The following is a 132,970-nucleotide window of genomic DNA, read 5'->3' as shown; positions in this document are numbered from 1 at the left end:
TCCAGCAGCACACCCTCTCACTCTCAGCTCCTTGCGCCTCTTGCTCCCAGCTCCTCACACTCGCAACACAAACTGAAGTGAGCTCCTTTTTAAAACCCAGGTGCCCTGATTAGCCTGCCTTAATTGATTCTAGCAGCTTCTTCTTAATTGTCTCCAGGTGTCTTAATTAGCCTGCCTGCCTTAACTGGTTCTAGCAGGTTCCTGATTACTCTAGTGCAGCCCCTGCTCTGGTCACTCAGGGAACAGAAAACTACTCATCCAGTGACCAGTATATTTGTCCTCTACCAGACTCCTGTACCCCACTGATCTGGGTCTGTCACATATCCCTCCCCCCTGCTCAACGCCAAGGGGTTGGGCAGCTTGGGATGCCAGACAGTGCACACGTGACAAGCCATCGGCGTTGCCATGACGGCTCCCTGCTCTGTGTTGCACACAGAACTGGAAAGGTTGGAGGGATAAGAACCATCTGGTCACCCTTGTGTTCTTCTCCTTGTTCCGCTGCAGCCATTGAAGAGGGGCATGGTCGGTCACGAGGACAAATCTGCGCCCAAGCAGGTAGTAGCGCAATGTTTCCATGGCCTATTTTAAAGCGAGGCATTCTCTCTCCACCACTGCATATTTTTGTTCCTTGGAAGGAGTTTCTGACTGAGGTATAGAATTGGGTGTTCCTCCTCCCCGACTATCTGTGATAGAACGGCCCCCAACCCTACTTCCAATGCATCCATCTGCAGGATAAACTCCTTGGTGAAATCAGGGGCGATCAGTACGGGGTTACTGCAGAGGGCAGTCCGTAGGTCTGTGAATGCTTCCTCTGCTGCGTCAGACCATCTCACCAGATCAGGTCCACGGGCTTTCACTAGGTCTGTCAGGGGGCTTGCCCTTGTGGCAAAGTGGGGGATAAATCGTCGGTAATACCCCACCACACCTAGGAACGCCCGGACTTGTTTCTTGCGACTTGGTCGGGGCCAATTTTGGATGGCCTCTAACTTGTTCACTTGGGGTTTTACCAGACCTTTTCCCACAATGTAGCCAAGATATTTGGCCTCTGTAAACCCTACAGCGCACTTGGCAGGGTTTGCTGTAAGGCCAGCTTGCCTGAAGGTATCGAGGACTGCCTCCACCTTCTCCAGGTGGGTTTCCCAGTCTGGGGTATGAATGACCACATCGTCCAAGTAGGCAGCAGCATAACTGTTATGCGGGCATAATAGCTTGTCCATGAGGCGCTGGAAGGTAGCTGGGGCCCCATGTAGTCCAAAAGGGAGGACAGTATATTGAAAAAGACCCTCTGGTGTAGAGAACGCAGTCTTTTCCTTTGCATCTTCTGCAAGGGGAATCTGCCAGTACCCCTTTGTCAAGTCTAGGGTAGTCAAGTACCGGGCATTACCCAGACGGTCCACTAGCTCATCTATGCGAGGTATGGGGTACGCGTCGAACTGGGATACTTCGTTTAGTCGCCGGAAGTCGTTGCAAAATCTTGTGGTGCCATCAGGTTTGGGCACCAGCACGATTGGGCTGGACCACTGACTGTGGGATTCTTCGATGATCCCCAACTCCAGCATTTTTTTTACTTCTGCTTTTATTTCCTCCCTTTTTGCCGCTGGCACCCGATAGGGCCTCATTGTTACTCTGGCCCCAGGGTTCGTGACGATGTGGTGATATGTCTCGGTTGTTCGACCTGGTTTTGTTGAGAACACATCTTGGTTCCGGAAGATCATCTCAGACACCTCATTCTTCTGGTCTGGTCTTAAATCGGGAGACACTCTCACCTGTTTGGAAGGCTTGTTTTCCTGGGTTAGGTCTTTTTGGACCGTTGTAAATGCCTCTTGTGCATGCCAGGGTTTCAGAAGGTTAACGTGATAAATCTGTTCTTGTTTTCTGCATCCTGGCTGCCGCACCTTGTAGGTTACTTCCCCCACGGGTTCAACCACCTCATAGGGCCCCTGCCATTGGGCCAGAAGCTTGCTTTCTGCCGTGGGTACCAACACCATAACCCGATCCCCTGGTTGGAACTGTTGCACTTTTGTCTGGCGATTGTAATGGGTTCGCTGGGCCTCCTGGGCCTTCTCCAAATGTTCCCGTACAATAGGGGTAACCCGGGCTATCCAGTCTCACATCTGCATTACATGCTCTATTATATTTCTCCCCTCATTGGGTTCCTCTTCCCAGATCTCTTTGGCGATATCTAGTATGCCACGGGGGTGACGCCCGTATAATAACTTGAAGGGGGAAAACCCAGTTGAGGCCTGAGGTACCTCCCGGATAGCGAACATAAGGTAGGGTAGTAGGGTGTCCCAATCCTTCCCGTCCCGACTTACCACCTTCCTTATCATAGCCTTGAGGGTTCGGTTAAACCTTTCTACCAACCCATCAGTCTGCGGATGGTAGACCGAAGTTCTCAGGGTATGTATATGGAGCAGCGTACAGAGGTCCTTCATTAGCTTCGACATAAATGGGGTTCCTTGGTCGGTTAATATCTCCTTCGGTAGCCCCATTCGGGCAAAGATCCCCACCAGCTCTTTGGCTATAGTTTCAGAGGCCGTGTTCCGCAGGGGGACGGCTTCTGGGTAGCGAGTAGCATAGTCCAAAACAACAAGTATATATTGGTGGCCCCGAGCCGTCTTCTCCAGGGGTCCCACTAGGTCCATGGCTATTCACTCGAAGGGGACCTCTATGATGGGAAGGGGTACTAAAGCTGCCCTCAAGTGGGGACGGGGACTGTGCAGCTGACACTCCGGGCAGGAGGCACAGTACCTCCGCACTTCTTCATGTACTCCGGGCCAGAAGAACCATCGTAGGACTCGTGCCAGGGTCTTCTCTACCCCCAAATGCCCCACCAAAAGAGGACTATGAGCAAGACTTAATACAGCGTTCTGGTGTTTTTGAGGTACTAGGATCTGCTGTACCTTCTGCCCCTGTACTGGTGCAACCCGGTATAAGAGATCCTTCTTCATTATGAAGTAGGGTCCTGGTCCCTGGGTTTTCCCTTCCACGGGGACCCCATCTATTTCAGTCACCTCCTTCCTAATGTTGTCGTACCTTGGGTCTTCTGCCTGGTCCCGTCCAAAATTTCCTCTCCCGGGGCTAATCTGCCCAAGATCTAGGGGCCCAGTTTCTGTTGCCTCTACTGGTTCAGAAGCATTAGGGTGGGGGTCAGACTCAGGTGCTTCTCCCTCCTGCGTGGCCTCCTTTTCAGCTGCGCGGGTCCGCCTACCTACAAGAGCGACCCTCTGGCTTTGGGTCAGTATTCGGGTTCCCAAGGCCTTAGCTGCCCTTCTTTCCCTTTTTGTCTTTCTACCCTGTGGGAGTGGAGAACAAATCTGGGGATATTTCAGAGAAGATTTGGGGTTGACAGTCTGCTGTGGATGCCTCACCAATTTTAGGGTCCCCATCTTTCTCCAATCCCCCTACTGGGAGTAAGTTTCCAAACCCTGGGAAGTCCTTCCCTATGAGCACCGGGTATGGGAGTTTAGGGACTACACCTGCTGCTACCTCAGTAGTGTTCCCTTGGATCTCGATTTTTACTGGGATGGTGGGGTAGTAACTAACTGTCCCATGGACACATGTTATCCCCGTACGTTTAGCCTGCAGCAGTTGACTACGCTTCACGAGCTTCCCTGAGATAAGCGTTATAGCACTCCCCGAATCAACCAGTGCCGTGGTCCCTACCCCATTTAGTTTCACTGGTCTGGTATACATATGTGGGGTTAGTGAGACCCCCACAAGGTGGATTAGGGAGCATGGATCTGTCCAGTTCCCCAGGTTACACTGCATAGGCTCCTCAGCATTGGGACACTGTGCAGCTATGTGTCCCCACTCCCCGCAGGCATAACATCTGTATGGAGCCCTAGGCGTTCCCCGGTCTCTTGGTTTGGGCAGTCTAACATCACGATCCTCTTCTCCCTCAGTGCTCCGACTCTTTGTGGCCTCTGATGGGCCTTCAGCCTCTCTCTTTTTCCACCTGGGCCCTCCTGGTGGCCCAGTCACCCGAACTTTCGGGCTTGGTGCTGCTAGTTTAACCTGGTGTGCCTCTTCCTTAACTGGTCGGGTCAGCTCCCTCGCTGTCCTTCGCCTCTCTACCAGGGCGACAACCTCGTCATAGGTGGAGGGTTCGTTCTGGCTTACCCAGGCACGAAGGTCTGGTGGTAGTCCCCTCATGTATCGGTCGATGACCAGAACCGCTAGTATCTCTTCCGGACTCCGGGACTCTGTTTGCAACCACTTTCGTGCGAGATGGATGAGGTCGTACAATTGGGACCGCGGGGTTTTGTCTTCCTGGTACCTCCAACCGTGATACTGCTGGGCCCACACTGCTGTCGTTACCCCAGATCTGGCCAGGATCTCTGCTTTCAGCTGGGGGTAGTCTGCCACAGCCTCTTCAGGCAGATCATGGTAGGCCTTCTGGGCCTCCCCACACAGGAATGGGGCAAGGATGCCAGACCACTGATCTCGAGGCCAGGCCTCCCGTAGGGCTGTCCTCTCAAAGGCCAGAAAGTATGCCTCTACATCATCCTCCCGTGTCATTTTCTGCAGCCAATGGCTGGCCCGTATGAGCCGTGTCCCATCATGGCTGCGATTCAGCTCTGTAAGGGATTTTACCTGGTTTACCAGTTCCCGCAACATAGCTCGGGCTTGAGCAGCCTGGTCCATCAGCAGACGATTAGTCTCTTGCTGCAGCCATACTGCTTCCTGTTGGGCGGCTGCCTGGACACGGGTAGCCTCCTGCTGGGCCGCCGTAGCTTGTATCAGTGCCCGCACTACGTCATCCATTGTGATGAAAAAAATAAACCCTCTCCCTTTTTTTGTTTTTTTGGTTTTTTTTTGCTTTTTTAAAATCACCCTCCTTCTTCCGCCGCGCTGTGCACCCCAAGATCCCACTCCTGACACCAGTGTGACAAAGTTCCTCCTCTATCTTGGTGGGTCCTGCGCTTATTGGTGGATTTTCTTGCCTCAGAGATTCACCATGTGGGTTGGGGAACAGCCCAGAGACCGTCCCCTCTGGAAGAACCCACAGTCCAGGTCAATTGGGAGGTTTGGGGGGAACCCGGGCCCGCCCTCTACTCCGGGTTCCAGCCCAGGGCCCTGTGGACTGCAGCTGTCTATAGTACCTCCTGTAACAGCTGCATGACAGCTACAACTCCCTGGGCTACTTCCCCATGGCCTCCTCCAAACACCTTCCTTATTCTCACCACAGGACCTTCCTCCTGGTGTCTGATAACGCTTGTGCTCCTCAGTCCTCCAGCAGCACACCCTCTCACTCTCAGCTCCTTGCGACTCTTGCTCCCAGCTCCTCACACTCACACCACAAACTGAAGTGAGCTCCTTTTAAAACCCAGGTGCCCTGATTAGCCTGCCTTAATTGATTCTAGCAGCTTCTTCTTAATTGTCTCCAGGTGTCCTAATTAGCCTGCCTGCCTTAACTGGTTCTAGCAGGTTCCTGATTACTCTAGTGCAGCCCCTGCTCTGGTCACTCAGGGAACAGAAAACTACTCATCCAGTGACCAGTATATTTGCCCTCTACCAGACTCCTGTACCCCACTGATCTGGGTCTGTCACACAATATATTTGAAAATGTAGAAAACATCCAAAAATATTTAAATAAATGGTATTCTATTATTCTTTAACAGTGCGATTAAATTTTTTAATCGCTTGACAGACCTACTAACAACCAGTAGCTACTTGGTGAACTAGATGAAATGTGTTTTGTGTCTCAGTCCAGTTCACTCTGGATGTATGGCCACTGCACCCCAAGTGGCAGTATGATGAATATGCTCGGCAAAAAAAGCCAAGCACTGATTCAACGTTGAGGCTAAACTACCCTCTCACCCCAGAGGTGATGCCTCCAGCCGAAGGAGATAGGAAGCTGGCTCTGCATGATATACCTGTTCTACAGAGGATTTAAATCTTAAGTAGTATCAGTTCAGCACCTTCAGTGCTGCTGAGCTGCCCGAATAGCAAATCAGTGTGCCCCTCAGCCAGAGGGGGCATCCTGAGATACCCAATGCCCCCACTGCCAGGATTGAGACCCCACAGTGATTCTGCCATGACCTCCTGGTCCCAACAGTCTCTTTCCCCATCTTTGACGCCTCCAGCAGCACTGCTTGTACACAGCTGAAATCCACCACATCCCAACCTGCCCCTCTCTCTCCTGCTAGCCTTGCTAGCAGATCATCATCCCAGATCTGTAGTGCCTGTGGTTTGGGCATGTTCCTTGGCCATGGGCACAGCATAAGGGGGGAGGAGATTGATAACTATCTTCCCCTCTCCCTCTGCAGTTGACGCGCTGCTGTGTGCAATCCCTCAATCCTGCCAAATGCAATATCAAATGGCCTGAAAAAATGGCACTGGGTGAATATTATCAAGACAAACATCCTGCCCCAGTTATTATACACCTACAGCCCCCAAGCTTGCTACACTAAATCAGTAGAACAGCCACCACTTCCTCTGAGAAAAGTGCCACTTGAAGCTATATTGACTTGCTTCTAAGGCCAGATTCAGACTTCCCAGAATGCTTGCTACTAAGGCAGGTCTTTCACTTGGTATCGGGGCAGGATACAAAGACCTCAGCCTGGGTATGTAAAGAATGGGAATTTAACAGACCTCATTCACTGCCATATATTCTGGGCTTATAAAACATGTCACTCCCAATCCTCGCCTCTGCCATCTATACCACCAAACAAGAGACAGACCTAACTGGGCTCCTACACTTTCTCACCATGTTATATGCAGTGGCAGTTCTAAGGGACAGCCCAGATTTCGTTGTAGGGGAAAACCTATGACAGGAATGGAGTGGATGAAAAGGGACATTTTCACACTCTCACAGCTGTGTACCAATGACATCCCTACGTGCGTCTCAAACCTTGGTATTCTGGCCTGCAAAAGCCACATTTTTGCCAATATCTACAACTATGCTATCTACCTGCTCAGCTCAATGAATGAGCAACATGCTGGCACATGAAATTCAGTATTGATAAAGGCCAGGTAATGCACACTGGAGGGGAAAAATGAATTACCCATACAGATTTGCAGGATTCCAAATAAGCTGTATCAGGAAAGGCATCTAAGTATCACTGGACAGCTCAGTGGAGACCGCTGCTCAGTGCACGTTAGGATTCATAAGGAATTGGATGGAGAGTGATGCAGAAAATATAATGCCTTTATCTCCATCAACAGTAAAGCTTCATCCAGATACTGTGTGCAGGAGTGGTCACCCCTTATCAAAGAGACAACTGCAGAACTAGATGGGGATTCAGAGAAGGATGACAAGAATGATCCAGGGTTTGGAGAACCCCTATATGCAGAAAGATTAAAATGACTGGGATTGTTCACTTTAGAGAGGAGACAAATAAGAGGGGTGGGATTAAAATGTACAAAACACCATGCTTCTGAGCAGCGCCCACAGCAAACCAGTGTGGGGAGCCCAGTGCTCGTAGCATACTGGGGTACAAAAGGTCTCCAACGCTCCTGAGCCACACTTCGGCCAGTATATGGTGGGAGATGTGTTGGTGCCCATGTAAAGATCCCTGAGTGGTTATAATGAATCTATAGATATTTACAGCCTCTCTTACTCTTCTCCAATTACTCATTACACTGATGGACTGGTTTTCATGGCATTTTCCTTTATTTTGTAGGGAACCCAAACAGTTGGGGTATAGAGGAGTTAGCAGGCCAGCTGGCCCTAGTGAATGAGTTAAGCAGAGTTCACAGGCACTCAGGTGAGCCCCCCCTGAGAGATGATGTTTTAGCCATCTTTATGGATGCGAGCAGCAGTTCTGAGACAAGGCACCAAAGACCAAACACTGAGGATGAAGAGATTATCCAGACAGTGCTGGATTTGGAAGAGGATTACAGCACAGCCATCTCTGCTCTGCACCAGCTGAACTAGGGAAACTGGCTCAAAGGTTTACATAGGCAAAGACTTAAGACTTAAGAAACAACAGTTCTCAAACATGGAGCCTTTCTGGGGGGGGGGAAATGGCAGATTCCATGTAATATAAAGGTTCAATTAAAATAATAGTAATTTACAAACTCGGTTTGTTTGCAAACTCTCCCTTCTTTATGCCGGTGTTTTGTACTATTCATGTTTTCTTCTGAGTGCTGCTTTTTTTTTTCTTGTGAGAAGGGAAGTTTCATTATTTGTGACTGACTTTCTCCAGCAATACAGTAACTCCTCACTTAAAGTCGTCCTGGTTAACGTTGTTTCTTTGTTACATTGCTGATCAATTAGGGAACATGCTCGTTTAAAGTTGTGCAATGCTCCCTTCTAACGTTGTTTGGCAGCCGCCTGATTTGTCCACTGCTTGCAGGAAGAGCAGCCCGTTGCAGCTACCTGGTGGGGGCTTGGAACCAGGGTGGACTGGCAGCCCCCCATCAGCTCCCCCCTCCCCTAAGTTCTCTGTGCTGCAGCCGCCCAGCAGGCTATCAACTGCTGGGCAGGTCAGCTGTTCCACCCCCCCATTGCCATGTCTTGCTCCTGCCCTCTGCCTTGGAGCTGCTCCCAGAGACTCCTGCTTGCTGTGCAGGGGGGGGAAAGGGGGGCTAATGTCAGGGTGTCCCACTCCCCCTGCTCCTGCACCCCGCTTACCCCTTCTCCATATAGAGCAGGGAAGGGACACGGATGGAGAGAGACAGAGAGAGTCTGGGGCAGCAGCTGCTGTCTCAACTTCCTGATCCACTTAAAAAGACAATGCACTTAAGAGTGGGTCAGCTTACTTAAAGGGGCAGTGTGCATTTCTCTCTCTCTCTCTCTCCCCCACACATAAGGTATGTGTCTGTCTCTGTCTGCTATGCTGTCTCCCCTCCCTCGTGTTCGTGCTGCCTTGTGTGAGAGGCTACATTAACAACAATGTGTTAACCCTTGAGGTCTCAGCCGAGTGCTAGTTCATCATTTAGCAGCAAGGCATTCCCTGGGAAATATCCCTCCCTCTTCCACCCTCTAACTTCACCACCTCAACCAAGCTTCACAATCATCATAGCTGTGAACAGTATTAAATTGTTTGTTTAAAACGTATACTGTGTGTATATCTATATAATATAGTTTTTTGGCTGGTGAAAAAAATTTCCCTGGAACCTCCCCTCCCCCCATTTACATTAATTCTTATGGGGAAATTGGATTCGCTTAACATCGTTTCAATTAAAGTCACATTTTTCAGGAACATAACTACAAAGTTAAGTGAGGAGTTACTGTATTGCATCTGCAGATTCAACTCTTGTGGGCTACAGAACCATTGTGAACAAAAGAAAATGTTAAGGGGCTGGCACACTAGACACGTAGACATTATTGTGGAGCCAAAGATATGCAAGTTCTTTTATACTTCACTGACCCACTGTTCCTCTCAAATACAATGTACCACACCAGTCCTAGACAAAAGCTACATTAAACTGGAGTCAGTTGTGAATATACATAGTTTGTGCTAAGACACAAAATGAGTTACACCTAGCAAGGGACATAAAAGACAGTAAGAAGTGGTTCTAGAAATATGTTAGACCTACACGTTCTTTCCCCTTTATCTTCTATTAACTAATGAGAAAGGAGAGCAAATAACGGATGACACAGAGAAGGATGAAATATTTAATGCCTTTTTGGCTTCAGTCTGCACTGTGACCAGATGCTTAACACAATTAATATTAATAAGGGGCAAGGAACTCATACCAGAATAGGGAAATAACAGGTTAAAGAATATTTATATGTATTCAAGTTAGTAGGGCCTGATGAAATTCATCCTAGGGGCCTTAAGGAACTAGCTAAAGCAAACTCTGAACTGTTGGTGATTATCTTCGAGAACTTATGGAGGCCAGCTGAGGTCCCAGAGGAGAGGGGAAGGGCAAACATAGTACCTATCTTTAAAAGGGGGAAATTATATCCCCTTAAGCCTAAACTCCGATACCTGGAAAGATATTGGCCAAACTATTAAACAATCAAACTGTAAGCACCTAGAGAATAATAGCATTATAAGTAATAGCCAACATGAATTTGTCAAGAAGAAATCATGCCAAACCAATCTGATTTCCTTCTTTGATAGGGAAACCAGTCTCATGAATGGGGGTGTGATGGGTTCCCCCCCAGCGTGTCACCTGGAACTGAAGTACCACTGAGCCCCCCGACCCACCAGCTTGGGCTCCCTTTTACACTGTACTGCTGTGACAAGCTGCAAAGTCCTCGAGCCTCCAGCCTGCACTTTCACCAGCATACATACAGGTAGGGACACACCTAGCTGCAGTTACATGCTGGCTCTCTGACCAGCCCCTGTATGGGAAGACTACAGCTAGGGCAACTACCAGCTCCTCAGGCACGCACCCCCTCTGGAGTATAAACCCAAAATTATATCATCTTGCACTTCACAGGGAACTGTACAGCGTAAGCTCATAAAATTCAGCCCTCCCTCAATGTGGAGAGGAATATGCAGCAGCCTTTTGCCCCTGAGTTATGATTCCTACACACTGGTTTAGTTAAAGCAAAACCAAGTTTATTAACTACAAAAGATAGATTTTAAGTGATTATAAGTGATAGCAAACAGATCAAAGCAGATTACATAGCAAACAAACAAAAACTCAAACTAAACTTAATATACTAAACAGATAGGGTGAAAAGCTGCTATTCGTATCATCTCTTTGGATATAAGTAGGCTGCAGATTCTTAAGGGGCAAGCTGTACTTGCTTACAGCTTGGAATTCCCCAGGTGTTCCATTCACAGGCTAAAAATCCCTTTAGCCTGGGACCATCACTTCCCCTAGTTCAGTCTTTATGCCTAGGTGTGTTGTTGTAGGGAGAGTGAGGTACCATTATGATGTCATTTCCCCCTTTTATATCTTCTTCCCACTTGCTGGAAAGCTCATTTGCTGTGACCTGGGTCAAACAGTTCCCAGTGTGTAGTGCTATCTCTGAGAGGTTTCTATTGTATACAGTTCATGGGGTAATTCTTGTGCTTGTGTGTATTTCCTCAATAAGCCATTAACATTGTTTGGCCTTTTTACTGTTGTACCTCAAAGGCTGCTTATGGGTGTTTTCAACCTCAGGCCATGTTTCAGTAACACATACATAGCCAAACTTCATAACTTCACATACAACGATAGCACATACAATCGAATGAGATATTAATGTCTAGCAGATCAAGACTTTTAGAATGATACCTCATAAGGCATACTTTGTACAAAACATATCCTAATTATATGACGGTGAATATTGCGGTGCCAGGGTGTCACAGGGGGAAACAGTAGACATGAAATATTTTGACTTTAGTAAGGCTTTCGACACAGTCTGATAGGACATTCTCATTAGCAAACTAGGGAAATATGGTCTAGATCAGGGGTTGGCAACCGACGGCACGCGTGCCAAAGACGGCACGCGAGCCGATTCTGAGTGGCACGCTGCCTGCCCGGTGAGAGGAGGAGGAGGAGGAGGGGCGGAGGGGCCGGAAAGCACCACGCTGGGGGAAGAAGGGGGAGGAGGGAAGCTTAGCTGCCGCAGGACCAAGCTTCTGCCTCCTGCCCCTGCAGGGGAGAGTGGTGGGGGGGGTCCCGGCCCCCCGCCCCACTCAGCCCCCCCGCCCATCGCTCTCCCCTGCGGGGGCAGGAGGCAGAAGCTTGGTCCTGCGGCAGCCAAGCTCCCCCCCCCCGTTTCTTCCCACAACGTGGTGCATTCCGGCCCCTCCTCCTCCTCCCCCCTCTCCCTGCCGGCGACGGCCCTTGCGAGGGGGAGCCGAGCCGAGCGGCAGCGTGCTCCCTGCTCCGTAGAGCAGGCAGAGAGAGGTAGGGATGGGCCTTGGGGAAGGGGGTGGAACAGGGCATATCCCTCCCAGCCCCCTGCCATGAGCCGCTCAGGACAGGGGGCTGGGAGCACCCCCACGAGCTGAGCACCCCAGCCTTCTGCCCTGCACCCCCCACACCCTCCCAGCCCTCTGCCCTGACCTCCCCCCAACACCCAGCCTTCTGCCCTGCACCCCCACCCTCCCAGCCCTCTGCCCTGCACCTCCCCCCAACACCCAGCCTTGTGCCCTGCACCTCCACACACCCCCAGCCCTCTGCCCTGCACCCCCCCACACCCAGCCTTCTGCCCTGCACCTCCACACATACCTCAGCCCTCTGCCCTGCACCCCCCCCACACCCAGCCTTCTGCCCTGCACCTCCACACACCCCCAGCCCTCTGCCCTGACCTCGAGTCGCCCCCAACACCCAGCCTTCTGCCCTGCACCTCCACACACACCCCAGCCCTCTGCCCTGACCTCGAGTCGCCCCGCTCAGCCCGCTGCAGGCCTAGGTGAACAGAACCCCAGGCTGGAAGCGGGCTGAGCAGGCTGGCGGTGTAAGATCAGCATTTTAATTTAATTTTAAAGGAAACTTCTTAAACATTTTGAAAACCTTGTTTACTTTACATACAGCAATAGTTTAGTTATATAATATAGACTTATAGAGAGAGACTTTCTAAAAAACGTTAACATGTATTACCGGCACGCGAAACCTTAAATTAAAGTGAATAAATGAAGACTCGGCACACCACTTCTGAAAGGTTGCCTACCCCTGGTCTAGATGAAATTACTATAAGGTGGCTGTATTCAGGGCCAGCCCTAGACCAAATGGCATGTCAAGCGAAGGGCATCTTCAGTGCCTCCCCGCATTTGTTAAAAGGCTGGTTGACAATATTCTAGGAGGTTCAAGGAAAATGTAGTTCTCAGAAAGCCTGGAAGGTTCCATGAGATTCTACAAAGGTCCAGAACATTCTAGGAAGTTAGTAAAAAATGAATCCACATAAAGAATACCTGAAACAGTTTACTTCAAACATTCTATTTTCCCTTTTGTTGCTAACAACAAAAACGGCACCCTCCAAGCCCAGCACCCCAGGCAGTCGCCTGGGTCACCAGCCCCTAAATCCATTCCTGGGTGTATGCAGTGTAGGTGTAGCCATGTTGGTCCCGGGCTATTAGAGAGACAAGGTGGGTGAAGTAATATCTTTTATTGGACCAACAACAGAGCTAAAGAAGAGCACTGTGTGGCTCAAAAACTTCTCTCTCTCTCTCTCTCTCTCTCTTACCAACAGAAGTTAGTCCAGTAAAAGATATTCTTCTTCGAGTGCTTGCTCATATCAATTCCAATTAGGTGTGCGTGCGCCGCGTGCATGATCGTCGGAAGATTTTTACCCTAGCAACTCTCGGTGGGTCGGCTGAGGTGCCCCCTTGAGTGGCGCCCTTATGGCGCCGGATATATGCCCCTGCCAACCCAGCGCCCCCTCAGTTCCTTCTTACCGCCCTTGACCGTCGTTGGAACTGTGGAGCGCGGCATAGCTGATCTCCACATCCCTAGCTTTTCTCGTTGTTAGATAGTTCTTTAGAGTAGTTTAATAGTTTTAATAGTTGTAGTGTAGTGATTAGTAAGTTGTGTAGTTAGTGTAGGTAAGTTGAGGAAACGGGGTTATCCCCGTCTTTCCTCCCCGGTGCAAGGGCTCATGCCCAAGTCTCCGAGTTTCAAGCCTTGCTCGGCTTGCCTCAAGCCGATGCCTATAGGAGAGCCCCATGACTCCTGCTTGAAGTGCCTGGGGGAAAGCCATCAGACAGATAAGTGCCGCATTTGTAAGTCTTTCAAACCCCGAACAAAAAAGGAGCGGGACTTTCGTTTGAAGCAGCTCCTTATGGAAGCGGCACTTAGCCCTGTGCCCCCGGCACCACGCGCAGATCAGGCACCGTCAGTCCGAAGCGCGCCTCCGGCACCGGAACGACCTGGCACCAGCAAAGACTCCCGGCACCGGGCTTCTCCAGCACCGTCGAAGACGTAGCACCGGTCGCTCTCTCCTCAGGCTAGAAAGCAGCGTAAAGTACCTGCTGTCCTCCACAGCCACAAGCTCTGCCTGTGCCTCCTTTGGAGCTTCGAACAGTACCAGACTGACCCTCGGTGACGCCTACTCTGGCACCATTGATTCCGGCGCCGCAAGCGACGTTGAGTCCGGTGCATATAAGCTCCCTGGTGCACAACGTGGTTGAGCTTGGTCTGCCATCTACTCCAGAGACCTTTTCCACCGCTCGCGATCTAATCGCGATGACTGAGGCTGGATCGTCTCAGCCCCCGGCACCGCCAGTGCGGTCTGTTCCCTCTATAGGGAAGCCCACCTTTCTGCGACCTCCGTCGCATACTGAGACAGCTCGGCACCGATCCGGCTCCCGATCCAGGTCGTGGTCCCGACGAAGGTCCCGGTCTCGATGCCGCTCGCAGTCCCGGCACCGATCCTCATCTCGGCGCCGGTCGTACTCGCGGCACCATTCTATCTCAAGAAGATCTCCTTCCCGGTATGATCGGTACCGATCCAGCTCTCAGCACTGGTCTTGGCACCGGTCTCCTCGCAGCCGAACTCGGCACCGCCGGAGCCGCAGGTCCTCGTCTAGGTCGAGATCACCCTCCCGACACCACTACGACCGTCGGTCCCGATCCCGGTACCGCTCAAGTGCCTGGCACCGGTCTCCGGCCCTCACGCACAGACCGTCAGACCGTCTGGGTACGGTGCAGCATGTGAGTTCGGCACCGCCCTGGCCTTCATGCCTGAATTCGACGTCTTCCCAAGCGGGCAGTGGGTATCACATCCTGGGTCAAGAAACGGATGGTGCTAGTCAGCATGATGAAGAACAGGACCAGGGGCCACCTCAGTGGTCCTTCTGGACCCCCTGGACATACCACCAAGCCCAGGGGGCTCCCTCGGGTGCTTCTCGATCTGCCCATTCGGAGCACCAAGTACCGGAAGCCACTGTGAGCCGCCCCCCTCAGGTGGCCTCAGATGCGGCGACCATACTGCCTGAACAAGCCCAGGACCCTAGTGGGGTAGAACCAGGGCAACCGGACCCTCCTCAGTCTGAACTTCCCCAGGATCCGTTAGTCCCAGGGCTGTCCTCATCTTCGCCTGATGAGGCAGTAGCTGGCACATCCACCTCCGGACCACCCCCTATAGACCTTCGTGCACACCAAGACTTGTTAAGGAGGGTGGCACAAAATATGAACCTTCAGGTAGAGGAGGTGGTGGAAGTTGAGGATCCTGTGGTGGACATCTTATCTGCTGATGCCCCCACACGGGTAGCCTTGCCTTTCATTCGAACCATCCAGGATAATGCCAATACCATCTGGCAATCCCCAGTGTCTATCCCTCCCATGGCTAGAGGGGTGGAGAGGAAGTACATGGTCCCTTCAAAAGACTATGAATATTTATATGTGCACCCACAACCGTGCTCCCTCGTTGTGCAGTTTGTCAACGAGAGGGAGAGACATGGCCAGCAAGCGGCCGCCCCTAAGTCCAAGGACGCTAGGCGCCTGGATTTGTTCGGGTGCAAAATCTACTCCACTGGGGGTCTACAGCTCAGGGTGGCTAACCAACAGGCCCTCCTGAGCCGTTACAATTATAATACCTGGAACTCGATGGGAAAATTCAAAGAGCTGGTTCCCCAGGAGTCCAGGGAAGAATTTGGGGCCTTGCTCAAAGAAGGCAAGAAGGTGGCGAGAACTTTGCTACAGGCGTCTTTGGACGCTGCGGACTCAGCGGCCAGAACTCTAGCTTCGGGAGTGGCTATGCACCGCATTTCCTGGCTGCAAGTATCCGGTGTGCCTCCGGAGTTGCAGCAGACTATACAAGACCTGCCCTTTGATGGGCAGGGTCTATTTTTGGACAAAACTGACCCCAGGCTACAAAGTCTGAAGGACAACCAGGCCATCATGCGCTCATTGGGCATGCACACCCCGGTGACACAGCATAGGTCCTTCCGGCCACAACCTCAGCGCACCTACCCTAACCCTTGCCCACGACAGGACTTCACTAGACGCCGTGGCCGGGTTGGTAGAAGGAGACAATCTGGTCCTCAACCTGGCCAGAATCAGGGCCCGCCAAGACCACCGGTGGGACCCAGACAAAACTTTTGAAGGTGCGCCCGAGGGCGGAGCACCAGTCTCCATACAACATCCTTCCCTACTTTTCTACAACCGCCTCTCCTTTTTCCTCCCTGCGTGGTCCCATATAACATCAGATCGCTGGGTCCTACGCACGGTGGAAACAGGATACCATCTTCAGTTTGTTTCGCGCCCCCCCCTTCCCACCCTCCCTCCCCGTCCCCTTCTCATGAGCAACTCCTCTTACAGGAGGTGAGGGCGCTCCTATCTGTTGGAGCGGTAGAGTAGGTCCCAAAGGACTTGAGAGGCAGGGGTTTTTACTCCCGTTACTTCCTAATCCCCAAGGCAAAGGGGGGACTTCGGCCCATCCTGGACCTGCGCGGACTCAATAAATCCATGGTAAAGTTGAAATTCCGCATGGTCTCCTTGGGGACCATTATCCCTTCCCTGGATCCCGGAGACTGGTACGCCGCCCTCGACATGAAGGACGCGTATTTTCACATTGCAATTTACCCTCCACACAGGCGCTTCTTGCGCTTTATGGTAAACCACAAACATTACCAATTTGCCGTCCTCCCCTTTGGGCTGTGCACGGCGCCGAGAGTGTTTACCAAATGTATGTCCGTCGTTGCTGCCTACCTCCGTCGACATTGGATACAAGTGTTTCCATACCTCGACGACTGGCTCATCAGGGGCCGGTCCAAGCTACAGGTGAGGTCTCATCTTCAATTCGTCAAGAGATTGTTCAGGCAATTGGGCCTTCTGCTCAATACCGAAAAGTCCACTTTGGAGCCAACCCAAAGAATAGACTTTATTGGAGCAACCCTGGACTCCAATCTCGCCAGGGCGTGCCTACCACAGGCCCGCTTCCAGTCCATGGCGACCATTATTCACGGCCTCCAAAGATTCCCGACCTCGACAGCACGCACGTGCCTCGGTCTTCTGGGTCACATGGCCTCATGCACCTTCATGACCAGACACGCCAGGCTTCGCCTCCGTCCACTTCAGACCTGGCTCTCATCTGTATACCGCTCAGGCCGAGACAGTCTGGACAGGGTATAACTGTGCCGACGGGAGTCCTAGCCTCTCTAGCTTGGTGGCTAAACCCCAGCCTTGTTTGCGGGGGAATGCCATTCCATGCCCGACAGCCCTCTCTGGCCCTCACTACGGACGCGTCTTCTCTGGGCTGGGGCGCTAACCTCGCGGACCTTCGCACACAAGGGCTTTGGTCCACACAAGAACTAGCCCTACACATCAATGTACGGGAACTGAGAGCAGTACGCCTGGCGTGTCAGGCATTCCGCAAGCACCTACAGGGCCGTTGTGTCACGATCTTCACAGACAACACAACGGCCATGTTTTATATCAACAAACAAGGCGGAGCTCAGACGTCCCTCCTCTGTCAGCAGGCCATACACCTCTGGGAGTTCTGCATAGCCCATGCAATCGACCTGGTGGCATCGTTTCTCCCAGGAGTCCAGAACACCTTGGCAGATCGCCTAAGCAGGTCCTTCCTAGCTCACGAGTGGTCAATACGTCCGGACGTTATCCATTCTGTTTTCCGGAAGTGGGGATTTCCCCACATAGACCTTTTCACCTCTCGCGAGAATTGGAAATGCCAGGTGTTCTGCTCTCTCCAGGGACGCTCCCTGGGTTCCCTGTCGGACGCCTTCCTGATGCAGTGGAAAGACCACTTGCTCTATGCCTTCCCTCCATTTCCGTTGGTCCACAAGGTCCTTCTGAAGTTACGCAGAGACAAGGCCTGCTTAATCTTGATCGCTCCAGCGTGGCCCAGACAACACTGCTACACCACACTCCTCGATCTGTCGGTGACCAAGCCAATTCCTCTTCCATTGTGGCCAGACCTGATCACTCAGGATCACGGCAGGTTACGCCATCCGGACCTGCAGTGTCTTCATCTTACAGCGTGGATGCTGCATGGCTGACACAATCTGAGCTGCGTTGCTCCAGTTTGGTGCAGCAAGTTCTCTTAGGAAGCAGAAAGCCCTCCACTAGGTCCACATACCTGGCCAAGTGGAAACGCTTCTCCTGCTGGTGTGCCCTAAACAATGCTGTCCCCCTGCAGGTTCCAGTATCTACCATCCTAGATTACCTCTTGTCACTCAAACAACAAGGCCTAGCGATCTCGTCCATCAGGGTACACCTGGCAGCGATTTCGGCCTTTCACCCGGGCGAAAATGGCCGCTCCATTTTCTCCAATCCCATGGTCAGCAGGTTCCTCAAGGGTTTGGAACGTCTGTATCCACAAATCCGTCATCCGACCCCTACGTGGGACCTCAGTCTGGTCCTCTCTAGGCTCATGGGTACCCCCTTCGAGCCGATGGCCACCTGCTCGCTTCTGTACCTTACCTGGAAAACAGCTTTCCTCATCGCTATCACATCGGCGAGACGAGTATTGAACTTTGGGCCCTCACATCGGATCCACCATACACGGTGTTCCATAAGGACAAGGTACAGCTGCGACCACACCCCGCCTTCCTCCCTAAGGTGGTGTCTGCCTTCCATGTCAACCAAGACATCTTCCTCCCGGTCTTCTTTCCGAAACCGCACGCTTCGCGACGGGAGCAACAGCTACAATCCCTAGCCATTCGCAGGGCTCTTGCCTTTTACATCGAACGAACGAAGCCATTCAGAAAGACGTCCCAACTGTTCGTAGCGGCGGCAGTCCAGATGAAAGGCCTCACGGTCTCTTCGCAGCGAATCTTGTCTTGGATTACATCATACATCCGTGCATGTTACGACTTGGCTGGTGTCCCAGCTCCACGACTCACTGCCCATTCCACTCGGGCTCAAGCTTCGTCCTCTGCCTTTCTGGCTCATGTGCCCATACAGGAGATCTGTAGGGCAGCGACTTGGTCATCCGTGCACACTTTCGCTTCCCACTATGCCATAGTGCAGCAGTCCAGGGATGATGCGGCATTTGGTTCACCGGTCCTTCACTCCGCGACATCTCACTCCGACCCCACCGCTTAGGTAAGGCTTGGGAATCACCTAATTGGAATCGATATGAACAAACACTCGAAGAAGAAAAGACGGTTACTCACCTTTGTAACTGTTGTTCTTCGAGATGTGTTGCTCATATCCATTCCAAACCCGCCCTCCTTCCCCACTGTCGGAGTAGCCGGCAAGAAGGAACTGAGGGGGCGCTGGGTCGGCAGGGGCATATATCCAGCGCCATAAGGGCAAATATCATTCTGGCATGTATTAATTGCAGGTGGCAAGTCTCTCTCTCTCTAGTCAGGACTGGAGAGGCCTCAGCTGGAATACTGTGTCCAATTTTGCGCAACACACTTTAGGATCAATGTGGAGAGAGTCCAGATGAGCGCAACAAAAATGATAAATTGTTTAGAAAACATGACCAACAAGTAAAGGTTGAACAAACTGGGCATGTTTAGTCTAGGGAAAAGAGGACTGGGGGTGGAGGTGGGGGACTGATCACAGTCTTCAAATGCTTTAAGAGCTGCTACTAAGAGGATGGTGATCAATTGTTTGCTATGTCCACTGAGGGTAGGACAAGAAGTAATGGGCTTAATTTTCATCAAAGGAGATTCAGGTTATATATTAGGGAAAAACTTTCTAACTATAAGGATAATTAAGCAGTAGAACAGGTTAGCTGAGGGAAGTTGTGGGATTGAAGGTCTTTAAGAGCAAATTAAACAAACACCAGACACGGATCGTCTAGGTTTACTTAGTCCTGCCTCAATTCAAGGGGCTGGACTAGATGATCTCTTGAGGTCCCTTCCAGCCCTACATTTCTATGATTCTATCATTCACTCTGTAAAAAAGACAAGTGTTCAATAAATATTTCTGTTCTGCATTTGGGGAAAAAAAAGAGGATATATTCTCATGATATGGTGATGATAACACTCTTTCCACTCCACTCGTATCTCTGGAGGATATTAAAGAGCAGCCACTGATGTTAGACATTTTTAAATCAGCAGGTCCAGACAGCTTGCATCCAAGAAGTTTAAAAGAGCCGATTAAGTTCATGCTTAACATTAAGCACCAGTAGTCCATTGACGTCAATGTGACCATTCACATGATTGAAGTTAAGCATGTGCTTAAATGCTTTACTGAATATGGGCCAGAGGGTTTAGCATCTTGCATGTCTGAGCCTCAGATGTGCAGGAAATTCAGAGTTTAATCTTAGCTTAAAAGAAATCCTTTTTGTGCACATTTTGTACACATTTTTAAGACATTAATAGACATAACTTGAGTATTTCTGGATTCACAGTAACATTAATGCATAAGGAAGCCTGAAATGTTAACATCCTTTTTAACCATCTCAGGTTTTTAGATAGTGAATCGAAAAAGCACAATGAAGCAGTGCTTATTATGATGTCTTTCATCGTATACAAATAAGAAAAAGGGTATTCTCCTCCCCCTCATCCCCGACTTTCCTCGGAAGCTGCAGTGGGTCTAGTTTCTGTTGTTTAGGGTATGGGTATTGGGTGGTCTGTGATAGGTCAGACTAGATGACCTGGTGACCCTTCTGGCCTTACAGTCTGTGACTCTCTGTCACGAACAAAGGCAGCCAACAGGAGAGTTTCAGAGGATGTAGCTATGGACTCTGCACTTGGAGGTAGCTGGACTTGGTGAGTTGTGTGTTTGGCCCATCTGTGCGTTGTTTATTTGGTCTCTGTGTATGGACTCCAAGACTGTGCTGCAGCTGAGTAAGCAAAGAAGACAGTTCTGTTTGCTGGTTCCTTGATAAGGACCACAGGGCTCTGACCCTGGGAGTGCTGATCAGCCCAGCTGTCTGAAGTCTCTGAGTGGTTTATCACGCCCTGGTGTAGAAGGGTGGTGCTGACCTGAGCTAAGCAGGGAGACTTCGTATAAAAGTCACTTGCTATGCAAACTCAAGAGCTGTGAACAGAGGCAGCTCACAGGGGAGTTCAGGAGAGCATTCAGAGAGGGAGTTGTGGGAAACTCTCTTTCCAGGTTCAGCTTTAAGTGTGATTCAATGGTGACCAACAATGGAACAGTGGTGGTGACCTGCAAAGGCTATGCCCCATTTTTTCTTTCCCGCCAGAAGAGATTTCCTGTGTATGAAGTACAAGTTGTTGGCTGTGCTGGAGGAAAACAGATTTTTGGATTGGCAAGGCAAGTACAGATGCTAGAGAGAATCAGAGACTCCTGAGCTAGTCTGGGAACATGGTGTAATTCTGTGATAGACCCACTTAGTTTGCCGGAGTCTGGAAGCGTGCCTTAGTCTCTGAGCTGTGCTCGGGGAGGCAGCCTGCAGCAGGGGTGCTGCCCCTCCACTGTCCCAGGTCTTTCTGCCTCCCCCCACTCTCTCCTTTGTAGCAGGCCTTGGTTCCTTCATTGGACACAGTTGGGTGCCCGCCTCCATGACTGGCAGCTACGTGTGGGTGTGGCTGGGCTGCTTGCCCACAGACAGGAGAGAAACCCCCCTTCCCTTCCTGCCTAAGGTCAGTATGGGGGTTGTAGACCCCATTACAGTACCTTATATGGTCATTCATGCAACTTTAATTGTCGTATTGCCTGACTTTTAATATCTAACTGTGCAACCTTCAGATACAATAATATAGTATTTGTATGGATTTTTTTGAGATTTTTTTTTTCATTTTAAAAAATTATTCTTTTGCACTATATGGCTAGACAGCAGCAAAATAATATCTTCCTCACCAGTGAGTAGATGTTTAACTGTGCAGTGACTGAGGCTATGTGCAGGTATGCAGTGAACATGTGCACTAACAGCATGCATGCACAGCAGTGTATCTTCACTCAGTGTTGGAAAAAAGTGCCAACAAAAACAACAGCACAAAATTTCAGACCCAAGCCTAGAATCTACAGGCAAGATTCACAAAAAGGACATAGGCTCACTATTGCTGCATGTAACTTTTAGGTACCATGCTGCCCGGTGGAATCCTCAGCCCTGAGTTAGGTGCCCAGGCTCCCTATACAGTATATTAGGTGCCTAAGAATTGGATTCACAAAAGTCAGCAAGATGAGTGGGGAGCCACCTAAACTAGCCCACAGGAAATGCCAAGGAAGAGAAGGAGGTGGCGATCCCTTATGTCCAATAGCCCAGTGGTTAGGGCACTCACCTGGGAGGAGGGGACCTGGGTGTAAGTCCTTGCTCCAAATCAGACTGTCTGGTTGGGAGGAGGGGCATCCCTTCCTTGGTTGTCTTTTGTCCAGGTTGGGCATGCCCAGTGATGAGCTGCCAAAATATTAACAACAGGTTCCCTCCTCCGCATCCCACAAGGGGGTCGTGGCGCCCCCCCCGGGACTCCTGCCCCATCCACCCCCCTTCCCTGTCCCCTGACTGCCCCCTGCCACCCCATCCAACCCCCCCCCCATTCCTGATGGCCCCCCGGGACCCCTGCCCTCTGACCGCCCCAACCCCTATCCACCCCCCCACAACTCCCCGAACTCCCCTGCCCTCTTCCAACACCCCCTCCCTGCCCCCTTAACACGCTGCCTGGAGCTGCTCGGCCGGGGCCGGGGCCACGGGGCCCAAGCCGGGCTGGGGCGCTTGGCCGGGGCCGGAGCGCTCGGGCGGGTCCGGGTCCGGGTCCTGGCCGGAGCCGCTCGGCCGGGGCCAGCACTGGCGCCGTGGGGCCCGAGCTGGGCCAGGCCGGAGCCATGGGGCCCGAGCTGGGGGCACATGGCTGGGGCCGGGATCGGGCGCTCTGCCGGGGCCAGGCCGGAGGGAGCCGCTCGGCCGGGGCTGGGGCCGGGGCTGGGGCCGGGGCGGGGCTGGGCCTCGCCTCCCTGGATCCCTCCTCACGCCCCCCCGCTCCAGCTTACCTGCCTGCCTGCTGCTTCTTTCAGGCTTCCCGCGAACATCTGATTTGCGGGAAGCAGGGGAGGGGGAGGAGTAGGGGGGCGGAGCGTTCAGGGGAAGAGGGGGACGTGAGCTGGGGCAGGGGGCAGGGTGGACAGCTGCCCGAGCCTTTGTTAAATAAAGCCCTTTTAGAACTGGTTGTCCCAGAAGAACCGGTTCTAAAAGGGCTTCTAAATTTAACAACCGGTTCCTGCGAACCGGTGGGAACCGGCTCCAGCTCACCAATGGGCATGCCATGAATACGCCTACTGTAGCAGGTCCAGCAGACAAGACAGGTGGGGGAATGCCTAGTTTGTGAATCCTGCCAGGCCTTAACTACTGAGCTGCTCAGCAATGTCAGTACTTGGACAACTCTGGCATGTGGGCACCTAAAGTATTTACCTGTAGAAACTTATCTCAGGACTGTAGGCACCTACAGGCTTAATGGCATCTCAGCAGGCATTCTGAGGAGCTAAATCAGTGGCTCCCAAGCTTTCCCGACTACTGTACTCCTTTTAGGAGTTTGATTGGTCTTAAAAGCTTAAGAACTACTTGCTGACAAAATCAGACATAAAAATATAAGAGTGTCAGCACACTATTACTGAAACATTGCTGACATTCTCATTTTGTAATTACAAAATAAATCAAGTGGAATATAAATATTGTACTTCCATTTCAGTGTATACAGCAGTATAAACAAGTCATTGTCTGTATGAAATTTTAGTTTGTACTGACTTTGCTTGTGCTTTTTATGTAGCCTGTTGTAAAACTAGGGGGGAGGGATAGCTCAGTGGTTTGAGCATTGGCCTGCTAAACCCAGGGTTGTGAGTTCAATCCTTGAGGGGGCCACTTAGGGATCTGGGGCAAAAATCAGTACTTGGTCCTGCTAGTGAAGGCAGGGGGCTGGACTCGATGACCTTTCGAGGTCCCTTTCAGTTCTATGAGATAGGTATATCTCCATATATTTATTTATAAATATCTAGATGAGTTGATGCACCCCCTGGAAGACCTCTGTGTACCCCCAGGGCTGTGTGTATCCCTGGTTGAGAACCACTGAGCTAAATGATGCACTTCGGTACCTAAAGTGGCAGCTCATGCCCAAGGCTCCGGACTTTAAACCCTGCACGTCCTGCTCCAAGCCCATACGAACGGGTGACCCCCATGACTCTTGCCTAAAGTGTCTGGGGGAATCTCATCAGACCGCAAAGTGCAGGATCTGCAAAGGTTTTCATCCCCGGACTAAAACGGAGCGGGACTTTCGTTTGCGACAGCGCCTCATGGAGGCGGCTCTTAGCCCTCAACCTCCAGCACCACGCCAAGACCCGGCACTGAGCACTTCGGTGCGCAGCGCCCCGGCGGCAACAGTAGGAATTGCACTGCGGCCGGACTCTGATAGAGATCCGCAGCACCGGCGTTCCCCGGCACCGCAGCCGACATCATCGGTCCGGCACCGCTCCCACTCACCTGGTCAGAAGTGGCACCATAGACCAGAAAAGGCTGGCCCACCTCAGCCAACCTCCCTGGATCCGCCCTCAGCGCCGCGTCCCGTAGAGGAGCAACCAGGGGCACAAGTGCCGACTTCGGCACCGTTGACTCCGGCACCGAGAGTGGAGCCATTGAGTCTGGTGCGTCTGGACTCCCCGACGCGTAGTGTGGTTGAAGTCCAGTTGCCATCGACTCTGCATACATTTTTGGCTGCAAGGGATTTGATTGCTATGACAGCATCGGCATCCCCTCAGCAGACAAAGGCACCGGTGCCGCTTATGTGGTCCCATCCCAGGGCAAGCCGGCCCTTATCCACCCACTGTCACTGTCCGTTGAGCCACGGCACCGATCCTGCTCTCGGCACCGTTCCTGCTCCCGACACTGCTTGCAGTCCCGATGTCGCTCGCAGTCCTGGCACCGCTCTCCTTCGCGGCGCCGATCGTACTCGCGGCACCGATCAGATTCCCAGCACCGCTCTGTACACCGGTCACTGTCCAGGAGCAGATCTCGGTCCAGACGCCACTCCCAACAATGATCCCCATCGCGGACTAGGTCCAGAACTTGGCACCGGTCCAGACCCTGGCACTGATCTAGGTCCTGGCACTGCTCCCCATCGTGGCACCGCTTTCCATTTTCGCGGTACCGATCTCCATCGCATCGACGTGACTCGGTGCAGACCCGCTCGGCACCACCGTGGCCATTGCATTCCGCCTCTCGTTCAACGTAGTCGGACGCGGGGTCGCGTCTATCCAACCACCGCCACTTGGATCACAGCCATCTGAACTCAGGGGCTGCTCATTAGCAGGCGCAGGGACAAGGTCCGGTCCAAGGGTCTACTCAATAGCCCTTTTGGACACCCTGGGGTATCACCAGGCCCAGGGTGCTCCATCAGGGGCTTCTCATTCAGCCCCCTCCGAGCCACGGGTGCTAGAGGCCACCGTCAGCCGTCCTGCTCCTGGGAGCATGGAAACTGGGGCGTCCTCCATCCAGGCTCCAAACCTTCCTCCAACTCCGCTTCCGGGTCCGGACGCTGAGATCGCTGGCTCAGGACTCCGAGACACAGCTCACCAAGAGGGCCCAGATGATCCTCTTCCTCCTGTGGCCTCCTCCTCATCCTCAGCTGATGAAGTGGTGGCAGGCACTGCTATTTCGGGTCCCCCCCAGTAGACCTCCATGCCCACCAGGACCTCTTACGCAGGGTGGCGCGGAATATGAACCTCCAAGCGGAGGAGGTTATAGAGGTGGAGGACCCTGTGGTTGACATTTTGTCCACTGAGGCTCTATCTAGAGTGGCCCTACCGCTCATCCAGACCATTCAGACCACGGCCAGGACAATCTGGCAAACACCCGCATCCATTCCTCTGACTGCTAAAGGGGTGGAGCGGAAGTACTACATCTCCTCCAAGGGATATGACTATTTGTACACACATCCACAGCCCTGTTCACTGGTGGTGGCCTCGGTGAATGAGAAGGGGCGCCATGGTCAGCCAGCCCCGGCACCCAAATCAAAAGAGGCCAAACGCCTCGATTTATTTGGGCACAAAGTTTACTCCTCGGGCGGCCTTCAGCTCCGGATCGCAAACCAGCAGGCGCTCCTGAGCTGATACAACTATAACTCTTGGAACTCCATTTTAAAGTTCAAGGAGCTGGTTCCTTCGAGTCCAGAGAGGAGTTTGGGGCCCTGGTGGAAGAGGGCAAGACGGTGGCAAGGACTTCATTACAGGCCTCGTTGGACACTGCATACTCTGCTGCTCAGACCCTCTCTTCAGGCATTGCAATGAGACGTATATCTTGGCTGAAAGCTTCCGGCTTAGCACCAGAGCTTCAGCAAACATTACAGGATCTCCCCTTTGACGGAGAGGGCCTGTTTTCAGACAAAACTGACTTGAGGCTTCAGCGCCTCAAGGACTCAAGGGCCATAATGTGATCGCTGGGGATGCACACACCGGCTACCCAGCAGAAGCCATTTAAGCCTCAGCCCCAACGCTCCTATCCTCCTCCTCGGCCGAGGCAGGACTTCTATAGGAGTCTCCTCCAACCACCAACCCGGACATGGCCAGGGCCCTTCCAAGCCCTCAGCGGGCCCTAAGCAAAACTTTTGAAGAGACGCTTGAGAACAATGTACCGGACCTCAGTCAGGATCCTACCCCACCCTTCCTGAATCGTTTATCCTGTTTTCATAGTGCTTGGTCCCTTATAACCATGGACCGTTGGGTTCTTCGCATGGTGGAAAGGGGATACTCTCTCCAATTTTCTTTCTCCCCACCCTCTTTCCCCATCCCTCTTCAGGGACCCTTCTCACGAGCAACATTCAGGAGGTTCAAACGCTCCTATCCATGGGGACGATTGAGGAGGTTCCAAGGGAGCTAAGGGCCAAGGGGTTTTACTCCCGTTACTTCCTAATCCCCAAGGCAAAGGGCGGGCTTCGGCCTATCCTGGGCCTGCGCGGACTCAACAAATTCATGGTAAGTTGAAGTTCCGCATGGTCTCCTTGGGCAACATTATACCTTCCCTGGATCCTGGAGACTGGTACGCCACCCTCGACATGAAGGACGCATATTTCCACATAGCAATCCATCCGGCGCACAGACGCTTCCTCTGCTTTGTGGTCAACCGCGCACACTACCAGTTCACGGTCCTTCCGTTCGGTCTTTCCATGGCCCCCCGGGTGTTCACCAAATGTATGGCAGTCGTGGCAGCCTCCCTTCGTCGGAGATGCATACAGGTATACCCATATCTAGACGACTGGCTCATCCGAGGTTGCACCAAAGAACAGGTGCAGTCCCACATTCAAGTGGTCACACACATATTTTCTTGATTAGGTCTTCTCATCAATGTGGCAAAGTCAACTCTAGAACCAACCCAGAGAATAGAATTCATTGGGGCGGTCCTAGATTCCGTGCGTGCCCGAGCCCTCCTGCTGGACGTTCGTTTCCACGCTCTGTCGGGCCTCATCCGGAGTCTTCAAAGCTTCCCAACCTCGACGGCAAGAACGTGCCTGAGTCTCCTGGGTCATATGGCTTCCTGCACATACGTGACCAAACATGCCAGACTTTGGCTCTGACCACTTCAGGCCTGGCTGGCATCTGTCTACCGCCCAGGTTGAGACAGCCTGAACCTGGTGGTCACTGTCCCGGAAGGGGTCCTGGCCTCCCGCCAATGGTGGCTAGACCCAAGGGTGGTATGCGGAGTCCCCTTCCACACCCCTCAGCCCTCCTTGTCCCTTGTCACGGACGTGTCAGCCCTGGGATGGGGTGCCCACCTCGGCGACATCCAGACGCAAGGTCTCTTCCCCCGTCCGATCTCTCTTTCCATATCAACGTACGGGAGCTGATGGTGGTGCATCTTGTGCGCCAAGTCTTTCAGGAGCGGTTGCACGGTCGTTGTGTGGCGGTCCTCACAGACAACACCACGGCCATGTTCTACATCAACAAGGGGGGGGCTCGTTCCTCCCCCCTCTCTCAAGAGGCCATTCGACTGTGGGAGTTCTGCATAGCCCATTCCATTCACCTGGTGGCGTCGTTTCTCCCAGGGGTCCAGAACACATTGGCGGACCACCTCAGCAGGTCCTTCCAATCCCACGAGTGGTCGCTCCACCCCGATGTCGTCCACTCCGTCTTCCTAAAGTGGGGATTTCCCCAGGTCGATCTGTTTGCCTTGCGCAGCAACTGCAAGAGCGTTTTGCTCCCTCCAGGGCCGCTCCCCGGGCTCTCTCACAGACGCCTTCCTACTCCCGTGGACGAGCAGGTTGTTTTACGCCTTCCCGCCGTTTCCCCTTGTACACAAGGTCCTGATCAAGACGCGCAGGGACAAACATCTGATTCTGGTCACCTCGGCATGGCCCAGGCAGCATTGGTACACCATGCTGTTGAACATCTCGGTGGACGCCCCGATTCCGCTGCCTCTCTTTCCGGACCTGATCACACAGGATCGCGGCCGCCTCTGTCACCCCGACCTGTGGTCCCTCTACCTCACAGCGTGGATGCTGCATGGCTGAGCCACTCTGAACTCCTCTGTTCTCGTTTGGTGCAGCAGGTCCTGTTGGGCAGCAGGAAACCTTCCACTCGGGCTACATATATGGCTAAATGGAAGCAATTCTCATGCTGGTGCTCTCACCACGACACACTTCCCCTCCAAGCGTCCGTGCCTCTCATTCTGGACTATCTCCTGAACCTGAAGCAGCAGGGCCTGGCGATATCATCCATCAGAGTTCACCTGGCGGCCATCTCAGCTTTCCACCCAGGAGTGAATGGCCGATCTGTCTTCGCCAACCCCATGGTTGGTAGGTTCCTCAAAGGCCTGGACCATCTATACCCACAGGTATGACAGCCTGTACCCACGTGGGACCTCAACTTGGTCCTCTCCAGACTTATGGGACCCCCGTTTGAACCCTTGGCCACACGTTCCCTTTTGTACCTCTATTGGAAAACAGCTTTCCTCATTGCTATCACTTCGGCGAGGCATGTCTCTGAGCTCAAGGCTCTTACATTGGAACCACCTTACATGATCTTCCATAAGGATAAGGTGCAGCTATGACCTCACCCTGCCTTTCTTCCCAAGGTGGTGTCGACTTTTCATATCAACCAGGATATCTTCCTTCCAGTTTTCTTCCCAAAACCTCATGCCAATAGTCAGGACCAGCGGCTTCACTCCCTCGATGTTCGTAGAGCTCTTGCCTTCTACACTGAATGTACGAAGCCGTTCCGGAAAATGACGCAGCTCTTTGTCGCGGTAGCAGAACGGATGAAGGGTTTTCCGGTCTCCTCCCAGCGGCTCTCTTCTTGGATCATGTCATGTATTCGTGCTTGTTATGATCTGGCCGGGGTCCCGACCCCCCATCTCACCGCTCACTCTACAAGGGCTCAGGCCTCGTCAGCAGTCTTCCTGGCCCAGGTGCCAATCCAGGAGCTCTGCAGAGCTGCTACTTGGTCTTCAGTGCATACATTTGCCTCACACTATGCCATCGTTAGACAGGCATTTGGTAGGGCGATCCTACAATCCACGGTACTTCACTCCGACCCCACCGCCTAGGTAAGGCTTGGGAGTCACCTAATTGGAATCGATATGAGCAAGCACTCGAAGAAAAGACGGTTACATACCTTTGTAACTGTTGTTCTTCAAGATGTGTTGCTCATATCCATTCCAAACCCACCCTCCTTCCCCTGTGTTGGAGTAGCCGACAAGAAGGAACTGACGGGGGTGCTGGGTTGGCTGGGGTATATATCCAGTGCCATGAAGGCGCCACTTTAGGGGGCTTCACAGCTGACCCAACTGGGTGTTGCTAGGGTAAAAGTTCTCCGATTGCCATGCACGCGGTGCGCACACCTCATTGGAATGGATATGAGCAACACATCTCGAAGAACAACAGTTACAAAGGTGAGTAATGGTCTTTTTTCAAGGGCAGTGTGAATTTGGGGAATGTGGACTGTACTTCTTGTACTCTCTGTTACACATCATCTTAGGTCAAAACCAGTGGAATATATATTACAAAGCAAGTCAGGCCACGCACATATGCAAACTGCACTTTATACCTTGGTTTTTCAGAGGAACAATAATTCTGACAACAGTTGCTTGTGTGGTATTTGTTCAGTGTTATTTCAAGGTTTTTTTTCTTTGTATGGTTTTCTCAGAGGAAAACAAAACCTGATAAAACAGGAAAAGACTATAAACACAAGGAGGAAAAATCAAAACCTAAGGAAACTGAATCCTGAGGCTGATTCTGAAAGATGAATGATATAGTTTTTTCTACGCAAAAGAATTAATGGACACAAATCTGACATCAGGAATCATAATACTCAAAAACCAGTGGGAGAACACTTTAACCTGTCTGGCCATTCTTTGACAGACCTGCGGGTGGCTATCTTAAAACAGAAAAACTTCAAAAACAGACTCCAACGAGAGACTGCTGAGCTGGAATTGATATGCAAACTAGACACAATCAACTCAGGGCTAAATAGGGATTGGGAATGGCTGAGCCATTACAAACATTGAATCTATCTCCCCTTGTAAGTATTCTCACACTTGCTTTTTATCAAACTGTCTGTACTGGGCTATCTTGATTATCACTTCAAAAGTTTTTTTTTTTTTTTTTTTTTTTTTCCTCTTACTTAATTGGCCTCTCAGACTTGGTAAGACAACTCCCACCTGTTCATGCTCTCTGTATGTGTGTATATATATCTCCTCAATATATGTTTCACTCTATATGCATCCGAAGAAGTGGGTTGTAGCCCACGAAAGCTTATGCTCTAATAAAGTTGTTAGTCTCTAAGGTGCCACAAGTACTCCTGTTATAGTTTTTTGGTACTTCAGTTCTGCATTTCTTATTCTGATATGGTTATATTTTCTACTTTGTTTGACTGTTTTAACATCAAAGAGCAATTGGATTTCCAGCTGTCTGGATGACGTTTTAAAGAAGAAAATACAGGTGACTAGTGCATTACTTGATCTATTTGATGTTTGAAGTGTTGCTGTAGTGAAGTTTTTCATAGATTCATAGACTCTAGGACTGGAAGGGACCTCGAGAGGTCATCGAGTCCAGTCCCCTGCCCTCATGGCAGGACCAAATACTGTCTAGACCATCCCTGATAGACATTTATCTAACCTACTCTTAAATATCTCCAGAGATGGAGATTCCACAACCTCCCTAGGCAGTTTATTCCAATGTTTAACCACCCTGACAGTTAGGAACTTTTTCCTAATGTCCAACCTAAACCTCCCTTGCTGCAGTTTAAGCCCATTGCTTCTTGTTCTATCCTTAGAGGCTAAGATGAACAAGTTTTCTCCCACCTCCTTATGACACCCTTTTAGATACCTAAAAATTGCTATCATGTCCCCTCTCAGGCCAGGTCTACACTACCGCGGTAGTTCGACAGCTGGCAATCAAACTTCCGGGTTCGATTTATCGCGTCTGGTCTGGACGCGATAAATCGATCCCGGAAGCGCTCGCCGTCGACTGCGGTACTCCAGCTCGGCGAGAGGAGTACTGCGGAGTCGACGGGGAGCCTGCCTGCCGCGTGTGGACCGCGTCTGAACCGCGGTAAGTTCGAACTAAGGTATGTCGACTTCAGCTACGTTATTCACGTAGCTGAAGTTGCGTACCTTAGTTCGAATTTGGGGGTTAGTGTAGACCAGGCCTTAGTCTTCTCTTTTCCAAACTAAAGTTTTGAGGTCTTTATCTCCAAAACCCTATTTTTCATTTATTTATGATAGGACTAGATAGTTACTGTTTGTCAATAAGCCTCTTATTTTAGCTGCCATTACTGAAAGATGCATGTCTTCTAAAAAGATAAATAAAAATCTCTCCTAGTAACTGGAAACCTATACTGATCCCCTTTGGATCAAATATACCTTGAAGACGGATGGGAACAATAAGTCTTCTGAGTCTCACATTAGTGGAAGTTAGATAACTGCAGTTCTGAACATGGTCTCTTTTATTCTGAGCATCAAAAAGTACAGTGTATTTTAGTAAGTAACCAATTTTTTTTTAAAAACGCCTTTTGCATGAAAATGCAAAGCATATGTTCAAACTCAGCTCTGCTTTCAGAAGATAGACGTCTGTAACTCTTCCTTAAACATGCCTTCAAAGTGTAGATCTTTTGCCATGAGCTCTTCTTCCACATCCTCTAATGCCCACTGATGATCAGTCAATTCCAAAGCTTCCCATTCCGTCTACAAGGAGAGTAAATAGAAGGGGGGGAAGAAAGAGAGGCCTGAGTATTAAAACAGTTTTCTTGTCACTTCCTGTGCATATTCTCTTCAAGGATGGTGCAATGTCCTGTTTAAATAAACAGGACTATGCCCAATTTCACACTCCTCCCTCAAAACAAATACTTTCTGCATGAAATTACTCACAAGTAGTCTACTCTTATGTTCTTCTATATCTGAAAAGTTGGTTAATTAAAGCATTTCAGCGATGTAAGGCCTCTCATGCTTACAAAGAATTTGAAAAATGAGTTTTTTCTTCTTTCTGAAAAGGCCTCCAACTTTTTGGAGTGCTGTTCTTCCTCTAAAACACCTGAGACTACAAATGCCACATTGGCTGGATTTGTTTGTCTCCAGGAGGAGCAGTGCCTCTTGGCAATTGGGTAATTCACTTGGGAGACATTGCTAAGTTTAGCTGTATCTCTCAGAATTCTGCAGGCCTCATGTCAGAATTGATGACATCCACAGTGATTGGGGCTATCACCTCTGCAGGTCCCAGGAGGCTGTCCCACACGGTAAGACTGGAGTAGGCTGCTAAGGCTGAGTCTCCTGAAGACCCGCTAAGGTGAGCAGTACCAGGGCTGCAGGTGGAGCATCAGTCTAGCACAATTTCTGCCCAACTTCCACACAGGTCCCATTTTCACCTCACTGACATTGGGGCAGAAGTCCCTGTTACTTCCTGAGTCATTAGCAGTGTAATCAGTTACAGTGTAACCATACTAAGCAAACACATGAGAATTCTATTTTTAAAGACATTCTAATGCAGTTGTTTTGTTTGTGGCTGAGCTTATACACAAGTCTGTATTGTAATGAAACTTCTCTATTCTCAGAAAAATAAACTTAGGATGACTTAAATTATCACAGGGAAGAAACAAACATGCCAGAAGTCTTATTTGCCTTTTATAAAAACAGGCAGGTTCTAGATTCTAAAAAGTCATTGGGGGAGGGATAGCTCAGTGGTTTGAGCATTGGCCTGCTAAACCCAGGGTTGTGAGTTCAATCCTTGAGGGGGCCATTTGGGGATCTGGGGCAAAAATCTGTCTGGGGATTGGGCCGGCTTTGAGTAGGGGGTTGGACTAGATGACCTCCTGAGGTCCCTTCCAACCCTGATATTCTATGATTCTATGATAGGTCCATCAATGGCTGTTAGGCAGGGATGGTGTCCCTAGCCTCTGTTTGCTAGAAGCTGGGAATCAGCGACAGGAGATGGATCACTTGAAGATTACCTGTTCTGTTCATTCCCTCTGGGGCACCTAGCATTGGCCACTGTTGGAAGACAGGATACTGGGCTAGATGGACCTTTGGTCTGACCCAGTATGGCCGTTCTTATTGATGTAAGTAAGAAGTTGCCCAGCACTCGTTAAGAAGTGGCTGGAGTCCAGCATACTTCATGGACATGGTAGTTTGTCTTCTCTGAAGAAGACACTGATGGTCGCTGAGCAGTGCTCCCAAGAGTGCTCTCGCTTTCACCAATCTTAAGAGGAAAGGGTCTCTCTTGTATGAGAATGTGCTGATGAATGGTCAAAATTCTGATCAGGAGGATGGCATCACTGCTTCATTCTGCATCTTCAGAATCAATGAAGCCACTGAGTTTCTCTGCTGAATTAAGGTGAGAGCTCTTAGCAGCAAGAGGCACCTGGGTCTGAGGTTGGGCAAAGACAGTCTAGGATGAGATAGCCAGGCAGGATTTGGTGACTGCTATCAAAGCTGAGAAGGATCTCTTGATTTCCTTCCTGCCTGTGGCATACAGTCTCAAGGACTGTGACAGAGGATGCTCACCTCAGTAAGCAAGGGATTAAACTGACTTCCCCTCTTCCCTTGAACAGGTGTGGAAAGGAGGAGCTCCAGGTTTAGGGGAATAGGTGAACCCCAGGCTGGGGAAGCTTATGTTTGTTTTGCTAATGCTAACATGCCTTGATTTAAACAGGAAAAGATTTTTCCAGCTGAGAAAAATCCTTGCGGATGATTACTGTCCTTTTTCTGCTGAGTCACCCCACCAGTTACAAACTCCTTATGTTGTCACACCCCAATGGCCCCCTCCCTCAAGGGGTCCCCCTGGGGAAGGCAGATCAGCATTGTATATTGCTAACGCTGTTGCAAGCATCACAGGGCATTTTGGGGAGGGTCAAAGGTGAGAGTGTGGAATGGAAGATTCCTTTGCAGAGTACAAGAGGCCAAGAGGGGGAAGGAGGAAGACAGCAGAGAACGGGTTAACTCAACACTGTAGCTAGCTAGCGCAGTCCGACAATAAGACGTAGCTACACTGGCCCTAGTCCAAGATCACGGCGCTAGACAAGAAATCTGCAGCTGCGTTTATCTCCCACTCAGCCACAAACAGCCATAGAAAAAGTACACTAAACCAGGGCTGTAAAAATAAACACAGGCAAGACAACGAGGGGGGGAAGCAAAGCTGCGCGTCCCTGGAGCTGGTGTGTTTTGGGAAAGTTGAGGAGACCACAGAAAGCTGGTTTGGACTGGTACAAAAAGCACCAGAATCAGGTCGCGGAACAAAACACCCCCAAAGGAACCCTGGACTTAAAAACCCTCCTGAGAGCTGGAGCAATTCGGAGATCACAGCGGACCCCGGATGACTTGGGCCCAGGACAAGAACTTCCGTCCACCTCTTCTTCTTACACCCAGGCTTGGCCAGCCTTGGGTCATGCGTGTGTAAGTATGAAAGTGGCTTAGGGCTTGGGGCACTAATGCTTTCTTCCCTCCTCTGAGTGACGTGGGGAACACCCCAGCATTCTCCGCTGTTATTTTATTATTTTATTAATAAAGCTTTAAAACTTAGACACTTGGTGTGTTTCGTCATCTCCTCCCCAAACAATCCTGTGGCCTCAGCCTGATCAGCTGATGCCTCAGGCAGATTGGTAACAAAAATCTGTCAGTTTTGTTGAAGAATTGCGGGGGGGAGGGGGAGGCCTGCGGAGCGCACCAACTGTTCTGCCCTTGGTATTTCATGTTTGCTATGCCTGGCATTGTTGGTATTTCATGTTGAAGATTTGATGATTACAGGTGTGCCCCACCCTCAGTTGTAGCATGGCTGAGAACCGGAGAGGGGTTTAGCATTGTTCTCTCCACCCTGGTCAGTGGGAGAAGGGTGCAGGTGGGTCTACCCCGGGTCGTAAGAGTGCCAGGTAATGGGAGGAGGTCTTAGAGATCCTCGCTCCAAGCGAAAGGGAAAATCCTTGGTTCATACACCCTCAGCCGTTGTATGCCTGAGTATAAGAGGAGAACTTAGGGTTTCTTGCTCAGCCCAGGGGGGGCATTTGGTGTATGGGCCTGTTGGTGTCACTAGGCATCACCCTAGGTAACTCGGGGGGGGTGGTGGTGGTGGTGGAAGACCACGAGAGTCGATGAAGCCCCCCCGCACTAGGCCAAAGTGAACCAAAGCCCCTGCATGTTAAACTTTACTAACCTCACAGGCCAGCAGCTGGGAAGCGGTAGTGATAAGGGAAACCTACATGCTTCTAGCTGAAGGACAAGATTACTTGCAGAAGGGAACATAGTGAACAAGCTACGCAGCCAAGTCGTTTAATGTAACTACTGCAGGGGGAGGAAGGGGGGAGGTAGGGAAGGGAAAAAAATAATAAAAAGGGAAAACTGCTTGTCTCAGTGTGCTTGATTTGAGACATGCTGGTCTCCTAGTGCCTATTCAGAGCTCTTGAATAAACTTTGTCTGCTTCTCCTCCCTGGTGTGTTCATTGGCGCGAAGCACACCGGGCAACGAACCCCGCTGTTGCCCCCTCGGGCCCTCTGTGCCGGCAACAGGCCCTTGGTGATATTGGACCGAGTAATACGGAGGGAGGCTTAGCGTCTCTCCCTCCAGCCCAGGGAGATGAACATAGTAAGCCCCGGTGCTGGCGTGGGCAATGTAAAATCTCAAGTAATTAAAAAATCTTAAGAAGTGTACTAACGGATTGTAACAACATATTTAGGAAACAGAAGGGTACAACTGCAGACTCGGGAGTCCTGCAGTCATGGGCGATGGCATCAATGAGGGGTTCAGGGCTGGACGTACGGGCATTCGGGAGCGCGGACATGATAGTCCGGCTGCCCGGTCAGCTGGCATCACGGGAGGCTGGTGGACCTGATGCCTGAGCCACGGGAGAGGCAGCAAAGAGGGACGGGACCCTGCTGTCTCTTTCCAAGGGGGGTGAGGACATCTCCCGGTTGGAGAGGGCTCTCATCAAGGTGGGATATAATCCCTGGGGTTCCGTAGTGGAGCTTCCGAAAAGAGTGCAGACTTGGTAGGACTTGTTAGACCTGTATGCCAAGTATAAAAAGCAGAAGGGTAAAAACCTAGGGGCAGCTGTAGGATTAATCTGGACTGCAGCAGCCATGTGGTATCAAATGTTGTTGGGACAGAAAGAGGAGTTGGGGAGAAGGAAAAAGGTGTGTACCCAACAGTTGGTGGAAATTGAGCAACTGAAAGCGCAAATCACTAACCAGGCAGCAACCCAGGACTATGCCCAGGACAAGTTGCAAGCCTTGAGACAGGACTTCCAGGCGGAAAAGGCGGAACACACCCACCTGGAAGCACTGGCTAAGCAAGTACCGGTCCTTCAGGGACTCGCTAAAGATTTGACCATTCGTGCCCAGCATACACCGCAACGGCAGTGTGCTCGCCATGAAAAGGAAATTGAGCAGTTAAAATGTCAGTTGACCACGCGTTCGGTCCAGGTGGCCAGTCTCACAGGGGATGAATCGGGTGACCCTTGTGAGGGCTGGCTTTGATCTCTCCCTTTGTGAGGATCCTCAATTTTGGGCGGAACCTTGAAATTGGAAAACGGGTTAAAAGCCCTAAGGGCATAGTGGCAGGAGTAAAAAAAAAAATATAAAAAAAAAAAGTAAGTGCAAACATGGGAAATTTGATCCCTAAAACAGTACTTATAGTAAAATCTAAGTTAATTAAGATGTCATTTTTAAAAATAAGCAAGTAATTAAAAATAAAAGTAAAAAATTAACTCTGCAAAAGCTAAAAAAAATTAATCAATTAAGAATTTTTTAAAAAAAATTTATAATTTCTTCGCAGCTATTCTAAAAAAAAAAAAAAAAAAAAAGAGGGGGGGGGCTCTTTTCCCAAAAAAAAAAAAAAAAAAAGGCTGTAAACAATCCAGGCAAAAAAACTCTGTCCAATTAAAATCATTTGACTATGGACAACTTAGTCAAATTTATTTAAAAAACCTAAGGGGGTTCTATTGGAACTTAACTGCTCCAAATGTATTAAAAAAAAAAATCTATATACAGCTATGTAAAAACAAAGCAGTATATAAAAAAAGGGCATTTTCCCCAGGACATATATGGTATAAATTATAAAAAAAAAAAAAAAAAAGTGCAAACCTACCATGCTACTGAATTAAAATCCTATAAGGGCTCTAAAGGGATCCACAATAGGTTGTGTTTTCCTTTTCAAATCACTGTGTTTTAAAAGCAAAAAAGTTAAAAATTAAAAGTAATCAAAACTCTGGTAAAAGTTAATTATGTACCTTTTAAAACACAGTCTCTTGCTTAAATCCAAAAGCAAGCCAAAAAGCATCTGTGTCAATGCAAATTACCTACCTAATAAAGGCAAAAGCCTTTAAAACCTGGCCTGCCTACAAAACAAACACAGAAAAATACGGGGGTGATTCCTCTGTTTTGCTGGCAATCAGCAAGGGTATTTATATATATAAAAAAATATTTTAAGCAATAATCTGCCACCCCCAAAGGGGTAGAAACATGTTCTTTTTGTCTTTCAAAAAATCAGAAAAAGCTAATACCAGCTAAAAAGCAACCCAAAATACCATAAATCTACTGTCACAATAGAAATTGTGTTTTGTGTTCTATGTTTTGTCTTGTGTTGTTTGTTGTGTTGCTAACACTGTTGTGTACTAAATGCTGCAAAAAAACATCCTCCGGCAGCAAACAACATATTAAAAAAAATTGGTTTTAAAGCAAAAATTATACATACTATAAACCTAAAGGTAATTAAAAATAAATTAAGCTCTCTATCCCAGCTACAAAACAGCTTAACACAAAAACAAATTGGAAAAAGGGGGCCACTCCCTGGAATCAAAATGAATAGAACCCTATGCCATAATGGACCGCCTCAGCCCACTGGTAGACCATAGTAAAAACAATAAAAAATTAAAATCGGTACATGTTTCACAGATTAAATCTTTTGCATAATTCATAATGTCTTGAATTTTTTACAGAAAAGAACTCCTGGAATTCAAAACATAAAACGCTGCTCAACCGCTACTACCTCCAAACCCATAAAACCTCAGTATAAGGATATTTTGGGGAAGATATTTTGGGGAAGCCCACTGCCATCTCTCCCCTGGCCAAAAATAATTCCTCTACCACATCCTTTTAGTCATCCAATGACGTGGGGTAATCTTTGGAAATGATTAACTCTGGATGTCCAGTGGGTGGGTCCGTACTCCACTGTGAATTGCATCCCCCCGATAGTGTACCAGCTTCAGCTACCAGGCAAACTAAAATGGGCGCATGCTAATCAGCTCAAAATATATGTTTCTCCCTAGGTTTCTGGTCATGGCGTGGTGGGCCTTGGTTGTGGACCAACCACCTGCCTGGACCATCCAGTTTCCAGCTATCCATGGAATTATCTAAATAATTACAATTATAAAAAAAAAAAAGGCTCTCCAAGGTTCAAAGCCACCGATGGGGTTCGAGCCACAGTGTGGCGCAAGGCTGGAGGGGGGGGTGCCTGGAGGCAGTGCATAGTTCGAATAGACACAAAAGGGCCACAGCAAAATACCTGGTGGGTGGCCCCGGACCTCCCTGGTTCCTCATGTGGTGGCCTGGAGCGGAATGGGAGGCCCTTTGGCAAGCAATAGCAGCCCCTGATCCCTGGATGCAATATTGTTGTTGCGACCTCTTAAACCAGGCAAACAACATCCATAACAAAAGCCAGGAAGGGCGGGAGCAAAACTAATAATGTACAAAATTAATCCTCTATGCCTCAGTTTCCCCAATAGAAACATTTACAATGTTCTTTTTCTTCTTTTGCTTTGTAAACAGGACCAGGCAGTAATAGCGAGAGCCCAGGGACACATCTCTATGGAAATCCTCGGGTGTCCGATGCTTTTGTCCTCCTTTGTTAATTTGACCACTGTTCAGAATTGGCCATTGTAAAAAAAAAAGGTCAATTATCCATTGGCGGCGGCAGGGGGTGGGGGGGGAATTGTGACTTAGCATCCTGGGAAAGTGGCATCACGTATTATCTGGGATTGGGTGGTCCATCACGATGTGTGGGAGGTGGCTCCCCCCTCCCCAAGGACACGGCTAAGCGGTATGTGCTGACTACATCTACGGACTATCAGCACATATGGATTGCAGAGGGCAATATAAAGCACCCTCAAACAATGTATAAAAAAAAGGCAATGCCAGGCCGCTTTTATAAGGTGGGTCAACACACCTGCTGGGAAGGGGAGGCATCGGGATACGCCCCCACTAAAGCCCATATGTTTACCAATACCTCTACGTGTGTTTAAAGGACCACCTACCCCAGGGTGCCCTTTAATTTGCTGTTACGCTCTCAGGCATAAAATTGTTCGGTGTATAGGCCCACAGTTATGCAAAATAGTATTAACGTTTCTAATTATATTGTGTTTAATTTTTTATGGATCACGCCCAATGTTCTCCTTCCATTAATGCACACCCGGGAACAACCGTGTTCCAGACAGATGCCTCCTCCTTCACGGTGTTACAACACACATTTAACCTGGAGAAAGCTGCCTTTGCCACTGCCATTCGAGTGGGGCATCTATGCCAACAGGAGAATGTGTTATGCTATGTTACTAATGAAGCCAAAAGTCATTATTGGCTGGTGTATGCAATTGTTGCTCTCCTAACAATTTTGTGCATGCTGTATTGCTGTTTATGTAGGAGACCAACAGTAACCCTTGCCACCGTATCAGAGAGAGGATGGAAACCTAAGTGGTGACCCCTCCCAACAAAATGTTGATTCGGGGCCAAGGGGAGGACTGTCACACCGCAATGGCCCCCTCCCTCAAAGGGTCTCCCTGGGAAAGGCAAATCGGCATTGTATATTGCTAACGCTGTTGCAAGCATCGCAGGGCATTTTGGGGAGGGTCAAAGGTGTAAGTGTGGAATAAAAAATTCCTTTGCAGGGTACAAGAGGCCAAGAGGGGGGGAAAAAAAGCGAGCAAAGAACGGGTTAACTCAACACTCTAGCTAGCTAGCTCAGTCCAACAATAAGACGCTACGCTGGCCCCAGTCCAAGGTCACGGCGCTAGACAAGAAATCTGCAGCTGCGTTTATCTCCCACTCAGCCACAAAAAGCCATAAAAAAAAAAGGACACTAAACCAGGGCTGCAAAAATAAAAAACACAGGCAAAACCACAAGGGGGGGGGGGAGAGAGCAGAGCTGCTCATCCCTGAAGCTGGTATGTTTTGGAAAAATGAAGGAGACCACAGAAAGCCGGTTTTGACTGGTACAAAAAGCACCAAAAACAAAAGTCGCAGAACAAAACACCCCCAAAAAACCCTGGACTTAAAAACCCTCCTGAGAGCTGTGACCCCAGACAACCTGGGCCCAGAACAAGAACTCCCATCCACCCCTCCCCCTCTTCTTACGTTACACCCAGGCTTGGCCAGCCTTGGGTCATGCGTGTGTAAGTATGAAAGTGGGTTAGGGCTTGGGGCACTAACGCTTTCTTCCCTCCTCTAAGTGACGTGGGGAACACTCCAGCACTCTCCACTGTTATTTTATTATTTTATTATTTTATTAATAAAGCTTTAAAACTTAGACACTTGGTATGTTTCATCATCTCCTCCCCAAACAATCCTGCGGCCTCAGCCTAATCACCTGCCTCAGGCAGATTGGTCACAAAAATCTGTAACAATATCACCCATAGCTGGTCTGGGAATAAGCCTTGAGTTCCTTTTTCTGACTCCTAGATTAAGCTCAATTTGAGACAGGTTGTCTATGAAGTATGAGATTACCAGGCAGTGTGGAGCAGGGGTGTTCTGGGGATCGCTCATCAGTAAGCAGTGGCTAGACATTGGTTGTGGTTTGACTGGTCCCTCCACAGGTTGGGCCTGTGGCTGAATGGTGTCTTTCACCAAGGAGCTCAGGAAACTCACTGAATTAAAGCATTTTCAGGGGCAGACCATCAGCCTGACTCCCTTCACACGCAGCAGCGTGGTAATGCTCTGGCCATGGTTTGTGGGAAGTGGTGGGACCAGGCTAGTGGTGGTGGGGGGAGGAGGAGGCAGTTACTACACCCATTACATTTCCATTAACCAGAAAGGGAAGTCATAGGAGTGTCCCGGTGTGTGAGTGGGTACAGAGATTGCTTGGGAGAATCGTGGCAGTCATAGTTCTGTCAGGTGCAGGCAGACAAGATAGTTCTTGACATTGCAGGCCAATGCCCCAAGTACCAGTAATTGTGTCATCAAGCAGGCAGAGGTTGAGTAGCTTTTCCAGGGATCTCTCTGATTCCCTGGGTTCAGGCTTCCATTATTTATGCTTTCCTTCTCTGCCTCGGTCTTTCACAAGGCAAGTTGAAGCACGTATGACACATAAATACCTCACTAATTATCTGGAGGATGGTGTGGACTGCACCCTCACCAAGTTTGCAGATGACACTAAACTGAGAGGAGTGGTAGATACGCTGGAGGGTAGGGACGGGATACAGAGGGACCAAGACAAATTAGAGGATTGGGCCAAAAGAAATCTGATGAGGTTCAACAAAGAGTCCTGCACTTTGGACGGAAGAATCCTATTCACTGCTACAGACTAGGGACCGAGTGGCTAGGCAGCAGTTCTGCAGAAAAGGATCTAGGGGTTACAGTGGACGAGAAGTTGGATATGAGTCAACAGTGTGCCCTTGTTGCCAGGAAGGCTAATGGCATTTTGGGCTGTATGAGTAGGGGCATTGCCAGTAGAGCGAGGGACGTGATCATTCCCCTCTATTCGGCATTGGTGAGGCCTCATCTGGAGTACCGTGTCCAGTTTTGGGCCCCACACTACAAGAAGGATATGGAAAAATTGGAAAGAGTCCAGCGGAGGGCAACAAAAATGATTAGGGGGCTGGAGCACATGACTTATGAGGGAAGGCTGAGGGAACCGGGATTGTTTAGTCTGCAGAAGAGAAGAATGAGGGGGGGGATTTGATAACTGCTTTCAACTACCTGAAAGGGGGTTCCAAAGAGGATGGATCTAGACTGTTCTCAGTGGTACCAGATGACAGAACAAGGAGTAATAGTCTCAAGTTGCAATGGTGGAGGTTTAGGTTGGATATTAGGAAAAACTTTTTCACTAGGAGGGTGGTGAAGCACTGGAATGGGTTACCTAGGGAAGTGGTGTAAACTCCTTCCTTAGAGGTTTTTAAGGTCAGACTTGATGAAGCCCTGGCTGGGATGATTTAGTTGGGGATTGGTCCTGCTTTGAGCAGGGGGTTGGGACTAGATGACCTCCTGAGGTCCCTTCCAACCCTGATATTCTATGATTCTCTTAGGCTCAAGTTCTATTAATCTAATGCTCAGGCTTGAGAATTTTCTGTTCCTGTCAGTCATGCCCAATCTTTTCTTCTTGAGTGACGGATAAGCCTCACACTTGGAGCTTCCCTACCTTTAACAATCGGCATCACAGGACAGCTCTCTGGGTTTCCAGATGAAGCTGTCAGGTGCTGATGAAATCCTACAAGACTTTTACAGAGAGAGCTTGGAATGATCCATCTAGGAGTCCAGCTAACCTTGATCTTCCCTGAAAGTTCACCTGGCTGTTGTTTCAGTCTGTTATCTTTGCTCATCAGCAAGTAAGTTTTTCAATTCGGGCACTTTAACTCTCTAGTGCTGGCTTCACTAGCTTTGTTGGATTTAAATTTGAGCGTCACTAAACTCAGAACTTCTGAGTGCTCTTTATGGTTTCTGTCCTTGAGCTACCTTCCTGATTGTGCTCTCCTCTGCCAGGCAGATAAGGATACTCCAACCTTTGATAACTCATTCCCCTGACCACTTTGGTGGCTTTTCATAAAGATGAGGTTGTGCTTTCGCCTCAGCCAAAATTTTTGCCAAAAGGGGAGCAGATTTTCATCTGAGCTAGACCCCTCTGCTGATTTTCCCCCCCAAGCTCCATCACAGACCTGCTCCTTGAGTTGGGCTTGTGTTCAGCTTCACAATGACCCAACCACCTCTTTTGTGAAGTCATCCAGGTTATTTGCTGCACTTGGAGGAAGGTCCAAAGAGGAAAATAAATGAAGAGCTTATCCAAATGGATCCTCTCTTGTATTCAGACAGGCCTGTAAATATCTAGGTTTACTTCAGATGACCAGAAAGCCCATTCCACTAACACTATGGAAGCTTCTACTTTCTATGTTAGTCATATGCCAGCTCAGATTTGTGGAAAAAGTGTTTGGATATCATTATGCAGAACTACTCTCTCAATGCCAAGGCACAATGGGCCACTTTGAAAGTGCTGTTCTGTAGCTTGGAGTGCCAATGAAGAGGAGCATTTCCTCCTGAGGTGAATTCTTCTGCTCTGTTAATCTCCAAGAACAGGGAAAATGTGGAGGCTATTTCATGAGATAGCTAGGCTACTTATCTATAACAGGAGTTAGCAGAAAACACCTCTACCCCGATATAATGTGACCCGATATAACACGAATTCGGATATAACGCGGTAAAGCAGTGCTCCGGGGGGACGGGGCTGCGCACTCTTGCGGATCAAAGCAAGTTTGATATAACGCGGTTTCACCTATAATGCGGTAAGATTTTTTGGCTCCCGAGGACAGTGTTATATCGAGGTAGAGGTGTATTACCTTCATAGATCTCCATTCATCCTCTTTCCTCACTCCTTCAGAGGACCTGTGTTTTCCAGGCAGTGAGTAAGGGAAGAGGGGCTACATGCAGTACACAGGTTTGTAAGAGTACAGCACACAAAAGTGAAGTTGGAAATTTAAACAATACTGTACCTTAAAGGCTTTGTTAGTATCTGCGGGCATAGCCATTGCTGCTCCTGTCATCTGTTCCTGCATCACCCTAGATTGGTCTGCAGCTGCAACAGAGAGAAACAAGAGTGGATATTTACTTACTCCACATGGACAGAGAGCTCTTGAAAGCACTGTACCACCAGAGAAGAAGTTCTGGATCCGAACTGTAGACTAGAGAGTTGCAGGCACCTACCCACCATGATCATGCTATGCTGACTCTGCAGGATGAAAGTAATGTATGCTCATGAGGCAGAGTGGAAAGGAACATTTTTCATCTGCTAATTCCTTCCTGAGTCATGCTGAGCACCAGTGCAGGTGTGTGAGTAACTTTCCTCCATGTGCAAGTTTACATTTTGTCCCCTTGCTGACAGACCCTACCTTCTCCAACTTAATGGCTTCCACAGATACAAACACCCAACCTCAGACTCTCCACCAGTGCAGGAACTTTTTAGCATTCCCACTGACTATTTGACTAGGCAAAAGGCAAAGTGGCATAGCTACACAGATCTCCAAACTGAAAACATTCCATGGAAACTTATGCTAAAATGGCTAATGGCCAGAAACCATGAAGGAAAAACAAAACTCAGCTTGAACAGGTGAACTGCCCATAGTGAAAGGTTTCAGTAACCTTCTGCCCAGAGGATGCTCTTACTGAGCCTGCAATGTCCAGAGAAGCTGTGGGGAGAATGCTATTACCCCCTTTGGTGGTGGGTTCTGCCCAGCTTTCCCACTAAAGCATCACTTTTCTTGGTGTAAAAACCTGCAGTGACTTAAGTGGAGTGAACCTTGATAAATGCAAGGTAGGGAATCTCTGCTAGCCTGCACTTGTAGAAGTTTATAAACCAGATCCAGCTGCATGGCCCTGTTTGTGTCACTCAAATAATAAAAAGCCGGTTGTGCTTGGCCCAGTGGAATAGTAGTAGTTTCATTTTGGGAAGAACTCTGCTCTTACTACCTCCTTGGTAAGTGATGTGGGTTACCAGCTGTGGTTTGGTTTTTTTGGGTGACCATTGACCAGCAGCTTGAAGGCCATTTGTACTTCTCTTAATTCCAGGAGACTGTAATCAAACTTCCTTTAGAAGCTCAATTACATGAATGGAAACATTTTCTAGGCTACATGATACCAATCTGATGGGCTGGAGAGCCTGGCATTTTATGACTACATTCCTTTGAGCATTGTGCCCAAGATGCCAACTGTGCAGTTTGCACTAGTAGTGGAGGAAACAGCATGTCCAGCTCAGAGAAATGAATTTCTGACTTCTGGGCAAATAGCTAATGGATTCAGCGTGCAGTTGCAAATATGGCACCAGAACTGGCAGACTTAGAAGATCCTTGGCTGAAAACTCCTGGTCTTATACTAGAAGAACCCAGTGATCTCATTTTAGAATTCTGTCCATGGAGAATTAAGCAAGAGCTCTCCTTGTGCTGAAGGACTACCAGGTGAGAGTCTGCTGTTGAGTTGGGCTGGAACAGCTCGTCTCATCTATTATCAGACTCAGGTTCTGGAAAAAAGATTTGCATATGTTGATTAAAGTAGGGTCTACTGTACAGCCTGAGGAAGGCCAGCTCCACTCACCCAGATATGGCAGAACACCACTAGCTTTTCTCCCTTAGAGCTGCAGCATCCACCATCTTCTTTGTGAAGGGTTTGGGGGCAGTTACCAGCCAGAATGGCAGAGGTCTGTACTGGAAGAACAGTCCTCTGGTGACTCTTGGGACCTGCTGATGACAGAGCTCTGGGGATCTCAAGGATTGATCTCTTTTGTGAAAAGGATGACTGGAAAGGCAGTTTAATTCTGTTTATTTTAACAGGGGATCTTCAGAGAAGAAAAACTGAGTTTTGTGGGGGTCTCTCTCTAGCTATCTAATCCCTCCTAGGGATGTAACTTCTAATGCAATGGAGGAAAACTGAACACAGCAACAAATGATCCATCCTGTGGCCACTAAGCCATGCTGCGGCCACTAAGCCATGCTGCCTGAGTCAGCTTGTAATGATCATTCATAGTCCTTGGTGGGGACTTCACATCAGGGTTTCTCAACATGAGTCAATGATTTTTAAATAGGGAATGGGGAAGAGTCTTTTCTCAGAACCATCCTAAAGATGGACATGACAATCCCTAAAAGGGCAGAGCCATGGAGTCTCAGACTGATGACTACAGACGGCCAGGCTGAGCCAATTTACCCCCCTCTCCTTTGTCCCAGACTGAGGCCTGAAACAATGAACTCTTAGGACCTTGGCTGCATATTCTTCTGTAGTAGCACCCACCATCCTGACATTTGCAGCCACTATTGCAGTTAGTACAGCAGCCCCTGATGCTTTGATGTAAACTTCAGTTTATTTTCTGCTGTTCCTATTCTTCCAGTGGATCAGAGATTCTGACTTGGAGGCACAAGAGTGAACTGTAAAAGTTGTTGGGGAAAGCTCCAGGAGTTTTGGGGTTATTGCCTGGTGTTTTGGCATGAGTCTCAAACCCAATAGCTGCTTCCAGCTCTTTCTGTGAGGTGGCTGAGGCTTACTGAAGTGGGCAGGGGCTGCAACTCCTGTGTTTCTCTCCTCTATGAGCAGGGGCAGAGAGAACTTTTATATATGAGGAGCAAGATGTGAACTCCTAGTTTCCCAGCCAAGAAACTTTTGACAGCAACCAATTGTCCCTCTGCTCCGCATCTAGCTGCGAAGACTAGTTAAGTCTTTGCACTTTTCTTTAAAGCCAAAAATCCAAGCAGATTTAGAGTGATTTCTCCCCACCTGTTTGAGGCTAATGAAGGAAAAAGGAATGAACTACATCCACCCTAATTGAATTGGCCTCGTTAGCACTGACCCCCCACTTGGTAAGGCAACTCCCATTTTTTCATGTGCTGTATATTTATACCTGCTTACTGTATTTTCCACTCCATGCATCTGATGTAGTGGGTTATATCCCAAGAAAGCTTATGCCCAAATAAATTTTTTAGTCTATAAGGTGCCACAAGGACTCCTCGTTGTTTTTACTGATACAGACTAACACAGCTACTCCTCTGAAACCTGGAACTATGGAAGGTTATTAACAGTCAGTGAATGGGCAATGGAATAGACTTCCAAGGCTAGCCATAGTGTCATCCATGCAGCAAGGACAGTGGTAGGACTGAGTAACATAAGGGTCTAACAGGACAACTCATGACTTTCCTGGTCCTGCTGGGAGTCTAGTATTCACTCAGATGAACTCTCCAACACAAGCAGAAACCAGTTAATTAAATAGAAACAATAGGGTCTTACCATTATCTTGACCCAGGATGAGCGTGTAAATGCTTCTAAGTCCAAACACATTCAGGAAGTACCATGAAGCAGAACTCACCCTGACAAACCAAAAAGATTAGATTTCAGCTCAATGAGTGCCTGAATGAAGGATGCTTATTTTCTAATCTCACTTCAGGCATGCTTGTACAGGCAGAGGCACTCATTCATTCTAAGCTTTTCATAAAAAAGTTCCACCATCCCCAGCCTGTGATGTATTGATTAAAAAACAAAGCTCTTACCAGGATGCATCCAAAGTGAGCAGCTCAATTCCCTGCTGCAGCATTGGTTTAAAGCGCAGCGTCAGGGGAAATGGTACCTTTGCTGTAAGGAAGGTAAACAAGACCATCTCATAAACAATGGTAAGCAACTGCAGAGCTGTTCCACAACCAGCTGTTTAGCTAAAAAATGTTAATACATACAAAGAGGATGTATACAAAACTCACTTATTTTTTAACTCCCAGTAAAAGTCAAATTTTAAAGGTTTTTTGAAAATAAACCAAATCATCACCGCTATTAACACATCCACGATGGACAAGAATCATCTCACAAATGGCAGGAGTAAAACGAATCCCAAACTGAAGGAAAGTATATATGTTTGGAACCCACTGCAATAGTTACTTAGTGTGACTTGACTCCCGTACATGTGTGGAAGGAAACCTACTCTGCCAACTTCAAATCTAGGCAATAAAAAAAGTTCCAAGCAGTTTCTGGTGCTACGCCTGCTCTCAACTGCACCTACCAATGTCTATATTTCACAGTCACATTTTGTTATTTTAAAAAAGTGTTTCTCACTCCACTGTCATTGAGTGAACGAGCCATTGCATCAAATGGAGTGCAACTCTGCCACAAATACTAAGTATCTCCCATTCCCTGCTAGATGTTAGTGGAGGTCTGCTTAATCACAATTGTGCCAGTAGGCAGGGTGGATTTGATTTAAATCAGGAAGACTCGATTTAATCATGGATTTCTACATAAAAGTGCATTCTTGTTGGTTGTTATAACCTTAATACATATTCTTCACAACTCAGAGATAGATATAGGTTTCATTTTTAGAAGGTACACACTATACACTATAGTTTTACAGCTATATCAAAAAATGAATGATTGTTTGGTTATTTCATTTACCCAAGGTAATTGAAGCAGATATTTATGAAGTCACTGGGAGGTTGTAGTGGGGCAGCTCCCCCACTCCAGCGGAAAAAGGGTTAAAGTCAGCCCTGGGAGAAGGTTGTGGCTGAGAGCTGCTAAGCTGGGCTGATTGGGGAAGCGGCTGCAGCTGGGCCACGCCCCAATCAGGCCACAGCTGGCCTGTATAAAAAGGCTGTGAGCCACAGGCCCAAGAGAAGTCTTTCTTCAGGCTGGGAGATAGCAGGGCCTGGCTGTCTGCAGAAAGGGTACTGGGAGTGAAGCAGGGCTGAGGAAAGGCCAGAGGAGCAGGGGAGCTCCAGGCTGGCAACTCCCCAGGCTGCAGGGCCTGGTCCTAGGCCCACAGAGGTACTGGGTGGTAGAGGAAGGCAGCTGGTCCAAACCCCCCTTGCCTATGATGAGTGGCTTTTATACTGCAGTCTGCCCCAGTGAGCGGGGGCTAGATGGTGACTGGCAGTAGCCCACGACTGAGGCAAGGTGGAGGTAGAGGGTGGGGATTCCCCAGGGTGGGGAGACCCGTAGAGACTAGTAGGGGTATTGCCAGGGGGCAGCCCCGGGGTAAAAGGGCACCGGGGTCCGGGAGGGACACAGGGCCAGCTACAAGCGGGACACCGGTCCTACAGAGGGCGCTCTGAGGCTGGAAAAGAGCTAATTCCCTGAGACGCAGGAGGCGCCACAGAGGTGAGTCGTGCACCTTTACAGAGGTGAACTATCTCCAATTCAACAGGTTAATCATTAATATTTGGAGGATTTTCTTGCTATGCTGTATTAGGAGAACATCACAAGACAGACCTTTAAATTGTTTTATTTAACTAAAACAACAATGTTATGTATTCTGGATTTTTTTTCTTCAACAGCAAACATAATATTTTAACAGAACATTCAAGTTTTTTAAAAATCAGTTTTTGTTTTAGTTAAAAACCGTTTTAACAAACATAGTTAAATGAAATATTTAAAAAAAACCCTGAAAATTAAATCGACTACGTCAGCCAGGTCAACATGAGAAACTTAAACTATTGGCTTCTGCAGCTAACTCAGTCGTCTTCACCTTCATTTTCCTGTTTGTTCATAATCTGGAAAAGAAAAACAAGCTTTCCTGCTTTTTCAGGTCCCAAACGATTTCTCAATTTGGAATGAATTAGTCAAAAAGAAGAAAATATTCTTCCTACACCAGCAGAAGATGCTACTGCTGTTAAAAGTGAGATTATCACTTCAACAGTCTCTGAATCCAGGTGCTTGAGTGACTTCCACCAGTTCACTGGTGTGACTTTAAAACATCATCATCAAACATATATTTCTTGAATGGTTCACCCTTAGCTCTGAAGTTTATTATAGTTGGCATTATGGAGGGATGATTGCTGGATGTCCATGTCATAGCCAACTCCTCTTCTTCAGCAGTTAAGGTTTGACTCTGGTACCGAGTATTGAGAATATTTGCAAGAAAATGAGCTGGAGATAGTGCTTGTCCCATTCGTTTTTTTTTTTAATGCTTGTAATTTAACTCTGTCATTGCCTATTTCTCTTTTTAAGATCTCACTCAGTTCCTTCCAAATTTCAACAGCATCGGCAATAAAACAGCTATTTCCCTGCATTTTGTTCAAGGCTACAGGAATAGGCTTCAGGATACTCAGCATGTGGTCAACATTTCTCTTAAGACCAATGTTGAGAACTTTGGCTGTGACAGTGCCATTTATTTTTTTTCACGATTTTGTTCACAAACTGTCCTCGGATTAGGCCAGTTCTTGATATAGTACTCAAAACAGTCCACTACTGAGTTCCCTCGCATGTCTTGTGGGAGAGTTAGCTTGGTTCCTCCCACTTTTTTCAGAGCAGCTGATGCAAATTGGTTGTTACGGAAGGAATTTGGAATTTCAACATTAGCCTTTATTTCTGGAACAATGAAATCTTTGGCTAGGGTTAGGGTTAGGGTGCATCAAATAAGCACTGCAACCATACATTATTAGCTTGGGATTCTCTTCTAAATTTCTTCTCATCTTGGATACATTTGCAGCATTGTCTGTGACCAAGCTGCGTACTAGACATTTGAATTTTTTTTCACTGTTTGTTATAGCTTTTACTGCTACTTCTTGTAAGTATTCTGCTGTGTGTGCATTTCCTGATGTATCAATTGTTTCTGTAAGGAAGACATTCCGTTTTTCTGTTGTCACACAAGCACATACAACAGGATCATTCTGGACATTGCTCCACCCATCAAGACTCGGGTTAACAATTTTACCCTCTAGACCTTTTGCACACTGCTCAATTTCTCTTTCATACACTTTATCCAGCAATTTGCCTGCGACATCTGCTTTGTTGGGTGGACTGTATCCTGGTCTTAATACCTAAACCATGTTAATGGTTAATGAAGTGTGGGTTCTCAATTATATGGAAAGGAGAGTTCGTTGCATAAACAAACCGGGCAATTTTTTTCATCAATTACCTCTTTTTGTAATCTGCTGGTTCTTATCACAAACTTATCTATGTTTTTTTCTGGATGATGGAGATTTTTTTCCGTTTTGCTACAGGTGATGTATGTCACAGAGCCACAGTATATGATGTGACTGAAACACTATCATTGGCAGATAACTCTGAAACTATAGAAAATGATGATCTTGAAGGTGGATAGTCTTTCAGAATCCTGCATGTTGAGGATGGATTCTCCTAAACAAAATAAGTCAATGCAGTTATTTAATTATTACCATACTGCTCATTTAGTATTACTCATTGCATTCACTGACACTCAGTACTACTTTCTTCCTTTTACAATTTCACCTTGATCTTCCTATTTCAGCTATTTATTTATCACAACTGCATCTAAAATGATAGTAAAATCAGAGTAACAACTATATTTTTTGCTCAAACATGAGCGTTCAAGAATAGTCCAGAAGGAAGACAGGCAGTCCTTAGGAAAGAAGTATGAAATAAACTTTACCAACCTGAAGATCCTGCATGTTCAGACATGTTCCTTTCATCTTCTCATGATGTTTCGTTCGGGCAAGCAGGCCTTGCATTTCTTTGTTGAACTGTTTGCATTTTGCACGCATGCCTGTCTTACTCACAAGTAGAGGAACTTCATTAAAATATTCCCAACTGGGTCTCTTTTACAGCCTGCTGCCATTATAAGTTTCCCTTCTAGTGAGAATGGTATGGTAGATCTCCAATCAATGAAGGCTACACTCAGAAAGACCTTAAGACTTCTGGAATATGCTGCTTAAACAGTTTCACCTTTGATTCTGCTGCTTGTCCCTCCCTTCTCACATTTATCTCCAGACTTCTTCTCCTTGTCCAGATCTATTCGGCCCCCAACAATCTTCTATTCATTGAACTTTTTGAAACTTTGCACTTTTAGAGAGAGGTAAGGGATTGACTGTGTACACAAATTTGCAGAGGGACAATAGGTTTGAGGTCTTATTTCTCACCTCTATATTTTATTTATTTAAAAACATTTTTGCTGTTAACAAGCATATTATCTTTCGAGATGCAAATCCACAGTTTGAGAACTGCAAACTAAGCATCTCTGATAGTGCTTAGTCTAGAAGATACCGAGTCCCATTGGGTAGATAGAAAGATTACCATAAATAATCTATACAGAAGCCCCTGGAACCCATAAGATTGAGTCCCTAAATCCATGAACTATTTGAACTCATTTACAAAACTTTTCTTAAATATTACATGAATATATTGTTTCATACTACAGAATTAGAATTTATAATCCTATTCCATGATGAGATCTTTGAGCTATAATGTATCTTTAAATGCATTTTTGAGGAAAAAACCTATTTAACTTTTTTTTTTTTTTTTTTTAAATCCACCCTGCCAGTAGGACAGAGTGATGCAACATTATGAAACAAGCATTGTAAAAGTACCTCGGCACATTGCACAAACTCTTCTTTATGCCTCTCTCCAATTTGTAAATGAAGACATGCTTTCCAGCTCTGACTACTCTGCTTTATGCCATCTGTATTTGGGGATGGGACACTTGGCCCTGAGAAGAGGGCTCTGGAGGAATTTCTCAGCTGGAAGGAGATAACATAAGAATGGCCATACTGGGTCAGACCAAAGGTCCACCTAGCCCAATATCCTGTCTTCTGACAATGGCCAATGGCAGGTGCTTCCGAGGGAATGAACAGAACAGGTAATCATCAAGTGATCCATCTCCTGTTGCCCATTCCCAGCTTCTGGCAAAACAGAGGCTAAGGACACCATCCCTGCCCATTCTGGCTAATAACCATTGATGGACCATGAATTTATCTAGTTCTTTTTTGAATCCTTGGCCCTCACAACATCATCTGATTTCCACAGGTTGACTGAGTTGTGGGAAGAAAATTTCCTTTTGTTTTAAAACTGCTGCCTATTAATTTCATTTGGTGACCCCTAGTTCTTGTGTTATGAGAAGGAGTAAATAACACTTCCTTACTTTCTCCACACCAATCATGATTTCATAGAAGTCTATCATATTCCCCCCTTAGTCATCTCTTTTCCAAGCTGAAAAGTCCCAGTCTTCTTCTTCTCTCCTCATATGGAAGCTATTCCATGCCCCTAATAATTTTTGTTGCCCTTTCCTGTACCTTTTCCAAGTCCAATATATCTTTTTTGAGATGGGGCGACTGCATCTGCATGCAGTATTCAAGATGTGGGCGTACCACTGTCTTATCTGTCCTTCTCTTAATGATTCCCAACATTCTCTTAGCTTTTCTGACTGCTGCTGCACATTGAGTGGATATTTTCAGAGAACTATCCAGGATGACTTCAAGATTTCTTTCTTGAGTGTTAACAGCTAATTTAGCATTATTTTATATGTGTAGTTATTGTTATTGAGGGTAGGTGTGGAGATTCTGCATTCCCTTTCCATTTGGTCAAGAGAGGAGAAATTTGCTGTGCCTCTTTAGAGCCAGGATCACACTCATTTCACTCCACTAGCTCAGCCCATGCTTAGGCGGAGGTAGCAAGGCTCTGATGGGGGCCTAATGCCTGCAGGCAACCATTGCATATTGCTCCATTACACTTACTTGTTACAAATCCCGAGAACGTCATGTTGATCCAACCGCCAATGAGGATCATGGGTAGAACATTGGTTACATTCCCTTTCATCATATCTGTCAGCATAGTAGGATCTATCAGGTACAGATTGAACACAGAACATTAAGCACTGATTACACGCTGCCTTCCCAGATGTTTTCTCACAGCCTACCTTTCTGACAGTAGTTAAAAGAAAACAATGTAAGAGGTCACTTAGCTTGACTGAAAGTGGGTTGTATCAATGAGTGAAGGAGAGGTTAATCATGATGACAATACCCCCATCTAGGTCTTATATAGTGCTTTTCATAAGTAGATCTCAAAGCGCTTTACAAAGGAGGGCAATAGCAAATAGTGTTAATAAAGTGGTGTCACAACATCTATGCAATCCATTACATTGACCTGAAATGGGGGCACACAGCAAGACAGAGTCCAGGGTTCTGAATTCACAGTACTGACAAGAATGCTGTCTCCTGCAAGCTTCTTAGGACAGAACTCTACCTGCATCTCAGCAGAGCTCAGAGGTTTCCTCTGAAAAATTTCAGCTTGGCTAGGAAGTTAGAAAGGCAAACTGTTTCCCCGCTGGGTCCTGGAGCCAACTTCTAGTTGACCCTAACCCCAGTTGACTTCAGGAGGGCTGCATGAGTGGCAGAATTGAATTTAGCTTTTCCCTTCTGTTGCACCCACCTCCCCAAGCCTTGTGGACATTGGTGTTGAACTCTAGCCTGGGCTAAAGTCACAAACTGTCCCAAAAGGGGAAAGATGGCAAAAAGGCCACAACCGATAAGCATGTTATATAAAATTATTGTTGAAAGAAAGCAGAGACAAAGAGATGGTGAGAGCTGGGTTTGTCAGGACTAACGCCTTGTCTATACATGGAGTATAACAAAAGGTGTCAATGTAAACCAATTTAGTTGAACTGGTGCAAACCTGTAGGTGGACACGGATTTAAATTTAGCTTAAGTCAATTAGGAACAGGTTTTATGCTAAACTGAAATAAGAGTGGCCACACAGGGATGCAATTGAAGCAAGTTTGTCTGTAACCAAGGCCTAAAAGGACAGGTGATTAAGGACTGCCTGGCTTCTGTTATGGTAAGAGACCAGCACCATTTTAAGATAACAGAGGTGACAATACATGGATCAGTGAAAACTTGCTTTTACTGGCCATTTTTGATTGGACAAGGCTGCCCTCCCTTTGGACCACTGCTTTTCTGAAGAGCATTTGACAATATAGTTAGTGTAGGGTAGCAGGAAGCATATAACAGCTGTCACCACCAAATGTGGGGTTGACTGATTTGTCATCACATAACTGGACCTTTTTCTAATCCTGAAAGATGCTGTGACTGAACGAGATGAGGCAAGGAAACCAGGCAGCGTCACCATTTCCACTCCTGTGTCATGAGCAGGAAACATAGGGCTCCTGCTTACACCCACTCCCCCTGTCAATTTCCTCCCTCCCTCCCATTCCTCCTGCCTCTCTTTTCCTTTCTTATTAGAAATCTGACTTAAGCTTGGTTAACACTTAAAAGTTATGTCAGCAGAACTAAATCAGTCAGGGGTGTGAAAATCCACCCCCCGACTAACTATGCTGCCAAAACCCTAAGCTTAGATGCAGAGATGTTGATGGCAGAGTGCTTCTGTCGAGGTAGTTAACATTGTGCAGGAATGTAGTGTTCCTACACCAACAGAAACTCCTGCTGGTGTAGGCCACATCTACACTACACTAGGGCCTACACAAAAACTGCTATGCTGACAGAGGTTTCGTAGTGTAGACATACCCTCAGCCAGCTAGGATAGTTTTAACCTTGAAACACTTTGCTGTGACAAATCTGATAGGCCAATAATGATTTCCAAGTACCTCTGCTCTGTGTAGCTCAAAAGCTCTCACCAATAGAAGTTGGTCCAATAAAAGCTATTACCTCACCTACCTTTTCTCTCTAGTATCCTGGGACCAACATGGCTACAACAACACTGCACAAAACTAACAATACACATTTTCAGAGACATTCAGCAGGTCTGCCAGGGCAGACAAGACTTGACATTCCTGATTATTCTAAGGTTAAAAACATGCAGGGGGAAAAAAACCCAAATGCTTACATCTTATTCATTTAAAGCAACAAAAAAGAGCATAAGGCCAGTTTTTCAATTTTTTGCAGTTTACCTTTTGAAGATGGTAACCCCCAAAAGATTCTACCCAAGCTTCTTGGCCTCACTTCAGCAGGGGTGGAGGATATAAGTGAGGGGATCAGAGGTCAGCAAGTGACAAGGCAACAAAAAATACCAACACTTGTGAGCCCCATGCAATTGCTTGTAGACCCTAGCCAAACCAACATCTTATTACTATTCTTATTACTTTGTTTATATTTTAAGGGGGGGGGGGAAATAAAAACAAGAAATTACAAGAGAGCTAGAGCCTTGTCAAGAAAGCGACCTGCTTACTTAGAATGTCTTTTGCAATGATCTCTTAACATACCTGTCATTGGAGAAGGGGGCACTACCTTCCTTTTTGTTTTTTTAAAAAATCCATCCTCTGGGTTATTGAAGAAATACTTCCGTGTCAGGAAAGACTGTAAACAAAAGGAACAGCAAATTCTAACCGGGCTGGGAACCAGACAAGTGCAACCGAGTGTACAAACAGCAGAATTCCTATCCAGTGTTCAGGATGCATGCTTGTCATTTTTACCTTTTTCATATCTCCTCCTTCCTCTCCTGCCGAGATGCACTAAACCTGCCAGGTTTTATAGACTTTAAAGCTGGAAGGGACCATCCTAATCATCTGGAGTGACTTCCTGTACAGTGCAGGCCACAGAACCTCGTCCACACCCCTCCTGTAATAGACCCCTAGCCTCTGGCTGAATTACTGAAGTTCTCCAAATCCTGATTTAAGGACTTCAATTTACAGAGAATCCACCATTTACATTATTTTAAACCTGGAAGTGCCTGTGGCCCATGCTGCAGAGGAAGACGAAAACCTGCCAGGACCTCTGCCAAACCTTCCCAACCCCAGATATGGTGATCAGTTAGATCTTGAGCATTTCAGCAAGACCCAACAGCCAGACACCTGGGAAAGAATTCTCTGTAGTAACTCAGAGGCCTCCCCAACTAGTGTGCCATCACTGGCCAGTGGGGATATTTGCTACTAGCAGTCACTGTAGGAAGTTTCATCAGACCATCCCCTCCGTAAGCTTATCAAGTTCAGCCTTGAAGCCAGTTGGGGTTTTTCCCTGGATCCCAGTAATTTCAATAACTGATTTGTATTTGGGCAGAGCTTCTATCTCTGAAATTCTCTCTGAGGCATCCACATCTCAAACATTATTGACTGTTTCATGCACAGAACTCATTTGCTCCCAAGGAGACTTACACCTTTCTAAGACTTGCAGCTTTCTACATTTCTTTTTTTCTCTCCAAGATGGTTTCCCAACATTCTCTGAAGCTGAGAACAAACTATTTATATTTTGAAAGCAATTAAATCACTGCTGATGGTGAATGTTTGGTCCTTGTTGGGATCAATCCGACCATGTCCTGTGACCTCCTGCAGTGTTCCACATTACTGCTTTTCTTTTTAAACATGTATATAAAATGTTACAATGACCACATGAATCTTACTACAAGAACCTTAGCTACTTTAGGAACTGCCTGACATTTGAGCACACGTCTCAATTTTAACAATGAATTAATACTACTTTCTGCACTTAACATTTGAAAAAGATTTGGGGGTCGTGGTGGATAATCAGCTGAACATGAGATCCCAGTGCGACGCTTTGGCCAAAAAGGCTAATGCAATCCTTGGATGCATCAACAGCAAAATCTTGAGTAGGAGCAGAGAGATTATTTTACTTCTGTATTTGGCACTGGTGGAATCCTGTGTTCAGTGCTAGGATGTTGATAAATTGGAGAGGGTTCAGAAAAGAGCCATGAAAATGATTAAAGGATTAGAATACAGTGGTACACTCAAGGAGATCAATATATTTAGCCAACAAAGTGAAGATTAAGGAGCGACTTGATTACAGTCTATTAGTACTTAGGGAACAAATATTTGATACCAGGCTCTTCAATCAATTTTTTTCTCTAGGAGAGAAAAGATATAGAAGTGCCCAATGGCAGGAAGTTGAAGCAAGACAAATTGATGCTGGAAATAAGGGGGTAAAATTTTGATGGTGAAAGTAATTAACCACTGGAACAACTTACCAATGGTCATGGTGGATTCTCCATCACTGATCATTTTAAAATAATGATTGGATGTTTTTCTAGATGTGCTCTAGGAATTACTTTCAGGGGAGGGTTCTGTGACTTGTGTTATACAGAAGGCAAGACTACATGACCACATTGGTCCCTTCTGGCTTAGGAATTTATAAATCTATGTTAATTTATGTTATCATTTTCTCTATACAGCTTTCATAAAAAGACTAATGCAATTCAAATATGCAGCTTCACACATGCACATACCTGTTTTGGAATGTATTTTCCATTTTCTCTGAGGACTCTGCTTCGAATTAGGACTTGGCTTTAAAAAAAAGAAACCCATTATTGCAGGAATATCAAAGATCAATATTAGAAGAGTAGAAATGAGGGCTGCAAGTGAGCTGTATGCAAACAACACGGTGGACAGTAATTGAGCTGAGAGAGGCTGACTCAGCAACATCTACCATACAAATATAAAGACACCTTCCTATTAATGGAAATGCATTTCAAGAGTAGTAATTTTCACAATTTGGAGCATCTCACTCATAAATCAGGATGGGTGAGGAATAAGGTGGTCACCTCTTCTTCCTTCTCCATCCAGATTGGGAAAAGATTTCCTCAGAGGAGGACAAATTAAGTTCTATCAGATACTGTATATATACCCTTTGGAATGACATTTAGACTCCATGAAGCTGCTTCATGGATTTTTGGGCCTCCTTTAAGCAGAATTCTCTGACAGATAATAGCAGCTTCTTCTAGGCCTAAAGGCAATTTTTATAGGAAAACCAAAAATATGTCTAGCATTAAATAGACTTGATTCACCAAAATCTTTACTGTCCCAACTTAAATGAGATTTAATAGGAAATGCATTTTGCATTGTGTAATTTTTTACACATAAGAATAGATTCCTCAGTTAGCCTCAGTCTTCATTAAGAGGAAGCAGTGATACTGTAGGTAAATCAACTGCAAAATTAGTACCCAATGAAAAAAATAGTTGCAGCTCAAGATGAGATCCAACCATGACTAGGGACAGCCAGATTAAAAAAAAAAAAAAAAAAAAAAAGTAAATGAACATAATGAATGAATACTCCGCCTCATAAGGGAGAGTTCTCCAGCCTGTTTTAAGAACTCCTTCCAACAAAGGCGTCTTTCCACCCTTTTACAGCAGGATAATTGACCTTACATAGAAATTATTCACATGGATCAGGTCTTTGGTTCATCTAGTTCAATACCCTGTTTCCATTGTGGCCAGTGACAGAAACTTGGGAACCAAGGGAATTTTTTCCAGAATGTTAATGAAATCCTCAGATGATATATGATAAGCACCACAGAAAAGTCCATGAGGAAACTAATACATAATAGGATTTGAATAGTACAGTAAATATGGCCTAGGGCCACACAGTGAATAAGGAAAAGAAATACTGAATAGCTGTTCATTCAGTAAGCTCTATCCATCAAGTTCATTGACTGAGATAGGGGTCCAGTGGAAAAATGTGATCATGTAATTAGAAATGGTATCATATTACATACAGACAAGGAGTCCAAATTAAGCTTGCACATGCAACTTTAATTCTAGTATTTCCTTACTTTTGATTGCTTGACTTTGCAAACTTCATGTTCTTTTATCCTAGCTTTATTAGAAAGACCGTAGGAAAACTTTGGCATACTTGTTAACTTACCTGTCAGACACTTGTTCCCTAGTGAGCTTTTTGTCACTTTGGAGCAAGATGGACACGTAGTGACGAATCATCCCAACAAAGAATGTTATGAAAACAATTGGAAGAACTACCCATAACCGGATATTGGAGTCCAGCAGTAGCTCTGGTTCGCTCATCTTTAGAGTAGATTCTGGTAAACAAAATGGACCTGATTATGCGTTACACCCAGAAGGCATGTAGCACTTTCCACTCATGAAGGGTGCATCTTCATTCAGAAAAATGGTGTGTTCTGAACTTGTATTTACTAGCATGTGGTGACTAACAGCAGGTACCTCAAGATTTGGCTCATAATTGTTTTCAATTTTGTGAAACTGGCTCCTTTAAGGCACAGGACTTCATTCTGTTTGCACATTATAAATGTGATCAAGTCATGATGACTTGTACCTAAGCTACCATTAATTTTTAGTTTTGTGATCCATTCCCTCTTCATCTATTAGGACAGAGAACCCAACTCCCTCCCTGGCCCAACAACCACCTACTGCACTGTCTAATAAAGAATTCCCCTGTGTCGGCTGCAACACTTTTCTATGTACAGTGTTTAGAAATTCCAGTGATCGTTTAGTACTGGCAGCATCAGACCTCCAGTATATGCTACTCAAACTGAAGTCCCCCATGTTCACAGTTGTTTCCCCCCTATACATTATAGTAGTTCCAATTCCTCTTGTTTGTTATCCAGGCTTTTAACACTAGTGTATAGGCAATTCAATCATTTCTTCTCTTCACATCCATTGGTTTCTTGATTAATTTTGTTTCAACATCTCAAATTTGTGCTGAGTGCTCATATCTTCCCTCATTTTACACTCTCCTGCTATTAGTTTAACCCCCTGACCCGACTACTCTGGTCAGCCTGTCCCTGAAGAGATTAGGCCACCTTCTACGGAGGTGGAGGCCATCCAAACTACACAGCCCCTCTTCCCATAGAAAGAGGACCAATGTTCCACACAATCCAAACCTTCCACTGTACACCATTTATGTAGACAGTGGTTCACAGCTAGAATTTTCTGTCTTCCTTCGCTCGTAGGATAGGAAGGAGCTTGGAAAAGGTCGCTTGAACATTCTTTTTCAGCACGCTTCTGAGTTCCCTGAAATCATATCTGTGAGCTATTTATTGAACAATCACCCATAGCTCCTCGCCCACTAACTTCAGAAGTGTGTCCAGCACACAGCCTGACTCCTGCCGAATGTTCTTTTGATTCTTGTGAGGACTGAGTCTCCAGCAAGGATCATCGCCTTCCTTGGACAGTTGACGACTGCTAACACCCAATTAGAACTACAGACTCACTTGTCTTAACTATCAGGGGGTAGCCGTGTTAGTCTGTATCTACAAAAACAACAAGGAGTCTGGTGGCACCTTAAAGACTAACAGATTTATTTGGGCATAAGCTTTCGTGGGTAAAAACCTCACTTCTTCGGATGCATAGAGTGAAAGTTACAGATGCAGGCATTATATACTGACACATGGAGAGCAGGGAGTTACTTCGCAAGTGGAGAACCAGTGTTGACAGGGCCAATTCAATCAGGGTGGATGTAGTCCACTCCCAATAATGGATGAGGAGGTGTCAATTCCAGGAGAGGAAAAGTTGCTTCTGTAATGAGCCAGCCCCCACCCTGGCCTGACAGCCGCCTGCTGCCCCATGCCCAGCACAGAGACCCCAAGCTGCCTCCAAGGCCCGACATTCGCCTGCTGCTCCCTACCCAGCACAGAGACCCCAGCCATCTCCCGCCCTCAGCCCAGCAGAGAGACCCCAGCTACCTCCCCGACCTGACAAACACCTGCTGCCCCCTATCCGGTACAGAGACCCCAATCCCCTTCCTGGCCCAACAGCCACCTACTGCCCCCTACCCAGCACAGAGGACTCAGCCCTCTCGCCGCCTGCTGCTCCCTACCCAGCACAGAGACCCCAGCCATCTCCCGCCCTCAGCCCAGCAGAGAGACCCCAGCTACCTCCCCGACCTGACAAACACCTGCTGCCCCCTATCCGGTACAGAGACCCCAATCCCCTTCCTGGCCCAACAGCCACCTACTGCCCCCTACCCAGCACAGAGGACTCAGCCCTCTCGCCGCCTGCTGCCCCATGCCCAGCACGGAGACGTCAACCGCCTCCCCGGCCCGACATCCGCTTGCTGCCCACTACCCAGTGCAGTAACCCCAGCCCCCACCCTGCCTCCAGCCCTCATCCCAGCAGAGAGACCCCAGCTCCCTCCCTGGCCTGACAGGCACCTACTGCCCACTGCCCGGCACTGAGACCCCATCCCCCTCCCTGGCCTGACAGCTGCCATTCTACCCTGTGCCTGGCACGGAGACCCCAGCCCCCTCCCCAGCGTGAAAACCACCTACTGCCCCTGCCAGGCACAGAGACCCCAGGCCCGACCCTGGCCTGATGGCTGCCCCCAGTCTGGCACACCCCAGCCCCCTCCCCAGCCCGACAGCCACCTACTGCCCTGTGGCCGGTCCAGAGACCCCAGCCCCCTCCCTGGCCTGACAGTCACCTAGTGCCCCCTGTCCGGCACAGAGACCCTGTGATGTTCTGTACCTCGGGGGAACACCCAGTGCCCCCATGTTCATCCTTATAATATGATTGTGTGGTATCTAATGCTAAGTTTGTCATGTCAGGTGTCTTCAGAAGGCTCATGATGTACTGAGCATTGTTGTTATAGTAATCGTTATAGGTTGTAATTTTATGCATATAGTTATGAGGCTGAAAATGTGTCCTCATGGCTTAAAGCAAGCCGAGGCAAAAACTCTCCAGAAGCAGAGGGGTAGCTCACACCTCATCAGGGCATGTATGGGACAAACCCAGCCCAGCCTCACAGGAACAAAAGACACTGGCCTAGGCAACAACAAAGGATCTGTTGGACTCTCTAGGGAGTCACCCTCCCTTCCTTTGGTCAGTTTGGGAATGCGATGAGGTAATGCTCACTTGACTCTGAAGGGGGGTGTGGGGCAAAGCCAGAAGGGAAGAAAGGACATGATAAAAAGGGAGAGACGTTTGCCATGCCCTTCCTCTCTCTTCCACCTCCATCTACAGACATCACCACCAAGCGACTGAAGCGCTGATCAAAGGGGAGAGCCTGGCTGAAGGGCAACCAGCCAGCCTGTGGTGAGACGCATCTAAGTTTGTAAGGGGATTGAAAGTGTTAAGCTCAGCTTAGAATGCGTTTTGCTTTTATTTCATTTGACCAAATCCGACTTGTTGTGCTTTGATTTATAATCACTTCAAATCTGTTTTTCATAGTTAATAAATTTGTTTGTTTATTCTACCTGAAGCAGTGCGTTTGGTTTGAAGCATGTTAGAGACTCCCCCTTGGGATAACAAGCCTGGTACATAAATTGACGAATTCATATAAGCTTGCAGCGTCCAGCGGGCATAACTGGATACTACAAGACGGAGGTTCCTAGGGTTGTGTCTGGGACCAGAGATATTGGCTAGTGTCATTTGGTTGTAAGGAGGCTGTGCATGAACAGCCCAGGAGTGGGGGTTCTCACAGCAGAGCAGGGTAAGGCTGGCTCACAGAGCCAAGGATTGGGGTGACCTAGCAAATCACCAGTCCAGATAACACCAGAGGGGAAGTCGTCACAGACCTCAGCCCCCTCCCCGGCCCGACAGCCGCCTGCTGGCCCATGCCCAGCACACAGACCCCAGCGCCCTCCCCGACCCGACAGCCGCCTGCTGCCCCCTCCCCGGCACAGAGACCTCAGCCCCCTCCCCGGCCCGACAGCCGCCTGCTGCCCCCTCCCCGGCACAGAGACCCCAGCCCCCTCCCCGGCCTGACAGCCGCCTGCTGCCCCATGCCCGGCACAGAGACCTCAGCCCCCCTCCCCGGCCCGACAGCCGCCTGCTGCCCCATGCCCGGCACAGAGACCTCAGCGCCCTCCCCGGCCCGACAGCGGCCTGCTGCCCCCTGCCCGGCACAGAGACCCCAACCCCCTCCCCGGCCCGACAGCCGCCTGCTGCCCCCTACGCGGGCCTTAGTCCCTCCTCACCCTTCGCCTTGAATCCGTTTCCGGGATTGATTGAACGCAGTCCTTCCGCAGGGCCCCGGAAATACGTAATTGTGAGGTCATCATGGCGAGACAGTACTCACTGCCTGGCGGGAAACTTGAGTAACGTCTGGAACTGTCGGCGCGAACGGTAACCGGGGTTCTGTGGGGATGTCTCCTATTGGCAGCGGGGCCTCCCGTTCCTCCTCCTCCTCCCCTCCCCAGCCCGGTTTCCATGGTAGCAGGGTGTTTGGGGGGTATGGTGCCCCCCTTCTCCGTGGCAACGGGGTGTGTGGGGGTATGGTGCCCCCACGTCTCTGTGGTAACGGGGTGGGTGTGTGGGGGTACGGTGCCCCCCACGTCTCTGTGGTAACGGGGTGTGTGGGGGTATGGTGCCCCCACGTCTCTGTGGTAACGGGCTGGGTTTGTGGGGGTACGGTGCCCCCCACGTCTCTGTGGTAACGGGGTGTGTAGGGGTACGGTGCCCCCCACGTCTCTGTGGTAACGGCGTGTGTGCGGGGATGGTGCCCCCCCACGTCTGCGTGGTAGAGGGGTGTGTGCGGGGACGGTGCCCCTCCCCCGCCCGCATCTCCCTGGTCATGCGGTTTGTGGGGGGATGGTGCCCTCTCATGTCTCTGTGGTAGCGGGGTGTGTGGGGGGTATAGTGCCCCCCACATTTCCGTGGTAATGGGGTGTGTGCTGGGATGGTGCCTCCCCATGTCTCTGTTGCAGCAGGATGTGGGGGGATGGTGCCTCTCATGTCTCTGTGGTAGTGGGGTGTATGTGGGGATGGTGCCCCCCACATCTTCATGGTAACAAGGTGTGTGTGGAGGAAGGTGCCCCCCACATTTCTGTGTTAGCGGGGTGTGTGTGGGGATGGTTCCCCCATCTCTGTGTTAGTGGGGTGTGTGGGGGGATGGTGTCCCCCGCATCTCTGTGGTAGCATGGTGTGTGCGGGGATGATGTCCCCCCCCCGCGAGTCTGTGGTAGTGAGCTGTGTGTAGGAATGGTGCCCCCACGTCTCGGTGGTAATGGTGTGTGTGTGTGTGGGGATGGTGCCCCCCACATCTCCATTGCAGCAGGGTGTGCGCGCGTACGATGCCCTCCTACGTCTCGTGCTGGAAATGGTGTGTGTGGGGGTATGGTGCCCCCCGTCTCTGTGGTATTGGGGTGTGTTGGGGTCTAGTGCCCCCGTCTCCATGGTAATGGGGTGTGTGGGGGTATGATGCCCCCCCACGTCTCTGTGGCAGCGGAGTGTATGAGGGGATGGTGCCCTCCTATGTCTCCGTGATAGTGGGGTGTGTGTGGGGATGGTGCCCTCCGTTTTCATGGTAATGGGGTGTGTGTGTGGGCGTGACCCCCCGCATCTCCATGGTAACCCTGGGTACCGTGGTGCCCTCCACCCTTATAGTAAGAACCTGTTCATAGAATCATAGAATATCAGGGTTGGAAGGGACCTCAGGAGGTCATCTAGTCCAACCCCTGTTGGAGATTAAATTTTGGCAGCCCTGCTTGTGTAGTGTCCAGGCTGCCTGTAGTGTGTTTTGAGGTTATGCACAGCTGTTCAAGAGCCCCCTGCCTTGATGGGAGGGGAAGGCTGCAGAGGAAGTTCTCTGGGTCTGATGATCCCACTGTGCATACGGTGTGTCATCTTAACTCTGTCTTGGAGGCGTGTGTGTTATTGTGATACCATCTTCCATCATGTCATCATTTGTAATAAGTTTGCAACGTGCTACCCACAGGCAGCTCCTGAAATAGATTCTGTCCCTGTTGCATTCTTTCAGTTCATTACAGTGTATATTGTTAGTGACTTAGGCCCCCAGTACCGCTATTAGCTCTGTGTAGGACAATTATTTGGGGCTCCAAATAGGCGCACAGCTCCATCTGTGTGGAGCTAGTGCTAGAATCAGAACCTATACAGTTCAAGTCTAAAAACAATGCATCTTAATTTGTCATGAGTAGGATTTCCCTGTCCTCTTTGGACACAAGTATGCCTATGAAGGGTCATTTATTATAGGTCTAATGTACAGATCATAGTGGACAAGCAACTGACTGTGAGCTCTTTGCGTGATGCTGTGGAAATCCTTGGATGTATAAATGGGGGTAGGAACAGAGAGGGGGGGAGGGATAGCTCAGTGGTTTGAGCATTGGCCTGCTAAACCCAGGGTTGTGAGTTCAATCCTTGAGGGGGCCACTTAGGGATCTGGGGCAAAAATCAGTACTTGGTCCTGCTAGTGAAGGCAGGGGGCTGGACTTGATGACCTCTCAAGGTTCCTTCCAGTTCTAGGAGATAGGATATCTCCATTTAAAAAAAAAAAAAAAAAAAATTTCACCTGTGTATACCACATTGGTTAGACTAATACTGGAATACTGAGTCCAGTTCTGGTCTCCACATTTTAAAAAGAATCTTGAAAAATTGGGGAGAGTGCAGAAAACGTACACAAAAGTTATTTAAGGGCTGGAGAAATTGCTTTCAATGAGAGATTTAAAGAGATCTGTTTATCTTATCAAAAAGAAGATTGAGAGGTGACTTGATTACAGTGTATAAGTAGCTTCATAGGAAGAAAATACTGGGTATTAAAGAGTTCTTTCATCTAATGGAGAAAGACATAACAAGAACCAATGCCTGGAAGCTGAAGCCAGACAAATTCAAATTAGAAATTAGGCCAAAAATTTTAACAGTGAGGGTGATTAACCATTTGAACAAACTACCAAAGGACATGGCTCTCTTGATGTCATCACATTGAGATTGGATGTCTTTCTGGAAGATATGATTTAGCCACACACAAGTTATTGGGATCAGTACAATGGAAACTAGATGAAATGTAATGGCCTGTGTGACTGGGATCCTGGGGCGGGCCACACTGAGATTGCTCAATCAGGGCAAACTGCAAAGAATGGAGCAGACGATCCCCAAAACTGGTGGTTATCCTAATACTTAGGATATGTCTACACTACAGCCGGATCGATGCTCTGGGGATTGATTTAGTGGGTCTAGTGAAGACCTGCCAAATCGACCGCAGATCGCACTCCCATCGACTCAGCGTGGTGTAGACACCACAGTAAGTCGACCTAAGCTACATCGACTCCAGCTGTTACCTGGGGTTCTTTCAACCCAAAGCTCTTGGTAACTTTTACTCTGTGCGAGGTGGCGTCACAAAATAAATCAGGGGAGACACGGCTGTCTGACTGATAGATGGCTGGCACAAACAGGACAACACAAGAGTGCTTTCACTTAAAGCTAAACTTTACTTAGTCTCAAGCACTTACACATGTCCGCAACAGGTTAGTAAAACACCCCCAACCCTTGATAATTACCAAAGCTGAGTGTGGCTCTTGAGTGACACAGTGGCAGGCTTCTGGTGGCCAAATCTTCCGTCTGCTGGTGGGGACCGCAAGATGTATCCAGAGGGAGAGTCCAAACGAGTCCAACTACCTCAAACTTTTCCCCTTATTTATACATTAGTAATAGAATGACATGTCCCTTAAAGAAAACTTGTTAAGTAAGCAGTTTCAATGGTCAAGCAAGAGGTTCCTCTGATTATTGATTAACCAGGTGTGGGTTTTTCCAGAGTTTGCAGCCTTGAGGCCCCAATAGACATTTCTGGGGCACATCCTGCTCTTCTAAAATGCATGTATCAGCAACTTCAACACAATTCTTATCAGGAAGGACGCGGGGTCAAGCTGCCCTTTCTGTGGCACCCAAAACCTCCTGCCTTGGTTAAGCTAAAGCCTGCTGACTAGGCTGCTTTTAGCAGTAAGACATAGTGGTTTCAGGCACTTTACTGGTTTGCCAAAATCTCCCCGTACACAGCTACGTTATTCATGTAGCTGGAGTAGCGTAACTTAGGTCGACTTATTTGTCTATGCGGTAGCATAGACATAGCCTTAGATTCACCAAACCAGCAACAAAACAGCTTCTACATACCTTACTGGTTACCCAGAAGCCAAAAATACAGTTCCCTTAAAACAATCCAGCCTTGGGCTCCCACCCAGACAGCCAAGTCAAATATGATGAGGATTACTGAAAATCTTGTTCATCATATAAAAAGTTCTACCAATCCCAAAGGATTGGACATATTACTCACCAAGTCAATGAATATTTCAGATTTTACCCAAATACATGCTTACAGCCAATTCTTATTAACTAAACTAAATTTTATTAAAAAAGAAAAAAGAGAAAGTATTGGTTAAAAGATCATTATACATACAGACTTGAATTAAATTCTTAGGTCAGTTTCATAGTAGAGATGGTGAGCTTTAGAGTTGCAAAGGGTTCTTTCCGAATTAGTTCCATATATCAGGGTGATTCAGACTGGAGCTGGAGAGCTCAGTCTTACGACTCAAACTTCTCCTGTCGAAGCTTAAGCAGATCTGAGATAACAGGATCAGGGCCCTAGAGTTCTTTTCTAGATCTCTGGCAGGCTATTGACATCCTCTTGACAGCAGGTATTCCTTGGGTGAACAATAGATGATCATCGTGGCTTTGAAGTAAGATCTTCTATTTCCTAAGCACCACTGGTAATTAGCTACATGGATTAGCATAAGGCAACTGCCCATCTTCCACCATTTACAGGTAGTTTACTACATACTTCAAAGAGAAATAAAGACAAATATATTACTACATTTACAGTTCATCTAAATGTTAACATCTCCTTTTGATCTCTGAATTAACATAATACAGTGACAGACAGGAACCGTTTGGTTACATAGTCAACCTCTAACAATATATATGTAAACACACACAAAAATACAGTCATTATCTATTATCTCTCTAGGGCCTTGGCTACACTGGCAATTCACAGCGCTGCACTTGCTGCGCTCAGGGGTGTGAAAAAACACCCCCCCTGAGAGCAGCGAGTGCAGCGCTGTAAAGCGCCAGTGTAATCAGCGCCTGCAGCGCTGCACGCTCCCTCGCAGCGCTGCAAGCTATTCCCCTCGGAGAGGTGGAGTACTTGCAGCGCTGCGAGAGAGCTCTCGCAGCGCTGGCGGCGCGACTACACTCGCGCTTCACAGCGCTGCCGCGGCAGCGCTGTGAATCTGCGAGTGTAGCCAAGGCCTAAAGGTTGAATCTGGATTAATTAGCCTGCTAGTGCCTAACCTCTGCTGGTTCAGTGTCACACCCTGTGTTATACAGGTCAGACTAAATGATCTAATGGTCTCTTCTGGCTTTAAGCTCTATGAATCTAGTGACAGCCCTAGGTTGCTTAAGTGTTTCCAGCCTACCTCCTCTTGTATTGTTGAAAACGCTTACCTTTTAGCCGGGGTCAAACTGGGGGAAAATAGGAGGTGGTACTCTACCAACTACCCCCACAGCCTAAGCTCCATCTGCTAACATCCTCAGGTAATATGGTGATGGGCACAGCCTCAGCACATAGAAAGAATAGAATAGAAGTGAATTTCACCTGTTAGAGATTAGATACTATATTAAAGGAGCCTTTCCTGGCGGCAATCTGCAGTGGATGGGGATGGTAAAAGCACTGACTGCCCCCTACCTAGGGGTGAATGGCTCCAGTAGAAGTCTGACGTTCCAAGCACTGAAGGTCTTAGGTTCAAGCTCTCAGTGCAGTGGAGGGCTCTGGTCTCTTGCTGGGTGCACTGAGGGTCTCTGGATTAAGTGCTGGAGGTCTCACATCCTCTGCTGTGGCAGGGTGGGGGGGAGCAGAGGGTAAGGTCTCTGGATCCAGGTGTGCTTGGGTGGACTCACTGCTCCTTGGGTGCTGTGTTGATCCTGTGCAGATGCTCCTTCTCTCTGTATGCCGGGAGCACAGTGGTACTCCAGAGCAGCAGTAGGCAGGCAACAGGAGCGCCTCAGACTTGCTCCTCCTGTTGTTTGCCTACAGCGAATGGTGTGTGGCATTGGTGGCTCCTGCTGATCCCTCAGTGACAACTCTGACTTCCCTTTGGTGGTTGTTAATTCTCCCTCTGCTGGCAAAGTAGCTGACTGAACTGAGGTTTCTATTCCATAGTGTCAGGTAGTAGCACTTCTGAATTTTAGTGCCACTGTCTCTGACTGGCCTGTGGTGCAAGTAGAGTAGGGGCGCTAGGGGACAAGAGCTGAGGAAGCGTTGTTCTAAGTCAGCCATAAAAATGTTGGCATACTGTAGGGCCATGCGGGTACATATAGCAGTGCCGCTGACTTGAAGGTATAAATCGTCCCCAAATCTGAAATAGTTGTGGGTGAGGACAAAGTCACAAAGCTCAGCCACTGGGTGTGCCGTGGCCTCATCAGGGATACTGTTCTTGACAGCTTGTAGTCCATCCTCATGTGGAATATTGGTGTAAAAAGCTTTTACATCCATGGTGGCCAGGATGGTGTTTTCAGGAAGATCACCAATGCATTGTAGTTTCCTCAGGAAGTCAGTGGTGTCTCGAAGATAGCTGGGAGTGCTGGTAGCGTAGGGCCTGAGGAGAGAGTCCACATAGCCAGACAATCCTGCTGTCAGGGTGCCAATGCCAGAGATGATGGGGCATCCAGGATTCCCAGGTTTATGGATTTTGGGTAGCAGATAGAATACCCCTGGTCAGGGCTCTAGGGGTGTGTCTGTGTAGATTTGTTCCTGTGCTTCTTCAGGGAGTTTCTTGAGCAGATGGTGCATTTTCTTTTGGTACCCCTCAGTGGAATCAGAAGGTAATGGCCTGTAGAACATGGTGTCAGAGAGTTGCCTAGCAGCCTCTCGTTCATACTCCGACCTATTCATGATTTCTACAGCACCTCCTTTGTCAGCCTTTTTGATTATAATGTCAGAGTTGTTTCTGAGGGTGTGGATGGCGTTGTGTTCTGCATGGCTGAGGTTATGGGGCAAGTGATGCTGCTTTTCCACAATTTCAGCCCGTGCATGTCGGCGGAAGCACTCTCTGTAGAAGTCCAATCTGCTGTTTCGACTGTCAGGAGGAGTCCATGCAGAATCCTTCTTCTTGTAGCGTTGGTAGGAAGGTTTCTGTGGGTTAGGCCTGAATAAAGACTGGGAGTGGCTGGGTCACAGGGTGGATAAAAATAATCTCACTTTTAACAGCAGTAGCTTCTTCTGCCGGTATAGAAAGAATATTTTCTTCCTTTGGACTAATTCATTTCAAATTGAGAAATCATTTGGGACCTGAAAAAGCAGGAAAGCTTGTTTTTCTTTTCCAGATTATGAACAAACAGGAAAATGAAGGTGAAGATGACTGAGTTAGCTGCAGAAGCCAATATCTTAAGTTTCTCATGTTGACCTGGCTGACATAGTTGATTTAATTTTTTTGTTTTTTTAATATTTCATTTATCTATTTTAGTTAAAAACAATTTTAACAAAAACAAACCTGATTTTAAAAAACTTGAATGTTTAAATTCAAAAATTCATATGCTTGTTTCGTTAAAATACATGTTTGCTGTTGAGGAAAAAAAATCCAGAATACATAATGTTGTTGTTTTAGTTAAATAAAATAATTTAAATGTCTGTCTGGTGATGTTCTCCTCCTAATACATCATGGCAAGAAAATCCTCCAAATATTAATGATTGAATTGGAGATAGTTCACCTCCCAATGACTTCATAAGTATCTGCTTCAATTATCTTTGGTAAATGAAATAACCAAACAATCATTCATTTTCTGATAAAGCTGTAAAACTAAACTGAAAAGTTTTCAAAATAAATCACTTTAAAAATGTATAGTGTGTACCTTCTACATCTATCTCTGAGTTGTGAAGAATATGTATTAAGGTTATAACAGCCAACAAGAATGCATTTTTATTCACAATAATGAGTTAAAAGTAGGGCTGTCAAGCGATTAAAAAAATTAATCTTGTGATTAATTGCATGATTAAACAATAATAGAATACTATTTATTTAAATATTTTTGGATGTTTTCTACATTTTCATATTACATATTGATTTCAAGTGCAACACAGAATACAAAGTGTACAGTGCTCACTTTAAATTTTTTTATTACAAATATTTCAACTGTAAAAAACAAAAGAAATAGTATATTTCAATTCACCTAATACAAGTACTGTAGTGCAATCTCTTCATAATGAAAGTTGAACTTACAAATGTAGAATTAAGTACAAAAAATAGCTGCATTCAAAAATAAAACAATGTAAAACTTTAGACCATTCAAGTCCACTCAGTCATACTTCAGCCAATCAGTCAGACAAACCAGTTTGATTACAATTTGCAGGATATAATGCTGCCCATGTCTTATTTACAATGTCCCCTGAAAGTGAGAACAGGTGTTCGCATGGCACTGTTGTAGCCGGCATTGCAAGATATTTACCTGCCAGATGCGTTAAAGATTCATATGTTCCTTCATGCTTCAAACACCATTCCAGAATATATGCATCCATGCTAATGACGGGTTCTGCTTGATAACGATCCAAAGCAGAGCGGACCGACGCATGTTCATTTTCATCATCTGAGTCAGATGTCACCAGCAGAAGGTTGATTTTCTTTTTTGGTGGTTCAGGTTCTGTAGTTTCTGCATTGGAGTGTTGCTCTTTTAAGACATCTGAAAGCATTCTCCAAACCTTGTCCCTCTCAGATTTTGGAAGGCACTTCAGATTCTTAAACCTTGGGTCGAGTGCTGTATCTATCCTTAGAAATCTCACATTGGTACCTTCTTTACGTTTTGTCAAATATGCTGTGAAAGTGTTCTTAAAACGAACATGTGCTGGGTCATCATCCGAGACTGCCATAACATGAAATATATGGCAGAATGTGGGTAAAACAGAACAGAAGACATACAATTCTCTCCCAATGAGTTCAGTCATAAATTTAATGAACGCATTATTTTTTTAACGAGCATCATCAACATGGAAGCATGTCCTTTGGAATGGTGGCCAAAGCACGAAGGGGCATATGAATGTTTAGCATATCTGGCACATAAATACATTGCAACGCAGGCTACAAAAGTTCCATTCAAATACCTGTTCTCACTTTCAGGTGACATTGTAAATAAGAAGCAGTCAGCAGTATCTCCAGTAAATGTAAACAAACTTGTTTGTCGTAGCAATTGGCTGAACAAGAAGTAGGACTGATTGGACTTGTAGGCTATAAAGTTTTACATTGTTTTGTTTTTGAGTGCAGTTATGTAACAAAAAAAATCTACATTTGTAAGTTACACTTTCATGATAGAGATTGCACTACAGCACTTGTATGAGGTGAATTGAAAAATACTATTTCCTTTGTTTATCATTTTTACAGTGCGAATATTTGTAATAAAAAATAATATAAAGTGAGCACTGTACACTTTGTATTCTGTGTTGTAATAGAAATCAATATATTTGAAAATGTAGAAAAACATCCAAAAATATTTACTAAATTTCAATTGGTATTCTGTTGTTTAACAGTGCAATTAATTGCAATTAATTTTTTTTAATCACAGTTAATTTTTTTTGAGTTAATCGTGTGAGTTAACTGCGATTAATCGACAGCCCTAGTTAAAAGTCCTTTTGGGTCCTACACCCACCCCTGATTTTACTTGCCATTTTAAAAAATGATTTTTCAATAACATTTTGCTATTTAAGAACAAACTCTTTTTCTCTCTCTCCTATTGCTGTGTGAAAAACTAACAGAAACAGCAAGGGGAAGTGACTGAGTAACTGATTGTAGTGCAGAGGGGTGGGGAAAATGAGAGACTAAAACCAGTGTGCTCTCAAATGTGCAAAGTAACCAAAGTGAAATAATAGAGAAAAATACTCCATAGATCCATAGATTTCAAGGACAGAAGGGAGCATTGTGAGCAACTAGTCCAGTGGTTCTCAACCTTTCCAGACTACTGTACCCCTTTCAGGAGTCTGATTTCTCTTGTGTACCTACAAGTTTCACCTCACTTAAAAACTACTTGCTTACAAAATCAGACATAAAAATACAAAAGTGTCACAGAACACTATTACTGAAACGTTACGTACGTTCTCATTATTACCATATGATTATAAAATAAATCAAGTGGAATATAAATATTGTACTTACATTTCAGTGTATAGTATATAGCAGGGGTAGGCAACCTATGGCACGTGAGCTGATTTTCAGTGGCACTCACACTGCCCGGCTTCTGGCCACCGGTCCAGGGGGCTCTGTATTTTAATTTAATTTTAAATGAAGCTTCTTAAACACTTTAAAAACCTTATTTACTTTACATACAACAATAGTTTAGTTATATATTATAGACTTATAGAAAGAGACCTTCTAAAAACGTCAAAATGTATTACTGGCACGCGAAACCTTAAATTAGAGTGAATAAATGAAGACTCGGCACACCACTTCTGAAAGGTTGCCGACCCCTGGTATATAGAATAGTATAAAAAAGTAATTGTCTGTATAAAATTTTAGTTTGTACTGACTTTGCTAGTGCTTTTTACGTAGCCTGTTGTAAAACTAGGCAAATATCGAGATGAGTTGATGTACCCCCTGGAAGACTTCTGTGTACCCCTGGGGTACGTGTACCCATGTTTGAGAACCACTGATCTAGTCTGACCTGCATAACATAGGCCATAGAACTTCCCCAGAATAATTCCTACAGCATATTGTTTAGAAAAACACCCACATGTTCTCTTCTGATAGCTACATCAATACCTAAAATTAGTGTATTTGGGACAATGATAGGTAAAATGCATTCAAAATAGGGATGTAAATAGCATTTTGAAAAAGTAACCGTTGAAACTAATAAAATTATATTGGTTAAATGCTTAACTGTTAAGGCGTTCACAACATAGGTGCTGGAACTAGGGTTGCTGCATCACCCCCACATTCTATGCCAGGCTCCGCTGTTGGCCCGGGGTCCCGGCTGCCGGCCCCAGCCTCAGTCCCCTTACTATTTACTGGTTTCAGAGTAGCAGCCGTGTTAGTCTGTATCCGCAAAAAGAACAGGAGTCCTTGTGGCACCTTAGAGACTAACAAATTTATTTGAGCATAAGCTTTCGTGGGCTACAGCCCACTTCTTGCATCCGAAGAAGTGGGCTGTAGCCCACCAAAGCTTATGCTCAAATGAATTTGTTAGTCTCTAAGGTGCCACAAGTGCTCCTGTTCTTTTTACTATTTACTGAATACATTACTGGTAAGACTGATGCTTATCGGTTAATCGGTTACCATTTTACATCCCTAATTCAAAAAGTATTTTTTTTAAGCTATGTCCCTTTTTTATATACTTACCTTTACACAAAATAAAAAAAATTACATATAATAGAGAGTAATGCTAGACATGTGTCTGAAAGATATAGAAACAAAGTATCTCCCTTTCTCCTAGGTACGTACAATGTGCCCATAATCTTAGTAAGTGATGGCAGCTATATTATTTGAGAAATTTAATGTGATGATGTAATTGAAGATTGTATCATGATGGGGGTGCACACAAGGGAACAGAGTGATGGTTGCATGTTCAGCCTTGGCTTTGCGTTTCCTGACATTTGACTGTTTAACTGCATACACTTGTAATGTCGGAGGTTTTTTTTGGATACTCCAGTTAACTCACCATTTAATTCAACTGGCAGCTGAAAGAAACGCAGAAACTCAGAGCCTGGTGTTCTGATAAACTGCATTTTAGAAAAAGTGACACACCATGCTATTTAAATGTAACTGGAACTCCTTGACCTCAGTCTGCATCGAAGAGGGGTTTGTGCAAAGAATAATGCTCGTTAACCAGATATCTCTCTCGTTTCCTTTGAATGGGCAGTCTGTATTCCTGGAGCACTTTTCCTTCACTATATCCTCTCCTCTATTCACTTTAGATTTGTTTACAAATTTTAAAGTAAAACCTGATCTCTGCCTAATTGCTAATTGTTTTTTTTTAATATTATTCTAGGATACAACAAAGATTTTGTTGCCATGGTTTCAAAACGAAAGTTGCCCAAATCTGATGCTCATGGGGACAGTCTGATTGCAGAATTACTACGTATGTGTAGCAAACTCCTCTTATTTGAAGTGAAATTCCTTTGGTAGAGGGCAACAGCTCACAGGCAGGGTGCATACCAGTTTTCCAGTAAAGTTACGGGTTGTGCAGAATGGCCCCGCAGAATATAAAATGGTAATGTTTGATGAGCCACAGTATAATGTAAAATAACAAAACTAAGGGTGTTACCAGGTCTGAAAAATCTGATTGCCTCCTTTCCTCCATCTCTGCAATTATCTCTCTCTCTGGACTGAGGGGAGCAAGCCTCAATGCCATTAGAGGGAAGTAGTAAGCCCCTCCTCCCCCCAAAATAAGCCCATTCTACTAAAATCACAGATTTTAAAAAACAGCCACCTCTCTACTGAATAGGGGAAGGAGAAAGCAACTTCATTTCCACTCTAGTAAATGTGCAAGGTGCTCAGATATCCCAGTATCAGAGGGATAGCCGTGTTAGTCTGGATCTGTAAAAAGCAACAGAGAGTCCTGTGGCACCTTTAAGACTAACAGATGTATTGGAGCATAAGCTTTCGTGGGTGAATGCCCACTTCGTCGGATGCATGCTTATGCTCCAATACATCTGTTAGTCTTAAAGGTGCCACAGGACTCTCTGTTGCTTTTTAGATATCCCAGTGATAGACATGGTAGAAGAACTGAGATAGAGAGTAAGCTCTTCAGGGCAGGGATGTGCCTCCTGTAGATGCCTGTAAATAAAAGACCTAGCATAATAAGTAAAGGATTGCATGATTCATAGCTTGTATCAGCCAAGCTTGTTGCACAGCTTAGGGGCGCCTTGCTTTCTATTTTCCCCCCTGCCCCACCCTCTGCAAGTTCCCTGTGTGACACCCTCCCATCCCCTTCTATTACACTGGAACTCTCTTCAACTCCCCTCTATCTCCCTCCTGCTAGGGGTTCTGTGTGCTGCTTGGCTCCCTCTCCTTCCATATCAGAGTTCTCCATTGTCCCCACATGCCAGTGGCTCGGTTCCCCCCCATTTTCACTCCCCTCCCCATGCCTCCTCTTTCCCCCCATTCTAGGGGCTATGTGTGCCTCTCCTTCCCCCAAACCAGGTTTCCCCAGTCTGCCTCCCCACCGGGGTTCTCTGTGCCCCCATTCCTCCCTCCTCCATTCTCCCCACCAAGGCAGGGGCTCTGTATGTACTCCTAGTCCCCCTTCCCCCATACAAGGGTCCCCCAATCTCCCTCCCCCACCAGGAGTTCTGTGTGGCCCCCACTTCCCCTATTCCAGAGTCTCTCATTCTCCCTCCCCCATGCCACAGTCTCTGTGTGCACTCCTATTCCCACCTTCACCCATTACTCCCTAGTCTGTCTTCCCCACCATATCAGGATCCCCCATTCTCTCTCACACCAGGAGTTCTGTGTACTCTCCCTTTCCCCCTTCTCCCATTCAAGTGTCGCCCATGTCCATTCTCTGTGGCAGGAGTTCTGTGGCCCACCCCATTCCTCCTTCCCTCCATGGCAGGGCCTTTGGGTGAACCCTTATTACCCCACTTTCCCCATTTTCCCCTTTTCCCTCATGTTAGGGGCTTTGGGTGTCCCTCTTCTCCCCTCCCTCTCCCAGCATCTCCCATTCTCACCCCATGCCAATGGATGTGTTCATGTCCCTTTCCATTCCCCCTTCCCCCAATTACTCTTCTGTCTGTCTGGGAGCCAAGGTGGGTGGGGTAATATCTTTTATTGGACAAACTTCTGTAGGTGAGAGAGACAAGTTTTCCAGCTTACACAAGTCATGCAGGGTGCCAACATGTTACACTCTATTGGGAGGATGGGCAGAGCTGAGATGGGGTATTGTTTTGCTGGAAGGCATTAATGAGTGCCATCAGCGTGTTGTTCGATAGCCTCAAGCACCTCTGCAATTGTTTGTCTGTGCTAAAGAGCTAGCAGGTGCTTCATGTGTTCCCCATTCCCCCCAATTTAATAAGCATTGATGAGTTAGAATTGATTGGATGTGTATTCAAAAGTGATTGCCTTATAGACAGGTTTCAGAGGGGTCACAGTGACTCCCTTGGGACTGTCACCTGATGTGCTGAAACTATCTCTGAGACCATCTTCCCTGCCAGCTTGGGACTTCAGAACCCTGTTTTGTTGAGCCAGACACGCAAGCCAGCTGCAACACATACCCAGGGTCTGAACCACACCCCCAAAGCTGCAGACTTAATTGAAAACAGCTTAGCAGGTCACCTCTCTCCAGTACCCAGACACCCAGCTCTCAATTGGATTCGAACCCCAAATAAATCCATTTTACTCTATATAAAGCTTATACAGGGTAAACGCATAAATTGTCCACCCTCTATAACACTGATAGAGAGAGATGCACAGCTGTTTGCCTCACAGACAGACAGAGAAATGCCATCAAGTTGAGTGCAAGGCCTTCCAAGCTCAGCCAATAATTTGTTAATGGTGATAGTGGCTTTAAAGAAAATCTTGGTATTAAACCAGATGCTTTAGGTCATGAACAGGCCACCAGCTGGGGCTAGTAAGAAATTTCCCCTTATGCTATGGTAATGCACACCTAGGTGTTTTATATCTTCCTCCTAAATGTCTGCTATTGATCACTGTCAGAGACAGCAACAGAGTGGATAGACCACTTGTCTGACCCTCAAAGGTAATGCCTCTCTTCACAGAATATCTTGAGGTATGGCTAATTTTGAGTTAGTGAATTCTCTTCTGGAACCCCACTCCTTATTGCATCTGTTTAACCTACAATAATAAGCCTCGCTTTCTCAGAAACAAAGAAGTCTCGGATCTCTTGCAAGGAGAAGACCTCTGCCGAAGATGGAGTGGTGGAGAATAATAGCATCTTTGTACAGCTCATCAAAACAGCAGGAATTACTCTGAATGCTGGGGAGAGACAGAATGACATAGGTATGGATTTAGCACTCTGCTGTGTTTGTGGCTGTGGATGTATATATTTATCCAAAAAGCAAGATTAAAAGGAATTTAGGGTGGCAGAATAAAGCACTCAACTCAGGAAGCGCCAAAGTTAAAGTCAACCTCGTGCGTGCTATTGAATTACATGATTCCTGCTGTATTCAATATGCAAGGTGGACAATGCGCAGTGAATGAGGCAGCTGTTAAACCTTTATTTTGATCTCCATTGTTCAGTGAGTAAATCCTTACTTGCCTTATTTGCTGCACACTGATCAACACATTACACACTTGCTTCCACTCTTCTGAGGTATACATACATGGGCCATGCTGGGAGAATGCTGGAGGATTGTAATTGTATAGATGGGGATGGAATGAGAGAAGGCTCTGGGAGTTGCTCTAATGTTTTCTCCTATTTCCTTATTAACCCATTACAGAAAATGGGTGAAGTAGGGATTTTATTTTTAAATATTACAGGGTTTAGCTGCAAAGGCAGGAGCACTAGAGTGAGAGAGCTTCAAATGGAAACTACCATTCCCCTTCCTCTCCCAGCTCAAGCACAGCTGTCAGCAGTTCTGAGGAAGTGGTTGCATTATTTTGAATCAGACACTTTGCTGTTTTTTGGACTTAGCAGTACCAAGCTTCATTGCCACATGAAGATCCCAAGTCAAGTTTCTCATTCAGTACTTTGTGTCTGGAGCATTGCAGGCTTAACATCCTCATGATGCATGTTTTAATATTCCCACAGTGGCTCCCTTTTACTGGCTACTGGATGAACTAAAGTGGTTCTGGCAGAGACTTGCTGCTTCACTTTAGAGTGGCTGGAACAGTAGAAATGGAGGGTGTGCTTGTGGGGACAGAGCAGTCTGATATTGCTGGAGGGCTGCTGTCGTATCTTGTTGGGCTAAATCAGGGGTCGGCAACCTTTCGGAAGTGGTGTGCCGAGTCTTCATTTATTCACTCTAATTTAAGGTTTCGCGTGCCAGTAATACATTTTAACGTTTTTAGAAGGTCTCTTTCTATCTATAAGTCTATAATATATAACTAAACTATTGTATGTAAAGTAAATAAGGTTTTTAAAATGTTTAAGAAGCTTCATTTAAAATTACATTAAAATGCAGAGCCCCCCAGACCGGAGGCCAGGACCCGGGCAGTGTGAGTGCCACTGAAAATCAGCTTGTGTGCCGCCTTCGGCACACGTGCCGCAGGTTGCCTACCCCTGGGCTAAATGGTCTTTCTTTAGTAGTATAGGAGTTAGGGATTTGAGCTGGAGGGGAAAGAGCTTAATCGTGCTGTATTCATTAGGACACAAGGAAAACCATGGGATCCCTTCCCTGCTGCTTGCTCCAGTTTGTGTTCTTGAATGGGCTGGCAGGGTCTCCATACTAGGAGTGAGCTATACAGCTGACTGTGCAAGACTGGGGAGGCGGCACATTGGTTATTCTTTAAATTTCATCAGATCTGCTTCAATTTTGCCATGATGGAGGGAATGTGAGTAATAGTATCTGTCAGGCTTTTGTTAACTGGGCACTCTAGATGAAGTGAACTTGTAAACTCCAGTGGGTAGCTGCTTGTAATCTGCAAAGCAACTTGTATTTGTTGCTGAAATACTGTGAAGTTTGCATGACTAAAATGTATGACTAAAATTATTTACTCTTGATTTTCTCTGTAGCCGTTGATCAAGCAACCTTCCAGAAGAAACTCTGCCAGATCTTGAGGAAGCATCCTTTCTACCCATGTGTATGTAGCTGACACCACAAATTTCATCAGAAGCCAGTGTTTAAAATCTGTGTGCTTCTTGGCTGTGTGGCCGCTCCCTATGCTAATATGCTATTAACATAGACTAATTGCTGCTGCACACCCAAAATTGGCAGTGCAGAATGTGTCAGGTAAAAGGTATGCAAATATAGCCAATTCAAGTAGTGTCCTAATGGCCCCACCCTCTTCTGCCACCTTCCTGAGAATAAATAGGTACAATATTGCTGCTTGTCCTTGGGCCCATTCTTTCCAGATGCCTGTCTGTCCCCCTCTCACCAATCCCTCAAACTGCTCAACTCTTTCCCCTCTCCCCTTGGCTCCCATCACCCTTCCTGCTCTGGTTCCTCCTTTTTTGAGCTGTCATGTCTGACTCACCAGCCACTAATAGGCTGATTGGAGGCAATCTGCACTTGCACCTGTCAAACCTCATATGGCTTACATGCTGCTAAAGTGGCCTTGAACAATTCCGGGACAAAGCATTGCACATCTGTCTCCATGGCCATGACCCCTATTCTGCCCAACTTGGCCCCCTCCTCAGGCATGCACTGCCAGAAAATGTGACTTGGGAGAGAACTGAAATCCAAAGGATGCAAGAGACAAAGACACACGCAAAGGGGAGGAGGGCAAGCTTAACTTTTGAATGGAAAATTGTCAGTTCACTGTTCTGTAAGTAATTGGCCTGGTAGCTGCCAGCAATAGAATGGCTACGTTTAAATGTGTTCATATTGCCAGGTTTTTCTCTTCCTCTTCTCTCTTCCCTTGTCCCCACCTCAAACAGCCAGACCAAATATGAAACTCCTGAGGCTACTTGTTTCAATATCACAGCTATTTTTGGACATTGTTGTTTGCTGTATTGGACACCATGCTCCCAGCTGCACTGGGAGAAGTCACAGATGGGACTCAGCCCTTTTCAAGCAGATGAGGGGAATTTGAACCTGTCACCCTAGAGTGAGTTTGTAGAGTAACCAGCATCTCATTTGCAGGCTGTTTAGATTAGAGTACAGTAGAACCTCAGTTTTACCAACACCAGTCTCACAAATGACCAGTTATATGATCCATTTTTCCAGATAGAAAAAAAATCATATAATGAAAGTGATGCTGAGGAAGAACAGGCAACATCTCTTCATATTCCGAGGCCTTTAGTGCTTTCGAAAGAGCTTTTCAGCAGCTTAAAGGACAAGCAGGAAGTGATGCGGTGCACCATACTGCACCAGACATACAGCAATTTTGAGATGTTCAGTTTTAACAACTTTTTGATTTTATGAACTCCTCAATTCCCAATTAGTTTTGTAATATAGGTTTTATGCTCTATCTCTAAGATGCCCATTGTGTTGCTTCCCCTCTAGTTTATCTCTGCCTGCAGCCTCCTGTCCATCTGGGTGCTCCTTGGCTATCTTAGCACAGAGCTCCTCTTCCCCCTCATCCTTTTCACAAATAGCCCATCCTAAAGGAAAGTGGGTGATCAGGGTTCCTACTCAGTCAGTGGCTGACTTTTCCCTTTTTCTCTGCAGGTTGTGCAGGAGTTTGTCAGTGGCTTGGAGACTCACATTAAGGACAGAGACCAGTTCAGGAACTGCCTTCTGCCTTGTGCTCCAGTGCGAGGCGAGGGTACGAGGTCAGAGAAAATGCATTTCTTTCTCCCTGCCCCTAGGAGTTACTCTGCTTGAACAATGCAAAATTGGTTGTGGGGAGAAGGGTTTATTCTTTTAAACCAGCCGTACTTGCATAGATAGAATGGTTTATTCTGTTAAGCCAGCCATTCTGTTAAGCCAGCTGTACTTTCATAGATTCTTTAGCTATGCCTACATTACAAAGAAGGGGTTTGATTCCCCTGCTCACATGTGCAGACTCATGCTAGCTCTCATCGAGCTAGCGTGAGCATAAATAGTAGTGTAGCCTGGTAGCAAGGGTAGTGGCAGTGGAGGCACGGCTTAGCCATGCCAAGTATGTATCCACCAGTTCCAGACAGGTTTGTACTCAGCATGGCTAAGCCATGCCTCTGCTGCCATTGCCCCAGCTACCACTGCTGTACTGCTATTTATACTTCCACTAGCTTGATGAGAGCTAGCACAAGTACATGTGCACGAGCAGGGAATCACATCCCTAGCACTTAATGTAGACAGCCAGAGATTCCAAGGCCAGAAGAGACCACTGTGATCATCTAGTCTGCCGTCCTTTATAACCCAGGCCAGAGAACTGCCCCAAAATAGCTCCTAGAGCAGATATTTTAGAAGAACATCCAACCTTGATTTAAAAATTGCCAGTGATGGAGAATCCACCATGACCCTTGGTAAATTGTTCTAATGGATAATTATTAGCACTTCATTTCCAGTCTTAAATTGTCTAGCTTCAACTTCCAGCCATTGGATTTTGTTATACTTTTTCTCTGCTAGATTGAAGAGCCAGTTATCAAATATTTGTTCCCCATGTAGGTACTTATAGATCGAGATCACGTCACCCCTTAACCTTCTCTTTGTTAAACTAAATAGATTGAGCTCCTTGAGTCTACCACTATTAGGCACGTTTTCTAATCCTTTAATCGTTCTTATGGCTTTTTTCTGAATCTTTTCCAATTTATGAATTTATGCTCAATGACAGGGTCTATCCCTCAGGCAAAGGAATGGCTAGACAGGGGAATGGCGCTTAAATAACAGTAAGTTAAAGGTGCGGAGTCATTGGGCATACTAGTTGTCTAGGTGGTGACTTGGGCCACAAGCAATTACTTTTGGAGTGGTACAGTACCTTTTCTTGGTCCTCCCTGATTATACTCCAGGAACCGTGGTAAGAGCAGATACTGGGGAGTTAGCAGTAGGGATAACACTGGGGACAGCAAGATTCAGAGTCTGACAGAAAATTAACAAGACTTGGTGGAGATCATCTGCTTAAATAGTGTCTTCAGAAGATCTAGGAAAACCCCAAAGGCTCAGCTTTCCCGGCCAAGGCTCCTTCCAGAGCTTGAGCTGGAAATGAGCAAGGCTGATTTATAATTTAAATCAACTATTGTTTGTGCCTCTAAAATTTCCTCTGGCTATTCCCAAGAACAACTGGGCCTAGTCGAGAAACACTTCTTTACGGTACCACTATCTCGGGAATCCCTCTCAAGTTTCCAGCTTCCAGTGCAAGACAGGTTTTGGTCTCTCTGAGGCACCTTTCCAGTAAGTTCTTTTGACTGCGGTCAGGCAAAGAGTTCCCTTTTGGAGCTTTGCAGTTGAGTTTTCAGCTGTTGCTATTGCTCCAACTCAGATTTTTCCCACAGCTCTGCTAGGACTGAAGAAATATGTAGCTTGTATCATCTTCCTCTCCCGAAGGTATCTAGTCAGTTTCTGAGTCCCCAGATTTGTTAGTAGAATTCAATTCACCTCTCTTCTCATTCTCTAGTTTGTCCACTTGCTCCCACACTGGCGTGCTAGTATGGTAGATCAGTGGAGGCTCTGGCAGAGTTGCTGGTGCCAGGGCATAGCATGATACCTCCAACAAAGCCAGTTCTTCCCATACAGAGGGTGACCTCAGTGCAAAGAGGACTCTCAGGGTACATCTACATTGTGATTAAAAAAAACCCACGGCACTGAGTCTCCGAGCCCGGGTCAGCTGATGCAGGTTCATGGGGCTCAGGCTGCAGGGCTAAAAATTGCAGTCTAGACACTTGACCTTGGCCTAGAGCCTGGACGCTGAGACCCTCCTCCCTCACAGGGTCTAAATAACAATAGTTAAAAATAGTTAAGATTGAAAGGGTGTTAAATCTGACTGCATCTAGTGCCTAACCACAAATTTTTATAAACCTGTTTGTCACACTTCTAAAAGGACCCTAAGCTTTAGAGGGTCTGGAAATGCAGAGTTATATTTGACATACAGCTAGTTCCCCACTGCCATATACAGCAAGATTCAGAGTTTGACAGAAAAACCACAAGCACCACCAGCACCCTGACCAGTTTCCCTCTTTGACTGAGGGGTTGTTTTTGATAGGAAAAGGATACTGCTGTCATTTTAAGTAGATGTTCTTTTTAATCTCTGCTGGACAAAAGCAACGTGCTCACATCGTGCATTTTCCTAACAATAACATTTTTTTTGGGCAGAAATTTGGTTCATTCATACTGTGAAAGCCTTATTAAACTACTACTTGGAATTGAGACTTTACAGGTAAGGACACTTTAACATATTCTGCTTTTCAGTTGTGACTATGTATTTGGCAGTGCTGTAACAAGGACGAGGCGAGTGAGGCACTTGCCTCGGGCGCACAAAGCTGAGGGGTGCAGAAAAAGACAAATGAAGTTTTTTAATTCTTATTATTTTATGAAAAATGATAATCACATGATATGCACATTGCGCCATGACAAATGTACAATGTAAATGGAAAATAAATAGAACACACCCGACAGTAATTATAAAGCATTGGTTCTCAAACGGGGGGTCGCGACCCGGTTATGTGGGGGGTCGAGAGCCCCGACCCCTGCGCTGGGCTGTGAAGCCCGACCTTGACCCCAGTGTGCGGCTGCGAGGCCAGCCCCGACCCCTGCGCCGGGCTGCGAGCCCTGCCCCCGCCCCCCACAGTTCATGATGCACTATGATGCACACCTTATATGTATTAGTTGTTTTTGTACGTGGATCTTATGATTAAAATAAATGTTCTATTATCATTAGTATTCTTGTTATTTACGTATTTTTCTTTTTTTTTTACAAAGTAACTACTATGAAATTATATGGAGGGGGGAGGGCGCAATTTTATATTTTTGCCTCAGGTGCAAAAATAGCTAGTTACGGCTCTGGTATTTGGGGACATCTAATGCTTACGAAAGTAGAGGACTGATAGAGCTGGTCACACTGCAGACAAGTACTAATCTGCACAAATCTGCTGATGCTCCTCAGTCCAGACTAGCTCCCCTGCTTTTCCAGTCCTGAGCTTTACAACACAGCTCTACCGGTTTAAAGGGAAAGGTCAGAGAAGTGAGGGATGTGAATAGGGAAAAGAATCAGTGGAGGGTGCAGGAAGGCAAGAGAAGAGGATTGATAAGGACATCAAGGACTGCCCCAACGTGCGTATTCCAGGCTTCAGCCTTTACTCTCTAATCTTGAGACCTGCTGAACAATTGCTGCTCTAGCCATGGGCCCTGTCACTCCATGCTGGGGAAGTGGGGCTGGTGAGAATCCATCTGGGCGACTGCATGGTAGGAACTTACGGTGTTTTGTGGGGAGGTTCAGCTACCCCATTGGAGAAGCAGGAAAGATTTCTGTAAAAAAATACTCTTCTCTCTATCAAGGTACTTCTATGGCCTCCATTGTCACAGTTTTGAAAGTCTCACAAGGGATTATCTTTGTGAGAGCTGTAAATGAGCTGCCCCTGACCAAAGCTTCTGGAACCCCTAGGAATATTATATGTACAATGCCCAAAAACAAGCCAGGTGCTTACAAATGTACCCTTCAATCTTTATTTAGTAATAACATGTACATTAAGAGCAAAGAATCCCATACCCATGTAACATCTGTTAAATCCCTTAATTACTTGGTTCTAGCAATATGTACTTAAGCTTCAGGAGAGTGCTCATGTTGTGCCACTGCCTTGGGGCAGTTTGCTCCCTCCTCCACAGCTGGCCAGCTGTGCTGGCTGGTATGGAAGGGGGGCAGGACCATGTCCCTGTCTCTTTTCTGCTCCCTCTACGGTAGCTAGTTCCCTGGAGGCCATAGGCATGTGCAACCCATTTCATTAGGGTGTGCACCCAGGGAGCCCCACCCTGCCCTAGCCCCACCCCCATCCTGCTCCCATCCACTCCCTCCTACTTCCCGTCCCCTGACTGCCCCCCTCAGAACCCCCAACCCCCCCCTGCTCCTTGTCCCCTGACTACCCCCTCCTGGGACCCCTGCCCCTAACTGCCCCCCAGAACCCCTCCCCCTATCTAAGCCTCCCTGCTCCTTGTCCCCTGACTGCCCCCCTAGGACCCTACCCCCTACCTGTCCCCTGACTGCCCCGACCCTTATCCACACCCCTGCCCCTAGACAGACCCCAGGACTGCCACGCCTATCCAACCGCTCCCCACCCCCTGACAGGCCCCCCCCAGAACTCGTGATCCATACAACCCCCTCTGCTCCCTGCCTCTCCTAACCCCTCTCCAACCCCTGCCTCCTGACAGCCCCCCCCAGAACTCCTGACTCATCCAGCCCCCCCAGCTCCTTGTCCCCTGACCACTGCCTCCAAAGACCCCCCAAATTGCCCCCCCAGGACCTTCCTTGCTCCCTGTCCCCTGACTGCCTTGACCCCTATCCACCCCCCGCCCCCTGACAGACCGTGGGACTCCCATGCCCCATCCAACCCCCCCTGCTCCCTGACTGCCCCCTGCCCCTAACCCTCCCCCCCCGGGATCCCACCCCCTATCCAACTGACCCTACTCCCTGTCCCCTGACTGCCCCCACCCCTTATCCAACCCCCCTGGCCCTGGCCCCCTTACCATGAGATGAGGGTCCTAGCCTCCCCGCGGAGCCAAACACTGCCCCGCAGAAGCACGCAGCCCCAGCTCCACAGGTGGGATGGGAGACAGAGGGGCTCAGGCCAGCTCCACACAGAGTGGGGTCAGGGCTGAAGCCCTGCAACTTTTGCCACTAGGGTGGCTGGGGCTCCCGAGATGGGGACTTCAACCCCACATCTTCTGCCAGGGTCCAGGGCTTCTCCTCCCTGCCCGAGTCCGGGCTTCTCCCCTCCCCCCCCAGTGCAGCTCCTGCCCGGGTCCGGGCTTCTCCCCTCCCCCCCCAGTGCAGCTCCTGCCCGGGTCCGGGCTTCTCCCCTCCCCCCCCAGTGCAGCTCCTGCCCGGGTCCGGGCTTCTCCTCCCCCCCCACTCCCTCTCACCACGTGGCTCCAGCCCCGTCTGGGGCTTCTCTTCCCCCACCCCCGCATGGCTCCTGCTGGTATCTGGAGCTTCTCCCACTGCACTCTGCCCTAGCCTAGCTGGGCTCCCTTGGGTCACCTGATGCCTGCTGTGGCCGGAGTGCAGCCTGGCTTGCAGGGAGCAGCCATTCACGTGGCTGCCATGGCCATCAGCTCAAGAGGTGCGGGGCAGCCTTAGGCAAGCAGGGGCTGGCTGTGCTGCTGCTGATAGCCCCGCACTCCCACCCACACCTAACCCTAAGGCTTTTTTTTTTTTTTTTTTTTTTTTTGTGAGACTCACTCGGCCCCTGCCGGAGCAGGGAGGCAGGAAGCAATTGATTTGAGCCTGCCCGGCAAACAGCTGAGGAGGGGAGAGGGGAGGAGCAGCCTTCCCAGCTGGAGCTCAGGACATTAGGGTGTGCCGGGGCACACCTGGCACACCTCGTGCGCACGCCTATGCTGGAGGCACTAGGAGGAAGCAATTGCTATGTTTGGGGAGCACAAGGACTATGATTATGCCTAGTCTTTGTGCAAAGCGTATTGGGTTGGAAAGCTCTGTGAGTCCTCCCCCACTACCTTGTATACCCTTGCAAGAGCAGGCCAGTCTCATTTGCAGTGTACTGCATGCTTATACTCTTCTGACTAGGTGGCAGTCATTACCCTTCAGTTTCCCGAATTACTTTCCTGGCACAAGTCCCACGAACGAAGCTATACAAATGAAGCACAGTGTATTGTAACAATACTTCATGTTAACAGAGCCTTTCCTTGCAAGGCACTTTGTTAATCATATGTGCACTACAACAGTTTCTGAGGCAGAGGGCAGTAGCTGCCTTGCTACAGGCTGCTGTACCAGTGAGCAAGGCTTATCAGGAGCCAGGAGGGAAAATGTTTCTGTTTTTTTAATCCTCTTGTAATTCAAACATTTTAATGATTGTTGTTTTAAAGAAATTTTGAAAAATCCCATTTGGGCAGAGGCCAAGTAGGGAACATTAGAGCCATGAAGGGGAGTGTTTTGTATAGGAAGTGTGTGTGAAAGTAGGGAGTTAAAATAGAAACTTTTTTCAGCCTTACGGTAGTGGTTGTTTCTGATGCCTCCAGCAGAGAGGTTACATAATGGAGTCTGGGGAAGGGAGTGTGGCTTCACATGCGTAGGGTTACCATCCGTCCGTATTTCCCCGGACATGTCTGGCTTTTGCATCTCTAAATAGCCGTCCGGGAGGAATTGGTAACAAGGTTAAAATGTCTGGGTTTTTTTTCTCCCTCGCCTCCCTCCCTCCCTTCCATGCAGAGTGCGGCTGCTGATTGGGCGGCTAGGCTGACTGACCCACTCCCATTGGCCTCCAGCAGCCAGAGCCCTCCCCTGCTCCCCCCTCCCTCTGTCTGCAGCCCTGTGTAACACACAAACCAACCCACTGGGCAGCGTGTTTTGCAAACACGTGGAGCCAGAATGGTAAGGGGAGTCCGGGGGGGGCAGTCATGGAGTGGGGGAGTGTTGGATGGGTCCCCGGCCTCCACCTGCCACCCCCCCTGCGCGTTTCCCCCCCCTGTGGGCTCCCCTCCCGCCTGCTTGTACTGCCAGAGCCAGCAGCAACTGCTGTCTGCTGCCCCCGGGTCCTAGCGTCCCCCATCCACTAATGGGAAGACAGGCTGCCCTTACCCTGCCCTTCCACCCTAGCCCTGAGCCTCTCCAACGCCCCAAACTCCTCAGCCCCAGCCCTCATCCCCCTGCACCCTAATCCTCTGCCCCAGCCCTGAGCCTCCTCCTGCATCATGAACCCCTCATCCTCAGACCCACAGCCCTCACCCCTGCATCCCCTCCTATCCCCAAACTCCCTCCCCCTTCCCACACACCCCCTCCTGCCCTCAAACTCCCTCCCAAAGCCTGCACCCCCTCCCTTTGCACCGCTTCCCACCCCCAAACTCCATCCCAGAGCCTGCACCCCTCACCCCCTCCTGCACATCCACCCCCTGCCCCAGCCCGGAGCCTGCACCCAGCACCCAAACTCTATCCCAGAGCCTGCACCCTGCACCCCTCCTGCACCCTAATCCTCAGCCCAGGACCTGCACCCCAGACCTCCTCCCCCCACCCAACCCCGCTCCCAGAGCCTTAGGCAGGTGCGGGGGGGGGGCAGGTTCTGGGCAGCACCAAAATTTCTACAACCCTGCCACCCATGCGAGTGGATAAGGGTCGGGACAGTCAGGGGACAGGTAGGGTCCTAGGGGTGGGGGGTTCTCAGCAGGGGGCAGTCAGGGGACAAGAAGCAGGGGGGGTTGAGGTTCTGAGGGGGGCAGTCAGGGGGTGGGAAGTGGGAGGGAGTCGATGGGGGCGGGGCTAGGGCGAGGCCCCTCCCCCCCAGTGTCCTCTTTTTTGATTGTGGAAATATGGTAACCCTACACATGCGTTTTTTTAAACTAATTTTCATTGCCACTCCTGAGTTATTTTGCTTGATACTTTAAACCTAACAAGCAAGTGGCCCTGCTTATGTGTCTTTGTTCCTGTAGGTGAGAGGTGAATAGGCTCCACAGTCTCTGTGACTCTGGTCTAGGGGTGCACCTAACTACCAAGGTTTTCCACTTTGCAGGAATCTTCCTCTAGTTTGCATGCTGTGTGTGTTCTGTCTGTGCTCGTGAGAGGAGAATTCCAATGAGCTAAGTTTCTTGTTCATGCTTTTGGGTCCCTTATACTCTGTGTGCATGCAGTGCCAAGGCACTGGGCCCAGTGCTGAATGGGGCCTCTGAGCACTAGCACAGTCTAAAAAAAAAAATCAGCAGCATAATACTGCTTTTTTCCTTTTCTGTTTTAGCCTGCTGTTATAACATTGTTATTGGAGAAGCTCCCTGAATTCTTTTTTGACACGTGAGTGCCTTAATATCTTCTCTCTGAGCTGAACTGAAACCTTGTCTGTTGAGTGTGATCCCAGGTGTTTGCTTTTAATCAATGACTAAAGTTTAACCAAAATGACCCTATTTACATATATGGGAAAACACTGAATCTGAGGAAGGGAGAGTACAATGTACTATACCGTACTCAGAGCTCAAGATAATTGGGCAGCATATAGTAGAGGACAAGCCTAAAGATGGGGAATTCCCCCTGATGTGGTGTGCATTCACTGGCTATTGGTGCTTACATTGGGTATATTGCCCAGTACAAGACTAAAGGCAGAGGCACTATGGGAGTGGAATTAAAAGGTGTCCCAGCAGAGTCCAGAGTACAACAATGACTTTTACATCTGCAAGAACTGAGATCCCTTTCAGCAATTCACTTCAAAAACTCAAATTCCCTTGTACTGTGCGACTCAGGAACTCCGCAGCAAATACTCCCCACTCTTACATAGCTCAGGAATATGTAACTTTTTACAACAATGTGATTTTAATTTTCAGGTTTCCTTTTTTTCTTATTTCACACTCCTGGAAAAACAAAAACAAAACTACAAATGCCCTCCCTCCCCCCACCAACCACAACTAGAAAATTCCCCTTCAAAAATGTAATTAAACTTATATTTAAAGTTGCTCTCATACAAGCTACAAAACAAGGTGGAGAAAAAGGTTTTGAAAATATGGAAATGATCAGTTAAACTAAATGATATTAATATTCCATTAACATTTATTAATGAACATATTAATGTAAAAATTGTTTCTTACACATGTTTACAGTATCCTTAACTCTGACCTGCAATATATACTTACAAACTCTGTTAATGTTTACATGGGCTAAACATATTTATTTCTAGCCTGGATTCTTCTGTAGTGTGGGCAGAGCTTTAGAACTCTCTTCACTAATCCAGTTTTGAAGCTATTTGTGACATTTGTGGATAGAGGAGGCCTGAAGCTAAGTCACACTGAGTGTTCATTTGCATGCCAGAATGCTTGTGGTACTGAGGCTCGATCTCGGGTGACACACTGATAACCGTTGGTTTCTGGATGCTTAGGAAGTGAGAACTGTGAATGGTTTGCCCTACTTTGTACTGAAATCTGCAGTGGTTGTAAATGAAATTTTGCAGGTAGCTAATCCATGAGGGCCTGCTAATCTGCATAGTTTTGAACATATTTAGCAGAAATTCCTTTACTAGCTGAGAGCTAGCAGTGGGAGGCTCTGCTGCAGTTTTGCATTTTTCACAGTTGCACTTTTCTCTCCCCTTGCCCTTTATTTTGGTAAATACATGATATTTCTCTTTCTAGCTGAATTTGCCTTGCATACTTTCATTCAGTCCATGGGCACCACATCATTACTAGTTTAATATTTAAAACAAAAACCAATTCCTCTAGCTGAATGCTATTGTTTCAAAGTCTAGCACAATGGTGGGTAACCATGTATCAGGAAAATAATGAATCTGGAGAAAAATGGACAGTCATTCTACATTGTTTCCAGCTTTGGCTTCTCTAACAGTCTTGCTTAACAGTGAGACTGGTGTTGGCTCTGCCGGTAGGATAACTTCAACTGACTTGTATTTCACTTGTTCTGATGTTTCAGTGTGGGCACCTTTGGAACCAATTTCCCCCGGCTTATTGTCAATCAGTTTAAATGGCTTGACAAAATACTTGACAGCAAGGTAAGTACTAATGGTGCAGTCAGCAATATGTTTTCTACATTTAGTTCTTTGAGCATCCTCAGATGGGATGAGAGAACTATTTTGCTTGTAGGGGATAACAAGCACATACTGAAAAAGTATGGGAGGGGTCAAGCAGCCAAAACATGTTGAAAACCTCCGGCTTTCTTTTTTAATACTATATTCAAACCATTTATGACAATGGCCATTATGAATCTTAGGATTTGACCCACAGATCTTAATATGTTGGCTGATAGAAATTTTGATGATAATGATAAAGTGGAATAGCATGTCTCCCTCCCAAAGCAGAGGGCCAAAGGAGAATCTAGGGAATGAAGAGGACTGGACAAAAAGTCTAGTCCACAAAGTTAGGACAGTTTAGATGTAGGGAAATGCCCTGTAAATTATATGTGGTTTCTTAGCTCAATCTTTATGAAGTTTCAGATGAACAATATATAAAGTTCCAATCTATTAAAGTTTGTTCTCCAGTACTAATTTATTTTATCCAAATGCTTGACATCTTGTTCTTGTAAAGCATGATGTCATGATGCACTGTCCCAGTATGAAGATGTGTTAACACCACAGATATTGGGGAAATTTTTAATACCCCGCATGTGTAAGTTGTGGAATGCAGAACAGCCCCATCTAATGCAAATCGTAAACATTTGAATGGCAGAGAACACTAGATATAGAAGAGATGAGGATTTAAGTGAGGGTTAAAGTGATTTCAATGCATCTGCATCTATCTTAGGTGTTTGCCCTGATTTAACCAGATTAAAGACAGTTTAGTTGAACCAGTGCAGCTGTTCTAATGCAGGCCAAACCTTAATATGTATAGACTAAGGATTTAATCCTGTAGTCCTTGTGACAGTAGTCTAATTAAAGTCCGGGGTGAAATGCTTGCCCCATTGAAGTCAGTGGCAACACTCCCCATGACTTCAGTGGGGCCAGGATTTCCCCCAAAGTAAGTAAGGGTACAGGCTCAGGCATCAAATTATTGGAGTTGTTATTGTGGGTCAATGAGGGTAAATAGTGGGGAAGGTATAAGTATGGAGCCACTATGATCATGCTGAAGATATCTTTGACCATTAAATGTCTTGCAGTGTTTCTTGAATGTAGGAGAAAATGTACAGTAGTGGATGTCAGGAAGGAACATGTCCCACTCCCTGCTACCCCCACAGCAAAGACAAGATCACCTGCTGGCAAGAGGCCCTTTAGATTTGCAGGCACAGTTGCCTGACACCTAAAAATAAGGACTTTTTTATTTTCCTTATTTCCTCCTGACAGACCATTCAGATTGTAGCCTGAGGACTTCGAATGTTAGCTGTGCATTTGAAACACCCAGTCAGGAGTCTGTACTGGAGTTAGCGCCTGACGTAACTCCCAATGAAATAAGTGACAGATCTCCCATTGACTTCAATGGGAGTCAGGGGCATATTGACTTGTCTCATTTAAAGAGCCTTGATTTAAGGCCTGGTCTGCTTTTAAAACTTGGGTTGATGTAGCCAAGGTGCTCAGAGGTATGAAAATTCCATACTGACCTAACCCCCAGTCTAGACGCAGCTAGCCTGATGGAAGAATGCTTCCATTAACCTAGCTACCATCGCTTAGGAAGGTGGAGTTCTTGCAGCAATGGAAAAACTCCTTCCATTGCTGTGGTCTGTGTTTGCACTACAGGCTTACAGCAGCATAGCTATGGCGCCGTACCTATGCCGCCAAGTGCCTATAGTGTAGACATGGCCTAAGTTGTTTTGAACTGAAGAACTTCATAGTTGTTTAACTGCCTGGCCTTGTTACTGAAAAGAATGGATGTCAGTGAACCTGAAGAGCTAACTGGATTTAACAGTTCCATCAGCACGTTTGAGAACTGCCGCTTAGATGGCCAAGAGGTAGATGAGGAGGAGGATGAAGGAATCTGGTAGAGAATTAGAGATGGATTCCGTATAATTGTTCTTGCTTTCTGTGTTCTCTGCTTCCTTTTTCTGTTTCTTTTTTTTTTAAATCAGTCTGTCTCTGTTGATTACTCAGTACTCAACTACCATTACTAATAAGAGAGCAACTGTCCCATAGTGGTTTGAATGAAAGAGGGTTGCTGTCCATTGTAAAGGCTTGGTTATTTTTATCTTCCAATCTCCTTTGCCCAGCAAAGTAATTGGGGTTTTAACAGCAAAATATGCAGTGCTTTAAAAATCACAGTGTGATTTAAATTGTCATTTGGCTTAGTGGAGAAGGCACTGGACTGGGACTTAGAAGATCTAGGTTTTGTTCCCAGCTCTGCCATTGGCCTGCAGGGTTATTATGGGCAAGTCACTTCACCTCCCTGGGCCTCAGTTTCCCCATCTGAAAAAAAGGGGACAATGACCTCCTTTGTAAAGTGCTTTGAGATCTACTGATGAAAAGTGCTAGGTATAATTATTATTTAAATGTGGTCAATCAAGAGGACAGTGATTATGGGTTTGTCCAGTATAAGCATAGAGAAATGACTTCATTAAGGACATTGTGTTTATAATGTCATCATTGCTGTGAAAATGTGCTGGGTTTTTGCAGGTGGTTAGCGAGAAGGCCACGTTCCTTTTTAATTTGCTATGGTGGTGGCGGTGATGAAATTGTCATATCCCAATGTTTCCCTCTTCTGCAGGATCTCGTCATGAAATTAATGCAGATGGTTAGTGTTTCTCCGGCGCCAATCCAGCATGACATTATTACCAGCTTGCCAGAGATCCTGGAGGATTCCCAGCAAAGTGACGTTGCCAGAGAGGTTAGGTAAGGCTGACACTCATGCTGTCTCTTAATCCTCTTCCCTGTGTATGCTTTACTCCCAGCTACGCAGTGCACCAGAAGTGAGATATGTCTTTATCAAATTGTGAACTCCACTTTGTTTTGTATCTTCCATTTTGATGTAGGACATCCATTTTGTTGTAGGGGCTGAGTTTATGTCTAATCTTGCCCTGGGGCGGTTATTATGCTGTATCCCAGACACTGCCTTGCTCAAGAAGGGTGTGAGACACCTATTTGAGTGACTATGTCAGATGGGGGGCATTTCCAGGTCCCAGCCCCATGTCTCTGCACAAACACTAATCCTCCCTCCTGTGGGGTCAGAGTTAACTCCCTAGATCAGGCACCATGGTCAACAACAGAACAACATTTTTTCTAACTCAGGCAAAGCCAGGAGTAGATCCAGCTCAGGCTTTCTGGCAGGAGTTACACAGACTCCCTTATCCCGATAGAGCACCCCCAAACCTAACTAGGCACATGCCCAGACTCCCTGCCCCCCATCAATGCAAGCCATGCTTGGGTCAGTCCAACTTGTCCGTGCACTCTGATGCTGGTGTGTGCTGTGAGCTCAAACTGCTGGGTCTTGCTGTGCTATCTCAGCAGTCCTGTTGTCTCCAGGCTGTGTGTCTGTAAGAGTCCCCATTTTGCAAGCACCAGTGCAGTAGCTGGCTCTCCTCCAAGCAACTCCTAGTTCAGACTCTGTACCCATGTGCTCTGGTGTCTCCCTGCCCCAGGCGGTCCATAGTTAATTCTGTGTCCTTGTTCTGGAGTGGCACTCCCCCACTCCCTCAGCCAGTCAGTTTCCTCAGAATAGCAGGAGGTTTGGGGGTGGAGGGGTGGGAACAGCGATGGGAAGGGGTTCTACCCAGCCCCACAACTATGACTGAGAAACAATCACAGAGCAATTTAGGGTCATCAGCTCTAATGTGTGTTAAATACTGGATCATCCACATGGAACAATGGACTGTCTACATCAGGGGTCTCAAACACGTGGCCTGCCAAGCTCCCCACGCCCCCACCCCTCTGCCTACCCCCGCTCCCTGAAGCGGCTGGAACTATGTCCCTGCAGCCCCGGGCTGGGGGGCGGGGGGAGGAGGGAGGAAGTAGAGGGCTCCATGCTCTCGCTTCCAGGCACTGCCCCCTGCAGCTCCCATTGGCCGGGAACGGGGAACCGCGGGGAACCCCCACCCCCGGGACTCTGGCTGCTTCCTGGAGCAGCGGGGCCAGGTGGCCACGGTGCATGGTGCCGGAGCCCGCACCCCGCATCCCAACCCCCTGTCTGGAGCCCCCTGCCAAATCCCACACCCTCCCGCACCCCAACTCCCTGCCCTGAGCCCCCTGCCACACCCTGCACCCCAACCCCCTGCTGCACCCCTCACCCCTTCTGCACCCCAACTCCCTGCCCTGAGCCCCCTGCTGCATCCTTCACCCCGACCCCCTGCCGCACCCCTCACCCCTCCTGCACCCCACACCCCAATTCCCTGCCCTGAGCCCCCTGCCGTACCCTGCACACTCCTGCACCTCAACTCCCTGCCCTGAGCCCCCATCACACCCCGCACTCCTCCTGCACCCCAACCCCCTGTCCGGAGCCCCCTGCCACATCCCACACCCTCCTGCACCCCAACTCCCTGCCCTGAGCCCCCTGCCACACCCTGCACCCCAATCCCCTGCTGTACCCCTCACCCCTCCTGCACCCCACACCCCAACTCCCTGCCCTGAGCCCCCTGCCGCACCCTGCACCCCAACCCCCTGCCGCACCCCTCACTCCTCCTGCACCCCACACCCCAATTCCCTGCCCTGAGCCCCCTGCCGTACCCTGCACACCTCCTGCACCTCAACTCCCTGCCCTGAGCCCCCATCACACCCCGCACCCCTCCTGCACCACCTGGGGGCAGGGAGGGGGCAGAGTTGGGGTGAGGACTTCGGGGAAGGGGTTGGAATGGGGACAGGGAAGGGGCGGGAAGAGGTGGGGCAGGGGCGGGGCCTCATGGAAGGGGTGAAGTGGGGGCGGGGCTGGGGGCAGCAAGGGGTGGGTGTCAGTGATGCGGCCCTCGGGCCAATGCACTAGTCCTCATGCGGCCCTAGTGGTCATTTGAGTTTGAGACTCCTGGTCTACATCAATGCCTAATTGTGGGGGGGGAAAGGGGCTGGAGTTTCTCAGCCTGAGCACATGGCAGAAAGCGGTTAGAGACTATGGGTATGTCTACACTAGAAATGTAAGTCGACCTATATTAGGTGCATGTCCACACTGCCCTCCTTGGGTCAGTGGTGCACATCCTCACCAGGAGTGCTTCCACTGATTTAAGAGGGGCAGTAGAGCCTGGTCTCTCAGCTCCGCAGGCAGCTCCCTGTCCAGAGCCTGGCTGCTCCACAGACTCTCGGGCTCCCAGTGGGCTGTCTCTCTCCTCCCTCTCCTCCCACCCCCCATTCCCTACTGGGAGCGGGGGAAGTCACGTGAGGCTTCCTGCCTCCCCAGCTCCCAGATGGGAGCAGGGTCCATTCTTGCCCTAGCTCTCAGCCGGGAGAGGGGTCCAGCTGTCCAGCTCTCCAGGGGAGCTGGAGGCAGCTGGACTTTAGCTGCCCTGCTTTCTTGTCAATTTCACGGCTCCTGCCATGAAATTGACAAGACAACCAACAACTGATGTAAGTAATGCAGTGTCTACACAGATATTGTGTTGCCCTAACTACACCAGCATAGGCCTTACGCCTCTCGTGGAAGTGAAGTTATTATGTCGGTGGATTGGGGTACTTTCATCAGCAGGAGCAAGGCTATAGTGTACACACTGACATAATTAGGTTGACGTAAGCTGCCTTAGGTCAACCTAACTGTATAGTATAGATCAGCCCTATATTTAAGGGGGGGGCTCTCTGCGAAGGTGGGCTGGCCACCGCAACATGTAAGCAGAATGGGCTGGAGAGAGAGAAGGCAGGAGGAGCTCTGCCTAGACTGAAACACTGGCAAGACTCTGGACTCATAAAAGGTGTGAGATCAGACTAAGGGGAGGGTGCGTTTTAGGATGTTGTTTTTAAAGATCTATAACACTCTAATGCGTTCTAAGAGTAAAAGGACTATAGTTAAAAACATCCTTTGCTAAATCTATCTTTCCTGTCATCTTCTTGAAGGGATTGAATTAGAAGCCAGCGTGCCAGCAATCAGGTGGAATTCAGGGGGTGCATGTCAAAGCAATTGCAGGGCTTGGGTGATCTGAGGCATTGGTTTTGGGGACTAGTGTGGTTGGACTGTCATCCCATGATCTAAGGAAGGGCTCAGACAAAAGGTTTGTGCCTGGGAGTGTGCTCTAGAGACTCAGCGCCAGAAACAGTGACTAGACAGGGGGCTTAGAAGCACATGGGGCTCATGCGTGGGTCTCTTACTGCAGACTGGTGACTGTCCAGAAGAGAGCACTGGGACAGGTTGTACCAACACGTGGTAGTTAATGTATTAGCTAAAGCATGTTAAACATACACCTTTTTTCCTAGTAAAAACATGGCCTTAGACTAAGTTTTTGTGGGCAGTGACTGTCTTTTACCTCCGTATAATGCCTAGCACAATGGACACCTGGGGCCTCTAGGTGCTACTGCAATAAAAATAATTCATAATAATAATTAAATATCATGTAATGTGTATGTACAAGGTGGCAGAATTAAGTTTGCACAGGCAACTTTTGACTGCTTGGCTGAGTAACCTTAACATTCTTTTAGTGCTGGGTGGTTTTTTGTATGTAATTTCATATGTGTTTTTTAAAAAGAAACTGAAAAAACAGAAATTCCATCATATGGATTCATACTGACCCCTGCTTGGGTCATCAGCAGATTTTGAACCAAGCACCTTTAGGGCCACAGCACAGATTTTTACTACTTGAGCTAAAGGAATAGATGGTAACAGCCTAATACTGTTAACACTTATGTGGACCAACCACCAGCGGGAACACAACATGCACTTTGCAAGTTGCATAGTATCTTACATAATTGTCTACAAGACAGCAGAGTAATGTTGGGATCAAGATTTGTGAAGTCTTTTCCTGGCTCTGGAGGGCAGTGAGTTTACTGGTTACAGAGAGCACTATTAATGACCTTGTGCCACCACTCAGTGAAATATGGGCAATAATACTTGCCTGCCTCTTACTGTGTTTATTGGAAAAGTCCTCACGCCCCTGTAACAGGCTGTGAAATTCAATACGTTATTAACACCAGTCAGTGGAAGGTGGCTCCCTGCTCAGTGCACTTTCCCCACAAGCCAAAGGGAAAGATGCTGTTGTTGTGCTTGTGTCCTGTCTGGGACCATGTCTGCACTACGGGGCCTATACCGGCATAGCTATGCATAACCTGTCAGTGCAGGCTGCATCTACACTGTGAGAAGGGGCTTTTCTGTCTGTGTAGGAACACCACTTCCCCAAAGTGTTCTGTCGACCTCCCTGCATTTACACTGGGGGTTAGGTCAACTCCTATTTTGCTTAGGAGTGTGGATTTTTCACAACCGTGAGCGATATAGCTATGTCAACCTTGATTTTAAGTGTCGGCCAGGCCTGGTGCTCTAATTCTGGGTCTGCGATGTAGGAGGCTGGGCCTGAGAGCATGACTGGGGCATGTGGAAGGTCAGTGGGACCAGAGCATGCTCAGTAACATGGAATGTTCAGAAATTTTAAGAACAAAGCCTCTAACAAATCTCTACTGAGCATGGGCAAATGGGCGATTTTCAGGGCTTTATAATTTGGCCAAATCTGGGTGGATTTTTATGGGGCGGTAAAAGGCATCTCACTGACCCCAGGACCAGTCCTTGCCAAATTTCAAGTCCTTGCTCCACCTGAAAACTGAGGCTTATACTGGAAAGTGCTAGGCATTGCTCCCAGTTCTGCCCAAAATAACAATGAGAAATAGTAAACTTTACTCCTCTTCGTGTCCACTTAAGTTATAGTGATCCCAAATTCATTGTGTTCAGAGAGAAGCAATTTTTTCCAGAGTAACCATTTTCTATAGTGCCTCTGGTATATATTTGTCACTGTTGCAGAGATTCTGGAGTGAGTGGAGAAACTGCTGACATTTTATAATTGCATAATTCCACTTAATAAAAAACTTTTATTTATTTGTCTGCAATCTTCTTCTTGTGTATCAGTCAGCTGTTAAAACGGGACAATCGCCTAACTGTTCCGATCCTGGATGCCCTTTCCAGTTTGGATCTTGACGCAGGACTTTTGGCTGAGGTAAGAGATTCTCTACTAAACAGAAGCATAAATATTAGAGCTGCTCTGATCATTCCAAGTGTTGTGTTAAAACCAGCTCCTTTGAGTCTTTCTGTGCCAGCCAAAGTGGGAAAGGTGGCAGGAATGTCATTTGAATCTATAAGCCTATTATATAAAATTGTTCTTGAGAGAAAGCAGTGAATTGAGGATGACTTGTATGAGATTTTCTGGCTATAATGCAGTGGTGTGTTCTCAGAGGATGTGCCATCCTCAGTTAGCAACTGTTTATGCCCTGAAACATAAGGGCTTATTTCCCTTATTGTTTTTACCCTGTCTATTGTAAATGGATGTTCTCATTATACATGTACATTTCTAACCCTTTAAATCCTATTAAACTCTTGGCCTCAGTGATATTATTGTGACACCTAGTACCACAGATTGTGTTATTTTTTTAAAAATATTCTATTATCCATCTTAAATTTGTTGCCCTTCAATTTCATTGACTGTCCCCTTGATCTTGTATGATGAGAAATGGTAAATAGGAGCACACAATTTATCATCTTCATTATTTTGTGTCACTCTATGATGTCCCTTCTGAACGAAACACTCCGTCTTTTCAGGCTGTTCTCATATGGAATTCGCTTCAGCTTCTGATAATTTCTGTTGCCCATCTCCAAAACCCTTGTTATCTCTGCTATTTAGTTTTTGACATGTGGAGACCAGAATAGAATCCAGTATTCTAGGTGAGAGCATCCCACTGATTTATATAACATTCCATATTCTTCTCTAGCCCCTTCCTTTGCATCCAAACATCTTGTTTGTTTTATTGGCCATCACTGACATTGATCAGCAGTTTTCACTGAGCTGTTTACAAGAATTCTCAGGTGTCTTTTCTTGAGTGGCTCCAGTCAATTTAGAATCCAGCAACATATGAGTATTCAGAATATCCCTTCCAATGTGTATTACTTTGCACTTGTCAGCACTGAATATCATTGGCAATCATGTTGCCCATTCCCTTACCTTGCCATGATGGTGTTGCCCTACTCCCTGCGAAGTTCCTCGCTATCTTTTCCAGCCTTGCCTATTCTAAATAATTTTTTTTATAGATTCATAGATTCCAAGGCCAGAAGGGACTATAGTGATCATCTAATCTGACCTCCTGTATAACACAGGCCAGAGAACTTCTCCAAAATATTTCCTAGAGTAGATCTTTTAGAAAATCATCCAATTTTGATTTAAAAATTGTCAGTGATGGTAAATCCTCCCCAACCATTGGGAATGATTTTTCATCATTTGCAAATGTTGCCACTTCATAGTTCACCACTTTTTTCTGGGGATTTTTATAAATATCACCAGTCTCTGTTCAGAACCACTGGCCACCTTTCCCCATTATGGAAATTCCACTGTGCATCTCAAGTTAAAAAGAGAGAAAGGTCTGTGTCATGGGGTGTATAGAACCCATGCTGGCCTGATAACCAAGAAATTAAAGCAATAACTGCCTGTCAGTGCTGATTGGCAGCCTCACAGCAGCTGGGGGAGAAAAAGAGCTGAGAAGCAGAAAGGTGGGGTGGCTGCCAGAGGAGCAAGCAGGCCAGAGAAAGAGGGTCCTGCCAGCAAGCTGGCGAGAAGCCTCCCCAGACTGACAACAGCCCAAAGAATGGACGACCAGAGCCACGGGCCGCAGAAGCCTACAGAGCCAATGGAAGTAGGAAGGAGCTCAGAGTATTGCAGGAAAACTGTTAAGGACTGATTCTGCCTGCCTGCCTGGGTTAAGGGTCCTGAGCTGGAATCTAGTGGAGTGGGTGTGCCTGAGTTCCCCTACCAACCCCTTAACAGAGACTTAAAAGCCAAAGGGGGTTCCAGGCCTTTTTAGGAAAGGACCAGATAACCCCTGCCAACCATAAGGGGAAGCCCGTACACCCCAGTGGGACAGAAATTAATGTCCTTGCCTCCAGAAGGACTATGGAGACCCAGACCAGAAGGGCAGACTAACTGCCCTGTCGATCTGAAACGATTGCGCAATGCCTTGTCTAACCAAAGGGTGGCACTACTGCACGGGGCATCAGCTCACAGTCTGTAAACAGGCTTGTGGGCTGCCTTTCGGAGATGCTGCTGCACATGGAGGCAAAGGAGCCAGAGAGGACAGTTTATATCTATATTGATGACCTCTGCTGCTTGTCTGACTTTGGCTGTTTAAAGGGACCCCACTGTGGATCATGATTTCTTGGAAAGCGGCTGAGGGAGATTCAGTGACTCGGCACTGGGCTTAGTCTCTGTGTTTTTGTTTTGTCTTTTATTAATACTGAATGCTGCTGAAGAAGACACAAGTGGCACCATTCTGCAACCCCCTCTCAGAATGAATCCCTGCTGATATAGCATCAGTCATGTCTCTGCTGACTGGCAGTCATTTTTATGAGGTGTCACCTCATTGTCAAGGCAGCACCTACAAGATAACTGTACAGCAGGGTGAAAATGTAGAATGGAGGTGAGGTACAAAGGCTTCTCCCAGCCAGAGCCTATGCACGTGCTGAAATGGTACAATTCTCATGTTCAGGTTGCTTCTGAGCACAATGCAGGTTGTTTGTTTGAGTGTATTAAAGACTATTTTATTATTTACATGGCCCCAAAGGGGTGCTAGTGCTCTAGAATAAACTTTACATCCCCCTGGCACCCCAGTCTTACAGATGACACAATATTGCTCTTCCCTTTAGGTGCGGCAGTCTGCTATGATCATTGTGCCTGCTGTAAAATTGGAAGATTTGCCTGTAGTAATCAAATTCATTCTACATAACATCAAAGCTGTGGATGCAGTAGAGGTACAGTATTTACTCTGTCACAGAGAGGAGATGTACAAATGAGTATTCTTTAGGAACACAGGAATGGCCATGCTGGTATAAACCTATGGGCAACATAGTCCAGTGTCCAGCTTGGCAGAGATCAATGCCTGATTCTTCAGGAGAAGGTGAAATACTGTAATAATACTCCACATTACTAATTACTAAACCCCAAAAGGAATTTATTCCTGACCCTCATTGTTGATTCACTTCTGCCCTGAAGCATGAGGATTAAGAGCCCCTCCTGTGCTCTGGGTATTTTTCAAGCCCCTTTGTTGTCATTTGTTATTTAAAATACGTTTTGCAGAAAGTGACAGGAATTTTCTTTAAAGGGCCTTTCCATGAAATTCATGTGTGGTGGACTTACCATCCTGCGCCCCTCTTTCTGTCTCTTTTGCCCCAGGCCCTTTAAATTTCCCTGGTCCAGCTCCAGCTAGGCTGACTGCAAAAGTCTTTCAAAATAAAATTACCTCAAACACAAAACCTTGGTAACAATAGTCCTTCCTCCCAGTGTTGTTCAGGAGGGTTGTTTTCCATTCCTCTTTCACAGCCTTGGAAAGGGACTGTGGGTCACCCCTTTCCCTCCTGGGGCTGATGGTCCCTGGCAAACAGTTCCTCTCTATTTTCCCCTTTCACCATGAGAACAGGGAACTTTTAGTGCTATCTCCCCCTCTTCTCCCCCCCGCCCCCAATGGTTTTTGTCTCGATTGGTTAGATGATTGATTGGGAGAGGAGCCTTGCCTCACCCTACTCTGAAAGGCTGTTGGCTCTGGGCCCTTAAAGAAACAGTCATCTCTTTTCCCTTGGGCCATTTCCCCCATGTCTGCCCCTTCTGTCCCCAGGATCATCATTTGGTTGAGACTGTTTGGAAGGGGTAACCTGAACCCTATTCCCTCTCACTCCCCCAATTCCTCTTTTCCTCAAAGGACCAGGATGGGGGGTTGTCACTCCCGGGGTGCAGTCTGGGAGCCGCTGGAACTGCTGTGCCCCCTAACAATTCAGTTGGGATGGCCTATCTCACACTGCTCTGCTGGTGACTCAGCCAGCCTCTCCAGGCCCTGTTACACCCAACACAACAGCAGGTGGCACCACACACCCAACTGAGTTACCTGGGTGCTTTACCTAAGCCACTCATGGACAAACACGGTCAACAGCCAACTTCCCAGCTCTCCAGCCTTGCATCCCTACTGGAGTATAAACCCAGAATTATACAGGATCTGTACCATGCAAGCTCATTAATTAATTCACTCTCCTCTCAATGTGGGAAAAACATCCAACAGCGTTTGTTTACCAAGCGGAGATTTCCCCATATACTTCACTCAAAATGCACTGGTTAAGATAAAACATAAAACAAATTTATTAACTACAGAAAGATAGATCTTAAGTGATTATAAGTGATAGCAAACAGACCAAAGCAGACTACCTAGCAAAGAAACAAAAATGCAAGCTAAGCCTAATATACTAGATAGATGGGGTTTGAATTAGCAACTTCTCACCCTGACTGATGATAGAAACAGGCTTGCAGATTCTTAAGGCACAAGCTGCATCTGCCTTGCAGCTTGGGTTCTCCTCCCCCGTTCCAAATCTTTTGTCTTCCAGAGCTTCTTTCAGGAGTTGAGTTGTGGGAGGGTGAAGACAAATCATGATGTCACTCCCCACCTTATATATTCTCTCCATATGGCAGGAACCCTTTATTTCAAGCTAAGTTCCCAGCCCAGTTTGTGGAAAAATACAGGAATTTAGTGTCATGTGGTCTAGTCACATGACCTTGCATGCCTTGCTGAGCCATAGCAGCCATTATTCATAGGCTGTCTGAAGCGTTCCCAGGAAAGCTCACCAGGTGGGGAATAAGCTTCTTCTAAGGCCTATTGTTTCCCTTAATGGCCCATTACCTTGAATAGGCCCTTCACAATCAGCTGTCTAGACTGGAAGCATCTTGCCTAGTGGGTGTCACCCAGGTGTAACCACATGTGAAATACAGATACATAGTCAATATTCATAACTCCAGATACAAAAATTATACATACATACAAATAGGATAATCATATTCAGCAAATTATAACTTTTCCAAAGACACCCCACATGACAGATCTTGCAGAAAATGCATCATATAATTATGTCATAATCATATCATAATCATACCACTATGATGAATATGGGGTGCAGTGTCACAATCAGTGTACCTCATTACGGTCTGTAATATTGTCTCGGGGGATTCTACAGAATTGTCTTTATTTTTCTTCCACCTTTCTCTATCCCTCAAATCTATCCATTGATTTGTACAAATGCTCTAACAAATGTGCCTATCTGTTATAAATGACTATGCTCTGCAGGTGATTTCTGCCCTTCGCAAGAACTTGGATCTGTCGTCATGTATTTTACCTCTGCAGATGCTGTCTTCTCAGAGCAAGCTCAAAAGCCAGCCACAAACGAGGTATTTGCATTGTATCTGCATGATTCTGCTTGGTTTCTGCACAGGAAAGATGGGACAAAAGGACTTTGATTCTAATTTCTGAGACTTCTCAGTTGGGTTTAGTTACATACACTAGCATCATTTGCCCAGTGTGCTATCTCTGCTGGCATCCTCAGTGCTCAGACAGTGTCCCTTCCAGACAGCATCACTGCAACCGCATCACTGCAACCACATCCCTGTGTCTGCTGCCATATCCTGTCCAGATGGCACCCTCCACTGTCCCACTGCAGTGTCTCTTCCAGCCAGCACCACACCCTTGCAGCTGTGCTGGCACATCCATTCTGGCTTGTACTGCTGTGATTTCATCCCCCATCACCCTGGCTGGCATTTGCACCCAGGACTAGCACCACTGCCACCTCGTCCCTGTCCCTCTGCCACCACATGATCCCTGTCTGGCACTGCTGCTGCTGCACGCATCTCTTCCTACCTGCCCTGCCTTTATTGTGATTCCAGCCAGCATTGCTTTCACTCCATCCCTACCATCGCCTCCCTTCTAGCAGGTGCTGCTGCAGCTGCTCCTCTTAGCGCTGAGTTGACTGGTACCTTTTATGACAAGACTCACAAAACAGATGAGCAATTCTGTTCCTCTCTGGTTGTTTGCAGTTCCTCCACAAGCCAAGTGAGCAGCAGCCAGAACTGTGTCAAGCTCCTTTTTGATGTGATAAAGTTGGCTGTGAGATTTCAGAAAGGCATTTCTGAAGCTTGGATTAAGGTCAGATTGTGCTCTCCAGGGTTTCTCTGGTTTGTAATGTAATTAGAACATTAACTGTAGATTTCCCCACTTGCAGTTGTAGTTTCACAAAACTATCAGGTGTTACACTTTTATCCCTGAAAGTACTGATACTAACCCTTTTCTGTGGTATTGATGCTTTGCACTTTTCAGCTGTAAATCTCAAAGTGCTCTCAAGACTGTGGGTAAGCAGTACAAGCCTCGTTCTACAAAGCGAGGACCTGAGTCACTGGTGAAGCCCAAGAGTGTCTTTTAAAATGAGCACTTCTTTGTAAATTTGTGCTTTAGGTTATCTGGGCCTCAGTCGCCTCATCTGTGAAGTGGGGGTAATGATATTGCTGTTCTTCATAAGGATTAGCTTGGTAATTGATGTTTGTAATGCGCTATTGAAATGTCCAGCAGGGACTGATCCTGCAGAGGGGGCAAAGTTCCATTTTTAATGATGGGCTGGGGTATAAATTATGAGCCTGGAATTGGTTTCTTGTTCCCAATTCTTAGTTTGTTTATTCAGGATTTCAGCTGGTTTTTCAAAGGCTGAAGTTGTTTAAGAGTATCCTCAGTCAAACTGTAAATTTGCACATTTATTCATGTGGGAGGATGTAGGCGTGGAGGGAAAGAGCAGATCTTAAAAGAATAACTGCATGAAGTCAGACGTCCTGTGATGTAAGGTGTTCAGATGCAAGTGGAGATGCTACTCAGGATCTGTGCAAGAATGAGGGAAAAACTGAGGAATCATAGAAGAAATTTGAGGAAAATATACTGTGCTGCGTGCCTTCTTTCCCTTCCCTGTGCCTAGAATACTTCCTGCTGGCTGCATTCAGCCATACCAGAGTGTTAGACACACTTTGAGAAAGTGAGGAACTTTCAGCCTATCTTGCAGTTTGAATGTTCTGTTTATCTGGCAGTTTCTTTCCCCCAAAATAGTGTGCCCACCCATCTGAGCCACCCTCACTGGATCAAATTTTACATGGTGTGGTGGCTAGAATTTTATTTTATTTTTTTAAGGGAATTGTTCTGTTCCTCAATGAAGACATTCTTACTCTGGAAAAATTTCATATGGGGAGGTGGAGGAGGAGGAGCTAGCTTTTAATGAGAGCTCTAGGAACTGCCTCCAGACACTGCAGTATTTAGTGCAATCCAGTATCCTGGATTGATGGGTTTGCAGAGAAGAGAAACTGACAGGTGCAATATTTCTTTTGCTATCTGCCTGGCCAATCTGGTCATTTCCATTGTGTAGGATGTGTGCGTTTTGAAGTCCGTTATTACTGTACGCTATTCATAGAATCCTAGGACTGAAAGGCACCTCAAGAGGTCATCTAGTTCAGTCCCCTGCACTCATGGCAGGACTAGGTATTATCTAGACCATCCCCGATAGGTGTTTGTCTAACCTGCTCTTAAAAATCTCCAATGATGGAGATTCCACAACCTCCCTAGGCAATTTATTCCAGTGCTTAACCACCCTGATAGTTAGGAAGTTTTTCCTAATGTCCAACCTAAACCTCCCTTGCTGCAGTTTAAGCCCATTGCTTCTTGCCCTGTCTTCAGAGGTTAAGAAGAACAATATTGTAACTGTTTGTTTATTTCTTTCCTCCTTAGGCTATTGAGAACACTGTCTCTGTGTCTGACCATAAGGTAATGCCTCTTTTGACTCTTCCTGTGCTGTAGCTGTTATGTGTTATGAGCTTCTGTCTTGGACACACACTAGCAAGGGCACTTGCTTTGTCCACAGCAACAGGATTGGAGGTTTTGCTATGGAGATCAAGATCAAGAGATCTTGTGGGTCTCCATGCATTTGTTCTCTCCATGGTTTTAACTGGGTTTGCTCTGAATTGTATTTACACCTGAATATTCTTAATAACAAATGCATCCAGCCCAGTCTGAAAGTCATGTGAGAGACGGTTTCTCTGAATCCACCTCCCTCCTCGACCTGTGGTACAAGAGTCTGACCAGTCAGTTAAGTGACTTATTGAGCCCCGAACTTTCTCTGTAGAGCTGATAAAAAATGGATGGTTCTTTTTAGTTTTTGTTTTCTTTAGTGTTCTGCAGCCCAGCATCTCCCCCAATTCTGGACATCTCAGCTGCTCTCGTCTCTCTGCAGTGCACAGATGTGGATGAGCATTTTGGCGCCACACGCTTTGGTCACGCCCTCACCCCCCCCCCCCCATCCGTGGCAGCAGACAGTGGCTGTTCCTTTTGCTCTTGCCCTTGCTCCTTCAATTTTAACTTTTCTGCCTTGTTCTTTGTGCAGTGGGGAGCAGGGTTCTCCCTCCATGAGCCTCTGCTGCAATGTTTCCCTGCTGGCTCCTCTGCTCCTTACAAGCACGGCCAAGCAGCCAAGAGAGCACTGAGTCAAATCCAAACAGTGCTCGATTTGTGAGGCAGCCTTCCCAGGCTCGGCAGACGATGAGTTGCCCCAGCCTTCAGACCCTAATTTTGTTAGGTCCTGGGGCTACGAGTCGGAGAGGCAAGTGGGGTCCCTACCAATGTTCCCTCTAATTTTTTCCATCCATATGCGGAATGAATTTTGTTAAGTGCACCAAATGATCGAGATCATGTGTGGATGTGCACCACCAGTAAGTAGAAACAAAAAACCTAGATATAATAGATATTTTTAAAAAATTACCATAGGAATAATTACTTCAGCCAGGAAAGGTTAGGGATTTTAGAACTCATTACTCAAAGAATTAAATGTAAGTGTAAGAGAGAAATAAAAACGATGAAATGCATAGACCAGTCAAAAAACTCAAATAACAGTACTTTGAAAGAATAAAATTACAGAGAATATATGTGCATTGCAGGAAGTATCAAGAAGTAACAACAACAACAATAATAGAAGTATGTGTTGGGAGGTGACTGTGAAAGACTCTGTGTGTGTGTGTGTGTGTGTGTGTGTGTGTGTGTGTGTGTGTGTGTGTGAGAGAGAGAGAGCAAGAGAGACAGAGGCACACAGTGTCTGTGTGTGAGAGAGACATGTGTTGCCCCTTTAAGAACATTGGCCTTTTAAGTAGATCAGCACTCAAAGGAGACAAAGCAGCAGCCACTAGCAAGCTCCCTCCGTCCCACTCCTGAACCCTGTCACCCCCCCCACCAGAGATGGGGTAGAGGGGCAAGGAGGGGAAGGGGAGGGGGACACCCTGACATCAGCACTCCCCCTCTCCCCGGCTCTGCATAGCAAGCAAGAGGCTCCTGGGAGCAGCTCAAAGGCAGAGGGTAGGCAGGAGCAGCGCGGCAATGGCGGGAGGGGCACCTGAAGTGTGCGTCACTTGATAGACTGCTGGGTGGGCACGCAGCTTAGAGGGAATTTAGGTCCCTATCCACTAACGCAGCTGTGACTCCAACGGGGGGAAAATCGACCAGGAACCCCAGTTCAGAACAGGGAGTGGCTCCAGAAGCAAGGAGAACCCTGACCACTTGACTAAGGGAATAAGTTCCAGGGGCCTCTTGCAGAACTAAGAGGGGAGGATTGCAGGGCCACAAGTGTCCTCTGCCTCCCTGCAAGTCGTAAAGTGGGTCCTGAGCACCCTGGGGAAAGAAGCAGGGCTTCTAATCAGCCCCCTCCCTCCTGAGCTGTCCAGGTGGGCCCTGACTAGTTTCCCCTCCTAGGTTCAGAGCCAGACCTCTCAAGAGGGCTCCAGGCCCAAAGGAAGACAAGCTTTAGGCGGCTTCTCCAAAGCCGCAGTAGAGCTTCTATACTCCCAAAGTTTAAAAAAAAAAAAAAAAGATAAAAAATCTGAAAGGGGAAAGAAAAGGCACACAAAATCCAGGAGGTCTGAGTCCTCCGACTCTTCCCCCTGCGGAAGGCGAGCTGTCTGGCTCTGATGCCAAACAGGCCGGGGGAAAAGCTTAGCAAAGGGTTTTTCCCCTGGAGAAATGTCAAGCCATGTGCAGCAAGGTTATCTGCACGATTCAAACACAACCTCAGCAGGCTCCTGAGAGTGAGCCTCAGAGTCAATTTCTTCCCTCAAAACCCTCCCCAGTGGCGGTGATACCCCTTCATTCCTCCTTCCAGGAGGTGAGTAGGGTGAGTGGGGTAAGCCAGGTAAGGGCCAACACGTTAACAAGAGCGATGTCAGGCTCCATAACATTCCAGACCCAAAAGGCTCCATTGCTGAGATACCAAAGGCTGACTTCACAGTTAGGAAGATGGAGGCCATTCTCAAACAAGACTTTGAAGCCTCCTCTGCCACCTACCGAGCTTCCCTGGGAGCAGCTGCCTGCTTTGCAAGAGTATCTCTCCTGGCTGGGAGATCACAAAGCCCTTAAGGAGAGAGATCACCCTGACTTTGGCTCCATTTTAATTAATGTCTCTCTAGCGACAGTTTTGCTAGTGGGGCCGGTTTTGTTCAGTATCTAAATTAATGATCTGGAGGATGGCGTGGATTGCCCCCTCAGCAAGTTTGCAGATGACACTAAACTGGGAGGAGTGATAGATACGCTGGAGGGTAGGGATAGGACACAGGGGGACCTAGACATATTAGAGGATTGGGCCAAAAGAAATCTGATGAGGTTCAATAAGGACAAGGGCAGAGTCCTGCACTTAGAATGGAAGAATCCCATGCACTGCTACAGAGTAGGGACCGAGTGGCTAGGCAGCAGTTCTGCAGAAAAGGACCTAGGGGTTACAGTGGACGAGAAGCTGGATATGAGTCAACAGTGTGCCCTTGTTGCCAAGAAGGCTAACAGCATTTTGAGCTGTATAAGTAGGAGCATTGCTAGCAGCTCGAGGGATGTGATTATTGGGGGGAGGGATAGCTCAGTGGTTTGAGCATTGGCCTGCTAAACCCAGGGTTGTGAGCTCAATCCTTGAGGGGGCAATTTGGGGCAAAAATCTGTCTGGGGATTGGTCCTGCTTTGAGCAGGGGGTTGGACTAGATGACCTCCTGAGGTCCCTTCCAACCATGATATTCTATGAACAGTAATTGTAGCATCCACTGCAATGGATGCAATGAGATTCTCAGCCCGAACGATGGCTTCCAGCTAAGCTGCCAGGCACCACCTATGACTCTGACCCTGGAAGGTGGGTACTCACTCTAAGCAGGTCCTATGGTCAGCCAAGTTTTGAGGCTCCCTCCTTTTTGGAGAAAAGCCAGATAAAGTGGTCACAGACAATGCAACAAAATCCAAACAGTCTCTCCTTCCCCACTAAATTCTCTCTATAGAATGTAGTCTGATCTTCAGACAGAGATGCTCCTTTCGCTACTTGTCCTCACAGAGGTACCTGCGAAGGGACAACCGGTTCCCCAAGGGAAGACAGTAGGGTCAAAGTCCAGGGGGAAAGTCCAGAGGGACCTCAGGTCCCCTAAAATCTAATTTATGATGAAGATTATGTAGGCCTCCGCCCAGGAGAGAAGCGAGGGGGCAGAATTTCCCATTTTTCTAGAGAAATGGTTTTCTTCAACCACAGAGAAGTTAATGAGGGCGATAGTGAGCCAGGGATAGTCCCTCAAACTGTGGGCTCCACCCCATCCATTCTTCATCCAGTCACCAGGTTTCAATGACCCTGTAAAACACAATTTGATCCAGAGTGAAATATCTCATCTTCTGAATATTGGCGTGATAGAGACTGTTCCCTCAGAAAAAGGTTTGCCGGGTTGTACTCCATCTTCTTCATTGTGCAGAAGCACATGGTGGGTATCAGAGCCATTCTCAACCTCAAAAGGCTGAACAAGTGGATGAAGAAGAAAATGTTTCTGATGGAGACCCTGGCCTGTACAGTGTCTTCCCTGTCCAGAGGGACTTCTTGACTTCAGTACCTCTTGCAGACACATATCTCCATAGCCCCATCCGATTGTGCCACTGCAGACTTCTGAGGTTCACCTACAGCAGGAAACATTATGAGTACTGAATGCTCCTGGTTGGCCTGTTTTTGGCTGCCAGGGTTTTACAGAGATGGTGGTAATAGTCAGACTCATGTTACAGAGAACTCACCTGTACCCTATTCTTGACAACATCCCAATCAGAACTCCATCGCAGTCAGCAGTGCAGAGGACCACATCTTGGATGTTGAATCTCCTCCAGGGGCACGGCTTCATCATCAGTGCCAAGAAAAGTTATCTGGTTCCATCCAACAGAATAACCACCTGGGAGCAGAAATAGACACCTTGATAGCAAAGGGCTACCCATCATTAGAAAGGTTTCAGAAAATCCAGAAATGTATTATCTTGCTCCAGAGATGCAGCAGGCCTACCATAGCACTGTGCTGTGCTAGGACTCATAGTACTGTGCATAGGCATCACTCCATGGGCACAATCACTCATCAGATGTCTTCAAGCCTTCATACTAAAGGTGTGGGACCATTCCCCGGAGCACATGAAAGATCAAGCATGGGTTCCAACACAGGTATTTAACTCCTTACAGTGGTGGTCAGTCCATGATAATGCCTGCAAAGGCATGCCCATCTGCCTTCCAGATCCTTTAGTCCTCGCAACCAAGGCCAGCCTGGAGGGCTGGGGAGCTCGCTTGGAGACCCAAACAGCCCAGGGCCTCTGGAGCTAGGAGGAAAAGGCTAAACCACATAAACCTCCTAGAGCTGAGAGCTGTCCAGCTAGCTCTGCAAAGGTTCCAGCTCACTCTAAGGGGAAACCATGTCCTGGTTCAATCAGACAATATGACTACGTTTGCATATTTAAACAACCAGTGGGGAACAAGGCGTCCAGCACTACATGTGGAAGCAATGGAAATAGTGAGGTGGATGTAACAGATCTGCCTTTTCCGCAGGGTGATCCACATCAAAGTGGACCTGAACCACGAAAGGGCAAATGGTCTCACCAGGCGCTGGGTCAACAACTCCAAAGGATGCCTGAATCAGGACTCAGCATTCAGACGTTCTGTGTCCCTTCAACTGACCCGTTTGTGAATCGTACAAATGCAAAGAAGCCAAAATACTTCACAAGTGAGGCAGACTCCAGAGCCCTGGGCGCACAGATGCCTGATCGCACAGTTGGACAGAGGGCCTACTTGACGCTTTTCCACCCTGTCTGCTACTGAGGAAAGTGGTTCAGAAAATAAAATGAGAGCAGATGACGGTAATTCTTATAACTCTTCATGGGCCAAGGAAACCTTGGTTCTCAACCTGATAGAGCTGAAACTGGAACTCCCACTCCAGGTTCTGTGGAGACCGGACAGCCTTTCAAAGGTCCTGTTCTTCAACCAGACCCAAGACAGCTTCTACTAACAGCCTGACCATTGAGAGGAAAGCACTAAAAAGTCTTGTTTTTCTTCGAGTGCTTGCTCATGTCCATTCCATATTAGGTGTTTGTGCTCGCCACATGCACCGATGCCAGAAGTTTTTCCCTCAGCAGTATCCATAGGGGACTGGCTCTGGCGCCCTCTGGAGTGGCGTCCGCATGGCGTGGTATAAGGGGTGCCGCCGGCTCCCCAGCACCCTTGCCAGAAACTCCAACAGTGGGGAAGGAGGGTGGGTTGTGGAATGGACATGAGCAACACATCTCGAAGAACACCACTTACGGAAAAGTTAACTGTCTTTTCTTCTTCGAATGCTTGCTCATGTCCATTCCATATTAGGTGATTCCAAAGCAGTACCAACAGAGGTGGGTAGCAGTTCACGAACGTGTAGATTGCAACACAGCTCTGCTGAACCGAACTGGTACCAAGAGCACAATGTAAATCCCAGAAATCCTGGAATTCCAGCCATTCTGGACTTTCTCTAAGAAGACATAGACAGAGACCTTCAGCTGAGTATCATTTCATGTCAGGTGTCTGCTCTTAGTATTGTGCTATTTGTAGGATCGTTGGCCCCCTTGCAGACCATCCACAGATAGACAGATTCCTTCTAGCAGTCCGATTAGCCAGACTAGTAGTCTCAGGCCAGTCTTCCCAGCATGGGACCTAATGCTAGCTTGAGGGCCCTGCCAGCCATCCCTTTGAGCTTCTGACTCCAGTGTTGGCCTTTCATTTATCCATTAAGACTTGTTCTTAGTAGCTGTCACGTCTGCCAGGAGCTGGCAGCCTTATCCGTATGTGAGCCTTACTGAGTGTTCCGTGAGGTCAAGGTGGGGCTTGGGACACCAGCATCCTTTCTTGCTAAGGTAAATTCCTTCTTCCACACTTCCCAAGAGGCTGTGCTTCCTTTGTTCTGTCTAAAACCACAACATCCATGTGAATGAGTAGCCTCCTCCAGGAGTCCCCCTCGTTCCCTCAGGGCAGCTTAGCAAATGGCCCCTCACCTCACCATATGAGCTTATCATGTAGTCCCTAATCATAGTTTATTAACAAAACGAATTGCAAAAGTCTAGAATGCAAAAGTCCTGAAACAGTCCATATCACCCCAGTCCATGTAGATTTTAAAACCCAGCTTTGTTCTCACTTGTCAGTCCTCCTCTGCCAGGACAGTCACCCCAGCTCTTACTTCTGGGGTTCAACACTGCTCTTCCCAGCCTTTCTGCTGGGAGCATCCCTCACTCTCCCTGGCCCTCTTATGACTCCCCCGGGGACCAGCTCTTTGGTGAGGAGATGTCAGCACTCCCCTTCTTCCCCTGCCTTCACCCCCTCTGGCCCTTGACTCCAGCTCTCTGGCTTAGAGCCAGCAGGCATCTCCCTCTGCTCCTTCTGCCCTCTGGCCCTCTCTCTTTGGCTTGGGGACACCAGCCAGCAAACCCCTCTTGCTGTTTTCCTGCCTTCAGCCCTTTCCCAGGAACCACCTTCCCTCTCTGGCAGCTCTCATCTTCTACTCTTCCTGACTGAACCAGTCTGCCTTGCTTCCCCAGGTCTCTTTCTCGCCAGGCCTCTTATAGCCTCCAGGTGCTGCCCTCTTAATTGGCTCCACTGGGGGCTCCTGGACTGGAACAGGAGATCTGAGTTTGGTTTCATTTAATGGGCAAGCTACTCTGTTATTATCCAACTGGAAAGACGTGGCGCACCTTAGATGTTGGAAGAGCATTGAAAATCTCTCAAACATACAGAATCCACAAAATCGGGCTTTCTATTTGTGTCCTCCACTGAAAATGCCAGGGACTCGGAGCTTCCAATTCCTTCATTGATAGATGGATTAGACTATGTATTGTGGAAGCTTATAAATAATCAGAGGTTCCTGTCCCAGAAGGGATTAAGGTACGCGCCACGAGACCCTTAGCAACCTCCTGGGTGGAACGAGCAAGTGGGTTCAGTTCAGAAATTTGCAAAGTGGCCACTTGGTCTACAGCTAACATCTTCATTAAGCACTACGGCGTGGACCTTCTGTCTTCTGCAGATGCCTCTTTTGGCAGGATGGTGCTGCAGGCTTTCGAGTAAGCTCACAAAAAGGCAGGTACTTCTTTCCTCTTAAAGTTTTGTTTCATAACCCTCCCTATATCTGTTCACTGCTCGTTACTTCCCAAACATCCAGAATTGTGGGAGATGCAGGACTGCAGAATGGAAGTTTTCTTAATGATAATTTCCTTTCTGCTAGCAGGATCTCCCACAATTCTACCCACTCTAGATGGTTCATGAGTCAAAGGTCAGATGTTAAGTGGAATTGTTACAATAGGACAGTGCCTGTCTACGACTTAAAAGCATTCCTTGATCTAATGTACATAGTTATTTCATTATCTCTGGAATATTTGTTAATGATATTATGCAACTGTTAGAGCTTGGGACTAACTCATTTGGCACCAAGTGGTTGCAGAAGGAGCAGGGCCAGATTGTGTGGCACCAAAATGCTGATCTGCCTCCATGAGCTGCAGAGAGAGGAGAGCAGCCGAGAACGGTGGGAGACACTGCTAGCAGAAAGGAAATATCGGCAAGAAATTTTCTGTTCCACTGCATAATGAATATATGATTAGTGATTATTTCCTCTGTGAAAGGTTCTGGACCTGATAGTTCTGCTGCTAATCCATACTACAAACACCAAGAGCAGGAAGCAAATTGAGAGAGTGCTGAGGAACAAGATTCCACTGGGCTGTGTGCCAGAGCAGCTGCTACAGAGCGCCTTCCGAAATCACTCATTGGTGAGTACTGCTGCTACTTTGAGATTCTGCACACTGGGAGCATTCCCCTTTCCACCTCCTGGGATGTGGCAGATTGTGATTCAGCTCTTTACAGGTTAGAAACAAAGACCCACTTCCAGAGCTTGTCTCGTGGACCTTGTCAACCTTCCTGTGGACTTCCCAAGATTTGCTGGAGAAGAACTGCCCTTCTCTGCCCCGCAGCATAGGATAGGCTTCTGGTTCTTCTGCAGATCTTAGGAAGCCCTCTTGCTCTCTGTCTCCCCACCACAAGTGACCCCCTCCTCAAAGGCCTGACATGCTGCTCTGCCTCACATTTTTCTTAGACTTTACATTTTTAAACCCATACCTTATTGCTAGTATAAAATAGTCTGCATTTAGATGTGTACATGTGTCTGACTTGAGTGCCTACAGTTACAAGGAGAAGGGACCATGAATGCGGACAGACAGTGCCTGTCTACAACTTAAAGCAGGGCATGAAGACTGAGCATTTGTCTGCCCTGGGGGTTTTTAGTTACTAGTTTAGCTGCACCAGTGTAAACCTGAGTGTAGACTGTTGTAAACTGACTTGCATGAGTCACCCAGTTCAAGTCCCATTTTACACTGGTGCAGCGTGTCTGCATGAGGAGTTTGCACCAGTGCAGCTGTACTCTGTTGCTGCAAAAAAGCTCTTGTGTGGACAAGTTCTTCATTGTTTTGAAAGCAAAGCAGACCTATAGAGATCACAATCTAAGTGGGAATCTGTTGTGGCGTCAGCCCATATCTAGTGAGATGGGAGAGTTAGAGGCCAGGGAATCACCTACTAAACTAACTAGGGATCTTGAGAATAAAGAGCAGTGCTCCTCAAGTTGGAACTCGTAAAATGAGGGATGGAAGCTTTGAAAGCAAATAGTAATCATGGGAATCTCATGTCTGTGTCATGATGTCTGTCTTTCAGGTTATCAAAGACTTCTTCCCATCAATCCTGTCACTGGCTCAGACCTTTCTGCACTCTGCTGATCCATGTGTCGTCTCCTTTGGCAGCTGCATGTACAAGCAAGCATTTGCAGCCTTTGACTCTTACTGTCAGCAGGTATATTTTGAAATATATAATAGCATATACTTTTACTCTGTTAAACATGAGTTCTGACAGGCTGCAGATCGAAGTAGGGATATCAAATAAACCTGGAGATCAATGAATCCTCTACATAGGAGTTACAGATATTTTCACCTTGTTTTGTACAATATCTTTCACTCAAACTGCTTCTGAAAATGCTATATAAACTCAATAATGCAGATACAAAGTTAAATAATAAATGGAGGAACAAGTTGAGGTGTGAGTAGGGGAGAACATCCATACTTTCAGTTTATATGAACTGGGATGGCGAGTCAGGGAGCTGTTTACAATGGCAGGAGCTGCAAAGAAAATGACTGTCAGCAGTAGTGCCAGACTTTAAGGAATGACATAGAGGAGACCAGCGCTAAATTAAGTAGAGTGAACAGACAGAGAAGCTGATAGAGAGAAGGTCCAGGAAAGCAACTGGAAACTCATGGAGGGTTTGTGAATCAAGAAAGTCAATTTTGAACTGTATCTGGTATTGTTAAGTGCTGAAGGCTGGAATGTCATTGCCTCAGTAATGCTGTTCGGGCTGCCCAGTGCTTCTGTCCTTGGAGCGCCAATATTATCGGTACTAGCAGCAGATAAGGCAGCCTGCTAATTCAGCAGACCTTTACTCATAAAGAGAGACCACAGGCCCGGTGTAGTGACAAAGGCCCTTGGCCAGGTTTATTGCCCTCAAGGCACAGTCCTAGTGCCCTGGCTCTACAGGTATATTAACACGTGAGTGCCCAGGGGCAAGGAGTAGCTCAGTCACCAGCAGGAATCTCTGCTGTCCAGTAGGCTACACAAAGAGTTAAGGCGAGATACCCTGACATTTATAGACTGAGACAAACAACTGGGATAAACAACTTAAACACCACCTTACGTGTTTTATGACATCTGTTTATCATCTCCCCTTGTTCCTGAAATCTCAGACAAAACATCCCTATTTATTATTTTGTCAAATCATCTTATCTTGTACTAGATTGGGATGTATCTGTACTAGCTGGAATATATTTATGTGCATATCTAGTGTCTAGAACACTAGCAACAACTTTGTCAAGTTCATGGACTGGGCAGTGAACTTGTAAGCATCTGCTTTAATCCATGGCCTGGCTTTGGTTCACAGCCTCCGGTTCAGGCCTTAGATCTTGCACCAGGCCCAGTGCTCCAGGCTCTCTCTCTCTTCTACTACTACTACTTCTGGAAATGACTGAGAAGTCAGTGAAGCTGTGTGAGATTGGAGGTGATCTACTTTCACTTGAGGCAGGGAGCAGCATTCTGCATGTACCGAATCTGGAAAGATGAGACCTGGGAAGAGTGATCAGGAAGCCACAGCAGTGCAAGCATGAGTGCAGAAGGGAAACAGGCAATTACATATAGAACCAAAGGCTTTTGAAGGACTGGATATCAGGCTAAAGGATAAGGCCAAGATTGGGGACATTAGATGTGCTCTGAACTGAGAAGGGAATTAGAAGAGATGCAGTTGAATTTTGAGATGACTTTCTGGTTTTGAAACATTTCTTTATGTGAACAAATCGGAGACAAAGCCACAGATTTTCTTGTTCAAGACTGGCAGAAATACAGGTGTCAGAAGAAATGTGCAGTTGAGTACTGCAAAGGACAGGTTAAGATGATCGAAAGAGAAAGCAGATATGAAATCAGAGGGCTAAGAACTGAACTCTGTGGGTAGTACTGAGGAGGATGAATTGGTTACTATTTGTATAGCACTTTGAAGATAAAAAGTGTTCTATACAGGACATGCCAACCAAGTATTCTTGTGATGGAGCCACTTGGGACACATATAGAGCATCTGGATAGGGATGAGTAGGACCATGGCAGACGGGAATCATATGTGACGGGTTCCCCCCGGGGTGCCACCTGGAACTGGGGTACCACTGAGCTCACTGATCCATCAGCCTGGGCTCCCTCTCATGCTGTACTGCTGTGACAAGCTGCAAAGCCCTCCAGCCTGCACTTTCACCAGTATCCATATAGGTAGGGGCACACCCAGCTGCAGTTACAAGCAGGCTTTCTGACCAGCCTGTGCATAGGAAGGCTACTCACAGCTCCTCAGGCACGCACCCCCTCTGGAGTATAAACCCAAAATTATACGGTTTTACGCTGCAAAGGGAACTGTACAGTGTAAGCTCATAAAATTCACCCCCTCCCTCAATGTGGAGAGGAATACGCAACAGGCTTTTGCCCCTGAGTTATGATTCCCACACACTTCACTCCAACTCACTGGTTTAGATAAAGCAAAAACAAGTTTATTAGCTACAAAAGATAGATTTTAAGTGATTATAAGTGATAGCAAATAGATCAAAGCAGATTACCTAGAAAATAAACAAAAAACACAAACTAAGCTAAATACACTAAATAGATTCAATATGAATAGCAGATTCTCACCCTAAGAGATGATACAAGGAGGCTGCAGATTCTTAAGGGGCAAGCTGCACTTGCTTTACAGTTGGAATCCCCAGTTGTTTCATTCACAGGCTAAAAATCCCTTTAGCCTGGGTCCAGCACTTCCCGCAGTTAAGTCTTTGTTCCTCAGGTGTTTTCAGGAGTCTTCTTGTGTGGGGAGCGAAGCACACCAGATGATGTCGCTCCTTGTCTTAAATAGCTTTTGCATATGGCGGGAACCCTTTGTTCTCAAAGTTTGGTTCCCAGACCAGTCTGTGGAAAAATACTGACATCCCAAGATGGAGTCTAGAGACATGTGGTCTCATCACATGTCCCACATAGCAGCCATCACACACAGGCTGTTTGGAGCTTTCACAGGAAGGCTCACCAGGTGGGAGATAAGCTTCTCCTAAGGCCTATTGTTTTTTCCTAATGACCCATTGCTCTGAATAGGCCCTTCCCCACCCACTATCTAGACTGAAAGCATTTTGTCTACTGGGCGTTACCCAGGTGTAACTACATTTGAAATACAGATACATAGTCAATATTCATAACTCCAGATACAAAAATGATACATGCATACAAATAAGATAATCATGTTCAGCAAATCATAAGCTTTCCAGTGACACCTCACATGACTTGACTTATCTAGCATAAAATACATTATAATTGTCATAATCATATCATAATACTATCACTGCGAAGAATATGGGGTGCAGTGTCACACCATATACAACTGCATAGCTATGGAAGCAGTCTCAAAGGATGGAGTAATCCACAATATTAAAGCTGTACTGAGCCCAAGGCAAAAGAGATGAATTCTCACCTAAGCTCATGGATCCCTAGCCCTTTCCTTTAATTTATGATGGACTTGTTATTTGTTTGTCATCCTATATGGTGTAGCATATACTTTGTTGTTGTCCCAGGGGTCTTCTGGTACAGAACAGATATTTTTCTATTTGCTTTTCACTCTTGGTTTCTTGTGGGTTTTTCCTTCAGGAAGTTGTGAGTGCATTGGTGACTCACGTTTGCGGTGGAAATGATGTAGAAATGGACATTTCTCTGGATGTGCTCACTGACCTGGTGACTCTGCATACCACCTCATTGATACGCTATGCCACCTTTGTGAAGGTAGTGTATCTGCTTGTGAATGGTCCACACTTAGGGCTTGTCTATAGGATGAGTTAGTGTGTGGGTGTTGTAACAGGGTAGGCTGTCTCCTGGGCACCCCATCATGGCCAGAGGTTGCTCTACAGTGCCCTTCGTTTCCTCTGTTTCAGGGTCCCTCAAAAATGCCACACCATCATTCTCATCCAATTACAGCCTTTCTTGGGGATCTGTTTTTTATTAACACAAAGTACCAAAAACAAATATAAAAAAATCTTCCACCCAGCCTTAAGCTGGGCACAGCCCCTCCTTCCTGAGGTACTGCCCCTTCCTGGTCTCAGAGCAGCTGGAGAAAATGCAAGGCCTGACTTGCCTTCTCCCAAAAGAATATCAAAACTTTCGGCTGGGTCTTGTTACCCAGCCCCACTCCTGTCCTCGGGGATGACTGCAGATACCCTCTCTCCCTGAAGCTTTTCTCTGTGGTTCCCCTTCCAGCTCTGCCCTCACTGGAATACACTCTGACCATTTATAGCCCAGGTGCAGCCCTCGCACCTCTAATTAGCTCAGCTGGGAGCACCTGCTCTAGCACAGGGGAACTGACCTGTTTTAATCACAGGGCCCAGCTGTCCTGTTACAGATGTAAATCTACAGCACTCCAATGTGTCATGCACTAACTGTGTGGACCCTGCTGCTGCACACTAAAAGTTCTCTAGTGTGATTTGACCTACTGCTGTTTCATGTTGGGGATGAGAGCTTGGGAGTATAGGGGAGTGGGAGGATAAGAATAGGGGTGGGGATGAGGTAGGAGCCTGGGAGGCGATATGGAGAGGGTGCAGGAAATGGAGGTAGGTGTGGGAGACAATGACAAGCTTGTGGCATGGGGAGTGCAGGGCCAGAAAGATCTAGAGCACATTCCCATCTAGAACTTGGAATTGAACCCAAGAGTCCTGAGTCTCTAGATGCCTCTGCTTTCTGGCAGATAGCTCTGAAACCCACTGGCAAAGTGTGTGGCTCTCATCTTCCTCTAGTGCCTGACCCACACTGAGGATAACAACCTACTGATGCTACCAGTTTCTTCGTTAGCACAAGTGATAGAGGTCTGTGCTGTGGATCTCAAGATCAAAATCCTGTGATGACCCAAGTTGGGGGATCAATATGATTCCTTGTGATGGAATTTCTGTTTTTTTTGTTTGTTAAAAAATACAAAAAACAAATTGCATTTTTAAAAAAGTTGGTAAAAGAACATTAAGGTTATAAAGTCCAGCCCTCAAAAGTTAAAGTGTCAGAAAAAAGGTTGCCCATGCAACCTTAATTTGGTTTCCTTGTGCATATGCATTATAATGGACTTGGCTAACAGGGACAGAACCACTGCCCATCCTGTACCCTGAATGGGGCCTACACGCAGGACGACCAAATTAAAGTTGTGTAGGCAGTCTTAAATCAAGCATTTCCTAACTGAGAATGGCTTGACTTTGCAGTCATAATGTTCTTTTTAATATAGGGTTTTTGTATGTAACTTGCTAGGATTTTTAAAAAGGAAAATGAAAAAAAAAATCAGAAATTCCTTCATGAGGAACCATATTTACCCTTGCATGTGCTGGACCTTTGTATCCACAGCAGAGACCTCTACCATTCCAGCTAAGGAACAACTGTTAGACTCTGAGGATAACAGCCTAATACCCTCTGTGGACCAATCATTAGGGGGAATGCAGTGCACCTTTGCAAGTAACTTACATAATTATTTATTAGACAGCAGGGGAATGTTGGTAATTCTGCAGTCTATTCTTGGCTTTGGAGGGGAGTATGGTCTAGTGGTTATAGACCGCACAGCAAAGCACTTAGATTTGGCACATTGTGCCTCACGGGTGGCTGAATGGGTGAGGCTTGGCTCTGCCATGTTAGAGACCCATGTTCTATTCTCAGCTCTGCCACAAGTGACCTTGTGCAACCTCTCGCTTACCCCCTCATTAAATGGAGGGAAATTATATATGCCTGTCTTTGGAGGTAGGGCTGTTAGAATTTGCTCAATAATAAATTCATGGTCTCCTCCTAATGCCAACCCAATACACCCTCCCCTAAGCCAAACTGTGAGATAGCAGCAGTAGTGCATCGCAACCCACCCAGAGCTTTAGCTTTATGCCTAATCTGTATGAGGCTCAGTGGAGTCTGGGGAGCATATTTTGTGCATTAGGCAGGTGGTGAGCTCTGTAGAGGTCAAGGATGCTTAGTATATTTGGCACATAGGGATCTCTATGGGGATAGAGCATGCTCAACACAGACAGAATGTTCAGAGATTTTAGCAAGAATCCTCCATAAAGCTCTACTGAGCATGTGCAATTGGCACTTTTGGGAGGCTTATAATTTGATACATTTCATGGCAACAGCAAATGGCACCCCCTTGACCCTAAGATCATCCCTTGCAAATTCCAAATTCCTGCTCCAAATCATGGACTTGCTAGTGCTTTTCAGAGAAATAGCTGGATAAAAATATTAACATGAGCAAAATTACCAAGTAGTGGAAAAACTAGCCTTGTTCTGGGAAACAACCATTTTCATAAAGGAAAAAAAGTAGCCCAAGGCAGAGACCAGGTGTAGAAAATTCCAATCTAAATGGTTACAATTTGTGAGCAATTGAAACAGAGGCTTGTAATGGAAAGCGTTAGGCAACCTTAGCTGTAGGCATCACTACCAGAATATTAGTTTTGGTCAAGATCCAATGTTTGAATCACCTTTTATCAGTTTTGAGTTTGGCACCTTTCAATGTCATTGAACTCCCCCTCTCATCACAAGAACAAGAAGCAAACAGCCCTCCTAATCTTCCTTCTCTAGATCATTCACTATTTTATAGACTTTTGTCATGTCCCTTTTTGTCTGTCCACTCTGTAGGGTAACAACCCCAATCTTTTCAATTTCTCTTCCTAGGAGAATTTCTCCAGGCACTCGCTCATTCTCGTCACCCTTCTCTGAACCCCCGTTAGTTCTGCAATATCCATTCAGAGATGGGGTGTCAAGTGCTGCACATAGTATCCAGATGAAGCCACACCACTGATTTATACAATGGCATTATATCATTTTCCATATTATTCTCCATCCCACCATGATCATTAATGCACTTGGGACTTGCTTTGGAAACTAGGATCAAAGCCTTAATGTGGCAATGGAAGCAGAATGGGTGTCAGTAGAAGGACTGGAGCACAGATTTAACATGCTCCTAGTGACCAAAGCCATGGAGGAAGCGGGCAGCTACATTTTGCATGTCTTCCCTTTCAGCCTCAGTCATGGGGAATTGCAGTAATGTAGCCCAGAGGTGACATATGCATAGATGCTTCTTTAATTTGAATTCACAGTGGTAGCAATTGTTGTTACTGACAATCAGGTGTGCTATTTGGAGTGTGAGAAGGACCTGTCAGAGTATTGTGGCTACTTTGACACTTATCTATTACAGAACATTTTAGACTATACGGAGAAACTGAATCCACAGCAAATTCGGAAACTCTTCTACATTCTTGGCGAGTTGGCATTCAGCCAGAGGCAGGAAGACAGCTATATTCAGGTAAGTGGAGGGGGAGAGAGACAATGGGGACAGGAAGGAAGCAAGTCCCTGGTCTTTCTCCCCTTGCTGTGCTAGTTTGCAGAGCTTGTGTGTTGTGGAGACAGCAGCAGCAGGCCCAGGATGGTGCAGCCTGTACAGCCCTCTTGCATGTGGGGATTTCTGGTGCACAGTACCTTTTTAATTTTAAAATTTCCTCCCTTTATCCCCCCTCCCCCCAAGTTTGATGGTTGTGAGCCCCTTTCCTGCTCCAGACTTTTCTCCTGTGGCGCTCATTTGTCTTCCACACAGAAGGAACTCCCTGCTGCTACCGCACACCTGATTAGTTCCACTGGAGAGACACTCCCTTCCTGCACACATTCTGAGGGGTACAGTAGCAGAACTTGGCTTCTACGCACCCTAGGCATTCTTCAGGAAGCATAGCTCAGTTACTGCACGCCCAGTAGGTCTGCTGCGGGAAGCTTCTCTCCAACAGGCCACTTAAGGTTTGCAAGACCGAAACAAAAGAGACTCCGCCCCTAAAGAGTTATCCTCCTCAAAGGAGTATTTTCTCTGCTGCATCGCTGCAGTGAAGTGTTAGACTTCAGAGCTTTGTTATCTGTAGTTTGATATCTAAAACTCTAGAGGACAAATGTGTGTTACCAAATCCATTTTATGTCTGAATTGACTTCCAGCTGCTTATACAGCATCCCAGGAGCAAGTCAATTACACTGTAATAACAGCATGTTCAAATACATAGGTCTGAATTTTCATACCCGTCAATGAGGCAGTGGTCAGGCAAAAGTAGCTGAAAAAATTTGAGTACATTTATTTCATTGTGAAAATTGGAAGTTGTGAGACCTGGCCTTAGAAACAGTATAGAGCCTGCAAATAAAAATATCCTTCTGAACACTTTCATTAAAAACAGAAAAAATCTGGACTAATAGCTCCTTCAACTAAATAGCTAGAACAAAGGTCAAAACAAGCCTAATTTTGGAACATTGGTTGCATCTTTAACTGTGGATGTGTGGCCAGTGTCCCCATAGTAAAGGAGGTCACTGTCACATTCCAGAGTGCAACCCAAACAGTGAAGGACTGTGTCACTGCCTGCCCTGTATTCTGAGTGCTTTTAATGCTCTGCTGCTGTGATTCACCACCAGGACACTGATAACCTACAGAGAAGCACGCACTGAGTGTCTCTGTGTTAAGCAGTTCTGACTCCAGCAGCCTGTCTACAACACAACAACCCCACTGTATGCTTTGTCACCCAGTTACCTTATGCAGGGATGACCCCAACACACTCTCTGTCCCAAATTTCCCCCAAACCATCTTCTCTGAAGTATCCAGTCCTCTCCTGGAATGCTCAGAGAAATAATGTTTGTTTGCTCCTCTAAAGTGACAAAATGTGCTCAGCTTATCACTTTAACTGCGGTAGACTATCACTTCAGTTCAGATACAGAACTGGGTCAGTTTAGATTAAAAGTAAAACAAGTTTATTAATAAAAGGAAATAGGATTTTAAGTGAGTTCAGATATCAAGGATAGTGTTAGAAATGGTTACAAGTGAATAAAAGTGAAATACACTTTCTAGTGGCTAAGACTTAACTCAACAAGCTGCAGTCTTTGTTCAAGATAGTTTGCTTACCAATCTACCTTCCAGCAAGATGGCTGAGCACCCGTCTGACCAGGATCTCCCACAAGGTCCAAAGTGCTCGGTTTCTTTCTCTTCTTAAGCTACTTGGGGTTCTTTGCCCCTCTTTTATAGTCCAGTGAACGTTTGAAATGGATTCTTCTGAAGGGTTTCCCCCAAAGAAAAGTTTAGTCAAGCTGTGAGGTAGGCGACATGGAGTCTCCTGGTAAAGGACGTTCCATGCTGGGTTTTTCACCCGCTGGTGTTTGCTAAAATGCAAATTGATCTGTTCCTACACTCCCCTCTCCCTGCCATGATGCTGAGTGGCTATCTCCTCCCCTTATTGGCTTGCTGGTCCTGTTTACCTTCGTTGTAAATTGCATTCCCATTGTTTCTTAATGTAACTTGGAAAATAACTTCAAAGTGGCAGAACCACATTGCTATGTCTAGTGTGGGGTAACTTCAGCCCTGCCTGGCAGGCACACTTTGATAACATAATTCTAAATATATATTTGTCATCCATACATACACCACCCAATGATATTGATGATCAGTAGGATATTCGCTTTCTACTGATATCTTATTTGACACCTTTTAGATGCAATTTATGACATTAGGGAGTTGGGGTACACTCAACTGGACAGGCCAGCTGAAACTTACCGCCCTGTTGTATTGGGTTGCTGTTTAGTCAGTCGCAACATGTGTTTTCCCTTACAAGGATGTACTTCACACGGTCTGGCTGCCCTGTTGTGTGAAGGAAATTAACAGGGAAGTAAATGAGCTCTATTGCAAGCTTTGAGGACAGACATGTTGAAAAGTGAGATATTCACAGCAGTACCATTAACACACACAAATGCATACATGGTGACTACTTGTAATGCCTCATTCATTCTCTCTCTCTCTCTCTCTCTCTCTCTGCAGGACGATATGCATATGGTGATCAGGAAGTGGCTGTCTAGCACTGTTCCAAAGTATAAACAAATGGGGATTATTGGTGCTATTACCGTGGCAGGCAGCATGGCAGCAAAGAGGTGGGGAAGGAATAGAACCTGTCAACTGTCATTTAACCTGCTCTAGCCAGACTGATATAACCAGAGCTAGTAAGAGGGGAGGAGAAATGGGATAGTCACATCATTTGTGGTGGTCACTCTAAGGCTCACTGGAAGAAAAACACTGAAAAACATTTTTTGCACACTATTGTCCCGTGTATCCCTTGAAAAGGTGCTCTCCTGCTGCTGGTCCTGCCACTGCTTTCCTGATAATGCTGATTCTGAGATGCCTGGATCAGCATCAGAAGGAGTTGTGACAGGAACAGATTTGGGATCGTGGTAGACAGTCAGTGCAACATGAGCTTCTGTGGCTAATACAATCCTTGGATGTAAAAACTGGATTCTTGAGTAGGAGTAGAGAGGTTATATGACCTCTGTATTTGTCACTGGTGTTACTGCTGCTGGAATGCTGTGTCCTGTTCTGGTGTCCACAGTTCAAGATGGATTTTGATAAATTGGAGAGGGTTCAGAGAACAAGAATGATTACAGGATTGAAAAACATGCCTTATAATGAGAGACTCAAGGAACTCAGTCTATTTAGTTTATCAAATAGAAGGTTAATGGGTGACTTGATCGCAGTTTATAATACGTATGTGCGGAACTGAAGTTTGATAATAGAGTGCTCTTAAGTCTAACAGACAAACGTGTAAGAAGTGCCAATGGCTGAAAGTTGAAGCTAGACAAATTCAGACTGGAAATAAGGTGCAACTTTCTAACGGTGAACCATTTACCAAGGTTTGTGGTGGATTCTCAATCATTTGGAATTTTTAAATCAAAATTGGGTGTTTTTCTAAAAGTTTTGTTCTAGTTCAAATAAAAATTAATTCAGATAAGAATTAATTCAGACAGGTCAGACTGATCACAATAGTCCCTTCAGGCTTTATAATCTATGAATTTCTTGTGCAGGGATGTGGCACTATATGCTGAGTATGCAGGACAGTGGGCACAGCCAGGGGGGCTGTTAAGGGATCATACCTGGAACAAGAGGCTTCAGGATTAGTTTAAATGGCTTTTTATTTGAGTTCCATTTAAGATCTAGCACACTTCCTATGTAACTTTTCAGAGCTGCTGAAAGCCCCAGGGCTCACTAGAGGGTCTCAGAGGTCACAGCATAAAGTGAAGGATCACACAATTCACTCACTTGGTTGTCTTCAAAAAATGCTCTCACTGTTATGTTACATGGAGAGAAAAGCCCAGTCTAGCTGTCTCTCCAGGCCCATGAGCCAGCACACTTCCCAACAGCAGCTCTCAAAGGTGCTCTTCTGCATAACACTGTCTCTAGAGCACCTAATGAAAAGGACACTGTAAAGTAGGCTTGATATTCTAGCAGGGCATGTTGGTGGGGAGTGTGTATTGGAGATCTGCAGAGCAGATTAATACACTGCTACTTTACAATGGTTCTGTTGTCTTCCTGTAAAGTTTCTCTTTGCTATTGAAAGTTCTTACCCCCTGTGAAGTATTGCATTGTGTGTGCAATGGCTATTAGGCAGGATGGACAGGGATGGTGTCCCTAGCCCCTGTTTGCCAGAAGCTGGGAATGGGCAACAGGGGATGGATCACTTGGTGATTACCTGTTCTATTCATTCCCTCTGGGGCACCTGGCATTGGGCAGTCGGAAAACAGGATACTGGGCTAGATGGACCTTTGGTCTGACCCAGTATGGCCGTTCTTATGTTCATATGTGCTCCAGTGATTCACCTGAACTTTCCATAGACAGTGCAGCCCTAGCCATCCTTTAGGTTAATCAACAGTCTTATGCCTACAATTCTGACAGTGGAAACAAGAGCACTTTTTAATGATGCTCCAAGAATCTCCCTATTACTCTCTGCCATTTCCTATCTGTGCTGACACTTAAAACTGGGCTGAAGAAGCGCTTGGGCCTAGGCAGTGGCAGTTAGGCGTGTGCCTTTTTGGTAGGCCCATCTTTCCCACGAGTAATTCCTCCAGGGCAGGGAGCCCTGTATCTTAGTATAAACAGGTTTGAGCATCTCGCTGTATAGTGTACTGTGCAGTGAAAAGAGCTTGTTGATTTCAGAAGTAAAGAAGATGGGTGTTCATTGGAGAGAACGCAGCAAAGTGAAGAGCACTGCAGACAGGTGAGTGCCAGGACACTGCGTATGCTGAAGGGAGACTGGAGTCCATGCAGCTGCCAGGGGATTGTGCCGGGAAGGGGGGTGAAAGGCAGAGGAGTGTGTCTCTGTGGAGAGGTCAGGATCCCACTGGACGAATGGGCTATTTGTGTCAGTGCAGGGCCCAGGAATGGGATAAGGCAGGTTTGTGTGTCTGCAGAGAGGAGAATGAGAGGCCCTTTGGGGGAAGATAGGGTCTGTGCTTGGTCTGTAACCACTTTCCTCCAAGGAGTTCAACAGTGCCTAGCAGAATGGGGTCCTGGCCCATGACTGGGGCTGCTAGTCAGTGCCGTAACACAAATACATAATACGAGCGGTCAGGTGGGTGGAGAAAGGCAGCAGCTTGTGGGGTTTGTATGTCAGTGAGAGGGGCTAGGCAGGGGTTTGTGGGGGTTGTGGCTCAGTGGGAGAGTTTGGGGGGTGGAGAAGGGGGAGCTGTGGATCCTGCCTGTGTCTGATCAAGCTGGTGGGTAGGGTATGTATTATCCCCCTGTCATTGGTCCTTCTTTGCAGCTCTCCATCTTGCTCGATCTGGTGAGCTACTGCTGTGAGCAAAGTCCTGAGGCCTTGGCTCTGTATTATGATGAACTTGCCAACTTGATTGAGAAACAGAAAGGGAATTTGGATTCGCAAATCCTGGTATGTTGTAGAGTGGTTTGTATTCAGTCAATTATACTAACCCTTTGGTGACATGCAGGTTAACCAGGCATTATGGGACAGCATCTGTGTAAGAATCACATTCCTGTCTGAAAAAGTTATTCCTGTTATTGCTACAGGTGACACCTAGGATTCCTGTAACTGACTGAGATTAGATGGAAAATCCAGACTTTCAGCTTGTTTACTTTTTTGTCTGCATACCCAGAGTGGTCTGTTGTTGGTGTATGCCTTTCACACAGCCACGGTGGAGAGAGAAACCTTTTTAAAAATAGCAAGTGTGGTTGTAAATGTACCAGACATAGCAGGGGGGGATCAAGGGCAGAGATGGAACCTGAAACTTACTTTAAACTTTTTTTTTACTTGTCATCCCTTTAAACATGCAGGGCTCTCTAATATCCAAGGGTTTGGAGGAGACACCATGGAGCTGTTTGGGCTGCTTGGTGGGGGAGCAAGTTGGGACTTCTGCCTGCACAGAGTCTCGATTGACCCTGCCTTTCCCCTTACTTGGGAGCTCTTCCAAACCCTGCTTTTCCTTCTACTGTGCCTACTGGGGAAGGTAGCAGGTCAGATTGGGAGTTGGGAGGGTGGCTGGTGGGGAATATGAGACCATGGGGGAGCTATTGTGGGGGTGGTCTTGTGCTGTCAGGGCACAGGAGGCAGGACTGGTATTGGGAGGAGGGTTGAACTTAGCTGTGCTGTGATTCTTGGAAGCAAGTACCAAGACCACAGCAACCATAGTTCATTAGCCAGTGCTGAAAGTCCAGAGTATTTAGTGCCATTGGCTGAGGGTTGCAGAGATGACCTTGCGTTCTGCTTTGAAGCCTCTGTGGCTGTGTCATCATTAGGAAAAAGTGTGTTCTTACCTGGAGTCAGCTAATATTAGGTAAAATCCTAGCCCAGATGAGATGGTTTGGAGTTCTCACATGTTAGCAGGTCAAGGTAAAACTATGGGGAGCCTAGTCTGTAATTCAACCTGCCAGTTCATGTGAAGTCTACACACTGCCTTGTCTTCACTGGGATTTTATCTTGAGCAACCCACTTTCCCCCTTCATCCCCTACCCCATTGAAGACAAGGCCTGTGTAGTTGGGAGATGGAAGACGAACAAACCAATGTTGTGAGCAGTGGCAGCAGAGTGGCCGCCTGAGAGCTGGGGGCCCCAAGTAACCTAGAATTCTGCATCAAACACAGCTTGCCGTGGGGAGGAACGATCATCCTGCACAGAATCTGTCAATGGGGACCCCTTGAATGGAGGTGTCCGTCTGTCTTTGGGTGGCCACAGCCTGATAAACCCCACTGCTAGAGAGCCCAGGGCTTTTTATAGCATGTTGGGTTAGCCTCAGAAAGAAAAAGGTTGAGAATCCCTGCTCTAGAATAACCTGTGGGTGCTGGGTGCATGTGAGACTGTGTAAAGGGGTGGGGAACAGGCAGAAGCAGACAGGGAAGCTGGATAGTGCGATAATCTTCTTAAAATATTTGGATGTGGCAGAGACCTTCCCCTCCACAGTAGCTGAGTCAAACTGAATCAAGGACATGGGAGAATAATCACAATAATATCTAGTGGTTTCATAGCACTTTTCATTTCAAAGGCAGTGAGTAGCATTTTAGGGCTAGGGAAGCTGAGCCACAGACTGGGTAGTGATTGGCCCAAGGTCACATGGCGTATCTGGGAATAGGACCCAGGTCTCTTCAGTCCCAGTCCAATGCTCTGGCCACTGGGCCACATAAGTGTATGAAATGCAGGGGGAAGAGGATGCTCTTCCCTTTCCAGGGAGAAAAAGATACTGGAAACCAATTAAGATCCCCACCCCTACCTTAGGCATTTGTTCAGCTGTTTCCTATGTGTAATTTCTTGGAACTTTCCTACTCCCCCCCAAACTGTTGGATTAGCTCTCTACCCCTCATCCAATCCCATTCATTTCTGTCTCTCCCTCAGCCATCGCTGATGATTTAATGGTGTAAAGTGCATGGGATCCAGTTTGCATGACATGCAGCATTTGACATACTGTGGGTAAGGTCTTCAGACAAAAACCTTCTCATGGATGCCACCTCTCCCAGTCCCATGGCTCCCCTGCTGCAACTAGAAGGCTTGGTTGCATGCAGAATGCATATTAAGAGAGTAGTAAGTAGAGAAGATATTCGCTGCAGCTGCTTAGCAAAATCCCAGTTTTGTCTCTCAGCTGTTCGTTTCCTTTCCCTTGCCCAGGCTCCATGGTTCCTTGCAGCCTGCTCTGATCTCTCCAGGACTCTTTAGTTTGGTTCTGCTCTTCTTTGTATCTGTTGCCCCTCTTGTTTGGGGTCATCTTCAGATTTGATCACAGTTTAATTTATACCGAAGGAACAACTGACAAAGAAGGAGGAACGTTGGCTACAGCTCTGAGCAGGGAGAGTGCCTGAGTAATATTTCCTTCATCTTTGAGTAGTGTCCCTGTGGGCAGCCCACTTCAGGTGTGCCTGCGCCTTTGATCGGAGATTTTCGGTAGCGGTGCCCATTTAGCCCACGCATGCACCCCATAAATCCTCATGACCTGTGCTGAGGCTATATGGGGCTGTGTGGGTGAACTACACGTCGTTCCTTTTCAACTGCCCTCAGCCTGAGACAGAGGCTACAATGTGTGCCTGTTTTCTAATGCTTAGCATTTACCTAGAATAGTTAATTTATAGTTACTTACCTTCCAGTGTTTATAGTGTTGGAACAGTTATTCTTGCTGGTTTTTTCCCCTTTATCTCTCTCTGAAAAAATATATCTTTTTATTCCTAGATATAGTTAGATAGTTGTTAAGAACTTCCCCTTCCTAGAGTTGTCATCTTCGTTATTTTGCCTTGGAATGCCAGGCGTAGAGCAAATGGTTGCTTCTCTACATAAACCTTTTGGCATTGAGAGCAGTCAAAAATGTTTACCTTCACTTTCTGCTTCTAATCAGATCAAAGTTAGTAAAGATAATGACAGACAATGTAGCATGCATGTATTATATCAACCATTAAGGAGGTATATGTTCCCCATCACTCTGTGCTGGAACAATAAAACTCTGGAATTGGTGCATAGCCATTCATGTAGTCAGCCACATAGTCATCTCAGCTTCTTATGTCTCAGGTATTCAGAACACCATAGCAGATGACCTCAGCAGACATTTCTTTCTAAATTATGAATAAGAATTAAATTCCAGAGTTCTCCACGTGATTTTCTTAGCTTGGGGGTTCCTCGAGGTCGATATGTTTGCCATGGCAGCCAATGCAAAATGCATCCATTATTGTTCCGGGTATGCTCGATCCCATATCTGTATGAGACACATTTCTCATCTCCTGGACAAAAAGACTTCTCCACATGTATCCACTGACACTGTTACATTGAAGGTTCTCAACAAGATTAAACAAGATCAGGCCAGAGTCATACTGATTACACCAATGTGGCCAAGACAAGTCTGGTATCCCTATCTAATCTAATCTAATCTAATCTCTTGTCCTTCATGGAATCTTTCAATCAGTCCTCACCTACTAACTGAGGGTGCTGGTCGAACACTTCACCCAGCTTGCAGAATCTGAGACGCCAAGCATGGTACCTCAGTGGTTCTCAGGAATAGGGATATCCTGTTCCTCAGACGAACAGCAAATTGTATTAAATAGTAGAAAACCATCTATAAGAAATACTTCCCTCCAGAAATGGAAACGATAATATCTTCAGTGTAACAGTCATTGGATTTTGCCAACTCGCTCTCCTCTTCCCTGGGTATTGGATTGCCCACTGGAATTGAAGACATTGGGTCTTCTGTTAATTGCATCAGAGTACACTTAGCAGCAATAACATACAATAACAAAACCATAGGGGTTTTTTCGCTGTTCGCTCACGCAACTACATCAAGATTCCTAACAGGTTTGTCTAATGCAGGGGTCTCAAACTCAATTTACCTTAGGGCCAGTGCCAGTCCTCAAATTCTCCCAGTGGACCAATAATGTCACTGTAGATGGTGTTCAGAAAAGAAAACATTTATATTGTATATTTTAATTTGAATTTCTTAGAAATAATAAAGCTGTCATACAACTTTGTACAATTCTTCGCCTGCCAGAGAGTTTTTAGTGTTTGCCAGACACCTGGCAACGTTTCAGTTCTGTCAGTTTGTTGATGTTTGGCCTCCGTGAGTGAGCAATTGAAACCTTCAGGATTGCAGCAAGGTGTGCATCAGATAGTTGTGTTCGGTATTTTGACTTGTTTATATTTATTGTGGAAAAAAGTGATGCTGACTCTGCCCAGTAACTAATGATGCTGCCTCCATGGCTGACTCTGCCCGGCAACTAATAATGATATCTCTGTCCCTCTCTCCCAGCCAATTGGAGCTACGGGGAGTAGTGTCTACAGCGGACATTGTCTGCAGCATGTCTGCCTGTGTCTCTCCTCGCGTCTCTCCTCCGCGGGCCGCAATGGG

The 132,970-nt window shown here is 47.0% G+C and overlaps 2 protein-coding genes across 2 annotated transcripts in view; one reads left to right on the top strand and one right to left on the bottom strand.

Annotated features, from left to right (window-relative positions):
* Window positions 1–31,564: 31,564 nt before the first annotated feature.
* EMC3 (ER membrane protein complex subunit 3) lies at window positions 31,565–63,179 on the bottom strand. The gene is made up of 9 exons (XM_065407880.1): window positions 63,137–63,179; window positions 59,113–59,281; window positions 57,698–57,755; window positions 55,725–55,818; window positions 53,245–53,349; window positions 47,329–47,410; window positions 47,069–47,148; window positions 43,798–43,880; window positions 31,565–31,816 (listed from the first exon to the last, which is right to left on the bottom strand). Exons 2-9 carry the CDS (start codon window positions 59,265–59,267, stop codon window positions 31,688–31,690), a joined length of 786 nt encoding a protein of 261 aa, XP_065263952.1. The 5' UTR covers window positions 59,268–59,281; window positions 63,137–63,179; the 3' UTR covers window positions 31,565–31,687.
* An 11,750-nt stretch (window positions 63,180–74,929) lies between these two features.
* FANCD2 (FA complementation group D2) overlaps window positions 74,930–132,970 on the top strand; it is a 183,633-nt gene continuing 125,592 nt past the window's right edge. The window contains exons 1-20 of the mRNA XM_065408219.1: window positions 74,930–74,996; window positions 77,738–77,875; window positions 79,551–79,618; window positions 81,148–81,251; window positions 83,710–83,773; window positions 89,292–89,344; window positions 90,959–91,037; window positions 93,673–93,797; window positions 98,923–99,010; window positions 101,701–101,805; window positions 104,157–104,257; window positions 104,900–105,008; window positions 106,623–106,658; window positions 114,827–114,970; window positions 115,905–116,039; window positions 119,451–119,582; window positions 123,004–123,111; window positions 125,638–125,747; window positions 127,801–127,861; window positions 128,408–128,533. Coding sequence (XP_065264291.1) covers window positions 74,930–74,996; window positions 77,738–77,875; window positions 79,551–79,618; window positions 81,148–81,251; window positions 83,710–83,773; window positions 89,292–89,344; window positions 90,959–91,037; window positions 93,673–93,797; window positions 98,923–99,010; window positions 101,701–101,805; window positions 104,157–104,257; window positions 104,900–105,008; window positions 106,623–106,658; window positions 114,827–114,970; window positions 115,905–116,039; window positions 119,451–119,582; window positions 123,004–123,111; window positions 125,638–125,747; window positions 127,801–127,861; window positions 128,408–128,533 — 1,953 coding nt within the window. The remainder of the gene's footprint in view (window positions 74,997–77,737; window positions 77,876–79,550; window positions 79,619–81,147; window positions 81,252–83,709; window positions 83,774–89,291; window positions 89,345–90,958; window positions 91,038–93,672; window positions 93,798–98,922; window positions 99,011–101,700; window positions 101,806–104,156; window positions 104,258–104,899; window positions 105,009–106,622; window positions 106,659–114,826; window positions 114,971–115,904; window positions 116,040–119,450; window positions 119,583–123,003; window positions 123,112–125,637; window positions 125,748–127,800; window positions 127,862–128,407; window positions 128,534–132,970) is intronic.

This window comes from Emys orbicularis, chromosome 7, assembly GCF_028017835.1.
Source record: "Emys orbicularis isolate rEmyOrb1 chromosome 7, rEmyOrb1.hap1, whole genome shotgun sequence".
NCBI classification, from domain to species: domain Eukaryota; kingdom Metazoa; phylum Chordata; order Testudines; family Emydidae; genus Emys; species Emys orbicularis.
The sequence above is the reverse complement of the archived record's forward strand: the minus strand, read 5'-3'. Positions and strand labels throughout refer to the sequence as shown.

Coding starts and splice junctions, on each gene's coding strand:
- EMC3 (XM_065407880.1), bottom strand. CDS start 59,267: ATGAGCGAACCAGAGCTACTGCTGGACTCCAATATCCGGTTATGGGTA. Junction 53,350..55,724: donor GCCCCCTTCTCCAATGACAG/GTATGTTAAGAG, acceptor TGTACCTGATAG/ATCCTACTATGCTGACAGAT. Junction 47,149..47,328: donor CTCACTTTGGATGCATCCTG/GTAAGAGCTTTG, acceptor TTGGTTTGTCAG/GGTGAGTTCTGCTTCATGGT.